The 142,696-nt window shown below is 35.2% G+C and overlaps 6 protein-coding genes across 6 annotated transcripts in view; 3 read left to right on the top strand and 3 right to left on the bottom strand.

Annotated features, from left to right (window-relative positions):
- Positions 1–3,339: 3,339 nt before the first annotated feature.
- LOC110095484 lies at positions 3,340–3,936 on the bottom strand. Its single transcript, XM_020821040.2, has one exon. It carries the CDS (start codon positions 3,888–3,890, stop codon positions 3,486–3,488), a length of 405 nt encoding a protein of 134 aa, XP_020676699.1. The 5' UTR covers positions 3,891–3,936; the 3' UTR covers positions 3,340–3,485.
- An 18,175-nt stretch (positions 3,937–22,111) lies between these two features.
- Positions 22,112–80,195, top strand: LOC110095479. The gene is made up of 11 exons (XM_020821031.2): positions 22,112–22,454; positions 32,673–32,722; positions 32,911–32,974; positions 33,147–33,195; positions 34,895–34,963; positions 45,453–45,514; positions 59,042–59,122; positions 71,887–72,041; positions 72,144–72,228; positions 78,384–78,527; positions 79,826–80,195. Exons 1-11 carry the CDS (start codon positions 22,177–22,179, stop codon positions 79,935–79,937), a joined length of 1,149 nt encoding a protein of 382 aa, XP_020676690.1. The 5' UTR covers positions 22,112–22,176; the 3' UTR covers positions 79,938–80,195.
- A 2,822-nt stretch (positions 80,196–83,017) lies between these two features.
- Positions 83,018–89,004, bottom strand: LOC110095481 (actin-depolymerizing factor 11). Its single transcript, XM_020821033.2, has 3 exons — positions 88,801–89,004; positions 87,215–87,480; positions 83,018–83,457 (listed from the first exon to the last, which is right to left on the bottom strand). The coding sequence occupies exons 1-3, from the start codon at positions 88,819–88,821 to the stop codon at positions 83,307–83,309; spliced, it is 438 nt and encodes a 145-aa protein (XP_020676692.1). The 5' UTR covers positions 88,822–89,004; the 3' UTR covers positions 83,018–83,306.
- Positions 89,005–99,551: 10,547 nt separating this feature from the next.
- On the top strand, positions 99,552–100,926 carry LOC110095470. The gene has a single exon (XM_020821021.2). It carries the CDS (start codon positions 99,668–99,670, stop codon positions 100,715–100,717), a length of 1,050 nt encoding a protein of 349 aa, XP_020676680.1. The 5' UTR covers positions 99,552–99,667; the 3' UTR covers positions 100,718–100,926.
- Positions 100,927–106,311: 5,385 nt separating this feature from the next.
- Positions 106,312–111,220, bottom strand: LOC110095442 (dolichyl-diphosphooligosaccharide--protein glycosyltransferase 48 kDa subunit-like). The gene is made up of 6 exons (XM_028693855.1): positions 110,820–111,220; positions 110,604–110,740; positions 110,390–110,515; positions 107,123–107,176; positions 106,796–107,037; positions 106,312–106,570 (listed from the first exon to the last, which is right to left on the bottom strand). Exons 1-6 carry the CDS (start codon positions 111,088–111,090, stop codon positions 106,312–106,314), a joined length of 1,089 nt encoding a protein of 362 aa, XP_028549688.1. The 5' UTR covers positions 111,091–111,220.
- Positions 111,221–122,374: 11,154 nt separating this feature from the next.
- Positions 122,375–142,696, top strand: part of LOC110095458 (tRNA ligase 1) — a 93,160-nt gene continuing 72,838 nt past the window's right edge. The window contains exons 1-15 of the mRNA XM_020821003.2: positions 122,375–122,649; positions 122,730–123,170; positions 125,899–125,949; positions 126,247–126,329; positions 126,414–126,513; positions 127,563–127,641; positions 129,250–129,373; positions 131,524–131,630; positions 131,773–131,901; positions 136,890–136,954; positions 137,037–137,198; positions 138,802–138,962; positions 139,059–139,090; positions 139,199–139,377; positions 141,903–141,982. Coding sequence (XP_020676662.1) covers positions 122,455–122,649; positions 122,730–123,170; positions 125,899–125,949; positions 126,247–126,329; positions 126,414–126,513; positions 127,563–127,641; positions 129,250–129,373; positions 131,524–131,630; positions 131,773–131,901; positions 136,890–136,954; positions 137,037–137,198; positions 138,802–138,962; positions 139,059–139,090; positions 139,199–139,377; positions 141,903–141,982 — 1,988 coding nt within the window. The 5' untranslated portion in view covers positions 122,375–122,454. The remainder of the gene's footprint in view (positions 122,650–122,729; positions 123,171–125,898; positions 125,950–126,246; positions 126,330–126,413; positions 126,514–127,562; positions 127,642–129,249; positions 129,374–131,523; positions 131,631–131,772; positions 131,902–136,889; positions 136,955–137,036; positions 137,199–138,801; positions 138,963–139,058; positions 139,091–139,198; positions 139,378–141,902; positions 141,983–142,696) is intronic.

Raw genomic sequence — 142,696 nt, 5'->3', positions numbered from 1 at the left:
AAAAACACCGCCGAATCAAAAATACCCGGACAAAAATCTTCGGAAAATAATCAAAATGTGCACACCCGGCACGTCAACAATATACAGAAAGTTACGCGGTAAAAACTGAACCAATCAAAAGATACGGACGAAAATCATTAACGGAAACGAAATCCGGACAGAAAATACCGCCAAACACGACGGTTCTGAAAATTGAGAAAGGCGGAATGTGCCTTACCTTGCGTACAGCAAATTCCTGAACAGTCTCTTCGGACGAAAACGGCTCCGCGTCGTCCGAAAATCAACTTTTCTCCAAAATCTCTCGACTTTCTCTCTCCTCGGCTGATATTTTTGTTTTTAATGATTTTCTCTCTCCTCAAAATGACTTGAAATAAGCTTTATAATCTTCAGATCGGCCCAGCCGATCGCCAGATCGTCCCAGGACGATCAGACCAATTTGGATCGTCCTGGACGGTTCCCAGAACTATTCTCAGGCCGACATTTTCTACAGTGCCAATCGGCCCGGACGATGTCCTCAATCGGCCTAGACGATATGTACAGAAAATCACCTGGAGCAAATCTGGGCACATTCTGGAGCAACATTCCACTGATCGTCCCAGGACGATCCAGATCGTCCTGGACGATCCTGGAGCAGATTTTTGATATTACATGATACCTATTACATATCAAAAGTTACATAATAAAAGTTTATTAAATGAGACATATTACATTTTTAACAATTTTAAGAGGGATAAAATAGAAAAAACATGAAATCACTTAAAACAAACGTATGGTTAATGTTACTTACGACAATCAAAGCACTTTTCACAATTAGAGCGACAAAAAATATAAGCATGATCCTTGCTTTCTCTCTCCTCTCCTCTTTCCTTCCCCCCTCGACATGCACAAGGATTAAGAGGGGAGACTTAGGGGGTGAGTGATTTGACAAAAATTCGTTAGGTTATTTTATTAAAAAATAATTTTTTTTTGACCTAGTGTCACGAGGCTCAAGACCCCAGCGTCGCTACTCTCCCTCAAACCTAGAAAATTTGAGAGCATGGCACCTCAGCTCTTAGTGTCATAATGCTCCCTTAGTCAATTTTCAAGAATTAAAAAAATAATAATTTGGGACTATTACAAGTTTCCCCCAAATGAACAATCCCTTGCCTTACTTTTTTCCATAAAAAAACCCCTTAAGTTCAAAAATTAAATCTTTTAATAACGATGAGTTGTTTACTCCTAAACTTGTGATATATCTTCCATACTATTGGAATCAGAATTTGTTAACTCTCAAATGTCATTTGATGTTTGGGTCTACTCAACTCAAGTAGCTTTTAACTCTCTTAAATAAACAATCATTCTCAATTTAGACCATTTACACTTGATTGAGTCCAACACCTACAACTTGATATTTTAGCCTAAACTAACAATGATCCATGCAACCTTAGTTCCAATCTTAGTATAATTAATTAAATGAAAATCAATCATCACCAATTCTTCTTAAGAGTTTAATTCAACTATATGATGATTTCCTAAGTTGAGCCCTTAGCTTAGCTTAGCTAGAATCCTAACCCATAACATAGACTAAGCTAACAAGGATCGACCCTAAATTAATCATAGAAGCCATTTAGGTTTATCAGACATAGGATAAAACCATTGATCTTCCAAGTCATAGTTTTAAATCCATCAATCATTTTAGAATTGTCTACAGACTACTATGGGCCAACCATAATTCTGGTTTAAGCTCCTAATTACCCTCTGCATTGTTTCAATTATATTTGATTAGATTTTAAAATCTTATTAGTTCCCAAAAGCCAGCAATAGTTGGGCATAATTATGGTGCCACATATATGTTTCTTTGTTATATTTATTCAAGATGATTTAGGAAAGAAAATCCTAAAAGCAACACAAAAAATCATTCAAATCCTCAAACTAACTACGCAAAAGCCTACATTTGGCAATCTACTAATCTATAATGAATATTCTAATGACAGAAAAATTTCTATAGCCTAAAAAAACCAAAAAAGAGAAACACTATAATGGAAATATGGAAATGGAAAGATTACTAAACAATAAAGGGCCAAATTGAACCAAATCTCCTCCTTTTTGCTCACATTAATTAGTAACTAACTTGAAAAAAGCCTTAGAAGCCAATAAACATTAGTAGAGTGTGTGATCAAGTGTGAAAATACAATCGTCATTTTTAATGCATTTTATAGTTGAGCCACCATGCCCATTATAGGAGAAAACCACAAACTCTAGCCTATATTATAAACCAATTAAGGTATTCCTAAAATCAACTCATTCTGTTTATATTTCATTTGTATTTATAGATTGTTTTTCCAATACATGTATGAGGAGAATTCTAAGAGTCATAAATGCTTCAATAATCATAAAACTTAAGGAGGCCATCCACACCATGCATTTGGTTCAACATTTGATTTTTTTCATATTTTTTACTAATTTAAGATTGTCCAATGCATAATTCATTATTGAGTTCGCTTCATTCTTCTACTTGAAGTCGTTGAGTATATATTTCTTTATCATGAAGCTCCAAGTATAATTCCCGACAAAATAACATTCATTTTCATGCAACAAATTTGAGACATAATATGAATTCCACATAGACTGCTTCATATGTTGACTATTTTTACATTATATATTTTTGGATAATGGTATGATGAAATAGCAAGTAGACTTGTGGATTAAAAGTCTAGCTCACATGACTTTATTATTTTACAATATAATAATATTACATAAATTATCAATGGTAATCCTTACAATAAAATGTTAATTTTTAAAAATAATATGATAATTCAAAATTACATGTAATGATGAAGAAATTCACTCGTCTTTCTCCATCAGTGTGTTATAAATTGATGTGGGCATGCCAGCTTGCTAAAAATATATCTTGAAAGCACCAACGTTAGCCTTTGACTCTAAGTGATGCTCCTTATAAAACATATTTTTTCCACCACTCTAATAGGTCAAAAGATACTGAGTAGAAGAGAGAAAAGAATGAAGAATTTGTAGCTATTTTATGATTTAGAATGACAATTATGCTTCTTTCATAGATGTGATGAGCATCTATTTGAATCTCCATATGATTATTTATATTATCTTGAAATTCACTCATTCTCCTCCGTCAATGTGTTAGAATGGTGAAGGGGAAAGGCACTAGGTATTTAGGTTTCGTTTGGGACAACTTTCGTACTGCTTTTTAAAACAGGTTTCTAGTACAAAAATTTTAAATTCAAAAAATTTTTATACTAAAAAAATGTTTTAGAAGTGAAGAAGAAAGCCGTCTAAAACCAAGCCTTAGTAGACTAGGTTGTCATAAGGTGTCTTGGAGATTATGACTTGATGAGAACGAATTAATAAGGCTGAGAATAATATTACAATGCATTCCAAATTTACTTGAAATTTAAATACTTCAAAAGAAAACAACATAGAAGCTTTTGAACTCGAAGCATGGAAGTTGATAAAAGTCCCCTGTTTTCCCTCTTTCACACGGGCACCACCGCCCCAACGGCGTACTTCCGCCTCCTAGGCAAGATCAAGCTCTCTCCCACCCTTACTTCGCCGACAAAATCGCTCTGCCACTCCGCCCTGCTCCGGCTCCGTCGCGGCGCTTCACCGGCCGCGAAATCCGGGCGCCGCCGAGAAGCGAAGCGGATGAGATCGCGGAGCTCTTCATCGACGGTGGAGATCTGCGCGCCTATTAAGTTGTAGCTCCTTGGCACCTCGGTGGCGCAGATGCAGGGGTAGCTCATCCCCACCGCCGCCGCGCCGTAATGCATGCGGCCGGCGAGGTCGGTCATGCTGCGCACGTAGTAGTCGCGGGCCCGGCGAAGCGGCGCGCGGATGAAGCGGCTCAGGCGATGGCGGATGGTTCCGGTTTCTTTGGTCATCGCCGTCGAACTGTAAAAGGAGGATCTTTGGGAGGAAAGCGGTTGTGAGAGGAGGAGAGGTGGTTGGGCGGAGGGGTTTGGGAACTGAGGTTTATTTATAGGAGTGGATTTTGATGGGCAGCAGTGACCGGTTATTTTGGTAGCGGCCTCTAGTTAATAATGAACATTTAATTTTTTTCTTAAATTAAAAAAATAATAATAATGCTAAGTCAGGCCTGAGCTCGTGCTCATTTAACATACAAGCTCGAACTCAAAACAGTGGCTCGATAAGCTTGACTCACGAGCTCATTAACGAGTCAAGCTCGAGCCGGCTCGGCTCACTTACTCCCTAGCTCTCACCATAAAGGGAAGAGTTTGAGCATGTTAATTGCTAGATTCTAATAATTATAATTAAATTGAAGGTTAAAAAAAAATGTTACCTATGTGACAAGTGCATTCATTTTTATCACAAAGTTGTTCGACATATTTTTTAATATGCAAATAATATATTTACATTTTAAAAGTTATATTTAATAAAATTATAATTTGGCATCATAAATTTTAAATATCACATAGTGAAAATATTATTAATATTTAAGCTTCGTTTGGGACGGCTTTTTTATTACTTCTTAAAGCAGCTTTGTAGTATAATAAATACAATTTTTATACTAAAAAACTGCTTTAAGAAACAGTAAGAAAGTCGTCCCAAACGAAGCCTTAGTTTGAAAAAAATAAAAAATTAAAATGAGTGTATTATAAAAATACAAAAGATAACTCAACAAATAATTCTATTAGAGAAAATAAAAAGATTAAGGATAGATATTTATTAGTGACTAAATAATTACAATTAGAATTTAATGATATTATGAACACGCATAGGACACTATCAAAGTATCAAATACATATATTAGATCAAATGAAAAAATAAAGTTGAAATATTAAAGATAAGTTATAGACTTAAAATAATATGAATAAAACTACTTCAAATTTATTTTTAAAGAATGAGTTTTAATATTAAGGTTGCATCCCATAGGAATAAATGAAAATTAAAAAATTATTTAAATCAATTTAAACTAATTAAGATAATTTTATGAACAAAATAAAGTGAAAGGATTCTTAAGAAAAATGAGGAAACAAGATCGTGAGAAAAACAAAGCATGAAATTAATTAGATCGTTTGTCAAGATAATTTGCTTTGAGATTTAGCCATCGTTTGAGACGATTTTTTTACTGCTTCTTAAAGTAATTTTTTATAACAAAATTTAATTTTTATATTATAAAATTATTTTAAAAAGCAATAAGAAAATAGTCCCAAACGAAGCCTTAGGCATAATTTGAGATGGACTTTTTACTACTTTCTAAAATAACTTTTTAGTACAAAAATTCTTAAATAAAAAAGTGTGAACTATAAAACTGGTTCATAAAATTATAAGAAAATCATCCTAAACAAAGCTTTATACTATGTTTTACTATATGAACATTCCATAGAAAAAAAAAATTCTAGTACTCATGATGTTGTTTTAGTCCATATAAGTTTTGAGTTATTTAGATTTACATTAAAATCAGTGATATATTTGACATTTAAAAGTTATATTTAGCCTCCGTTTGGGACTGCTTTCTTGATGTTTTTTAAAGCAATTTTTTAATTAAAAATTCTTATTTTTGTATTAAAAAATAGTAATAAAGTCATCCTAAATGAAATATTAGTCTTAGGCTTCATCTGGGACGACTTTCGTACGGCTTCTTAAAGAAGCTTTTGTACTAAAAAAATTGCTTTAAAAAGCAATAAAAAAAATGTCACAAACAAAGCCTCAATACAGGTTCGTACAGTATAGGGGTGTCAATTTTTGACACGACCCGAAACATGACCCGAACCCGACCCGAAAAAATCCGGGTTTGGGTTAATCAGGACCCGAAACGGGTCGGGTTCGGGTTGACCTAGCAACCCGAAAATGACACAAAAACTCCTATTTGGCTCAGAAACCTGAGATTCACCCGTTTTTTACCCGATTTTGACCCAAAAATTGAAGATTGGCCCGATTTTGACCTGAAAACTAGCAATTTTAGGTCAACTTCGGTGTCGGGTGGGTTGACCCAGTCGGGTTCGGGTCCGGAAACCTTACCCGTTTTTAAAAATGGGTCGGGTTCAAGTTAACCCGAATAGTGTCGGGTCAGTTTCGGGTTCGACCCGAACCCGACTCGAATTGACACCCCTACGTACCACTACATTTCTAGTAATAAAATACGCAAGCAACTCAGTCTGATTGATGACACGTGGCTTCACGGCTAGAGCATGATTATAAAAAAAAAAAGTCTTAATACAAATTCATGCAATGCACAGTTCATAATTTTTTTTATTACATATCATCACCTCCTTATTTAGAAATTTAAAAGGAATGAAAAGGGCCATCATTGCTACAATTTTTTTCTATGGGGACACTGTTGATTTGGATTTGAAATTTGATAGGCAATTCAGTAAATCAGGTAGCTCGATAGCTTTACCAAATCTTTGTTGACCCACCATAGACTTGCTGGGAATGCGTTCGGTAAAGAGAACTGTGTGGTCCTCTGTGTTCAACTTTCAAACCAACGTCTTGAAACTCAGTTCCAAACTTCCACTTTATATCTCATCCTACATTTTTTTTTTTTAATGTTTCAAATTTTTTCATCATTGATTCTTATAATTATACTGATTTTTATCACCAGAAATTTAAATATTTATTTTAAAATAATAATTTTATTTCTTAATTATATTTTAGAGCTACAAACAACCAAATTAGACTATAGTTTTAGTTTTGATCATTAATAATTATGCAATTTGTATAAATTTTCATCAAAATGACCTCTATAATAAATTTTATATAAATAAAGAGAAAATGATCGAGATAGTTATTGACTATTTATGAAAGACTAAATGATTCTCAATTATATTAAATGATCATTTTAGTTTCTCAATTTTTTAAAGAGGAACTAAATTAGTTCCACGGTAAGACTATTTTGATTCATTTTAAAAATTTATAGGACTAAAATAATCTTTTAATATAATTGAAGATTATTTTGATCATTCATAAAGAGTTAAGTTTCAATTTTGATCATTTTTCGTATAAATAAAATAAAAGTCATTCATATTACAAGGAGAACATTTCGTTATGTGCTACAAAGACGGGAGAAATTATTCTGTATGGAGACCGAATGTAGAACGTCGTTCGGAGACCAACCAGAATACGTCACGTCAACGATACTGAGCACAATGTGACATGGCGCATTCTGGTTGGTCTTTGGACGTGACGTCTGTACAGAATAATTAATCCAAAGATTGAAGAAGAAACAAAAAAATAATGGAAATAAGCATATTTTCTTAAGAAATCCCTATTTATTGTATATATTACATAACACACCACAAAACAAATAAATTAAACAAATGTCAATTTTACAGATATATGATGACATATTTCTCAATCAGACGTAATCAATGGAATTGAGCGTGAAAAATAGGGCTCAAAGTGGATGACCAATATAGATCAACTCTTTAAAGTATTCTTTTGCAATAAATTTTCTACTTTTAAATAAATAAAAAAAGGTTCAACTATTACATGCCTAATGAAGAAGAAATTATTCTGTGCGGACATCGGACTATTTGGAGACTAATCAGAACGTACCACATCATAATGGATACACAGCTGTCATACACAGCAAAGGAGTGACGTGACGTGCTCTGATTCACTCCATACGGCATCCGATGTCCGCACAGAATAATTCATCGTAATGTAGACTTGTCTTCTATCAGATACAAGGAGAGATATAAAAGAAATTTGAATAATTATTAAATAAAAATTTGTGTTTTATATTTTTGAACATATTTCAAAATCTATAAATTCGTACTGAAATTTGTATTCTATTCAATATCCTGAATTACGTTAATCTTTAAACAATTTTAAAAAATTTAAAACTCATTTTATTACATTTTCCATTAGAATATGAAAAAATTATAGGACTAAAATAATCTTTTAATATAATTGAAGATCATTTTGATCTTTCATAAAGAGTTAAGGTACCATTTTGATCATTTTTCCTATAAATAAAATAAGAGTCATTCATACTACAAGGAGAACATTTCGTTATATGCTACAAAGACGAGAGAAATTATTCTGTGTGGAGACCGAACGTAAAACGCCGTCCGGAGACTAACCAGAATGCATCACGTCAACTGTACTGAGCACAAGGTGACACGACGCATTCTGGTTGGTCTTTGGACGGGACGTCTGTACAGAATAATTAATCCAAAGATTGAAGAAAAAAACAAAAAAATAATGCAAAAGCATATTTTCTTAAGAAATCCCTATTTATTGTATATATTACATAACACACCACAAAACAAATAAATTAAACAAATGTCAATTTTACAGATATATGATGACATATTTCTCAATCAGACGTAATCAATGGAATTGAGCGTGAAAAATAGGGCTCAAAGTGGATGACCAATATAGATCAACTCTTTAAAGTATTCTTTTGCAATAAATTTTCTACTTTTAAATAAATAAAAAAGGTTCAACTATTACATGCCTAATGAAGAAGAAATTATTCTGTGCGGACATCGGATTATTCGGAGGCTAATCAGAACGTACCACATCATAATGGATACACAGCTGTCATACACAGCAAATGAGTGACGTGACGTGATCTGATTCACTCCATACGGCATCCGATGTCCGCACAGAATAATTCATTATAATGTAGACCTGTCTTCTATCAGATACAAGGAGAGATATAAAAGAAATTTGAATAATTATTATTAAAAATTTGTGTTTTATAATTTTGAACATATTTCAAAATCTATAAATTCGTACTGAAATTTGTATTCTATTCAATATCCTGAATTACGTTAATCTTTAAACAATTTTAAAAAATTTAAAACTCATTTTATTACATTTTCCATTAGAATATGAATTTTTTTTCTCAATTTTCTTCTCATATCTGGCTTAATAAACGAGCAGGAACAAGTAGTTTTCCCAAGCAAAAAGCTCCAACTAAAGCTTCTTCAACCACCCCCTTAAAATTTGGTGGACTGACAAGACTGGAAGGTTCAGCTCTGACGTAAATTGAGCTAACAAAAATCAAGCCGTTTTAAGGAGAGATTATTCTGTGCAGACAACAGATCGTTCGAAGACGAATTAGAGCGCACTATATCACCTGGTATACAACCATGATACATTGCAAAAGGGTGGCATGGTGCGCTCTGATTTGCTCCGAATGACGTTCATATCTGCACAGAATAATTTCACCGTTTTATGACACCTTCGACAACCAAAACCTATAATATTATTGAAATAGAATTATGCGGCTCTCCTTAGTCTCTTAGTTGAGAGCTTTGGCTACCAACTAAAATGTCTTAAATTAGAGTCTTACATATGTGATATGTTTGTGAATTTGCTACTATAATTAATTGCTGCTATACGATTATAAGAAATTGATAACAGCAGTGGAGACATGCAATACAAAATTAAAAGAGAAAGCACCCTCCCCCCTCAAGAAGAATATGAACATCCACAAATCTCTACTAAAGACTGCTACTATGATTTGTGTACCTTTGAAAAGCCGAAGTATCACCACTAGAAACTGCCAATGGTACGCCGAACGTAGCTCACGGTCTCATACCTGCTGAGAAATTATTCTGTGCGGATGCCGAACGTAGTTCTCACGGTCCGGAGATAAACCAGAATGCGTCACTCCAGTAGTACCGCGCCGCGGTACTGAGCGGAGATGACATGGTGCATTCTGATTGGTCTCTGGACGGCGTTTGACGTCCACACAAAATAATTTGCCCTCTCATTATTTGGAACCACTTTTGTTCCCTGTTTGACAAATTATATGGTTTGTTCTTCAAGAAGGGAAATTGAAAAGAGATGAAAAAGTAGCTCAAGATGGAAAATTTTCATACATGAAGAGGAAACTCGTATGAAGTTCTTAAAAAAAGAAAAAAAAAACGAAATCATATTGAATTCTTCATGAATTCTCAACATGGTGGATATTATTCAGGTATGATTCAAATTTTGTAAGGGAAAAAATATTAATGAAGGAAGATCATACAAAGCAAATAAATTCTGAGGCCTAATTGGGTTGATTGCTTGTAGATTATAAAACACCTCATGATTTCAACTGTGCCAAAAAAATAAAGGTGCAACACGAGGACTTCCATGAGGTCCTAGTATTACTCTCGTCCAAGCACGCTTAACACTTAACCATTTTTTGTATTGTAGGTATAAAAATAAAGAACGAAACAACAATGTTCCATGGTAGGGCTGATGTCGGCAGACAATAATGACGGGAGATGGCTAGCGGCAATGGCAAAGAATTTATAATGCATTTTAAAAATTTATCATACCTAACGATTTCTAAATACACCAAAATTGGAGTTGAGGGAGAATTCCAAATACATCAAATCTTTGCTCCATTTTTCAATGAATAATCATGTATTTTTTTTTATTCTTTTTCATTTAATATAAGAATATTCAAACTTGATTTACCTAGAAAAATATAAGCATATAATTTAAATATCATTTGAATATGGTTTAAGTTTGAATAGGCTTGAGTATGAATTCAACTATATTTGAACATGTATCTAGACTTTGTTAAAACATGAATTAATTTATCATCGTACCTTATTAATGCCATGCTGCTAAAATATGCGTGTGAACTACATTCAAACCTTGTTTGAAAAATGATTGAACTAGGTCCAATCATGATTTTATTAAAGATTAAACAACATGTTCTTTAATATTATCAAATCATATATTTGAACATGGTTATGTTGGATCAAAATTTTTTGTGGATGACACCCCTCCTTACTAACAGGTCGAAATGGGGAGTAGGAGTATGAGAAAGTGGGGGGAGAGAGAGAGAGAGAGAGAGTAGATAAATGTATATAAGAAATCTATAAAATAGTTAGGAAATTATGAGTCTCAAAATTAGCAATATCATATCCCAGATCCGGAAGGTGATATACCCCACCAACACGGGATGCGATGAAATGATAAAAATATATTTTTGTACTCATAAAAGAGAAAAGTGCATAAACAAATAATACAACCAATTATATATGAGTAAAAATTAGAAAGGAAATTAGATATTAATTTCATTAATATGAATTCAAATAACAGTGCACCAAAGCAATAGTACCAACACAAGTAAAATAAAATTAACTTAAAATAAATAATATGCAAAAAACTACCCAACCCAAAAAGCAATGTATATAATAGTCTACTACAAAATATATAATATCAAATATAATATATTGTTGATAAATATGCTCCTGTAGTGACAGTCCTATAAATATGAAGTAGGGCCTACTATTAAAAGAGATAACGGGTGAGTTTGATAAATAAAACTTGATAGATAATTCATATTTATTAAAGCATAAATGATAAAATAATGAAACATGTAATATGAAACACTAAAAAAGGGGAGGAAGTAGTAACCTATAATTACTATATCAAAGTAGCAATAACACCTACCATGTCTCATAGAATAGATTCTAGTATATTGGTATATATGTGAAATAGCTACCAATTCAAATTATTCCAATGTATATAAATGTACCGTACTAGGTATTCTCGTGCCTCAAACTGATTTATTAGTCATTAATTGATTTCAAATCATGCCCAACTATATGTTTATACAACTATGTGTATATAACTATAGTCGATTTATCAAATGCCCATCATCGGGATGATAAACACCAACCTAAAGAAATCAAGTGTTTTTCTATAGAGTCATCACTCTGAGTGTGATGCCCTAAAATCTAAATTGGAAGAATTATTCATTTATCCTTTAAATAATCAACAACTAGAGCTATCTAATGTCATCTATCAATAATAAACACTATAATATATTTTATAATTTAAAACATCATGTACACATCTATATTCAATCCCAAAAGTCATTTATACTACTCAGGATCTACACAATCATCACATATCTATCATGTCATGAGTACAAAAGAATAACTAAAAAAAATAAAAAATAGAACCTAAATAACCCTGACCAACCTCACACTCGGCTCCCCTGCCCTGACCTAATTAAAAAGCCCAGCTCGTCACCGAAAACTACAATTGATATTCAAAATACAGTAAAGGAGCAATATGCATGTCAATAGTCAAATCATAGTAATTATATTCATATGATCATTGAATCAGTGCATAAATAAAAAAATTCATATGTAGTAGTAGTAAAATATATAAATAGTAAAACATTAGAATATAAAAGCCCGTAAAACAGTAAATCAGTATGAGTGTTAGATCTCTAAAAAATCATCGTATCCATAATATCAGTCAGTATAATATCATATAAAATATCAAATCAAAACATTGTTAATGACTGTTGAAATCAAATCAATATAGTAAAATCATATTAGAATGTACACATGTTATCCAGTTATTTTATATTACTTGCTCAGTATATCACATGAATAATATCAGTACAGTAAATCAATAGTATCGAATAGTACTAGTGTCTATATTAGTAACAATAATAATTCGGTGGCAGGAGCAGTAATGCAATAACAGTAAATCCGTGTAGTACCAATAAGTACAATTTCCTTAAGGATTTTCACTCGTGTCAAAAAATTACGAAAAAATTCGTGTAAGTAAAATACTTCGATCAAAATATCATGTCAAAGACAGATTGCAATTTGAAGTTATTATGACTGCAAAAAAATTGGCAAAGTTAAAACACAGGATATTACAATGAGACTAACAAATATCTCAACTGCGTCGATAAACAAAAATTGCTCCGCGACCTCCAAATCTCAATTCTCTTTTTCTCTCTCCTCTAAATCTCTCTTAAAACCCTCAAAACCTATCTGTTTAGCCTAATGCTTAAGGTGACTAAATGGATTTTAATAAAAAAACCTTTAGTGCTTTATGATATTTTCATTAAAATAAGAATTTAATATTATATAATTAATTTAATCAATTTCTTTTAATAGAAAATTCAAATAAATCATTTTAGGTTCAAAAAATTATAAAAAATATTCATAAACTAAATCATAATATTTAAAAAATATTGGTGAAATCGGTTTGCAAAATGGACACCTAACAATCCTGAAATCCTCACATGTACCGATATGTACAATTTCCTTAAAGATTTTCACCGATATCCAAAAATTACGAAAAAATTCGTGTTAGTAAAATACTTCGATCAAAATACAATGACGAAGACGGATTACGATTTGGAGTAATTATGACTCCAAAAAAATTGGCAAAGTTAAAATACATGATACTACACTGAGTACCCATCAATCTGACAAGCTAAAATCAATAGAGTTCTACTAACATACACACAATCATATATTGTAAGTGCTTTATAAATAACTAACTTGTATTATTTAAATCAACATGAAAATAACCAATTGTATAGAACCAACATGATTTACAACATGAATACTATTTACTTCATTGAAATAGAACTGATATGTATGAATTAAAATTGTTTACAGCATAAATATTTTTAAATGATAAAAGCTTGTGTAACAATAAATCAAAAGGAACGTTATTTTTACGTACTATGTAATGCTTCAATATGAGCAAAAACTAAGATTCCTAACGTGCATAATACTAATAAAGAAACATCGAAAAAAGAAACTGGCAACCTAATATCCAAAAGTCTAGTAGAAGAAACAAGGATAACCCCCATAACAAAGAAGAGTATACTTATCATTTAATAAATAAGAGTTACTTATCTTTAGACGAGCGGCACAAAACTCCAAGTCTACATGTTATTCAACCAATAAGGCTACGATGGCAATGACTCGAAGGTCCCACAGGAAGTGATGCAAAAACTAATATTAAGCACGCACTTTGAGGCATAATGGTTAATATCCTAATAAATATTTAGTCATGGCATAAACACCAAATCAATTATTAGATAATGTAGGCACTTAATTATTGAGATTGAAATGCAATGAAACTCCACAAACAATCTTATATTAATAAATACATCTAAAAGGTACAAAATAATATAGAGTTTGATTAAATCTAACATCGAACTCAATTAAAACCTCCACCTAAAGAAAGATAAAATGTCTCCTACAAGAAATTTAAGACTAAACAAAATTTAATGCAAATCAAATGTAACATCACAGTAGTATTAAAAGAAGTCTTAAGTATGTGATTAGAAACATAAGCAAAAGAAACAGGGAAGGACAGAGAAAATTCACTACATAAGGAGAGAAGATTGAGAGAGATTCGTTGATAGCAGTTGTTGCGAGAATAGAGCGAAGTGAGAGGAGAAAAAAGGATTTTGGTGGTTGCAAAGAGGTAAGGGAAGAAGAATAAGTCATTCCCTAGCATTCCTTTTGGTTTAAATGATGAGAGGTGAGTCAAGAGCGAGAAAATCATGAGAGCAGGAGGGAGAATTTTGTGATTATCATCATTGGAAAGAAAGGATCACATGTGAGAGTCGTTGAGCTCGAGCAATTTGTTCATGCACTTGATCGATTCATGTGCAATAGAGGTGGAAAGATTCGTGTGGGCTTCAGCTTGCTCACATATTGCTTTGGTGGGAGAGATCATGAACCAACAGATCCAAGTTCAAGTGTTACAAGCAGAGTATCCCCTATATCAAACCAAGAAAATCCCCAAATTGTTCCTTATAACCCCTTATAGGATTCTAAGGACTACATAAAAGGCAACACAAGAAAAGATAAAAAGTGCAATATGCTACATAGAATGCCCATACAAATCTATACATTGCGTAAATACACTCGCCTAATGATTAGCTGAAGGAGGCAAGGTATGAAGAATTCATTGAGTTGTCCTTCAGTGAGCTTGGTGACATCGAGTAGATAATGGTGAATGTGCTAAGGCGAGTATTGAGATGAGAAGGGACTAGTGGCTAACGAATTGGTTGACGTAATTGACGACATGTATAAAAGTTATGGGATAACCTGATAAGAGAAGGGAGTGTAACAACCTAAACTCTTAACTATCGAGATATTGTCTGCTTTGGCCTAAGGGTCTCACGGTTTTATCCAATTGGTATAACTTTCAAGGAGGTCAACCATCCTAAGATTTTTAGTGAATAATGATAAACACCGACCCAAAGAAATCAAGTGATTTTCTATAGAGTCATCACTCTAAGGGCCCATCAATCTGACAAGCTAAAGTCCAATAGAATTTTACTGACATACACACACTCATATACTACAAGTGCTTTATAAATAACTAACATGTATTATTTAAATCAACATGAAAATAACCAATTTTATATAATCAACATGATTTACAACATGAGTACTATTTACTTCATTTAAATAGAACTGATATGTATGAATTAAAATTTTTTACAACATAAATATTTTTAAATGATAAAGGCTTGTGTAACAATAAATCAAAAGAAACGTTATTTCTACTATGTAAAGCTTTTAATATGAGCAAAAACTAAGATTCCTATTTCCTAGCATGCACAATACTAATAAAGAAACATCAAAAAAAGGATTTGGCAACCTAATATCCAAAAGTATAGTATAAGAAACAAAGATAACGTCCCTAACAAAGAAGAGTAAACTTATCCCTAAATAAATAACAATTACTCATCTTTAGGCGAGCGGCACAAAACTCCTAGCATACTTGATATTCAACCAAAAAGGCTATGATGTCAATGACTCGAAGGTCCTATAGGAAGTGATGTAAATAATAATATTAAACATGCACTTTGAGGCATAATGATGAATATCCTAATAAATATTTAGTCATGCCATAAACACCAAATCAATTATAAATTAATTAATGCATACACCATAGTATGGAGACTAAAATTAAATGAAACTCCACAAACAATCTTATATTAATCAATACATCTAAAATGTACAATAGAATGTAGAGTTTGATTAAATTGAACTTAAATAAAACCTCCTCCTAAAGCAAGATAAAATTCCTCCTACAAGAAATTTAAGACTATACAAAATTGAATACAAATCAAATTTGACATCACAATAGTATTGAAAGAAGTCTTAAGTTGGTGATTAGAAATATATGCAAAAGAAAGACAGAAGGAGAGATAAAACTCACTAGAGAAGGAGAGAAGATTGAGAAACACTTGTTGATAGCAGCTATTGCGAGAACGGAGCTAAGTGAGAGGAGAAGGAAGGATTTTGGTGGTTGTAGAGAGGCAAGGGAAGAATAATAAGTTATTCCCTAATATTCCTTTTGCTTTAAATGGTTAAAGGTGAGTCAAGAGCGAGAAAATCATGAAAGCAGGAGGGAGAATCACATGGTTATCATGATTTAAAAGAAAGGGTCACATGTGAGGGTGGTTGAGCTTGAGCGATCTGTTCGCTTGATCGATACATGCATAATAGAGGTGCATCAGTTCGCGTGGGCTTCTTCTTGCTCGTGTATTGCTTTGGCGGGAGAGAGCATGGACCATCCGATCCAAGTTCAAGTGTTTCAAGCAGAGAATCCCCTATATCAAACTAAGAAAATCCCCAAATTGTTCCTCGATCATAACCCTTTATTTATAGGATTATGAGGACAACATAAAAGGCAACACATGAAAAGATAAAAACGTACAATACGACATAAAATACCCATACAATGCTACACATTATGTAAATATGTATGCCTAATGATTGGCTGAAGGAGGCAAGATATGAAGACTTCACCGAGTTGTCTTTCAGTGAGCTTAGAGCATCGAGTAGATAATGTTGAATGTGTTAGCGCGAGTATTGAAATGAGAAGGGACCTGTGGCTAACGAATGACCTGTCTAAAATTTTTGGGATAGCCTGAGAAGAGAAGGGCGAGTGAGATGTCATTGAGAGAAGGAAGAGTATTAAACCAAACTCTTAACTATTGAGATATTGTCTGCTTTTGCCTAAGGGTCTTACGGTTTTGTCTAATTGGTATAACATTCAAGGATGTCAACCATCCCAAGATTTTTCTTGGATGCGTAGTCTTAAATCTTAACTACGGAGTTTCTTAATGAAATTCTAATTAACCAGTATACCAAATTATGCCTCGATGTTTAATAGTTTAACTTCTTTTTACTTAAGGGGTTTCACAATTTCCTCACTTAAGTAACTAATGTTCTCGTTATGATCTTTATTCAAAAATCATTCACCAGGAAAATATGATTATAGAGGTGGCCCCTACAAGTTCAAGTGGCGACTCCCACCACATGAGATGGCTCCATACAGTTTTCAAGAGATGGCTTCCATATTCATGGCGTAGCATTTTGTCTTATATGGTACTTAGTTCTCATTCTTCTGGCTGGTGTATTACTTAGATACCATTTGTATTAACCCAAACTTTTAACTATTGAGATGCTTTCTGCTTTGGCATAAGGGCCTACGATGTTGTCATGTTGGTGTAACTTCCCAGGAGGTCACCTGTCCCATAATCTTTTTAGGAAGAGCATGCTTAACTGTAGAGCTTCTTCATAAAATTTCAACCATTATATAAAAAGGTACATCAATATTTAAGTGTTTATTTATTTTTTTTTACTTAAGTGGTTTCACAGTGAGCTCTGGCTCGGCTGGTCACGATGAGTCAAACTGTCTATTCTTTGAGTAGGTGCATTCATGTAGTTGAGTTTGGTGATAACAATCACCCTAGGAGAGTGCGAGTGACTCAAATATAGTCTAGGTGCATGACAAGATTCTAGCTACTAACTTTGTAGATGAATTATGTATAGATCTACCTCGTGAAGGGTGAGTTCCTAGCTAGAAGGCCTAGGCATGTTGGTCATTTTAGGAGAGTTTTCCTATGAGTTTCAGGGAAGTTCCCAAAGTGGGCTCTCATGGGAGGATGTGTTACTTTGTTATGACCAGCCAGCTACGAGTTAGATACCTATAAAGGGCGCCAATATTATCGACGTAAAATTTTTTGCCGAAACATCCGACGGTAATAACAAATTAAATTTTCCTGTAGTGCACATGCAAGTATACATGTTTGAATGGGGTCCAAATACAATTTAAACACATTAATAAGTATCAAAATATTCTTTTTGATATTGTATTTTGCTCTGTATTATAACTTCATTATAATTACATAATCCACTATAAATATGAAAATGTAAGAAAAATAGAGTTTCCATTTAATTTATCGATGAATGAATAAGTATTAACTTCCCAATCCCGGTCCTTCCTTATGAGAAATCTCAGAAAAAACATACAACGATGATGACAACATCAATATTGATAGTCAAAGTGAGAACGGTTGGACTTAGGTTTTTGTATAGAGTGGAATATAAGTATAGCAGGGGCCAAATAAAACTTTTATGAATATTTCCTTATTATATAAAACATCGAGCATATTTCTTTAATGTTGATCATTATGGAGGTATATAAAGTCCAATTTTTCTTTATTTTCTTCAAGTTTATAATACATTTTAAAATACATATATAATGTCATGAAAATTTATTATATTTCTTTCATTTGAATTATGTAAAAAAAGAATTATATATGAATATATGTTTCCATTTTTTTAAGGCTTTCAAAATAAATAAATAAATTATTATCGACATTAATTATTTGTTAAAAATGAATGGTTTGAATATTGCTTGACAAAATTTTTAGCTGCAATTTTATAGGAAAATTTGACTTGGTATGCATCATAATCAACCTAATCAGAAAAATATATTTGATGTTTATTTTCTCAAGTAAATATGCCCAAAAGTTTATTTTGAGTCAAATTACACTCTTTTACATATACAAACTACTTATTAAATTTTTTCTTGAACAATTTTATTTTGATTAAGCTTCGAATTTGGTTCAAAACTTTCTTCACACGTTTTGGTCCATGATGCCTTCCCAGCGAGCCCAATATATATTGTTAGTCTCATAATGTTGCACACATTGAGCCTACTCTTCATGCGCTCATCATTACCTTCCCCAACGAGCTACCCTCATGATATATGATCACAACAAGCAATCTTAACTAAAGTGTCTCACAATTGATAGTCTAAAAGTAGATGCATTCAAACTCTTTTTTTATTTCAATTCAACGTTAGTTTAATGGGAGACCTCTACAAAACACCATGAACTCTTTGAAACTGCTTCAACATTTTCAAGGTTTTCATTAAGGCCACAATGTCCCACTCTTTAGCATGCACAAATTTTATTTTCCTTCTTCTTCAACTGATGGTACATAAGAGGATACTCATTATTATTGGCTCTCTTTTTAGGCGAACTAGAACATTGTTTGATATGATGCTTTTTCTCATTATATACTTCCTTTTTAACCAGTATTTGAAAATATAAGAATTTTTTAAATGATGGTTAATTACCTTGTGATACAGTCAATAATATAGATCATCGATTTGATATACCTCTTCAAGTTTTTTGAATTATGATAATTCAAGTTGTGCCTGCATGTAGAATAACATAACAATACTAACTATTTTGAATGAATATTCTCTGTTCAATTTCTCTTTATGATATGAAAATATTTGACCACTAGTTCCCATATATTTTTTTTTTCAAATGCTCTCATCCAGTAAGGAAGACCCTTGGCTTGCCATTCCCTCTCTTTATTATTTTTTGTTCTGGGTTATAACTGATTTTCTTCTTTACTTTATCTTCTTTATAAGCATGTTGTTTCCCTTTATCAACATTGCAACTAATTTTCTTTGCTTTGCCAATATTAAAAGATATGACATGCACTTCATGCTTTCTTGTTTATGTAGCTTTACTTCTTTTAAACTTTTCAGGTTGACCTTCATACTTTAAAAGATTAAACTTTTTATTAAGTTTTGTCGCATTGTTTAGTAACTCTTGGAATGCGATAACTTTTGTAATCTTGCACTTGAATGATTTTAAGAAAGGGTTTCATGCTCTATAAAGTGCACTCCATAATTTATCACTCTATGTATTCAGGCTATTATAAAAGTTTTGGGCTTTGATTGTGGTTGTAATTTATTGGTTTCGTTTTGTAACAAACCATTCGGTAAAGGAGCCCCAATCATAAGTATTCCATTGTGGTGACATTTGGTGGGAAAATCACCTGATCAGAGAACACGTGCCACTTTATTAGTTGTTCAAGATCTTTAAAAGTGACCATTGAGGTACACTTGATATGATATTGATTCTTTATAAGCTTAAGTTATCATAATTTTTTTGTTATCAATAAACTATTATGGATGGTGGATGAGTTGATGCATGGAGCCTTGAATTAATACTTGAATATTTTTGTACTTTCTTATATATTTTTATATTTTTTTTTATAGGAATTAACTTGATTCCAATTAAATTATTTTGAGAATCAGGGTTATTTTGAAAATAAAATCCCCTATAGTTAAAATTTGCTTTCAACAAAACCATCATTGGGGTTGAGTTGCTTGAGACATTTGAATGCTTACACCCTGTCGATTCTAACTAGTTGCTTATAAGTGATTGGGTAAATTGGTTTATAATTTACCCATCATATGAGTTCACTTAATTGTTATTGCTTTACAATCATTGCCAACCATGCTTATATGTAGAGGATTGGGCCTGTAGGTTAGAATTTGTGTGTATTTTATGTGTAAGCGTAGTTTAGAGAGTTTGCATTTTGAAATAAAATTTTCATGATAGAGGCTTTGAAGGCCTTATGCAGATGTAAAATTAGATATTTTTTACAAGATTTATGAATGAGTATTTAATTTCCGGACTATGGTGACATGTGTTTATTGTAGTAGACCAAATGATGGAAATTTCAAAAATTTTAATGATTGCGTAAAATTTAATGTGTGAAATCATGAGATTCAAGCCTGTTCAACTATATTTATTTGGAATACAAAGGATCAAACTTTAAATGTGAGACCTAAGACCTTGCCATATAGGCAAGGTGGATTGCTCAAGAGCATCATTCAAAATGTTTGAGATATTGAGTTTAAAAAGAGAGTATGTGAGGCCTCAAATTGATTGTATACTTCTCAGAGCAGGGTAAGTTTGAATTCATCTTCCTTGTAGTCAGTACAATATTTTGATATCATATTTAAGCATTTAGTGCATTTATCAAAGCATATGCTAACATCCAATCTTGCCTATGATGCATTTACATGATTTTCTAGGCATTGCATTAAAGTTAAAACATGCCTCAATTTGAATGTTTGAATTAATATTTTGTTATTTAGATGTGCACAATATTTCATTTTTGTGTTTAAAATTATCACATATTGTTTGCTTGTAGTACTTGCTATCGATTCAATTGCAATGGGAACAAGTTTGGATTTTTTTATATATTTTGATATGATACATTCTTTTGGTGTGTGGTTGGATTTTATCTTGTTGGGTCATCAACTTTTCATCTACAAACAATATGACATGTGATGAGATGGAGAGGTGCTAAATAGAGAGAGAGAGAGAGAGAGAGAGAGAGAGAGAGAGAGAGAGAGATGGATTGAAGCAAAGAGGTTGGTGCACAGGTAGCATGAAGCTCCATAACAAGCAATCTAACAGTGGTTAGGCAACAGACCTTGACCACTGGGGATACTGGCTAGGGTCGTATAGTGAGTATTGTGACTGGGCGATCTGCGGGCTAAAGAGAGAGAGGCTAAGGAGTAAAAGAGGGAGGAAGAGGGAATTAAATTAGCTTGAGTGCATAAATAAGAGGAGGGCGGCCAAGGCAAAAGAGGTTCTCAAGCTAGTGAGGAAATGAGAGATTGCCTAGATTGTTTTTGGAGAGGAGTTCATGAGAGCTTTATTTTTTTGTTTTTCTTAATTTTTGTTTTGCATCATTTTTTTTAAAGACTGATAACACATGAGTTGAATGACGGCCCTGCATATGGTTGCATTTTGTTTTTATTTGTGCTTGCATGTAAATATTATGTTTTGATTTCATATGTAATTTATATGAGATATTAATTTCAAATGTTATTGGATACCCACCGGGGCTTAGGATGGTTGGTGGGCAAGTACGGTTGAGAACCCCCATACCGGGTTTGAATTCTCTTTTCTACAACCTCGTATCTTCAATGAGGTAAAGTAAGTGTGGGTCCGATGCCGATGGATGACCTTATTAGATTCCGCCGAAAAATTAGTTACGTTACTAGGCATTCCATTTAAAGTGACAGCTACCCCATTCAAAATTTTTTTTTTTTTTGTGAGTGATACGGTATGCTTTTCTATGTAAATTTTCATACAATATATAATGGGACCACTAAAAAATATCTTTACTCGAAATAAAATTTTCGTTGAAAAAAAAAAAGAGGGAATCGCCAGCCTCATATGAGGCCCATATAAATCAAAATTCCCGATTTGCTTGAGATTCTTTCAAACCCGTTCCACTTCCCCGTAAGCAGAACCCCACACCGAGGAGAGAGGACCTCGCCATGGAGACCGCCGCCGCCGCCGCTGCCGCCGCTGCCGCTGCCATTCCTCTCTTCATCCCGAGTTCTTTCCTCTTATCGCGCTTGCCTACACTCACGTCTTTAGTCTCCAAATCTGTCATCCCGGGGCCTTTCTTCTCCTCCACTTCTGCTTCCATTCGAGAGCCTATTATCCGATTAAAAACCCTCAAGACCTGGCGATTCCCACCTTCGTCGTGTACGTCACCTTACCTGGACCCGGAGCCTTCGCGGAAGCTCGGCCTCCTCATGGAAGTCGATGGGTTAGTTCTCATTCCAATCGTTTTTGTATCATTATTGGGATTCTGGAGCTTTCCTCGGATGAAATTTGGAGTAATCTGAAATGCCCCAAAGGTTTTTTGGCTGCGATTAGGATTCAGCTCAAGTAGGAGTTTGTAAATACTGTAAATCCGGATTTAATAAATCTTTTGTGGGTTAAATCCTCTGAGAATTTTGTGAAATGATAAGAGGCAAGTGAATACAAGTGAATTTCACTAAATATGGTGGAAATCCCATAGACTTGGGAAAAAAACGCGGTGTTGCTGTTTAGGTTGCTGACGTCTCTGGCTGTTTCATCTTAATGGAATTCTTGTCCATTTATTTGTGGCATCTAGTCCACTTGTTTTGAGGATGCTCGTTTGAATGAAAGACTGCTGCTTTTAAACAGTTGATAAGCATGCCAAGTTGATCTTTAATCTTAAATGGTCTTTCCCTTAGGTAAGAAATGCTGCCAGAAAATTTTCAACCAAACGTATCTGTGGATTTAGTATTGCTTCATGGTTTGAAAATAGTTTCACTAATTGTTGACATATTCGACTTTTTATGGGTTGATATTTCAAAATATAAAATGGAATTAGATGAGACAATATCCATAGATTTCATTTTCCTGGGAGGACTTTGTACATCCAAATTTGCTCAGGCCAGGTTTTCATGATCTAGCTGATCAAAATAAACTAAGTTCAAGTCAAGTTGGTCCATCTCAGTTGGCCGAGTTTAAGTCAAGTTGGCTAGAGAATTAAATAGCCATGTAAAAGAAGTTGTCAAAGAATATGATAATGTCACTAGCAAGGTCAAGTCGCCAAAGCTATTTGACATATTTCCTCTAAACTTAACATCGTGATCATTTGAAGTCACCCACTCAGCCCTAGGGCCGTTTAGGGGAAGTTGTCCCAAGTTGCAGAAGTTATTGATTCAACTTGCCAAGGCAACTTCACATGGAATTGGCTCTTAGTCATCAACATGCATTGTCTATGTAATTATGTAGCTATGGACTAAGTCTATTTAACAACAAGCACTTGTTAATCCTTACTATGTAATTTTATTTCTATCACCTAAATATAGACTTTTCTATAGCGTTATTCATTGAAAAAAGTTTATAAATAGACGATTAGAGGGCGAGCCAAAGAATAATATGGTGAAATTAGCTTAATGGTCTACATTAAATGCTATGAAGTTACGACTCTTCATTATACTCTTTAAGGATTCAACATGTAAGTAGTTCTTTGTTCTTCTATTTGGAAGTTCTTCCTTTATCGATTTCAAGAAACAATTCAATTTACAAGTCTTCAGGAGCTGCTAAAAAATTCTTAGACGATAAAGATGATGCTAGAAAAGGAAGAGTCCCTTAGAATTTTACTGCTTGATTGTAGCTGGAGATATTAGAGGTCAAAGATAGGAATCCTGTAGTCGTTATAATTGAGTTTACTTAGGGCCTCAAAGAGGGACTATTTAGATATGCACTGGGCTTGAAGTAGCCAATGTAGATGGATGAATTGTTGGAATTCATCAATAGTTATGTAAATATTGAAGAACAGAAAACTTCAAGATAGCATCTAGAATTCATTTGAGATTCTTGGCAAGATCACAACATTGGCCAAAGAAATATCAAGTGGACTTGAACTAAACAGATGTTGGAACTTGCTGTAACAACCAACAATCACATCATGAGAATTGAGCATAGGAAATCACCGACTTACCACCCTTGTAGCAGAGATAAGTTGCCAATAACTAATAAATATCCTACTTATACTCCTTATTGAGTATTATATGGAGGATTGGTGAACATAATTAAAGATAATGAATACTTCCGTTGGCTATGTACACAATATGTGCAACCTCATTCATAAAACATCAAAATACTAGTCTATCCATAAAGATCATGACCATGAAACAAATTATTACCAACATCTTTGTAATACAGTAGAGAGTCTGGAGATGAATAACTTTGTGAAGATAAAAGCTCAGTACAAGGGGATGCTCATCCAAGTTGACGACTTCTCAAAAATACATAAAAGAATTAAGGTTAGATAAGACTTATCAATAATATAAAATATCATTCTATAATTTACTCGACAATTAAATCAATTCAATAATTTGATCATTTACTTGACATTTCTATCATTTACCTGACATTCAGTTATCTACTCGATGATTACATTAACTCGACAAATTTGATAAGAGGAAACTTTACTTATTTTATATCTTTGAAGTTCACTTATTTACAAAATTTTTATTGATTTATTATTACATTCTAGGATTTATTAAGAGGCGCACAAAATAAAGACAATGAATTGAAGCTAGAATTTTTTTTAAAGAAATTAAAAATTACAAATCAGACATAAAACCAAAAAGTTACATAGTGTTAAAGAATCTCAACATATTTAGTGCTTGAAAATAGAAGAAACTTAAGTCTTGCAAAATGTGGTTGATGGCGCTATGTTTCTTTAGAACATCCGGGCAGAAAACGACTCATTCATGATACTTACTCTTAATCTTGGTCCGTTTGTCTTTAGAATCAATAAGCTCATCAGTAATAGAGACTTTGGATACTTGTGAGGACTTCTTGCAATTCATTTAGAGACTCCTCTAACTTGACATTCATAGTTTGAAGAGACAGTAAATAATGAGTGAGGCCTTTCTTAGAAAACTTAGAGTTGACCATAATAGACTTGAAAACATCGATCTGACTATGAAGCTTGGCATGCAACTTATCATTCAAAGTCTTTGAAGTCTTCACATCTTCCTCGAATTTCTTCTTAAAACTCCTCAAGTTATCTTTCTTGGGAAATTCTCCACAATATTTCTTTGTCTTTTGCTTGACAAGCTAGTTGGTGGTGTAGATTCTCTAGTAGATGCATGAACATCTTCTTAAACCTCTGTTGAGAACTTGGCTTAGCGTTATCTTTCTCGGTTTCTACTCCTCATTCAAAATAACTCACCTTCTATTTTCTCAGAAGGCAAGTCATGTGCCTCATACAATATGTCATTTAGGAAGTACTTTATACATTCTTTCGGTGCTTCATCTAAGTTGGCAACAATGAGAATATCTCCATAAATTTAAAAAATTACATAAAGGAAAATAAATGACAAAGTAATTGAAAGAAGAAATGAAGTTCATAAGGATTTCAAATAAAGACTTACTCGATAACCTAATATTTTAGGAGTATTTGAGAATGATGACTTATTCAATAGAGCCATTTGTATTGTAATAGACACAATCTAATTGATGATTTCATGAATTTCAACTTGACATCTTGTAATAAAAGATATTGTGCCTTAATTAAGGTTATTCCTTAGAATTATACTCAGCTTAGTTTTAATTGACCACCCTTTTGCTGACTTCACAAAGAAATATCTCATCTTAAAAGTCCTAAATTTTATTTTCTAAACCTAAAATTTTAATATACTTTAAAGAAAAGTATAACATCTTTTTTGAAGGATTTTATTGTAAACATAAATCTAAAATGGCTTAAGCTCCAACTCACTTTTTATTTTCTTAGGAAAAAAACAAAAGAAATCATACTCGCAAAGGCGTTCAACATCGCCTAAGAGGGAACCAATCAATGTTAGTTCAGGATCTTTACCACTACATGAAAGAAGGAAGGTCGTAGACCAAGTTAGGACTTATCTTGATAGAAACACGTCTTGTACTCCTTTAGTGAGTTTGGAAACTCATCATATTCAACAACTCCTATTGTGAAGTTGCCATCAAGGCTAAATTCTCATCATATCTACTTCATATTATACTTGGTGACCAACGAATTGAAGTTATAATCTACCTTTGAGACATTCGTTAGGCAAGCAAGAAGAGCCTACATTATGACTATGAAGAATGAGAAGTAGCTTGAAAGCAAAATAAAGAGGGAACGTAAAGAAACAACTAAATATAGAGGGGGGTATTTATAGGATTCGAAGGGACCTAGAAAGCCGTGTAATCTAATCCCCAGCGACATCATCTAGGTTTATTCAAAGTATAAAAACCAAATATCTTGAAAAATCATCAATTACATTGAGACTTGAAGTGATGTATTTTCAAAGAACTCGCCATTGCTTATAACAACACAATTATCATTTCATAAAATAAAATGATTAAATAAAATGTCAACAAGATTCACCCAAAAAGAATTTTCATTTAAAAAAAAACTCATTAAAAGAAAAATTGCAAATTTCTAAAAGAAATCAACTTCTTATTTTGCAAGGAAAAATAATAAAATATATAAAAGCAACTAGCTTGTTGGAGGACAACTTGAATACATTGGCGAATTCTTAAATTCGGATATAAGCGATGACATAACTCTTTCTAGTAGAGCTTGTTTGACGGGATCTCTAGAAATCATTTCACAATTAGGTGAAGAAGAGATAACTAGACTTTTCCAACAAATTGACTTAGTTTAGGAGACATGATGAGCTTCCTTAAAAGGACAACTTCATCCCTCAATTTATTCACTTCTTGCTTAATTTCCATGAAGACTTCATTTGAAACAAAAACAAGATGATTAGAGATAACAATAATTTTCTATGACAAGCCACTCAAATGAATTTCTCAGTTTTTCCTAAATGTTGAAGTTCAATAATTCTCTCAACCGTCTTTGATTTCTCAAGCTTCAAGTTGGCTTGAAGGTTGAGTATCATTTCTTAAAGTGTAATAAGTCCTTACTTGATGAAACCGAAGCTTCTACAATGAACAACTTCAAAGTTGGCAGTTCAACCGATCTCTCAAAATTAGTTTGATCACCATAATAAGTTTCCTTCGCTTCTCCTATGGAATTAGTGGTGACATCAGCATTGTTGTCACCTCTATAGCTGTGACTTTGAGAAGTTAGCGAATCTCTCATTTTTAGATGTTGACAACTCTCTTGGTACAGTTGTTAATGCAACCAAAATAATACAAATACAAATTCTAGGATTGCAAAAACTAAATGTCTTCTTTAAGCATAAACATGACAAACTTACAACCTTTCGAAGTTTTTTAGAAGAAAGATACAATGGAAGGAATAACTGCGGAGAGAAGAAATATGTAGAAAATCCTAGACGAAATAGCAGAGGAGAAAGGGAAACGAAGCTAGCTCGCAAGCTAGAATAAAACCCACAGGTTATCTTTATCCAAAAATCAGCACATTTTTCCTCTCCTAAAATAGCCACAAAATAACCCTATAAATAGAAAAGAAAAGGAGGCCAACAACCATGCTCAGCCTCCCACAACAGCAAACCAAAAGAGGAGAGAAAACAACAATAAAGGCACGGTTAACCCCCCACCCGAACAGCCACAAAAAAGGGAACCGAGAAAGCCAAGGAGCAAGAACTGAACAACCCAAAGCAAGGGAAACCGGGACAACAGGGAGCAGGAACCGAACAACCCAAAGCAAGGGAAACCTGGACAGCAGGGAGCAGGAACCGAACATCCTAAAGCAAAGGAACCAGGACAACCAAGGAGCAGAAGCTGAACAACCACAGCAAGGGGAACCACAAAAATCAAACATCCACTAGACAACAGCCATCCGCCGCCGCGCCCCCCCTCCCCCCCCAAAAAAAAAAAAAAAATCATCCTAAATAAAAGAGGAGGGGGGATGCGGCATTACAAAAAGGACAATTTCTTTGTCAATTCCATCCATAATGATTTGAATAGCCCATTTGTTTAGTTATTTCATAAATCAAATCATTCAAACTGATCAAATGCACAAACCTAGTGCCATATTGATATAGGCAAAACTTGCCTATTGGTGTTCCACATGCTGATTTGTAATTCCCAAAAGCCGTTCCTTTGGTTTGCTAGCTTTTTTTTTGGTTTTTGGGCATTTGTTGTTGTGCTGAAATTCTCATATTGGGCTTGACCCATTTTCCATTGGCTGCTTGGTGTTTTGTTATTTTGGCTGATGGGTTTTTCTTGGCTATTTGGATCCTGGGCCGGCTGTTGGTTTTCTGGCTGTTTGGTTCCTGGGCTGGTTATGCCTCTCTTGGGAATTTCCTATGTTTTGGCTGTTCGGATTCTGGGCTAGTTGGTTTTCCGGCTGTTTGGTTCATGTGCTGGCCGTGCCTCTCTCTTAAGTATTCCCCATGCTTTGGCTGCTTCCATTGGAGGCTTGGGGTGGCACCTTTTGTGGGGATGTTTGGATTCCTTTTTCCGTATATATAGGGCTGTTTGCTGCTGTTGAAAAAATGAGGTTTTTGGTGTGAAAATATTTGGAATGTATAACCTACGGGTTATCTAGCTTGCGAGCTATCTTCCTCTACCCTAATTCTTCTACTTTGTCTTGAACTTCTATCTACTTCTTCTCTCCATGGTTATCCTTTCCATTTGTATCTTTCTTCTCTAAAATATATATAAGTTGTAAGGTGTCATTGAGTCGTGTTTTATTGTAAGGTGTTGTCTTTATTATTTGAAGTTGTAGGGTGGTATCCATTTTTATAATAGTATTGACTTGAGCTTGCAATACTTGTATTTTTTGTTACATCAATTTGATATCAGAGCGTCTAGGTTGTTGTGAGTGTCTTACTTTCTTTTATAAAAAAAAAGAAAATAAAAACAAACAACAAGTTGAAGGTAATCAAGAAAGTCATCTAGCTATGCCTTGGATTCCTGAGGATAATCTTTCTACAACAAAATGGGTTCCTCGTGCATATTCTTCTAATCCTCTACAGATCGAGCTTCTCAAGATTCAAAGACAACTGCAATTATGTGCCGAGAAATGCGATTCTAAGAAGCTTCAACTTTTGTCCAAATTTGAATGAGAAAAGGAGATCATCAAAAGAAAGTATAACATGTTAATTCAGGAAGCAGAAGTGATGCCTTTGGAGCATCTTGGAAGTTTAAAGTCGATTTCATCAGGAGATGAGAATTCTCCACATGGGGAGAATTGATGTAGGCAAAACTCACCTATTGGTGTTCCCCATGTTGATTTGTAATTCTTAAAAGCTGTTCCTTTGGTTTGCTAGCTTTCTTTGGTTTTTGGGCATTTGTTGTTGGGCTTAAATTCTTCTATTGGGCTTGGCCCATTTTCCCTTAGCTACTTGGTATTTTGTTATTTTGGCTGATTGGTTTTTCTTGGCTGTTTGGATCCTGAGGTGGCTGTTGGTTTTCTGGCTGTTTGGTTCCTTGGCTGGTTGTGCCTCTCTCTTGGGAATTTCCTATGTTTTGGCTATTCGGATTCTTGGCTGGCTGTTGGTTTTCTGGTTGTTTGGTTTTTGGGCTGACCGTGTCTCTCTCTTAGGTATTCCCCATGCTTTGGCTGCTTCCATTAGAGGCTTGGGGTGGCACCTTTTGGGGGGCTGTTTGGATTCCTTTTTCCCTATATATAGGGCTGTTTGCTGCTATTGAAAAAGTGAGGTTTTTGGTGTAAAAATATTTGGAATGTATAACCTACGGGTTATCTAGCTTGCGAGCTATATTCATCTACTCTAATTCTTCTACTTCTTCTTGGACCTACCTACTTCTCTCCACGGTTATCACTTCCATTTGCATCTTTCTTCTCTAAAATATATATAAGTTGTAAGGTGTCGTTGAGTAGTGTTTTATTGTAAGGTGTTGTGTCCTTTTTATTTAAAGTTGTAGGGTGGTGTCCATTTTTATAATAGTATTGACTTGAGCTTGCAATACTTGTGTTTTTTGTTGCATCACATACCTTACTCTTGATATTTTTGAGTGTAATTATATGAATTCACTTGATGTGATATTTGATTGTTGTGATGTTGGTAAAACATAAGTTATTCATCCTTAGAATACTAATGTTATGGATGAATGGGTAGTTTCTCTATGCTTGAAACTATTAGTCACTACTTAGAGCACTTCTTATTTTTATATATTTTAGTTGGTGGAAAGAATAAAGATGGAGTTACCTTTAATTGGGATTTTGTTTTTTTTATATGCATCATCATCAAGAAGGGAGCCTGAGGCAAGTTATCTTAAAATTTGATTGCATTTTTATGATGAAAATTTCCTCCAATTGAGGTTTGATATCAAAACTTTCATTATCGGGGGAAAATGTCTAAATCATTTATCTGTATAATATGAGCTTGATTTTTGCAATGAACCCCTCCAATTATAATGCATGGTAACTACGCCAATCAAAGAGATACTTGAAGCATCAAACTTCGTATTTGATTTGCAATTGGGTGCTTCATCGAGGTGCAATAATCACGCTTATTATAGTAATATTGTGATTCTTGATACTTTGAATTATATCTATTATGCTTGAGGTGGACCAGGTTTGAGAATTTGTGTAGCATTGGAATTCATTTTGTCATTTATTATATTATAAACCACATCAACTTTACCCCTATATAAAAAGGATTGTCTCAAGACTTGTTATCATGACAACTTTGCTAAGTGAATGTTGCTTGAAAAATGCATCGAAGGTCTTTTGCAAATCTAAAACAAAATATTATAATAGGACTTGTTGTGATTTGAGTATTTGATTCCTAGCCCGTGATGTGACAAATTTGTTAGGTTGAACAAGGGCTAAATATTTTATGATCACTCTTTTGTTGAGTGAATGATAGTTTAGACATGAGACTTGTCAATTCTACTATGGCATCTATTGGATCTATGTTGACGATTGAGATTATAACCCCGCCTTATAGGCATGGTAACCATAAGAATTTTAATTTTAAATGAAATTTCTTCGAATGAAGCATTAAAGTTCTTATGCAAATGTATTTAAAACATTTTAGTGAGAATTGAGTTTGGATGTTTGATCCCTAGTCAGCATGATGTGAACTTGTTTGATTAGACCTCATGAAAACTTATGATCATTCTTTTGTCACATGAATAATTTTTAAGGTTGGAGGTCATGTTGACTAGCCTTTGACATGTGGAGGATCAGACCTAAAGATTGGTACTAACAATTTTCTCATTTAGACACCGTAACCCACATAATTTTGTTTTAGAACTTTGATAATTTTGAGAGTTGTAGGGACATAGATCTCGTCGACTTCTCTCTTTGCATGTTGATGATCAAATGAAAATATTTGGATATATGATATCGCTCTATAAGTAGGGTAGCCTAGAATTTTGTTTAAGACTTTTGTTTGTTATTTTAGTTTAAACTACCATTAGGATGCAAGTCATGTTGACTCTGCTATTATTATGTGGAGGATCAGGTTTTTATTCTCGTTCGAAGAGCTCTACCTGGCCATTATATTTCTATTTTTCAAATTATAAAACTGGGAAATGATTCGAGAATACTTGAAATATTCATTCGAATTTCCCTTTATTTTTCTTTATTTGTTTCTTCTACTTTCTCGTCTTTTTGTTTCATTTTTTATTTTTTCTTTCGGCTGTTATTTTTTTCTTCAGTTTTTCATTAATATAAAAATGTCAAGAGATTACTTGTCCTCTTGGTCCCCTTGAGCGCGCACACAACGTGATGACGGGTTTGAATTTGAGAGTGAAGTGACACTCGTTTAAAATGATGCACTTTTTCAATTAGTTGTATGCTTCCTAGAGCAGCGTAATTCAAGTTTAATTTGCCTTTGAGGATTGCTCAAGTGCTTTGGAGTTGTCTTGATTTCAGTTTTGACATCAGCCATTTGTTGAAATGTGCGCATGAGTTTATTTTTTAGCAGGTTGGCCTGCTTTTTGTTATCGCAGCAGCACATGCTGCAATATTGAAGTTTGTTCAACACTTAAACACTGTTGTGGAACTATTAATGCAACTGTAAAGGAAGATCTTCGATGGTATTAAAATTAATGGAAGGTACGGCACTATAAAACTACTAAACTTGTGTGCTATGTGTTGCCTCAATGGGATCCCTCCTAGAGGCTCTAAAGATGTTTTAAGGCGTCAATTCTTTAATTCACTACTGTGTTTTTGCTCTTTTTTTCTCATCGGTGAAAGTCCAAATTTTCCTCAGCACTGTAACCTTCCCACCCTGCTGTATTAGCTGATAAATTCTGCTGCTATTATTATATTTGCTAGTATTGATAAGAACATAGTTTACTGGATATAAGATTGTCATCTCCTTGTACTTGGATTAAGATCCAATTTGATCACAGCACAATATGTAGAAGAATACCCTATATGATAGCTGTTCGCCATGGATATCACATTTTCTAGTATCTTAGTTGCTGATAGTTATGCAAGTTTGTCTTATCTGAGCTTGCTATAGCTATAGATATTTTGTTACTCTAAGAAAGAAGCTTATTGTTTTTGCTTGGAATGTATTAATGCTGCTAGTTCTTATAATCATTTTTTTTCAACCTTCAGGGTCCTTGCAGATGTATATCGCCTAGGCAACTGCCAAGCATTCAATGTAGGTGCGAATTATGCAGTACAAGCACCATTCCAGCATCAAATCATTTTTTTTTCAAAGAGCTTAGTATAATTTAGCTCTTGTAATTTCTTATGTGATATTGCTGTTACTTTCTATTGTTCCCTTGAAATGATAATCTTAAATGAAAACTTTTTTTTCCCAGGACCTGACCTAAACTATTATTTTTTTCAGCATTTCAGAAACTTGGGCTTGATTGTGCAAATTGGACGGAACCAATATTTGCAGATTTGAAAAGGTATAGCATTCTACAAGTATTCCTTATCCGCTAATTGTGACTTTTCAAAGTGAACACGCTGTACCAGCTATTTTCTATTATCATGCCAGAAGTTCTCCATGTTCTGTTTGAATTGGGTCTTTTGAAATCTGAAGTTGTACTGAGCTCAGATAAGCAAAATGTAAATCCACAGGAAGGCTGCTGGTGATGAAGAAAGGATGCTGATATTATTTTTCAACAGGGTAAGGATGTTACTGACATGATCCCAAGTCAAGCCTCTTTAATAATTCTTCTGTTATTATGATCCCCAACATCTTAATATTTGAAGCAAGGTTTTAAGATTGGCAGATTGGATCTATTTCAGGTGATGTTGGTTTCAATCTGGCTGCAATGTGAAAAATGCCAAATTTATCTCATTTTCGGCTCAAGTGATATGTTTCCTGGGAAAACAAATTAATTTGGAAAAAGTATCGGCCTACCATGCTTGGAACCATTTCTTTGATTCCCTATGTACTGTGACCTGATCACCGTTAGGGGCCATGTGCTCGGCAATCCATGTCAGATGTCACCTGTGTTTCCCTTCCACTTCTTGGGGAAACTTCTGGGAGGTGGCTATCCATTGAATCTAACCATCCAAAACCATCCTTCCTAGCCATGTTTAGGCTTGAGATGCATCTCCATGCAACTATCTAACCTTCCGGAGTTCATATTTTTAACTTTTCTGGACATATCCGAGTCCAACTTGTATTTGAGTATTTCAACTTAATATAGTTTTTTCTTTTGCGAGATATGTATAACGCTAATATTGAAATGAAAGCCAAAAATCATTGTTCTGCACTGAATCCTTAATTTGGCAATTTTTACATACTTGCTTCATCTTAGGCTCTTATCTTCCTTTAAAATTTCTAGAATTTTTGAAATAATGTGCTTTTTCCCGTTGTTATCTTCAACAGTTATGCCATCTTCCATAGTCTAAACAGCATACAACGAAATGCTATTTATTATTATGAACTGAATGGATGTATATTTTATCAGATTTTGAATCCTGTCTATTTCATGTTTGGTTGCCTTTTGAACGCTACTTGTGGGGTTTAGCCACGAACAGCTTACCGGTGAATTTGGCATAATTTGAAGTGAATTGTTCGTCAATCATTTCTTTTGTCTTTTGAATTAAAGGGCTTATTTTCTTCATAGTTATCTCGGAAGCTATGTAATCTAAATAGTAGTGTTATGCTGATAGTTTATTATCTTTCAAATAAAATATTTTTGATTTATTGCTACCTTAATTAAAGAATGCAGTGCTTTATAGATTGACTGATAATTATGATGATTTATTTTTTATACTTTCTTTTGACTGTCAATATTGAGGTAATCTAGATAGTGTCCATTTTGTCATCTATCTTGACTACCTCAAATTTGTTCATTAATGCTATTCAGAGTTCCTCAATATGGGATCTAGTCAAACATCTTTTAGTATTAATTAAACGGTATATCTTGAGATTATTTCAGAAAATTTTGTGAGCCAAACAGCCCTTGACCTCAATCAAGTTAATTTTTTTATTCATATGGTGCAAATTTTCTTCCATATCAGAAAAATATATCTTCAGAAAGTATTTTTGATCCTTGGTTATGCATGACACATTTTTTCCTTTTTTATCTGCAGCATTGTGATATCCTAAAAATTTAGGTATTCGCCAACCTATGGTAGCATGCAAAACTTTAAATATTTGTTTAGACTATTCATATATAAATTGAAGAGTTTTTGGGAAGTTAGTTGATGTATTATTTTTATCTTGTTTTATATTTTTTAGTTCTTTCTTCCTATTTTCATTTATTGCTTCATGGATTGTGGAAGCTTAATTTTATTTATTTTCAGCATGTTAGATGGAATGAATAAATCTGTTTGAAGTTTTAGTAATATCTCTTCTGCATTACTTGCAGATTGGCTGGCCAACTTCATTGCCCACTAATGAGAAAGAAACATTCTTGAAAAGTATAATGCGGGAAAAGGTGGGTTCTTCTCTTGCGGATACTTGTTTTTTCTGTTTTTGGTAGTTTTGTTCCCCAACCTTCAAACCCTTAATTATTTGCATGTGTAATGTTCTGAAAAATCGTAGAAGGGAGCGGGCAGATTTAGTTTGCTTAAAAACTGAACACTCTCTGAATTATATTGTGTCGAACTATTTAACCAAAATGCAAATGAAGTCAAGCTATCCAAAGTAGGACCAAACCCCAATTGGTTTAGTTTATTATTATTTTTATTTAAGGGTGAAGAGATATAATCTAGTATCATTTGGTCTTTGGTTGATTTAAGTCGGGCTGAATAAACCCCAACAACACTAAGTTGATCAATATTTGTTTTCACAAAGTAAAAATCAATTGGGGTTTATTCAGTTCTGAAAAACCATGAATTTGAAATCAGGCAACTTAGATGCATGACCATTTATTAAGTTTGGCTAGGTTAAGTTTTATTCAGTTCTGACAAAACTAACTTTCATGTACATACATTAATGAAACTGATCAGTTTATGGAAATGTGAATCCTACTCCCAAGCTAGCCAGATTAACTTGGATATTAATTGGATTATTCAGTGTTTGGCAGTGTTTAAATGGTATTTGTGTTCTATCTGCTCAAATCCAATGCAAAGGTTTTTTCTTTTTGAGTCAGAATTCGTCATGAACTTGAATTTAAAAAATTATAGTACCGTTTGTACTTTTAAATCTTGTTTCATCTAATTTTCACAAAAATTTCTTTCGGATTTATGCAGTGTGAGGGACTAGTTGAATGATGCCATTTCCTGATTTGAATCAGAAAAAAATAAATCTGAATTAAGATATGCTTACGTTAGCTTTGCTATAGTGCTCACGATTTCTTATGCTAGAAGTTGTTATGCCTGAGGAGAGCGGGAGCCAGCTCCCGCTATCTGGCCCAGACCAACCGAACCCAACAAACCAGCTAGGCGGGAACCATAGCAGAAGGGAAGGGGTTTCAGTCCCTCTTGTGGGGCCTAGGGGAGTTGGTTTTCACTATGCACGGAGGAGAAATCATAAGAGAAATATTTAGGAAAACTTTTAATGTGTTTAATTGGGGTTGTAGTTATTTAAAGGGGGTTATTGGCTAGGCTTAGGGAGTAGGGGTGTCAATATTTGACACGACCCGAAAATCCGACCCGAACCCGACCCGAAAATTTCGGGTTAGTGTCAACCCGAACCCGAAACGGGTCGGGTTCGGGTTAACCCTTTGACCCGAAAGTGACCCGTTTTTGACCCGAAAAGAGGGGATTGACCCGTTTTTGACCCGAAAAGAGGGGATTGACCCGTTTTTGACCCGAAAATTAGCCATTTTTTTGTTGGAAACGGGTCATTCGGGTCGTGTCGGGTTGACCCGGACCCGAAGCGGATAGGTCTCACATCCTTGGTGGATTCTCTCGACCTCTTTCATACAGGCTCTTATAGAAGTACCTCGACTTCTGTTGACCTCTACCAAGGAATAAAAATAGGGAATAAAAAAAATTGCATACTTCTGCCAAATCCCTGTTAAAATCCAAAACCCATACCCGCCGCTTACTACAGTGCCGCAGTCTGCAACGGCGCCGAAAACATCCATTCGCGCATGGGCTCGCCTTGATCTCACTCCAGCTCCTGTCGCTAAATACCCGACCAAGAGAAGCATTCGGCCTCTCACTCGCTCTCTGCCTTCACACGCGAAAGCTCTCACCTCCTCTTCCAGAGTCCCGACCTCCAAAGCCACGACCGAACTCCTCCTCCCGAAGCCGAGCTCCACCTCCCCCTTTCCCATAGCCGACCTCAGCCCGCCGATCTCCTTCCTCTCCGACCAAATCCCGTCGCCCTCACAATATAAGCTCCGACCTCTCTGCCTCTCCCGAACCTCACCAAGTCGAAGCCAGGCGTCCACCTTCCCTGAGCCGTCGGCCTCTTCTCCTCACCCGACCCCCTTTGCTGCTTCCGATCCAGAGACCCGACCCCCTTTGAAGGAAGTTCTCCTTACCTTGCAGACCGCCTCCACCCTCTTGCCCGATCCCCTCTCATAGCCGAACCGAGCAGCTCCTTTAATCCCTAAGTCAACTCACTCTGACTCAGCCCGACTCAGTCACAACTCAGTCTACTCACTCCACTTAGCCCACTTAAACCTAAAGCTCACCCCACTCAGCCAACTCACTCACCCCTACCCGATAGAGTCTTAGGTATATATTTTATGTTTATTTTATTTAAAAAGAAAAAGAAAAGAAGAAAAAGAGAAAGCAAAAAAAAAAAAAGATTCTTTTCTCGATGCTTGCAACGAACCGGCAAACCTCCGAGGCGCTCACGTAGCGTTGTAGGGCGGGAAACCGGTGCGATGCTTGCGACGATTTAAGGATCCCTCCTCAATGCTAACAACGAGCCGGCAAACCCCCAAGGCGCTCAAGTAGCGTTGTAGGGCGAGAAACTGGTGCGACGCTTGTGGCGATGGGGATAAAAAAATGTGTTTTTATTTTATTTTATTTTTTTATAAGTACACCCAAACGCCCATGTGGTGCATAGGGGGGAAATCTGTGCTTTATTTCTAACGTGTCTTTTTTTTATAATAAAAACAAAAACACCCTTAAATGCTCACGTAGCGGGCGGGGATAAAAAATACAAAATGCGACCGCTGTGTCATTTTTGACACCTACCTGAAGCGCTCACGTAGCGTCGAGGGGAAGGTTGCCTCTTGGTTTTTCCCCTAAACGGGGGAGACGCCGGGAGGCTGCCGAAATTTGGATTGAAAATCCAAGGACTTTGAACAATGTTTGGACACTAAACTTGTACTCAAATGAACTTGCATTGTGGACCTAAGATGATGCTTAAGCTTGGACCAAATCATATTGAATAACTTAAATTAACCACAAAAAAAAAGAGGCTTGAACTTCAATCAAATTTGAACAAGGACTTGTACAAGTTGGCAGCAAACTTGTGAACTTGATTTGGACATTGCAAATGACTTGAACTTGCATTAGATTTGAAAATCAAATGATAAAGAATAAATGAATCAAGTGTTGTGGGCATAAGCTCAAGTTGGACTCACACTTGAACTTGCAAAAGACTACAATAACTCAAACTTGAATCAATTTGTGAATAATATGAGACTTGCAAGCTCCACTTGCTTACAAATAGTGATGAATCATAAATAATTTAATCAAATCCCATGTCATGATATGTTATTTGTTTGCAAGAAATAATCAACAAGGAGATGTTGATGAACAAAATGCAAAGGAACATATATGGGACTTGTGATGAAAGGAGAGACTTGCAATGAATATAAAGCCTACAAATATCATCCACTCACTAAATGATGATAAAGACTCATGCAATCAAATGAAATTAGAAGGGTTTGATGTGTAATAAGGATAACAAGTCTTCATGTTTAATGGAATTGGATATCAAGAAAATGTTGAATATTAAGCCCCTAAACATATTGTAAATCATCTCCAATGCCAAAGAACTTGCACGATCTATTTATTTGCAAATGATAAGAAGATTTGAATGACGGTTGGTTTGTAGCTAATCTCAAGGGAATCATAAACAAATCTGTCGAGCCGTTTGCAATTGATTGGGGGAGCAATACACAATGAATGCAACACATGCACAAGCAAAGTGGAGAGGTCGCAAGAAAAATAGTCCACCTATAATCAATGATAACTAATGGTTATATATCTCACAAATATATAACAATTTTCACAAATACAAAAATACATGCAAGCAAATACATTTGTCACTTACAAGTGGAGGGATTTGATATTCAAATGAACAAGCAAGGATTCATATATTTCACTCAGGAGCAATGACCAGGAGATTCATGTATGAATAAGGATGCCCGCCACAAAGAGCCTTGAATACCACTTGCTACAGAATGGGGTCTCTAACGAATGATATGATTTATTCTTGGGGGAGGTATAGAGATCTAACTTCTCTACAAGAAACATAGCAAACACATTAGCCCGCTCATGAGTGAAGACAATGGCTAAGAAGCGAAAGTAACAACTCCCTTATAACCGACATTTGATATCTCATGGATACAAACAACGAATGTCACAATTGCTAAAAATACACAAGCAAATGTAATAAATCATCAATCAACATATATGGGGATATTGTTGATGAATGCAATCCATTCAGCAGTCTAGTCTATGTTAATGCGCATATAAAAGATGATGAATCCACCTACAAATAATAGTAGTAGAGATATTGCATGGATGGTGGATCCCTTACGAGTAACCTCAAATTTGTAATTGACATAGTGATTGTGCTCACAAGTCGTGGTACTGGGTATTTTACAAGTATGATGAATTCTCCTACGAATATAAATGAAGAATGCAACAAAAGGCAGATTCCTACGAACTGCTGTAGGAAGCCTATCATATACTTAATGAGCCGTCTATAATAATGATGCAATGAAACTGTAGATAGCAATATCTATAACCTAAGGCATGAGATTAGTTAGTGCACTACGATCCACCTGTAGAAAGAAACGAGTAGTGCACGACAGTCTACCTGTATGAAGAAGCGAACAACTCTATTCAGAAGCTGCTACGCCACACCACCGGATCCGCAACTTCTATGCAAGCGGACAGAAGACGTCTACAAATACTTTCAAAATACCCATGCATGTGTACCGTAGTTTGTATACACATAGGTATACTAAAAAGGGTAAAAGCAATCAAGAACCCGCATGGGCCCCGGCGAGCGTGTTATTGGTACACACGTGACGTCTAGGGATGCTGCGCGGGTTATTAAATATGAATCCGATCCTTCTAAGCAAGTAGGAGTCGACAATGTTCAATAAATAATTACGAAATGCCCCAAAACACCCGTATAGGCCCCGGCGAGCATGTTATTGGTACACACGTGACGTCTTGGGATGCTGCGCGGGTTAATAAGTGAATTCAAGTTCGAACTTGATCTTTCTATACGGGTCAATAGAAGTTGACAGGGTTCGAACCATCAAACAAATATGCGGCCATGGCGACCAGAATATTTGTTTCAATACATTCATACTCGGCCTTCAAAGCCTAAAATCAAAAGAATTCACTCTCAAAGGCATAAAGCATACGAAATCCGATCCTCTATTGATAATTCGATAGAGTTGACAAGATTCAATCAACAAAAAGGAAATGACTCCGAACACCCCGATGATGACCGTGTTGAATGAATATCTCAACCGGAGGGGTTCACAAATATTTGCAAATGCCTCCCAAAAGTCCATTCCAAATCCCTTTCAAACTCCACAGTTCAAAATCCAATCAATTCCAAATCCAGATGTTTAAATTGAAATTCCATCATCAATCACTTTAAGCAAAATCCATCAACCCTCCGCAACAGTTTGTCGGGGTGGACAAATCAAAATTTACTTCAGCTCACAAAGTGTCAAATGTCTAGTCGAAAATATCACTAGGATCCATTCTCAAAATAGTCTCCTGCCAGTAAAGACGTGGTACGTGTCCTCTGACCGGCGGTTCGCCATCAAATGGCACCGCAGGATAAACGGTTATGTTTTGCTGCCAAATGGCACCATGAAATGCCGGTTATGGCCAGCGTCGTTACATTCCTTATTGGCATCAAATCCTTGAGATATGAATCAATAGGATATAATCGATAGGGCATAAAGCCCTCTGTTAGCTAAGGAGGGTTTAAATTTGTCCCCTTAGGCAAATATCCACCCCAGGTCTACAAGGTCCCTTTGGATGAAGCAACCCATGGCTGCCGACAAGGATCCTTCTGTCAGGTTGGGTCGACTACCTCCTCTGACTAAGTAGACCAGGGACAACGATGGTCCGGGACGACGGAACCATGTGATCTTGATCGGGTCTATCATCCATTCCCCCACCATCCGCTTTAAGTGCAAGATGGTGAAATTTTAAATTTTAAATGTCAAATCTTTCAACCCTTCAAATTTCCTAACATCTAAACTTTTCAATTCCAAACCTATGTTGTACTATATGCAAGATAACATGTATTTTTTACGTATCTGATTGACGACTAGCCTTAATCGAAAGTTCTCTCTCATGATCGGGAGGGGTAATTAACTATAGGGGCTTGCGCCTATAGGAAACCAGAACTCAGATCATAAAGTCCTCGCAAAATGAGGGCGAAATCTCTGGGTAGTGTCTTATCTACAAACCCATCTGCCTTCCAAAATTTATCCCAGAACTTATTCAGTTAAAACTCCCTCGCCGAATAAAAAGAAAAGCAAACGGAGGCCGGGGCCGAATTTTCGGAGCCCACAACTTCACTGGCACTGAGAACCCATACGGTGTCATTTCAGTGGGAGGCACCGAGAGAGAATAGAGGAGTTCGCCCTGGGGCCAACTTCTAAGTGCCTCATAGAGATAGAGGTGCAGGATAAAAGAGTGAAGGGTTTGTGCTTCCATTGTGATGAAAAGTATGCATCGGGCCATCGGTGCAAGGACGTGACACTCCAGGTCCTTATGGTTTGTGATGAGGAGTAGACCAATTGTGAGGATCTGGTGGCGGAAGCAGAAGTGGGAGGGGAGCACCTACACCTTGATGTGGGAGAATTGTCCCTTAATTTAGTGGTAGGATTTACTCCAAATCACACCATGAAGGTGTGGGGACAGATCAGGGAGCAGCTAGTGATAATCTTGATGGATAGCAGGGCTACTCATAACTTTATCTTAAATCGGGTCGTGGACCAGTTAGGATTGAAGTTGGTGGATACAAGGAGCTTTGGTGTCATGATGGGGATAGGGAAGGTGGAAAAGAGTAGGGAAATTTGCAGGAGGTTGGTGCTGATACTCCAGGATATACACATAGCGGATGATTTTCTTCTCTTGGAACTAGGGAACACAAAGGTAATTTTGGGCATGAAGTGATTGTAGACTTTTGGAGAGACCAAGGTGAATTGGAATTCATTGGAGGGAGGAAGGTGAGTATCAGGGGAGATCCTAGTCTATCAAAAACTAGGGTTTCTCTTAAGAATATGGTGAGAGAAATCCAGGGAGTAGGGATGGGATTTTTGGTGGAACTCTAGAGCCTCGAGGGAGGGAAAGGCATGGAGAAAGAGGAGGTTCCAGAGATAGTTTAGACACTTATGCAACAATTCAGTAAGGTGTTCCAACTACCTTAAGGGAGCCCAAGGGAGCATTTATATGCCAATAACTTGAAAGAAGGGCTATCCACTATCAGTTTTTGACCCTACTGATACCCACATGTTCAAAAGGATGAAATTTGAGAGGCTAATCAAGGAGATGTTGGAGGCCCAGATCATTTGTCCCAGTGCTTGTCCTTTCTTTAGCCTGATGTTGCTGGTGAAGAAAGATAGTAGTTGGAGATTTTATGTAGATTACTGAGCTCTGAATAAGAAAACAATGTTGCATAAGTTTCTTATACCTATCATTGATTGATATGAAATCGGATTATCATCAGATCAGAATGTGGCCTGTTAACATGCACAAGATTGCTTTCAGGACTCATGAAGGTCACTATGGGCTTACCAATGCCCCAACTACCTTCCAATCGCTTATGAATAAAATATCTAGCCCTAACTCCATAAGGTTGTATTGGTTTTCTTCGATGATATTTTGGTGTATAGTCTATTTGAGGCAGGGCATGTGGAGCACTTGAGGGTCATGTTAGTGATATTGGAGGAGCATAAGTTGTTTGACAATTTGAAGAAATGTTCTTTTGCATTGTAGAGGGTGGAGTATTTGGGACATGTGGTGTCCAAATTATGAGTAGCAACATATCTTTCCAAGCTAAAAGCAATGTTGAAATAGCCCTTACCCAAAACCCTGAAGGAGTTGAGGGGCTTCTTGGGACTTGTAGGGTACTACCGGAAGTTTTTGAAGGGATACAGCTCTATAGCATAACCATTGAAGGAGCAACTAAAGAATGATAGTTTCAAGGGGGGGGGGGGCACCTAGGCGTTCAAGCCATTGAAGAAAGCCATGACGATTGTCACTGTGTTAGCCCTACTAGATTTTATCTAGCCATTTGTAGTGGAGATTGATGCATTAGGCTATGGGTTGGGGGCAATTCTTATGTAGAGTTGGAGACCTATAGCTTATTTTTGCTAGGTGTTGATTGTTAGGGCTAAGCTGAAGTTGGTGTATAAAAAGGAGTTGATGACATTAGTGTTGGAAAGCCATTGTTGACGCGTCCTTACCTATTGGGGAAACACTTCACAGTTAGGACCGACCAGAGGAGTTTGAAGTTCCTGTTAGAACAAAGATAGTGACACAGGAGCATCAGGGTGACTTTCCAAGTTATTGGGTTATGACTTCGAGATTCTATATAAGCCTGGGCTGAAAAATAAAGCTTCAGATGCTCTCTTTAGGTGTAGTGAAGACCCTCAAGTTATGGCTCTATCTGTTTCCATGGTGGTGGATTAGGAGTCCTTGAAGCGTGAGAGTGACCAGGATTAGTTGTTAAGTAAGATCAGAAGAAACTTATTGTAGGACAGGGATAACTCTTTGATAGGTCAGAAGCTACTATACCAGGAATGGTTTGTGCTTTCGCATACATCGCCACAAATCCCTCATTTGTTGCAGGAGTTCCATGGCACAACTATTGGGTGATATTCAGGAGTTTAGAAGACATCATAGATTGGAAGCAGAGCTATATTCGGTGGGCATGCAGAAAGATGTAGAAAAGTTGTTGGCCAGTTGTGATGTGTGTCAAAGACAAATACTTGGCTATGGCTCCTGACGATCTTCTATAGCCTTTAGCATTAATCAAGGTGTGGTAAGATGTGACTATGAACTTCATTGAAGAACTACCTAAATCAGAAGGGCACAATAATTCTAGTGGTGGTGGATAGATTGAGCTAATATGCACATTTCGTTCCCTTTTGGCACCCATACACCGCGATGCCAGTGGCAATTGCATTCATTAGAGAGGTAGTCCGGTTACATGGCATACCCGAGGCCATTGTGTCTGATCGGGGCAAGGTCTTTTTGAGCCACTTCTGGAGGGGGTAATTCAAGATGCAGTAGACTATGATGAAGCATAGTACAATCTACCAAACTCAGATGGATGGCCAGTCAGAGATGGTGAATCGCAGTGTGGAGACTTATCTTTATTAAAAAAATGTTTAATTAAATTACCGAAAAAAGAAACTATGAAGATCGTTAAAAAATATTTCATTGTGATCTGATCGTCAATTCGAGAAATTTGATATATAGCACTATATGTTAATATAGAAGTTATTGGAGGTATCATATATGACAAGAACCTTGGATAATTAATTATGATATTATTTACAAGTTTCAAAGAAAATGCAATATGCTTATTTGTCTAGGTGCAAAGTGTGATTTTTCAATCACTAAATGACATAATCTGTGTCTACCTATTGTATTGTAGCATATATGGTGTTATTAATAATTCCTATAAACATTTATATGTTTTCAAATTACCTTATGAGTTTTGTTCAATATGAATGCAATCATATTATTCATTATACATTTCATTGAATTATTTCTTAGAATTACATATCTTTGTGAGCCTCATAGCTCATCATATTTTTATTCTGGTGGTTGTTACAGGAAGGGGTAAGGGTAAGATGGAAGAAGAATAGACGTAGGTCAATATACAACTTTATGTTCTGTTGTATAGCAATGTAAGTGAGTCTGTAGCAGAGGTCTGTTGGCTGTTTATTATTTTAATATTTTGAGATTCTTAGTTGCTCTATAAATATATTTACATGTTATAAATAATATATTTTGAATGCTTCCGTTTTATAGAAGAATATGATGAATCGAGGCTTGAATATATTTAGAAATGGTTATGAGTTTTAAACGTTGAATAATTTTATGTTTTTCGTTGTTGCACCTTACATTGTTGTGGGGCGTGACAGTTTAGGCCCCTCTTGTGGGGTCCAGGGGAGTTAATATTCACTATGTAAGGAGGAGAAATCATGAAAGAAATATTTAGGAAGGCTTTTAATGTATTTAATTGGGGGTGTAACTAATTAAAGGGGGTTATTGGCTAGGGTTAGGGAGGTAATATTTTGCTGTAGTTTTTTCTGCTTTTGTGAGTTCCCTAGCAATGTCTAGGGTTTATGGGAGAGTTGATCTACCTCTCGAATAGTAGATCCCTTGTATCTTTCATTATTATTTATTATTGAAAAAAAAATACAAAATTCAGTCCCCATCTTGGTGTTTCTGTGTTTTCTTTCTTGTCTCTTTAATGTTTTTGCTTTCAAGATGCAGCAGAAGCCCATGCCCATTGACTAGCATTATTCTTGGGCAGTGTTTCACTCTCATGTGAGTTGTGATTGTATTTTTCTTTTTAGACATTACTAAATTTATTTCCCATTCAAACTTAAGAAATGATCTGCCCAGTTTCTTTATATGCTATTATTTTAATGTTTGGCCTTATTCTTTTTTCTTCTTCTTCTTCTCTTCAACCTTTCCTGTATATTCAATTTTGTTGTTTTCCATTAAATTCATTTTTTTATCTTCTTTGTACGATGGAATCTTAACTAGCGCTAAACTTATTGACAGAGGAAAGCTCTAGAAGACTTTGCGATGTCACGTAGTTTAGCTTTACGGCCTGGAGTTGAAAAGTAAGTTATTTTATTTTCCATCAACTAAATCAAGTATCTTATGACCTATATAAGCAGTCTGGCAGTTCTTTAATAGCTGATGAATTTATTGGGTTATGCATTTCAAGGCATTCTTTACAGATTAAACGTTCAGGCACTGCTGCATTTAAGCACGTGGAATCTATGCTTGTCTTGTGTGGTATTTGTGTCTGTAATTGGTTTCTGCTTTCAATCTTATCATATATATTAATGTATGTCCATGAAAGTTGGTTAAGATCTGGTGTAAGTTCTATAGGAGAATATGGAATAATGGCTTAATTTTTTTCATCTAGTTCCAACTTTAACATGTCTCAAACATTGTGGTAGAATATTGCAACATATTTCCTGCGAGTAAAAAATAGAATTGGAGTTGGGATGGGTCACATCAACATTGTTATAGTGGTGGTGGCGATAGATTGATATTCAACCTTTGTAGAAGAGCAAACAATTTTATGTTGTTCTTGGAGGACCATGATATGGAGCTGTTATCATGATACACAGATAACTATTAGTGGAGGTATGCTCATCGCCTCATTGCCCACCCAATCAACCTAAAAAAAAAAGCATGATGTAATAGGGCATCGAAATGAATGTTAACCATGATCTATCGGCTAACATAAGTATTGTAATAGTTGTTTAATGACATTCCAATGTTCCATGGTTGGTCAGTGTATGAGCTAAGAGTGCTTGTTGACTGCAAAGGTAATGTTTGGTTGTTTAAGAACTAAATTTTGAAGGTTGCTGACCATGTGAGAAACTTAGTGAGATTTACTAGGGTAGTGCATGAGTAAAAATAATCGTGGGCTTGGTGGTAAGTGGTGCAGTTAGTATGAGTAAGCATATGATTGGTTTACTATCTTTGTGGGAGAAGAAACCCAGAGGTGATGGGGTTAACGTTGACATTAAGGAAGCAAGATAAAGGCCTTAGGTCCTTGAGAGGGAGAATCAATGGATCAGAAGTAGGGGTGTCAATTCGGGTCAACGGGTCGGGTTCGAGTCGAACCCGACTTGACCCGACCATAAACGGATTGACCCTAACCTGACTCGGTTTTGCAAACGGGTTAGATTTGTCAAACCGGACCCGTGCGGGCTACCGGGTTGACATGACCTGACCCGCGAACATATGTGGAGCGCCGGAACCAAGCGAAGCGGAGGGACGGAGGCTACGGAGCGGACGCGGGATGCTTGGACGCGGACGAGGGATGCCTGGACCGCTGGACGCGGGACGCCTGGACGGGCTAAAGGGCTAGACGCGGATGCGGACGCCGGACGTGACGCCCTGACGCGAGACACTTGGATGGGACGCGGGAAGCACCGAGCAGCGGACGCGGGACACCTGGACTCGGACACGACTTATGATGCGGTATGCGGACACGACCTGACGCCGTGACGCGGACGCGACCTAACACAGACGAAACCTGACGGGCAGCGCGGATGCGACCTGAGTGATGGGCGGGAAACGAGTCTTAGGGTCGACCTGCGGGTTGTCGGGTCAACCCGAACCCGACCCGCTTTTTCATACGGGTTAGAAATCCGAACCCGGACCCGACCCGTTTCATAAATGGGTTGACCCGGGATTTTTTCGGGTTGGGTTTCGGGTCGTGTCAACTTTTGACCCCTAATCAGAAGAGTAACAAACCATTGCATTGCAACATCATTGTCACCTATAATAATAATCTCATCAACATAAATGAGGACATAAAGCATTTTGCCAATAATGTTGAAGACATAGTGAAGTGTGGGTGTTGGTGAAGCTGGAGATGACAAGAAATTAGCGCAATGGATGATGCCATACATATAATGCTTATTTAAGGCCATAGATGGTCTTATGATGCTTGTACAGGTTAGTATGAGAATCTCAATCAATGAATTCGTGTAGTTGGCCGCCATTTATGTGTCCATAGATAGATTTCCTTGATGGAAGGCATTGTTGAAAACTAGTTGCAGAGACCAATCCCTACTAATAGCATGCTGAGTATCAGGTAGAAAATGATGTATTCGATCACTGAGCTGAACATGTTATGATAATCAACTCCTAGATGTTGGTGAAACCCCTTGACAACTAAGCATATCTTAGAACTATTAGCAAAACCATTAGGAAGACATTTAGTATGAAAAAAATTACTTACAACCATCAATGTCAGAACATGATTCCATGATGACAAGATCCTATATATGATTTCAAACAATAACATCATACTCTTTAGATATGAATCTCTGTTATTTTTGACCTTTGAGGGTTTGGGTATTGGTAGTGGGTTAAAGGTCATTGGTAATGTCACGGGTGGTGGAGAGGTTGAGTTTTTGATGGGATTGTGGAGGTTATTCTTTGTTTAGGTGGTCATGGTATCTGTATTTGTTTGCGGAGGGGGAATCCTTTGAAGTTGGGATTTGGAAGAATGGTTTGGGAGGGAGATTGGGCTAAAGAGGGGTTGAGTTATGCTTGAGTGAGGCATCTAGTTCACTGAAGGAGTAAGTCAGTTGATTGGTGGTTAATAATGTTTCTCTATGCATGCGTGAGTGGTGTTGAGGGTTGCCGAGTGGCCTAATCAATTTCGGAACAACCAAAATAGGTGGTAGCTAGTTCAAGATGGTTTATGGATTTTGATGACTAATGTGATTTTGGAGAGATTTGAAGGGAAGTTAATTTCAATAAACTTGACATGGTGAGAGGTGTAGACATCATCTTTGTTTATTCCTCTATGAGGATTTTGCCTTATGAATATACCATTCACATGACAAGAATTATGTAAGAATTTATTAGACATGATTTGATGTAGGACTAAGCAAAATAAGTCATGCAAATAGAGATTTATGCTAAGATAACATCAAAGACAACAAAATAAACTTAATAAAATATTAAGAATAATAAAAAAATTTGAACTATTAGATTATGTGATAGTAAGAAACTAACAAGTAAAAGCTAAATAATAACAAAAAGGTGAATCAATTTAGACTAGCTGATATGGGTTGGCATAAGTCCAACATTTAATTAAGGGACAAGTCACTAGAGTTTCTATTTGCTCAAATTTAAGTAGAACTTGATGGATTAATCAACACATATGAGATGATGCTACTATAGATGAAATGAGAAGACCAATATTTGGTTAGATGAAGAACAAGGGGAGGGTTTGATACTTAGCTCATGAATGAGAGGAGTGGAGTCCTTGATGAAATGATAGCTAGTTCCTCCTTGGATTGCCCTTGAAACCTGTGCTCTTTGTTGAATCAATATCCTTGTTGCATTAGTAGAAGCTAGGTTTCCTTTGAGAGGTAGAACAGTGGAGAAGGAAAAGAAAGTTTCAGCTAGATGAGTGTTTGGAAGTGGAGAGGTTCACTGTTTTGGGGTTTGGAGGGGAAAGTTAGGTTGGTTGCATGGGGAGGAGGAAGGGAGAGATGATTTGGTTGATTTTAGTAGCTTGGAAAGGGAGAAGTCAGCTTGGGAAGTGAAGAGGTGGGGGTTGGCTACTTGGGGAAGAGAAAGGGCTGATGTGGCTTGCTTGGGAAGGGAATTAGTTTGCTTGTGAAGGAAAAGTCAGCTTGGGAGGTAAAGAGGTAGGGCTGGCTGCTTGGGGAAGAGAATGGGCTGATGTGGTTTGCTTGCAAAGTGGAAAAGTTAAAGAGGTTGTAGATCTCCAAATGTCCTAATTAATTGAGATAAATGCTCAATTAATGTGAATTAATTATAGGATTGGAAGCCCACAGGTCAAGGGTGTTGGGGAGAAGGTGGAGGCGGTTAGAGAGGGAGGGAGATGAGTGCTAGTTGAGGGCTGTAGGTTGCTGTAGCGGTGGGAGGTTGTTAGGGCGGCTAGGGAAGGAGAGGAAAGATGATACCAACCAAGAGCTCACATACTGTTAGGTATTTCTTTGCCTTTCTCTAAAAGGACTTCACACACAAACTCAACTCACCAAGAAAAGAGGAAGCATATAACCATAAATTTATTTAAAAAATATTCATCATCCATACAAGAGAACAATAAGCCATATATATAGGCTCCAAAAACATGAAAGGAACAAAAGACAAGAAGGCCCTTGGCCAAACAACACAAAAACTCTCTCAAGTGAGGGTAAGACTTTAATAAAATAAATAACACCACATAAATCTCCTATAACACTTGAAAAATAAAAATATAAAGACTCAATCAAGGCTGTAGATCTTTGGCCTCTATGGTGATAAACCCTCCAAACTATGATGTTCCCATCGTAATTAGTGTGAAAAACTTAATAAATTGATGTGAGGATCTTCGTTATGTTAGGTACCAAAATACATTAACTAAATTAAAAGTATGAGAGGTAGTAGGTTGAATGATTGAACTAGTTTGGGTAATAGGATCCATGCCATATTGATCAAGATTTTGTTGGCACTGTCATATGAGGTATAATGCGGGAGATTACTTAAATTAACAATGCTTTGCCATCCAGTAAGTGCGAGTGTCAATAGCAGCATAATGGGCTTGAGATTTTCATGGTGCCTAATTGCATGGTGTTGGAGGACATGTATTTGGGTGTAATAGTCATATGTTGGTTGTGAGATGATGAGGCGAAAGATGGGATGCCTCATTGATAGTGTGGACTTGGACCACTAACATAGTAATAGTCAAGATATGGTCAAGATTATGGGCGATCAATACAGGTTGCACAAACCTATTGTTGGAAAACTTGGGGAGAGAATGTGCACCAAGATATGTATGAGTTAAAGATATCTGATAGGACATAAGTGCAGAAATTATCAAAATAATGGTTGAAATTAGGGATTTCAGCAAGAACAATGCAGGAATTTGAAGAAATTCCTTGGCAAATCAGTAGGAAATCTTAATAATAGAAGGAAAGTTGAAGAAAACAAACAAGATACAATGGATCTTCAATTTGAGAAGATCCGGCTCTCCCAATCCTTAGACGATAGCTAGAGCGCAAGCACCTAAGAGAAAACTCAGAAATCAGCAAACAAATCACATCACCATAACCCTAATCTCTTCTCCCTTATTTAAAGAATACAAATAAAAGGATAATTACTTAACAACACATCCGTGATTACGAGGTGCTCTAAGTCAGTTATTGATTTTGATCTGGATTATTGATTTTTTTCTAGTTGATTGAGCGAGCCATATTGATTGAGAATGACTTGACTACTACTTTGTAGTGGTGGGTTGCTAGTAGGAAGAGATTATGTGGAGGGCCATCTAGGAGTGGGAGTAGATATTCTAGGAAGAAGAATAGATTTGGATCGTCTGAGTTCAGAAAGGGCAATTCTTCTGGGCATATTTCTATTGGTGGTAGTACGACCAGTCTTGGCAGTTCTATGCAGATATGCTCGAGTTGTGGTTAGGAGATAGGGTCGTGTTATCAGCTGACAGGCCAGTGTTTTCTTTATTGGCAGAGTGGACACAGAGTTGCAAAATATCCGCAAGGAACACCTGATCAACTTTCTAATGTTCTCGTAATGAGAGCTCTGTCAGATTAGCGGGGAGACGGAGGACTATTCCACCTAAAGTATATACTAATGCAGCCTCTAGTAGAGTGTGGTCCGATGATAGGGAGAGTCTGCAGGTGTTTAGAGAGAGTCTAGTTATTCTGTAGCTCTGACTCTGATTCAGTCACATGTATATAGTCTAACTCAACAAGACGCTGTGGATGCTGTTGATGTGGTGACAATTACAGATTATATTTTAGCTACGTCTTATTGTATTTTATTTGATTCCGGTGCCAATCATTCATTTATTTCTGAGAAATACTTTGACCTACCGCATTAACCTTTTGTATTGTTGTCTTATGTTCTTCTGCCTACTAGAGACAATGTGATTTTTAGTACATTGTCTCTGTGAGTTAGAAATTTTGATAGAAAGTGAAAGCATAGCTTGATAGTTTTTCCTATTTATGGGTTTGATATCATTTTGGGCATGCATTGCTTGAGTTGGTATAAGACTTATATTGATTGTATGAATAGAAATCGACTTTATTTCTAGAAAATGAGAGTTTCATATTTCAGGGAGTGAGAAGTGTTCTGTCACGTCTGATATTGGCTCTAAAAATAAATAAATTGTGGAAGAAGGGTAATCCGATATTTCTAGTTTCTTTTACAGATATAAGAGTCGATTCTAGATCATTAGATAGTGTTCCTGTGGTACTAGAATTTCAGGATGTTTTTTTGAAGAATTAGTAAGCTTACGACCTGATAGAGAACTTGAGTTATGTATAAATGTGTTTTTTAGTATAGCTTCAATCTTCAACGATATGTATAGAATGATACTTAAAAAGCTTTTGGAGTTGAAGGTATAGCTTCAGGAGTTGGTTGATAGAGGTTTTGTCCATCCTAGTGTGTCTACATGGGGAGCACCAATTTTGTTTGTGAAGAAGGATTATATTATGCAAAAGTGTATTGATTACATGGAGTTAGCTAAATAAGATAACTGCAAAGAATAAGTACATTTTGCCACGGATTCATGATTTATTATATCAGCTTGCAAGATCATCTGTTTTTAAAAGGTTGATCTGAGATTTGGATATTATTAGCTAAATCTTAAAAAAGAAGATATTGCCACGATTGCTTTCAGAACGAGATATAGATACTATGCATTCTTAGTCATAGTTGATGACGACTCTCATTGTTGATGGTTGGTTAAAAAATTGATCTAACTTGCATTAGATCATATGTATCAGTTGTTGTTGGAGTTGTAAGTTAGCATCAAACTCCTAAATAGGAATATTGGGAGGCTCTCTGTCACGACCTGGCCCGGGGGCTCGAATTAACGAGGCAGGAACAAAAGGTCGGATGGTGAAATCATAAACTAAATCTATTTCCAGTTCAATAAAATAGCCACTAAACTTATATATATATATATATATATATATATATTATATATATATATATATATATATATATATATATATATATGAAAATAACTTAAATACCTTTCATCTTGTGCCTCACGTCTACGGTAGACATTTCCGTCTCTTCTACTCATTTGATTACCTTAAACTTACTTGAAATAAAAGTTAGAGCAACAATAATAAGCCAAAGCTTAGGGAGTAACACATGCCTCTAAACTACAATAATCCAAGACAGTAGAAGTAATATGCCAGATGTCATTTTTCATTTAAACATATCATAAATTTTTTATTTCCTAATAAACATATCATTTAAACATTATGCATAAATCATAAAGACATCATTTCATATTTAATTTACATTCATTATATCTATATTCGTAACTTTTTTATTTTCATATATATAATACAACCATCACAAGAGCTACCGACTAGTACCATTGAAGATACTCCTTTACTATATCATTTGTTATAATCTTTACCATTTTAACGTGTACGAGTACAACATCCCCAGCTAGTACCATAAGGGGGTGAGCTTCATCATTTTAACATGCACATGCAATCATTCAATATATCAATCATATCATATTCATATATCATAATATTATGCTCTATCTCATTCTTTATGCAGTAATATAGTGAATCACTTAATATGTGAGAGATGAAACATTGAATCATTTGAAATACATTAAAATGAATAACTTGCAATAACAATTTAAATGAAAAATTGAAACGATATAATTAGCGTAACATAGAAACATGTTTACTCAGTTGATTCGAGGGATTTGGTTTCTACACTTGTTCTCCTTCCTTCGAGGTCACAACAATTCACACATATAAGAAATAATTTAATATTTTTAAGCTAAAGCTAATAATCTTAAACTTAATTCTTTTATTCCTATAAAATTACCATAGGCAACTCTTTCTCTCTCTCTCCCTCTAATTTTGTATAATATCACTAATCACTCAAATTAACCTGTTGCTAAAGCATAAATTAATTTAAAATAAATCTAATTTTTGGATTTAAATTAATTAGAAATTAGGAAAAAGTAATATTTTGAGAAAAACCTAATCGATATAATTAGAAACCCCAGTTTTGTCCTTTATATAGTACATACACAAGAAAACCTCCCATACACTTATTAATTAAGGAAAATATAATTAATTTTTGGATTAATCTAATTTAAAATTACAAAAAAATAGCTTTTGTGTAAAAAACCTAAATTTCACCTCTGAAATCCTTCATAAGTTTATTTGGAACCATAATACTTAAGGGTTTTCATGATTAGAGAAGCCCTAATTTTTTTAAACATGAAATTTCTCATAAAAATCACATTAACTTTCAATAGAGGCTCTCTAATGTCATTATGAAGCATTCTTCCAAAAACATTTTGAAAGAAAACAAAAATCGGAAGAAACCATAATTTTCAAAATACAAAATTTTTGGAAAAAAAATCTCATTTTCATCCTTAAAATCATATCATAAATCTTCCCTATCAATTTCCTAAAGAGATTTGAAGTTTCCATTAAACCATAATTTTCTTTCTTGAAAGAACTCTTAAGGGAAACCATGAAAATTGCTCTTAAGAACTCACCTTACTCCTTTCCAATGTTCTCCCTTCGATCTCCTTCACGAACTGCTGCCGGAAAGCTGTTGTTGGAGTCGCCATGATATTGAACTCGTCGCCCCTCTCTCCGCCTCCCTCTCCCTTTCATTCAACCGCAAGAACGAATGGGGACCGAAATCCTTTCGGTCCCCTTAAGAGTGGGTGGCTAGTGTCCCCTATATGCCCTCAAGTCATAACCAAAGGTTATGAAGAAATCGAAGGGCATATTAGTGTTATTTGAAAGTTTTAAACACTTCTATGATATTTAATTTCAAATCTAAGCAAAATTTCATATAAATCTTTTATACCGTTATGCTCGAAATTTTATTTACAATTTTATAAAATTAATTTTGTCAAAATATGACGACTTTGAAATTTTCACTTAAATTTTGTGCGGCGCATCGAAAAGCGTGTGATGTCTAAAATTGATATTTTCAGGTTTAATAATTCTCCCATCCTAATAAAAATTTTATCCTCAAAATTTACATACAACTTCTAGTTACACAATCAAAAATATCTTCCATTGCATCTAATATATCATAATAAAATAATCTGATCAACCCAAATATTTGATATAACATAACAAGATAATCTACTTAATCCAAATTATCTGATATAACATTACAAGCCACTAAAAATAAATAATAAAGCCATATCAACTATCCTTGTCAACATCTATGGATTCATTGGGCTCTTGTTGAGTCAAAGTATAAACCTGTGGTCGAACATTCTGCCTGGATTGATTTTGCACTGAACCTGCAATTGATGGTTCTATCATTTTGGATTTGCCAATATTCCTATGTGAAGGTATTTCATTTGATCTCATATCTCCTGAAGTTTTTTGAACCATTGAAGGACAATATTTTGCTGTGTACAGGCTGACGACACCAATAGCAAGTGTTGGAACCAATCAGACATTCACCCTTATGCTATCTGCCACATTTGGCATAAGCTTCCATAACTTTACTAACAGTTGCACCAATAACTCCAGTAGGACTAAACTTGGGTTTTTTCTCATTTGGTCCTCCAGTTAGATTTCTTTGTATATCCTCTTCAAAACTCTTCCTTTTATGTTGATCCCTTCTATTCTGAGTTGCTTGCAAATCTAACTCAATCCTTCGGGCCCTCTCTACCAGAGTTGAATAATCCTCAATGTCAAAAGGAATCAAAGGTTGTTTAATGCTATCCTTCAAGCCAGAAAAGAAATGATTATATTTTTCTTTTGCATTAGGTATCAGACGTGAGGCATATCTGAAAAGTTTGGTGAACTTGGCCTCATACTGCATAATAGATCTATCACCTTGTACCAATCTAATGAATTTATCCTGCATCTATCTCCTGGCTGACATGGGTACATACCAATCTCTAAACACTTTAAGAAACTCTCTCCATGAGACTGACTGCTGGATCGCCCTCTAAATGTCTCTTGTAGCTGGCTTTGCCATTACCTTTCCGCCTCACCATCAAAGGCAAAAGCAACGAGAGTAACCCTTCTATCCTCAGGGCAGGACATACCCTCCAAAATCTTCTCTATCCTCATCACCAAATCTTCTGCCTCTATGGGTCCACCACTTGAAAACAACGGAGGCTTCATATCTTGGAACAACTTTAAATTTTTATCCATGGGAGTACTACTACCACTGGCATGAGTCTAAGTATTCTTGATCATTTGGGTCATTACTGCCATCATTTGCGTAAAAGATTCCATAATAGCATTGATGCTACTACTTGAAGGCTCTACTACTGCTGGTAGCTCCCTCCTAAATTCTCCCGTATTGCCATTAGTTGCATCATTTTTAGGATACATGACCATGAGATATAACGCGATGAAATAAATTAAGTAGTCTATAACACACACATCCTATACATTCTCTAACCTATAGAATCATCCTATTGACTCTTTCATATTGATCAATATTCTTAAACCCTTTACTCTGATACCACTTTTGTCACGACCCGACCTGGGGGCTCAAATTAACGAGGCGAGAACAGAAGGTCGGACGGTGAAATCATAAACTAAATCTATTTCCTGTTCAATTAAAGAGTCACTAAACTTTATATATATATATGAAAACAACTTAAATACCTTCCATCTCTTGCCTCAAGTGTACGATAGACATTTCCTTCTCTTCTATTCATTTGATTACATTAAACTTACCTGAAATAAAAGTTAGAACAATAACAATAAATCAAAGCTTAGCGAGTAACACATGCCTCTAAACTACAATAATTCAAGACAGTATAAGTAATATGCTAGATGTCACTTTTCATTTAAACATATCATAAATTTTATTTCCTAATAAAAATATCATTTAAACATTATGCATAAATTATAAAGACATTTCATATTTAGTTTACATTCATCATATTTGTATTCATAATTTTCTCATTTTCATATATGTAGTACAACCATCACAGGTAACACCGTCTAGTACCAATGAAGATACTCCTTTAACTTATCTTTTTTCATAATCTTTATCATTTTAACGTGTACGAGTAGAACTTCCCCAACTAGTACCATAAGGGGGTGAGCTCCATCATTTCAACTTGCACATGCAATCATTTAATATATCAATCATATCATATTCATATATCATAATATTATGCTATATCTCATGCTTTATACAATAATATAGTGAATCACTTAATATGCGAGAGATGAAATATTGAATCATTTGAAATACATTAAAGTGAATAACTTGCAATAACAATTTAAATGAAAATTTGAAACGATACAATTACCGTAATATAGAAACATGTTTACTCACTTAATTCGAGGGATTTGATTTCTACACTTGTTCTCCTTCCTTCGAGGTCACAACAATTAACACCTATAATGAATAATTTAATATTCATAAGCTAAAGCTAATAATCTCAAATTTAATTCTTCTATTCCTATAAAATTACCATAGGCTCTCTTTCTCTCTCTCTCTCTCTCTCTCTCTCTCTCTCCCTCCCTCTCTCTAATTTTGTATAATATCACTAATCACTCAAATTAACATATTGCTAAAGTATAATTTAATTTAAAATAAATCTAATTTTTGGATTTAAATTAATTAGAAATTAGAGAAAAATAATATTTTGAGAAAAACCTAATCCATATAATTAGAAACCCCCTTTTTGTCCATTACATAGTAAATGTATAAGAAAACCTCCCATGCACTTATTAATTAAGGAAAATACAATTAATGTTCGGATTAATCTAATTTAAAATTACAAAAAATAGCATTTTGTATAAAAATCCTAAACTTCACCTCTAAAATCCTTCCTAAGTCTATTTGGAATCATAATACTTAAGGGTTTTCATGATTAGAGAAAGACCTTAATTTTTTTAAACTTGATATTTCTCATAAAAATCACATTAACTTTGTTATTAGGAAGCATTCTTCCAAAAACATTTGAAAGAAAACGAAAAGCGGAAGAAATCCTAAATTTCAAAATCCAAAATTTTTGGGAAAAAAATATCATTTTCATGCTTAAAATCATCTCCTAAACCTTCCCTATCAATTTCCTTAAGAAATTTGAAGTTTCCATTAAATCCTAATTTTCTTTCTTGAGAGAACTCTAAGGGAAACCATGAAAATTGGTCTTAAGAACTCACCTTACTCATTTCCAACGTTCTCTTTTCGATCTCCTTCACGAACCGCCTCCGGAAAGCTGCCATCGGAGCCGCCGTGTCCTTGAACTCATCGCCCCTCTCTCTGCCTACCTCTCCCTCTCGTTTGGCCGCAAGAATGAATGGGGACCGAAATCCTTTCGGTACCCTTAAGAGTTGTGGCTAGTGTCAAAGGTTTAAAGTCCTATATGCCCTCAAGGTTATGAAGAAATAGAAGGGCATTTTAGTCTTATTTGAAAGTTTTAAACACTTCTATGATTTTTAATTTCAAATCTAAGCAAAATTTCATATAAGTCCTTTCTACCATTTTGCTCAAAATTTTATGTACAATTTTATAAAATTAATTTCGTCGAAATCCGACGACTTTGAAATTTTTGCTTAAATTTTGCCGCGGTGCATTGAAAAACATGCGATGTCTGAAATTGACATATGTATATTGATTATGAAGTCATTAAAAAAAAGGATATATATATATAAATATAATGGGCATTGAAATTTGAAAGTTTTCTCTAATGCTAATTATGGTTGGATTCATTGGTGTGGAAAATTCATATTTGGATATTGTATATTTGTGAGAGGCAAATTGGTCATAATGTCATATAAAGGAACAAGAAATAAATAATCGTGGCAGGATCAAGCGTTGGGGCAGAATATAAAGACATGGTACACTATGTGTGAGATAATGCGGGTTAGCATGTGCACAAGGGATATTGATTTTCCAATTTCTCAATATGTGATCTTAAATTGTGGCAACAGTATTTTTATCTAAATCGCTAGTGATCCAGTATTTAATGAATTTATTTCTAAGTATGTTTTGTCCTTAGAATCGTGAATTCTTGTTGGAAAGAGTATTATAGGAAATTCTAGTTGGTCACTTAGATGTAGATTTGTTTATATGTGTGTTTTATCCTTATATTTGACAATATTTTCTGATTTATTTCCCATCTTTGGTATTTAGTTCTATTTTCCTCTGTATAGGCGTTCTTCTAAAACTAATAATAGAGAATAAAGTTTTTCCCTCTTCAGCGAAGTGTAATTTGCCATATAGGCTCTAACTTTGTTTGAAGAGCTTAAACTAAATGAAAAGTAAGGTTGGTGGCATATCTGATGATGGCAGCTGCAAGATAATGATCATGAATTTAGTTTTCAATTCTTTTCAAGAGAATAAAGTTTCCAGGATTATGCAGCTGAGAATATAATTTTGTTTTGTTGAAATTTAGTTTTCAATTGTTTTCAAATCCATATTAAGCATTGGGGTCATAACTTCTCTCCAAAAACAAAGCATATATTCTCTGTTTTATTCTTCATTTTGATGGTTATTTACTAATTACGCGTTCAAAGTTTGAACTCTGAACAGTTTGAAATGATTTCTGAAATGTTTTTACTAGTCATTCTGCTTCTTTTTGTATTACTTTCTCTCCACTAATATTTTTGTAACAAAACTTGTATGCTTTGTTGTAGGTTTATTGATGAGGCAATTCAAGAAGGTCTACCTCTAGTTTTGCTTACTGCATATAGCAAAAATGGTGATGAAGTATGCAGGTCTGCTTTGCTTCATTTCACCCTCTTTAAGTATATTATTTTGTTGAAAGGATTTGGCTCAACTTCCTCATTTTTTACTTTTAGCACTTTGATTACATTATTTGTGGTATGTACTGTCATTTTTTGTCTGTTTCATACTTCAATTGGCGACCCACTGTTTAACATCCTGAAAAGATGAAAAAAATTTGATGCTTGGGAATTGCAATTATAATGTGATGCAACCTCCAACCCATTTGTTTCCTTAACAATTTAACAGCCACTAGTTCTCCATGTTCTCTTCTTAATTTTTATGGTGTCCCTTCTTTGGTCTCCTTATATTCATCAGCCTTCTTCACAACTAAAAGCTGAGGGACAATTGATTATTTGGGAGTACCGAACTGTTTTCAGTGATACATTAAAAAATGTATGCGTGACGATTATAATGCCAGGTGCAGCAGGGAAAAAAAAGAAAGGAAAGAAAGACAAATTAAGGAGTGGGAAACCGCTGAGAAAATAGATCGTGAAAATAAAATGGATCTTGGGAACTATCTGTAAACTATATTGACCAATGAAGATACATTAAGCAGTACCGTGGCCTGACTTAAAATCCTCAGCTAGTGTTCACTTAGAAAAATATGGCGCTTGAGCCCTGCTTCCTAGGCTTAAGGTTCCATTTTTCCTTAAGGTAGATTGAATTTTTAATTAGCCAGATTTCCCCCGATGATTGTGTCGGGGTTTATTTAGTTTTGGGTTCCTACTTCCTATAAGCGCACGCCCCCATAGTTAATTATCCCTCATATCGCGTTGAAGAGAACTCTCGATTAAGGATAAATTAATTTTTGATGCGCAAGTATTTTAACCTTGGTTGTGAGGGATAGAGGTAGATCCGATCAAGATCCCATGGTTCCGTTATCCCTGGATTGTCGTAGGTCTCAATTTACCAATACTTACAATCATTGATCATAATATATAGGGAATATGATTAGTAACAATGGGTTGCCTCCTCTCATGTATCCCGAGTAAACTGAAGTGGTTAAATATGGGCTTTAGTGTTATGGTGGTTTAGTTTGGATTGGGGTTTATAGCTCCACTTGGGAGTTTCCCGTAATTTAGGTTTGGATTGGGGCCTGCGTCTTCATTTAGAAGTTTCCCGTGGGTTTAAGTTTAGGTCGGGACGTACGACTTCATTTAGAAGTTGTCCATACAGTAGGTTTTATGGCTTCCCTTGGGAGTGACCTGTGTGTTTGGGTAGGTCCGACGCTTCTGCATTTAGAAGTGGCTTGACAATTTTGGGTTTTGGTTTGAGAGTTTGATTCTTCCCTTAAAAGTATCCCAAATAGCAGGTCTTACGTCTTCCCCTTGGAAGTAGCTTGTATGTTTGGGTAGGTCTTACGGCTTCTACATTAGAAGTTTCATGTAGGTTAGCTTTTAGAGTTCCACATTTTGCTTAGTAGTTTCTTTAATAGTTTGGTTAAAAGCGAATCTTACTGCTTCGCTTGGAAGTAGCCCAGTTGTTTGTATATGATGTAGGCAAAAGTTCAATTTTTATTCTTAATGGGCATTTACTGGTGGGCTATTTTTTCTTCTATTGGGCTTGGTCCACTTGCCCTTGACTGTTTGGTGTTTGGAGGTCTCAACTGATGGTTTTCTTGGCTATTGGGTTGACTGGCTGCTCGGTTCCTGGGCTGGCCATGCCTTTCCCTTGTTGTCTGTTGGGTTCCTGGGCTGGCTGTTGGGATGCTTGGTTGCTCGGCTCCTGGTCTGGCTGTGCCTTGTTCTTTGGGTTTTTTTCCCTCATTTGATTGGATGCTTGGGTGGCACTTGTGGGAGGCTGTTTGGCTTCCTTTTCCCTATTTAAAGGGGCTATTTGCTGCTATTTTAGGTGGTTTAGAAATGAAAATTTGTGGAATGTAAAAACATGCGGGTTTTTCTTAGCTTGCGAGCTAAGTCTCCTTTCCCCTTCCCCTCTTGTATTTCGTCTTGTACTTCTAACCCCTTCTCTCCATGGTTTCCACTCCACATGTATCCTTCTTCTTAAGTTTTTTATAAGTTGTAGTGTGTCTTTGTTTTTAATAATATTATTATCTTGTTTATGTTTGTCTATGTTTTAAGGAAGAAAGTTGTCTCTTAATTTGCAATCTTAGCGTTTATTTTTATCTATGTTTTAAGAAAGGAAGATTTGTGTCTTTGCACTATTTCCTGTCTCATCAGGATAGGTCTTACGACTTCTACACTTAGAATTGGGCTATATAGGTTTAGATTTATATGGCTTATCACTTCATTTTAGAAGTTTCTCGAATATCAGGGCTTATTACTTACTTTGGAAGTTGCCTGTGCATTAGTTTGATTAAGATTTATTGCTCCCCTTGGGGCGACTTGATTTAATTTATGAATGGGTCTTACTGCTTCTATTAGAAGTAGCCCGATTTGGATTTGGATAGGTCTTACAGCTTCTACATTTAGCAGTGGCCTGTACGTTTGGGTTTAACTTAGGGCTAGTTTACTTCACTTGAAAGTTTCCCTAGCATATTAATTAAGTGTGGGTCATATTGCTTTTTTGAAAGTAGCTTGTATGTTATCAGGGACATGATATTTGTCATAGGAAGTTTTCCCTAATACCATGATTAAAGTAGCACTTATGACCTCTATTAGAGGTTGCCTATCGAACTTAGCTTAGCGGGAATTTAGTCGCAGACACTCAGTCTTGTACTTTTCATTGTTTCAACACCAACACTAGTTTTTTGTTTACACCTCTAGTGTTTTGTTTACTACCTTGCATTGTCCTTGGTTATTTGTTTGCACGAGTTCAGGGATTACAATACAGGGAGTTTACTAGAAGCTGGAGTTTGCCATGAGCTGAGTTTGGAGGGTTTGGTGCATGATTTAAAATTGCGCAATAAAAGGCTCGCCTTGAGGCGCGCCTTACCGTAATGTGGTCCCTTTAAGCCTCAAAGCCTACGCAATAAATTAAGGTTTTGAGGCTTACGCCTCAAGTTTAGTGAGGCGCGCCATAAGGCGCGCCTCGCCTCACATTTTTGAGGCGACGCCTCTAATAAAATTAACCTATTTTTTTTTTCAGTTCCGACCCCTAATTGCACCTAGTGAGATGTCGACGTGGCATCAACATTTAAACACTAGTAAAGGTCGAATGTCAGACGCTGCGTTACGGTTTTCAAGTTCCAGCAAACTTTCCAACTTCCAAGCATTCAATCCGGAGCAATTCCAAGCATTCCCTCAATTCCTTCTTAGGTGTCGTCACCCACCAAGAGAAAGGTAATTTGCTGCCATGATTTCTGTTCAGTTCTGCGTATTTTATGGTTATGCTATGCGTAGGTGTTCAAGGTTTTGAAGTTCTTTATTTTTTTATGCTTACGCTATGTGTATGCGGTGCTTCTCGAAACTTTTTAAATGTTTGTTTGATACTTTGATTCCATCGGGTTTTCTCTGTATTTAGGGTTTATGAATTTATGTTGAAATTTGAAATATAAACCCTAACTAAATTTTAAGCATCGAGTACTCTATGCGTATGTTGTGCGTACTCTACACGTATGTTGTGCGTACTATATGCGTATACTGTGCGTGATAATTGCTTATGTTGTGTGTATATACTGCGTGCGTACATTATGCGTGCGTATAATTTGCTGCCATATTTTCTGAAATGTGCGTTTTTGTGCGTATGTTGTGAGTACTCTATACGTATGTTGTGCGTGATTGTTGCTTGTGTTGTGCATATTTTATGCTTATGTTGTGTGTTTTTTGTGCGTATCTTATTTACTTATTCTATATGTTTTTATTTTTTTTAAATTTTCAGATATATGTTCGTCTAATTACCTGTCGATGCTATGTTTCTACTTTTCGATCAATTTGTGATAACTTTGCTCAGCAAATTTCTCCTGAAGTCCGTGGACACATTGAAAGGGTTTGAAGATCATACAGTTTTGCAATTTCCTGGGTTTGGAGCAAAAATTTTCCCTCTTATTTATGAGCTGATATTAAGGGTGGAACATTTTCAAAACAATGGTTTGTTCTAAAAGGTCTCTCTATTCCTTTAGAGCGCTATGTTCACATCATATCACAGTGGTTGAGTTGTTGCTTTGGGCGATGAACTAGCTGAGGGAAACGATATTAGAAAAGATTGTTTGTTAAATGACAGGTTTTGACAAAGTGTCTTATATTGCCAATTACAATCCATTAGACCTTTAGTTCATTGTTTTAAGGGATGGTGGATTGTTGAGAAAGAAGAGCCCATGCCAATGAGTTTCATCTGCGCAATGACATGGATGAAGCCAAAGAGATGATTGCCTCAAACTTAGGAGGCAGTGAGGGAAGCTTTAGCGGAAAATTGAAATTTTTATTGATGATAGGTGGGAAACTACAGGCTTCACCGCACACATGGGCAATGCCGCTAGTTACTACTAAAACCCTCAGTTCATATGTCAGAGAATAAATCTACAAACAAACCCTGAAATAAAGTATGGTGATATATCACTTGCATGGATCGTCTAATAAGTTGATGCAACTGAAAGATCAAATGCTGACTGGCAATTGGTACCTTTAGGAACGAAGAAGGTTTTTTTGGATTACAACAAACAAAAGATACAATTGCAAAACGATCTCCAGTTGAGTGGTGGATTCAATTTGGTGATAGGACTCCAGAATTACAGCATTTCTGCTGTGAAGTTTTGGCTTGACATGCTCTTCATCTGGCTTGTGAAAGAAATTGGTAGTACCTAACAACCAAGTACATATAAAGAGGAGAAATCGCTTGTCGACATTGAGGATGAACTCACTGGTGTACATTATGTACAATATGAGACTCAGAGATAGAAATTTGAAGAAAAAAAGATTAATGTGATGATGAAGATCCTTTGCTTTGCGATAATGTGGCATCTGATGATGAGTGGTTTGTAGATGATGAAGTTGAAGTGATGCGTATGTATTACAAGATGAAGATTTAAATGTTCATTTTCTTTGATGGTCTTAAAGCATCCACATCCACCACAACTCAAGAAAAATCAAAAAAGGTATATAAATAATATAGTTTTCTTTTCTTAAACTTTTTATTAATGTATTACACTATTATTCATTATGATATTGCTCAAAAATATATTTAGGAAGAGGAAGATAATTGATAATAAGGAAGAAGAAGCTGATTGAGAGATATTGGACTCTATAGGAGAGGTGGGAAGAGGAGAGAGCAGTTCATCATAATGATGATTCAAATGAAAAACCCCCTTTAGTAAAGTTGTGATGACTGTGAAGGTGAATGACAGTGCTGATGACTACTGACTAGGAGTTCTCATGTGATATGTCTCCCTTAGTTAATTCGCAAAGATGTGGTAAGTAGCTTTTTATATGTTTTATATAATTAATTACTCATTTAGTATACAAAATTTATTGTTTTTATGTTTACGCAATTTTTTGATTTTGAGGCTGAACGCCTCGCCTCACGAACGGAAAAACGCCCTCAATACCCGAATACGCATATTTTTAAACATTTTGGTTTGGTGTTTAGAGTTGTAGCTAGTGTTTGAGAGTTTTTGTAGTTTTTTTGTCAGAGTTTTTGGTGTTTTAGTTTTAGGAGTTGAGCTTTTAGTTGGTGTGATTTGTACTTAGGTTTGTTATTAGTGCAAACTCTTTTTATTATTGCATTTATTTTAGGATTTATTATTATTAATTCAATTCAATTAATTAGTTAAATGAATATATCAGTTAAATGAATTTTAAAATTAGTTAATTAATTAAATGATTTTTCCAAATTTTATTTAGTTCGATTAAATTATTAATTAGCTAATTAGAATTTAAATTTATTTTAAAAATTGATTTAGTAATTTAATTTTAATTAGTTATTTAGTTAAATTAAATGAAATTTTAATTTGTTTGATTTAATTATTCAATTTGTTTTTTACAAATTGATTATTTAATTAGTAAAATTAATTACATTTTAATTCTTATTCCTTAAATATATTAGATTGATAATTAAATTAATTTATTTTAAAATTTTAATGAATTTTATTAAATTAAATTGAGGTTTTAATTTTTATTTTAAATTAATTAGTTGATTAGTTTAAATATTCGTTATTGATTTATTTAAGTTAATTAAATGAAATTAGTGAATCAATTATTTTGATTATTAATAATTTTATTCAATTACTCTTCTAGTAGCTTCAAAGAACATTCAACAATCACTTGGCATAATTCAGCAGCCTCCCGGCATGCCCTCCCCGCAATGGGAGGGCACCTGCCTTTGAAACCTGCCGCAGTAAGATAAAATTCAATTGCCGAGAGACTTTGAGACAATGATGGTCCCAATATAGGTCTTCTAGTCCTCTAATGAAATGTTGTTAAGAGCACTTTGTAATTTGACATTTCCCTAGAATTTTGGCAGCCTTTTTGCCTCCCCTTGCAAGGAGAGGTTGGGGAGGGCACATTGCCCTTTTGCATTTCCCTCAATCAGATTAAATCAACTATTGAGGGCTTTTGGGGAAGAATCAATCATAGGTCCGATCTTCGACTCCTCCAATTGAGTGATTGCGGCATTCATGCTCTTTATTATTATTTATTATTATTTATTATATACAAATAATCAATACTGCCGTTTGCCAGGTCCGCAAGTCTGGATGAGAAAAGTGAGGGGTTATGTTTAGTAGTCGACAGCAGCGTAAAACTCGTTCGAAACAATAATGACATGAATTCCTTTAAGAAAATTGTGTTAAATGCTAGGGCGTCCCCTGGAAGCGACGCGCTGTATGGCCTGAATACAGTGACAAGTGGGGTGCAAGGGGCCGCTGCCGGCGGCCCGGTGCAGTGTTAAATAGGCAAGGGTTTCCACATCATGCGACGGATGTGGCAAAGAAGCTAGTCCCATGATTACTAAAAATTAGGATAGGAAACTTGGAGTATAGGTTCCCTTACAGGAAAACTAATGGAATTATAGATATTAGATGATTCATAGGAAAGTTAAAATATTTTGTGCATTCAGGAAAACTAAATGGGTTTGGAGATAAGGCTAAGGAATTGATAGTTTAGGATTTTTAAAACTTTGGTATCGGGTAGGAGTCGTACTAGAAATGGTGTAGGTGTTTATATTAGATAGAGTTTAAAAGGATAATGTTATAAAATTAATAGGATTGGAGATAGAATTAATAGCTTTAAAAGATTGTTGTTGATGATAAGATTCTTATATTATAAAGTGCTTATGCTCCTCAAGTAGGTTTTGGATAATGAGCTCTAAATTAAATTTTTGGAAATGACTTGAAGAATTAATTACAAAAATACCTTTCTTGGAAAAAGAGTTTTTATTGGAGGAGATTTAAAGTGGACATGTTGGTAAGAGAGGTAATGATTTTTAAAAGCTATTCATGGTGGCCATGGATTCGGAACGACGAAATGAAGGGTGGGCAAGACCATATTGGATTTTTGTTATGCGTTATTGATTTTTTAAATTGGCTATACTTGATTTAAGAAAGGAATGAAGCATCTCATCACTTATAAAAATGGATATAATTACAACCCAGATTGACTATTTTCTTATTAGAAAATCAATCGTTTAGATTGCAAAGATTGTAAAGATTATTCCGGAATGAAAATTTATGTACCCAACATCGATTATTGTTTTGGACTTTAAGATAAAGGGGCATAAAAATAAAAAATAAAGTATAAAACAATTTTCTAGGATTAAATGGAGGCTTTTAAAGAAATATTAACCAATAATATTTTTGGAAAAAAGATTTTAGATCTTAAGATTTTTTGCTGTGCATGAGGAATGCTAATATTATGTGGGAAAAAGTGGCTAGTGATATTAAGAATATTGCCAAAAAGATTGTCTTGAAGTATCAAAGGGAAAAGCTCCCATTAGTAAAAATAGTTTGGTGGGGATCCTAATGTGCAAGAAAAAATTAAAAATAAGAGCTTTGTTATAAAAATTGGTTTAATTTTAAAAAATTCTGATAATTGCGGAAAATATATAAGTGGCTCGTAAGGATGCTAAGAAAGCAATATGCGATTGGCAGAAAGCATTAGCTTTCAGTATTTATATAATAGATTTAATACTTAAAGAAGGGAAAGATATATGTATAAAGTTAGCAAACAAAGAGATATGAGTAGTAAGGATTTAGTTCAAGGAAGTGTATTAAAAGATGAAGATCAAAAAATACTTTTCTTAGAAAGATTATATTCAACAAAGATGGATGAGATTATTTTGCTAAAAACTTTTTAACTGAAGATTTGTGAAAATAAGATGACTATAGTGACTTAGCACCCTAGATGAAAATAAAGATTTATGTTTTTATCGGCGTATTAGTAATCTGAAGTAGAGAAGGTTAAAGAAAAATGAAGGGTGGAAAAGCTTGTTGGACCTGATGATATTTCAATAGAGGTATGGAAATGCTTAGGAGATGAAGGAATTTCATGGCTTACTAAACTTTTTAATACTATTTTGAAGACTAAGAATATGCCAGATGAGTGGGAGCGAATGAGTTGTTTAATTCCATTTTTAAGAATAAACGGTGATGTAAAGATTGTGCGAATTTAGGGTATTAAGTTATATGTTGTCATATTTTAAAAACTATTGGAGCGAGTTGGAGCATAAGGTTTGCGGCGTGATACTAATTGTTTCTTTCCAAATCAATTTGGATTCATATGCCGGGTAGGCTCGTGACTTGAAGCCAATACATTTATTAAGAGGTTTGAAATGGAGAAATATAGAGAAAATAAGTGATGATTACATATGATATTTATTGGATTTAGGAAAAAGCATATGATAAGTTCCAAGGAAGTGGCTATGGAGAGTTCTTGAAAAAAGATCAATAATGCTTATATTCAAATCATTAAAAGATATTGTTGCAGGAGCTATTTACTTTTGTTCAAAACACAAGGTGGATTGACCAAGTATTTCCCTATTTCGGTTGGGTTACATACAGAATCAACGCCTTAACGCCCATATCTTTTGCTTCTAGTCATGGATGTTCTCACTAGACATTTGCAAAGGAATTGTACCCTTGGTGTATGCCTTTTTGCTGATATTTCTTCTTGTTGATAAGACTAGAGAATATGAGAGTTGAAGAGTAAACTTTGAATTATGCGAGGTCAAACTTTAAGAGTCTAAAGGTTTCGCTTGAGGTAGATTCTAAAACGGAATATATGCGAGTGCAATTTTAAGTAGTAATAGACCTGTTGGAGGGGATTGTGGACTTTGGGCGCGGATCAAGTCAATTAATAAGAGTACACGTTTTAGATATCTTGGATCTATTATGTTCCCAGAGTGATGGTGAAATAGATTGGGGATATTATCAGCCAGAATTCAAGTTGATGTTTGAAGTGGAGGAATGCATCGGGCTTTGTATTGTGATAGAAATGGTACCCCTCAATACTTTAAGAGGAAAAATTTTTTTCTTTCTATAAGATCGGTAGTGAGGCCTCATTGCTTTATGTGTCGCCTGACACTGTTTGGTTCCTTTAAAAGAAGAAGCATAATACTGGTTAAGTGTTGCAGAGATGAGGATGCTCATGGTGGATGAGTGGCTTTACCCTTAGGAGATAGGATACGAAATGAGCAAATATACGTGAAAAGGTTGGAGGTAGCTCCAGTAGAAGATAAGATTTAGAGAAAGTCGGCCTAGATTGGTTTTGGTCACATAAACGGCGGCCTTGCGATGACCCGGTTAGGGAGAGTAGAGGTATTAGATTTGACTTATGTTAAGAAGGTAGGGGTAGAACCTAAAAAGACTTGGTAGAAAATATTAGGAATGAACCCCTTTCCTTTTATTAGATCTTAAACGAAGAATTTGACTTTAATAGGAACACAATGGAGAAAAAGGATTCATGTAGCCGACCCCACGTAGTGGGATAAAGGCTTGATGTGTTGTTGTTGTTGTTGTTGTATATACAAAAATAATCCCTCCTCTTTACTCCACCATTTCAAACAAGAAGGAAAAAATTGTTGCGGGGAGTCAGTTTGGTAGTTGGACGCAGGAAGGGGACGGATCGCTTGTTGGTCCCATTCGGACCTAGAGAGAGGCGAGCGCTGTTGCTATTCGGACCTAGAGGGAGGCAGAGGGTTGTTGTGGTTCAAACCTAGAGGGAGGCGGGTGGCTTGCGGTGGCAAGCGGGGGTCGAAGCGTGTGGTGGTAGGCATCGAGTACAGACGAATGTGTGGAAAGAGCTTGTTCCGTTGGGCCTGGGATACATACGAGCAGAGGGATCAGGAGCCATTAGCAGAAGTTAGGGCCGGTCCGGATTCACGAACCTTGTTTTGTGGTATACAGATAGGAGGAGAACGACAATTGGGTTTCGTACACCTGAATCGAACGGGAGGACAAACTTCTTAGAGCTGGAGTTGATTTAGCAAATGCGTTTAAAAACCGAATCGGACCGGCCGTCCGACCGCGTTCAACCGTCGAAACCGGTCTAAACAGGTCGGTTTCGGTTCAACCTGAAAACCGAACTTAAGCTTCAAACCGGCCGGTTCCAACCGGCGAACCGTGTCGCCGTTCACTTGGAATCGGCCGGTTTCAAGATTTGTATATTTCTAAAATATTTAAATTTTAAATAACTTATTTTTAAAATTATTAAAAATATTTATAACCTATTAATTTCAAATTTGAAATGCTTAATTTTTAAAATTAAAAAAAAAAAATTCCACAAACAAGCTTTTATAAGTTTCATCTCTTTACATGATGTACTACACCTTTCTAGCTCAAAAGCCAATATATAGTAAAGCTCACCAAGGGAAGTCTCCCAAGTGATGTGGGACTAAAAAATCTTAAAAGCTCCTATGTCTTTTTTTTTTAACTTTTAGTTTAAAACAATACATACTCATTATTAATAAATTTTTAAAAATAATATTTTTTATGATGAAAATCATGAAATAATATTTTTTTAATTTATCTATATAATATAACAAATTATATTCATCATTTTAATTTTTTTATGGTACATAAATATTAATTAATTTATTTATTATTTATAATAAATGATTTAATTTAACCTCAATAATTTATAAATGTAAAATAATAATATGAATCTAATATATAAATTTTAAATATAAATTATATATAAATATATAACATAAATTAAGGATTATTTATATTAAACTTATTAATTCATTTGTAAGTTATTTTTTTGTTAAATTTAAAGATTGAATATGCTTAAATTTAAAATTATATAAGATATTAATAAGATATTAGAAATATGTAAGTTAATCTTATATGATTTTTATATCATCTAAATTGTATTTATTACGTCATCCGGTTGAACCCCGGTTCGACCGGTCGAACGTGAACCGCTCTCTCTACCGTTTCGTTGTCCGGTCCGGTTTTCACAACTTTGTGATTTAGAGCTTGTGCTGGCCGTTCGAGGGGGACGGACGGTGCAGGCGATCATCTTTGTGCGTGGCCGAGAGACTGGAGAAAGCCGAGCGCCAAAAATAAGCCGAATGCCTCAAAACTGAAAGTGAGCATAAGTTCCATGTTTCGTTCCTTTGTTCTTTTACACAGATTGAGATAGTAGTTCAAGAATGTGGAGATGAGATGACTTGCGGTTTGGTTTTGCCGATGTGGATATTTTTTATTATTTGTATTTCTCTTTTTTGTTTTTTTTTTATGTCAACAACTAGGTTCCAGACATTCTATTCGTAGGCAGTTGGGCAAACTATTTCCTATAAAAGCTTGATGGTAAGGTCTGGCTGGGGCAGCGTCTGTTTTATGGAAAAAAAAAGGCTTATAGCTATCTACATGTAAAAAAAAAAAAAACTCTTATTTGTTCGGGCCAAGCACTTTTTTGGCCTTTGGAATTGGAAGGTGAAGTTAATTTATCTTTCCATAAAAATGAACATAGCCTTTTTGGGATGTTATGGTTATCGCTGATGATTCATGCATTACTTGATTTTTCCTAGTTACAAGTATTAGATACTCAATAATTGATAAGAAGGGGTCTGCATTGCTAGTCATCTTCTCATTATTATTATTATTATAATTAATCAGGTTTATGAAGTCCTCCTGCACTCCTTCCTTTTTAAGTGTTGAATGTTGTGTTAACTCTAGTTCATATAATTTTTTGTCGTATTGGCTTTTGATTTATTCCAATATCTCTTTCTATCCGTACTACATTAATTCTATTTACACTCCTTATCGATGCATATTCCATTTTCATTGTAAATTCCCAAACGACTATCCTTTTTTCAACAATCTCGTCTTCAAACGTGCTATTAATATGCTCTCTTTATTATAATTATTTACAAATCACCATTTTGACCTTTTAAGTTGTAGATTTTTTATTTCTTCCAGCTCAGAGATTGCATGAAATCTAAATTTATTTTGCCGGACAATTTCTAAAAAGAAGCTTATTTCCCGTCTTATAAGGTTTTCACCCTTAGTTCCAATTCTGTGACTTGTCATGTTAACTAGATCAAGTTGAATTTAACATTTGTAGCGTGGTTTAATTGCTTTGCAACTATTCAAACTATCAGAGTCTATGAGTGGATGTATATGGCAAGAGAAAGTACAAGCTCAAGATCCTGTATGTTGGAAGATGGGCAAAATATATTCAAACATTGGACGATAAATAGCAGAAAAAAAAATCATGTGCCCAATTGCCAGACGGCTATATCAAGGGAAGGACATTGTGGACATGTTGGGCCGTGCTATTTCATAATTCATTTATATTTATTTTTGGATATTTATTTATGCATTTAAGCTGCGAGGATAATTGACCTTCAGTATAGGAATCAATTTGGAATTTACAAAATTTTAAATTATTTTTTTCTTTTCTATCATTCAACATTGCAGATCCATAATTGAGAAGCTAGGCCATGATCGAACATTGCAAGTAAAAGTAGTAGGAATGGATGAAGTGCAACAAAGTTACTATGGACAGCTTGTTCTTGGTGAAGGAGTCTCATCTAGTTTGGATGAGCAGCTTGTTAAAGAAGCACGAAAAGCTGGTGAATATGTGATCTGGAGCTTTTAAACTTCCCATTTTCTATCAGTCTTCATAGAGTTTTGAGCTTATTTTCTTCAGTTTCTTTTTTGTAATGCAATGACAGTTTCAATGGAGAAGCAAAGAGTTGCTGAGGAGGTTGCCTCCATTCTAAAATTGAGTGTTGATATTGATACAACCTCAACTGAAAGGTCTGCATTCCTAGAAACATTTTTTTTAATGTCTGTACTGGTGGAAATATCTGTTCTCTGCTAGTGATAATTTTTCTTGATGTATTTTCTGAAATGGTGCTGTCAAGTAGGGTTCTCCAATTTTCAGTCAACTTGAGTGCAGTGCAAACTCAACCTGACAAACCCAAATTCCCGAAAAAAGAAAACTCATTTTGCAACGAAATACATTCAACATGGTAGAAATTTGAAATATCTCAAGGCATGTCTACATGATTTTTGAGTTATGGGTAAAATATTTTTGTTAAAGTTTAAAGATGAGTTAACCTAAATATAACATAGCCTGTCTTGTGCTGCTCGCATTTTCTCATTCACAATCATTCCAATTAGTATATTTATATCTAATGACTACATCAAGTTTATCCTATATGCAATTGAACTCCCTATGTCCTTTTCCCACTCAATCCTTACCTCCCTCCTCACTTGTTGTTGCCCCTCGAGTTATGGCTCAGGTTGTTCTCATTGTTCAAGCTGATCCGTTGTAGCCATCTATTCTTGCGGCCCTTATTTCTCTTGTGGGTTCTCCTGCTTACAAAGCATCTATGGTTATTTTTCTTATAGCTAGCACTCCTCAGCCCTTAATTGAAGTTGTTGGGGGGCATCAAGAATTCAACGCCCTTTTCCAAGGACTTCTATCTCTTTAGCAAGATTTAGTGCTTCAAGAATTCAACGCTCTTTCCTTTATCTTTTTAGAAAGATTCTAACCCACCTCTACACAAGTATCTCTACTTTTCATGTTAAACATGCCTTACTGAGCCTTAATAAATCATCCTACATCAAAGTCACCAAACTCAATTTTTACTCTAATCATTGGCTCCAGGAGGCTCTTACTATTTGATTTAAATCGCATTAGCTGATATTGTTACTTTTCAACTTTCTTTATGCTTTAATCTTTAATTAATGTAGGATGATTAAAACTTTAAGGTTTTTAATGCAACCTAAGATGAGTTTAAAGATGAAAATAAATTAAAAAAAAGATTAATGATAGCCAAAAATGTGAAATTCAACTAGAAAATTGTGAATGACCGGAAAATTTTAACAATAATCATGTTCAGTCTTTAAAAAATGACATGAATCTCAATTAATTTCAATCACATGCAAATTCATCAACTAAACAATTTAAAAAATAAGAGCAAGTATATAAATTTCCCTAAAATAAATAACCAAGCTTCATGCATGTACTTGAAGTCTTCCCCCGGAAAGTTATCATCCGTTTGTGTGAAGCACTGAAACATGCATATCAACAAACGTGGATAAGAAGAGAAGAATATTGAAATTCCCCTTTTTCAAAGTTTTACATGTCTCAGAGGTACTATTCATATGTTTCAAAGGATCTAAAATAATGAACAAAATAAAATATGTAAAACTTACTAAAAAAAGTTTCGGTTCACTATTCATTAATTTTAATAGTGGAAACTCTTTCATAAATTTCACTTCTTGAATTGCCTAAGGAATTGGCAGAAAGTAGGAAATTTTTTTGCAAATCATTTAAATGGTAGAGGGCACCTGGGCACGTGAATAACAACCGAATAATGCATTGTAGCAAGCAGCGGGAAGTTAAATCTTGGGCGAGGAAGCAGTTGACAACAACTTAAGGGCTGATTGGTTGCAAGTATTCCCAAGCGCAATGCAAATCAAATGCCTGCTTTTTGGAAAATTTTGTGTTTGTTGGTAGAAGACCAATTGCAGTGCAAAATTTTAATATATTGTCATTTTCAATTTATGTGGGATTCATTTGATTTGGGAAAATTTCAAATACACAACAAATGTGAAGCTAGGCCTGTCGCTGCCATCTCTCGCCCACCACCACTCACCGCTGCTAGTCATCACCCACCTCTGGTTGCCCGTCGGCTCCTAACCACCGCCATCCACCTTCATTTGTCACCACCAGCCGATTGTGTTGTGGCTCCCGTTAGGTTTTAACTGAATTAATTTTACTTGAAATCAAACATAAAAAATGAACTCATATATTTATAATATACTTAATTAAACATCACAAAAATATTATAAATATATTACATTTACTTCATTATATCTCTCCTACTAATAAAAAACATCCCATGCCCATTTCCAGGCCCTTACGCCCATGTACTTGCACCTTTCCTCTTCGCGCTTAATGTACGTCATCCGTTCCCGCGCAAGATCCACTTCACTTCTTTTTCTCGTTCTATCACTCACCTACTTACGCTCCTGACATTGGATTTGAGGGGGCTCGACGAATCCACGTCGCTGATCCGGTGACGGTCGTCGGACACCACTCCAAGAACTCCTTCGAGCAAGAACCCACCACCTAAGAACAAATCCCAGGATACAGGAATTCACAAGAGAGTAAACTCAAATTTTATTCAATTCCAAAAATCTGCCTTATTACACTTAATGGCTATGTATTTATAGACAAACCATAGCAACCTACTAGGCTATACACAACACAGGCAAACACTAATCCTATGTAGCCATATACGCTACCTAATGAAATAAAACTAGCCTGAAGTTATCATGAATAAGCGGCTCAGCTCTGGCGTCATACTACCGGGGTAGGAGAAACTTCAGGCTCATAAAAAGATGTCTGGTTGGCCACCATAAGGAGGTGGATTTGGTTGGCTAAACCGGTCTAGATAGATCCACCTAATGCCAATTTGTCTACTGATCTTAAACATATCAAGCTTAGCCTAAGTAGGTGGATCATTTGTGATTGTGAGATTATTGGGAATCATTTGTGTTTCTTTCAGCATCCTAGAGAAGTAGATAGGAGCTTCAATATCCAACCCATTGGAGAGATCTTGACTTGCAATTTTTTTGTTAGTGATGACGATCAAGTTTGTTGCCGTATTGCGAACACTAGGAGTGAATATTTCATGCTGGACATCCGGCTCGCTCTTATCATCATCATACAAAGGCTTATCATCATCAAGAACTCCCAAGAACATGTCGTCATCATCATACAGGTCATACACGGATTCATCCACCTTACTCTCGTCATTATCATATATGGGTTGATCAAGATCAAGAACTCCATCGAACATGTCATCATCATACGCGCCGTACACATGCTCATCGTAGAGATGTAAAGACGATGAGTCCGGCAACAGATCTTTAAGTCTTTTGAAACTGAACTCGATTGAGGGAGTTAGAACTGGTGCTAGTTCTTCAGGTTTTAAGATCATAGAGGCTTTCATTTGGCTTTGTGGTGAGCTTTCGAACACCAAGTTCCATTGTATTATTTCTTTCTGATTCTGAAAAATTCAGATCGGGAAAGCCATCAAAGTCTCGGGAAAAGGGGGCTCAAGTTTTTCCTTCGTTCAATCCTTGACAATCGCAGTTTGAGTCGGATAATTTCTTGTTGAAGATCTTCAATTTCGACTTCTTGAAGTGGTCCCTGCAACGTCCATCGAGAAGGAAAGGTGCTTTGTTTTTCTTTGGGTGGACAATATGAGCGGAGAAATTCGGTTGGTTCTCTTTGCTTCCTTGTCATTTCTTCCAATACAAAGGCCACCTGCTTTTAGAAGCTTTTGTGTTCTGACAAGATCAATGTCTGAAAGCCAATCAGAAGCTTTTGTACTCTTCCTTTTATGAAATTCTCTTACTGGATTTGCTATTATGTGATACCACCTGACACCGTCCCAGTCTTGTGATCAGAAGTCTCCACTGGCTGAGACGGTTGGCTGATCCAAGAACAAGGTAGGGAGACCACCACTTGAAAAGAATCAAGATACAGAATGTGAGAGAACACTGTCCCAGGCTTGCGATCAGAAGTCTCCACGGGTGGTGATGGTTGGTTGCTGGGAACAAGAATCCTGACTACGTCCGCGACTCCTTCTGTCGTGCCTCACGGATTGCGCCTTCTACGTACACGTCCACTTCGACTCTGGCATCGTGCCGCTCCGCCCTGCCTTCGGTCTACATTGTGCGAACAAGGCCTGAGATCTCTGGTCCGTTCCCAATCTTGAATCAAGAAGCACCAATTGTGAGACCGGTGATGTCCGCTCTAGGCCCGACTCCCACCTGCAGACCTATGCAATAGCTCAACAAGCGACCCAGCCTTGATCTGCCTTCGCTCGCTCCTAGCCAGCGATGCGATTCTGCCTTCCGGTCATGGATGTCACCGGAAGCCTCCTCTCTTTCTTGACTTATTGGGCAGAGACGTGAAACCAAGAAACCACCACTTAAATAAATTCAAGATACATGAAGAGAGAAATTTCTCTCAAAAAAATTCAGGCCAAAATTCTCTCGGGCATCTTGCCGGCTTTGATACCAAATGACACCGCATCTGAGGGGGCTCGACGAATCCACGTCGATGATTCGGTGACGGTCGCCGAACACCACTCCAAGAACTCCTTGGAGCAAGAATCCACCACCTAAGAACAAATCCCAGGATATAGGAATTCACATAAGAGTAAACTCAATTTTTATTTATTTCTGCCTCATTACGTTTAATGGCTATGTATTTATAGACAAATCATAGCAACCTACTAAGCTACACACAACATAGGCAAACACTAATCCTATGTAGCCATATACGCTACATAATGAAATAAAACTGGCCTGAAGTTATCATGGATAAGCGGCTCAGCTCCGGCGTCAGCTCCCTCTAGCTCTCTCCATTCTTATTGCTCCAAGCCGAAGTCCTGAAACCCTTCGACGATAGCGAAGCAAATGGCATGCAAGATCTTATGGTAGAAGGTAGTTAGTTCACTTCAATTAAAAAGAAAATTAAGTTAACAAAATCTACATTAACTTTATCTGTTGTTAGGTTTATTTGATTTTCATATTTAGAATCTGGACACTTAAACTTTCTCTCGAATTATGTAGTGGCTGAGATGTGACCTACACAAAAATATTCAACTCTCTTGAGAAATCTGTTAGTTAATCATTTCTATCCAGGTAACAATATGTTGTAGATCAACGATCATTATATCTACTAAACGTAATGTCTAAACATGACTAAGGAAAATAAATAATTTCAAATTTATTAATCTTAAAAATCTAAGATTTAAAAAAAAAACCTAAAACTTCATAACCATAAATTAAAGACACCAGTAGATGAAATTTTAAATAAAAAATTTCATAAGGTATAGGAGAAATACTTTCAGATCTATGAAAGAATTGAAAAAGGGGGTTGAATGTTAACTTCTAACTGATCGATCTGACCAATGCTAGGCTTGATCGACTCCTACTACCCTACGTCAGCATGTCTCCACGATCGTGTCCAAAATAATTGCTCAAGTCGCATAAAAGAAGCACAAGAAACGAAAACAGATTTACGCGAATTTAAGATCAACTTTGCTTCCGGCCAAACCTCTCGCCCGAGTGAATCAGCCAACTCTCTTGTTGGAATTATGCACACAACCTTCCGACTTGCTGTCTTCCTCGACTGCTTGCACGCACGCCTATACGTGAGATTCAATGACTCTGCCTCGTCATTGCGTTCGATCTCGACCGAGCGAGTCTCCTGTGCCTCCCAGTTTTCCACGTGAAACCTCACCTCAATCCGCCTTTGAGCCTCTGTCCGCTTATGAGTGCAACTTCACCTCCAACGACCAACCCGATCGCGACTAGGTCGCAACTCACGTTTAGGCTTGGCGCCCCTCTGAAAGTTCCAACTCAAAACAAGAAATTGTACAAAATATGATGAAATCTACTAGAAATCTGAAAGTTCCAACTCATTATTCCGTAATTCTAGTACTAGAAACTCCTCCATAAATTCCACTTCCTGAATTGCTGAAGGATCCACAATAGATAGGATTTTTTTTTTTCAGAAACTCTGAAGTAAACCACACAATACACTCTCGTGCGCATGAAGAGTGGCAGAGGAAGACGCTGTAGCAATCGGGTGAGGAAGGCAGCAACAGTAACTTAACTAGAAATCCGGAGCCGGCAACAGTATATTGTAAACAGTTGCAAAGCTATCACCCTAGAGTAACAGTAGCAGGAAACAACGGGAAATGGAAAAGCGGGAAGCATAGGTTGCCGTTGCTTCCCGCTTTGAAATTAAGAATGGGTAGCTTACTAAATATGTTCCTGTTGAATGATAATGGTGAATAATGCGATGTTTCTTATCTTTCACTGTTTTCATAGCTATGCTTTGGATTTGACTTCTCAATAATTTAATTATTCTGCAGCACTGATTTGGTTGTTGCAACATTACGGGCTGGCGCAGAATATGCTGGATTACCTGTGCAAAGCTGCGTGCTCATTGCAGGGAGCCAATCTGGTGTAGTAGGAGCTGAGAGGATAGGCATACCCAGTGTGGTTATTCGAAGCAGGTAAACCATTTCAAACACAATTTTAAAAACTAATTTTGAGTACAAATGGATAACAGATATGCAGCACACCAACCACACCTAATTGTACATTTCTGTAAGTTGAAACTATCGTTGTTAAGTACTATTTAATTTAATATAATTGCAAGAATATTCACAAGATATTTATTTGAAAGTAGCCATGATAAATACAGTTGGGTACTAAAATACTAGATACATGTTGATTCAACTACAAACTCAGTCCAAAGCAAGGAGAACCTTCTTGCAACTCTATTGCTAGGATTATGATAAATGACAATTTTAGTTGGCTAGGAACTCCAGCAAATGTGAGGCTGAAGAGGAAAAAGGAGAATCTCAGAGCTTGGGGATTATTTCATTCTTCATTGATAGGCTAATAACCCTAATGAAGTCAAAGACTTAAAAGAATCATTTAACTATCTATTAAGTCTAATACAGCTCAAACTACCTTAGATTTCCCTGTCAAACCTCTATTGTTTGCTCGTGGATTTACCTTACCCCCTTGCTCTCATATTAACTACTGAACTCAGAGCACAAGCGCCTTCTACCTATCCAATCTTCAGGCCGCAGAAGTAGAGTTCCTTCCATTGTTGCTGCTGAGGTTTTTAGCTTCTGCCCACAACTGGAGTGAATGTTTTTTATTCAACAATTGACACTAAAACCTGCAACAATAATTCAAGTTCATACGGGAAGCCTTTTTAAGACTTCAATGGCAAACAATGCAATGTAAAATTCAGTAAAGCTTAGGGGCCATTTGGGATATCTTTTCTTTTTTCTTTTTATTTTGTTTATATTTTAATATGGAATAAAATATATTTAGTGCCTAAAAAATAGTTATTTCTATTTTTGTGGAATATTAAATAAGTTAATTTATGTGGTGTTAGAGGCAGTCACCGTCAGAGCAATGGCGGTGGCTACGTGAAATTCAGTGACAACCGCCAGCAGTGGCTGATGACGGTGACAGTTGTTTTAAAAAACATTCAAAATATCTCAAATTTATTTTGAGTTTTCCTAAAAATAATTTGATTTATTTTAAAAATAAGAAATAAAAATCATTAAAAAAATACACTACAAAGAACCAAGTTCAACTATGGGCTTCATCCTATGTACTGGAAAGTAGTCTCTTGCAATAGTATTATGATCCTACAGAATCAACGCCAAATGTTGGAAAGTGCTTGACGCCTAGTTTTGCACCGTCAATTTCCTTCCAGCATCCCTCCCAGTTGTCTAATTCTTTATATACTGTTGCAATGCTTACCTTTCTATTCCATATAAACATGCAGTTCCACTGCCCGAGCTGAGTTCCGCAGAGCAAAAGCTGTGATGGATGGATTCGGCGGAGCAGATCTAACAGTCTCTAAGCTCCTCAGCAAGAGATTTGCCGATCCAAGCTAAAGAACCTAACAAATGGCGCACTTAGTACCATCAGGTGTATTCCTAATGCCCATTGTATTAGCTATTTCCTGTTAGCAATGTGAGTTCAAATGCCACTACAGATTTCGCCAATTTTATAAATTGCATTCTTAATGTTGCCTGAACATTGCACTATATATAGTGAAAAGTAGTCACAGGTTGTTGACAAACTATGCTTCACTTCCCAATTAGATGGCAAATCTGATTAAGAGATCTATACAATTACAGCTATTTGGTCTTTTTTGGTTGTAGGCGAGAACTGGCTAAGTATGTAGTATTCAAAATTTATCTTATAACTATTAAACTTAGAAATATTAAGAAATCTTCTAAACAGAAGAGAAACTGGAGACCAATCGTTAACAGAATGGCACTGTTTGAAGGGTCTGAAACCTACATTAATATTTAAAACCTTTATTTGCTTTCATATGAAATTATTGGCCCAGTAGATCACCATGACACTAAAATTTTTCTTATGAAATATGTATCGCTTGGGTTCACAAGGAGCTGGTTTCAATCAAGCTTTTACAGGGGTGACTGGGAGCAGGTTTGTGTGATTCAACCCCAAAGGAGAGTTGCTGAACAAAGCAAGCCCAGTTATCTCTTTAACAGAGAAAATGGAGAAAACTGATAGGAAACATTCAAAGATCTCAAGTGAAACCTCTCAATCTTGGAAAAACAGCGGGGAATATTCATTTTTTTCAAAAAAAAAATAAAAGCAAGCCCAGGTATCTCTTTAATAGAGAAAATGGAGAAAACTGATAGGAAACGTTCGAAGATCTCAAGTGAAACCTCTCAATCTTGGAAAAACAGCGGGGAATATTCACAAAATTCTGAGGAAAAATAAGAAAACAATAATTTTATTGTAATAATCAAAGATAACATAAGGAAAATATCAAAATACAGTTAATCCTCAATTCGAGCGGAGGATATATCTCTTCTAATTCCTAAATGCTGCTAGAGCCCAAGATGTCAAGTACCAAGAACAATCAAATTAGCCACAATTATTAGATGCCCTACTTTTAATACAAATTCCTACTTAAAGCAAAAAAAAAAAAACATAAAAGGATTAGAATCCTCAAGTAATTAGCCCTAGGTAGTGGACCTCACTCTATGGGCAGATTATTAGGTTCGGACATCCACTAAAAATTTGCCACGTGGACTGCGCTTTGAGTCAAAAAAGCGCAGTCAAAAGCGTAGGTAAAACACAGATAAAGCGCAAATAAAATGCAATAAAAAAAGTGCAGTCAAAGCGCAGTCCATGTGGCAAGTTTTTATTGGATGTCCGGACCTATTTCTAGGTCCGGTGTCCGGACCTAAAATTTGCCCACTCTAAGGGGGGTGGGATTGACAGCCTGTTGTATTGCTGGAAGTTGAGTCGGGTGGACCAGTATAAGTGTATCAAAAACCTGAAGAAGTCAGTATGGAAGGAAAGAAAGAGAAGAAAGGTCTAGGATTTTGCATGGGAAGGTATTACCGTTTGAGTGGTGCATTACAGAGTTTTTCAAATTTTTTTTTCTTTGTTATTTGTATCTTTCATTTATGTCTGTGATTTAAATTCCTTATTAGTTTGGGGAAAAAAAGTTCAGTGAGGAGAGAGGTTGGAAACCTTTTATGAGAAATATTTTGCAACATTTGAATTTTATAATTCACAAATGTAGTCATTGTTGGTTTGGACTCTGATTACGGAAAAATTATTTTGTGCGGACACCGGACATCATCCGGAGACGAATCAAAGCGAGTCATGTCACTCTTTGTTGTGTACTAGTTGACGTGGTGTGTTCTAATTAGCCTCCGGACAGTCCGATATCCGCACAGAATAATTTCTCCCATTGATGAGTCTCATTTAAATCAATTCTTCAATCTCATTTAAATCAAACCTTAAGAAGGTAATTATCTAGAGGAGTTGTAATCTCTATCATCTATTCTAAAGCTTCCACTCTATTTTGAGCATTCCGCTTCCCTTTGTGGATGGGATAATTTCTTCAAAATTGCACTATCTTGATCTCTTGGTCATAGGTAATTTTATGTCTGTGTTTTTTGAGATCTTTATGCTTAATCTTATGCATTATGACATATTAGAAATTGTATTTTTTTTAGGTTTATTTGTTGTTATTATTATATGCTTGAAATTATATTAATGGGATTATAAAGATATAAAATTACCACTCAAAATACAAGCAATTCAACATATTATAAAACTCGCATAACTTATATTTTTACTCACATTCTTATGGATCATTAGATACAATCATTTTCAAGAAGGATTTATAGGACCAATGTTTCGAGCTTTTTAATCATATATGAGATTTTAAATCATAAAACTATTGTATTTATTATATTAGCTCTAAATTCAATATTTTACTTTAATGATAAGCCACACATTAGAGATTAATTATTCTGTGTGGATGTCGAACGTCATCCGGAGATCAACCAGAATGCGCCACATCATCCCTTCGCTTGGTATCATGGCTCAGTCTTCATGACAAGACACATTCTAGTTGATCTTCGAACATATAGAATAATTTAAAATCAATACCCTACATTGGGTTGTTATAAATCTTCTTTCACAAACATTTTTCTTGGTAAAATATAATCCTCAAACATCTAAAAAAATTGAATAAATCAAATTTCATCAAAACATAAAAAACAAATTTAAAATATTGTTGAGAACTTTTGAGCTTCTCAAATCTTTGATGCTTCAACCCATCCTTCTTTGCCTTAAAAAAAAATTTTTTTCTTCTCACACTACTTATCTCTCTTTAAAAATGCTAAATCAAACCCTTAAAATATAACTATTTTTAATGAGAGCTTTCTTTCCTTATCTTTAGGATAAATCCTATATAAGAAATTGAAGTTTCTATAAATAAATAAATAAAAAGGTTTGACAGTATCGATTAAATTCTGAAAATCTAAAGAATAATATCATGTAAAGTATTGATATTTTGAGTATCAGAGGAACTTTTGATGAATCTCATAAAAGTCCTGTAACTCTTACAAACATTGAAAATTTGGCCCAGATTTTCTAAGTGAAACTCCTCCACAGCATCATAGTTCCAGAAGGCTAAAAGGAACCAAGATCAATTACTATAACCCTTCTGGTTCAAACTTCTTAAAGCCAATATCATCACACAAAAAAGTGCTAAAATTTCAAAGAAACAACAGCTCAATACAGTTGATATATATAGAGATATGAAGAGTATTTTCCATCACATACACCAATTGCATATATACTGAAGTAAAATATAGAAAAGTTGGGTGCATCTGTGCTCTGCAAGTTAGAATACTGACCATTCACCAGATAACAGAATACAATCTGGGCAAGAGAGCAAAGGGACGAATCTCATGTCTGCATCAATGTGCTCGTTCCCGGAGAACTTCGATGTCGAGTTCAGAAGGATCGGTTGCTTGAATCTCATAATGAACGCCATCTAAGACTCGCCTGAATCGATCCTTGGATGTGGCGTAGAGCATCTTGGCGCGAATGCGAGATATGGAAGGGGACCTGGTTCAGGAAGTGTCAGGTTTGAGAAATGCACAGCCAGCAAATAACATGGATTTGGCGAAGCAAAGTTTCATTTTCATCAACTAATTATCAATATGGCAATAGGTACTAAGAATATGATAACAACAACAAGCCTTAATCCCACTATGGGGGTCGACTGCATGAATCCTGTTTCTCCATTGTGTTCAATTAAGGGTCAAATTTTCATCTAAATCTAATAAAGAAATAACATTTCTAATATTTTCTAACCAATTCTTTTTAGGTCTATCTCTACCTTTCTTAACATAAGTCAAATCTAATACATCTACTTTCATAACCAAGTTATAGGAAGGCATCCATTTTATGTGACCAAACCATCTAAGACGACTCTCTCTAATCTTACTTCCATTGGAGCTACTCCAACGTTTTCGCTTATATGCTCATTTCGTATCTTGTCTTTAAGCGTAAAGTCACTCATCCACCATCTGAGCATCCTTATCTCTGCAACACTTAACTTAATATTATGCTTCTATTTTAATGGCCAATATTCTGCACCATAATGCATCTACGTAAAAGTCTCTCCCCCTCAATATAGTAACCCAAATGGTTACCATTATATTTCGTCAAATCCTCCATGATATTTCTCAACTCTTCATTCTGCATGCTTTCTTCCTTGAGGCCCCCCAGTCAACCATCAATGGTACTGAAACAACCAACTCCTGAAGTTCCCCAAGACATCTGGATAAAACATCGACTGCTTTATTTTACAAATCAGGTATGTACTGGATCTCAAAATCATAGCCTAAAAGTTTGGACAGCCATCTATGATATTCCTCGATCACCATCCTTTGCTCCAACAGATACTTCAAGCTCCTCTGATCTATCCGGACAATGAAATGTCTACCCAAAATGCAAGGGCGTCACTTCTGAATAGCCAAAAATAATGGTCATCAGCACTCTCTCATACACCAACTTCAATCTAGCCCTGGTTGACAACACTTGACTGAAGTATGCTATAGGTATGTGATTTTGCACCAATATAGCCCCCAACCCATATCCTGACACATTGGTCTCTACTATAAAGATCTGGTTGAAGTCCGGAAGAGCTAGAACTAGAACTGTAGTCATGACTTTCTTCAATTTCTCAAAAGCCTGAGTCGCCGCCTCTCCCCACAAAAAATTTTCCTTCTTCAGTTGCTCGGTCAAGGGCCAAGTTATGGTACAGTACCCCCTCACAAATCTCCTGTAGTAACCAGTTAGTCCTAGGAAACCTCTCAACTCCCTTAGGTTCCTAAGCATAAGCTATTTCTGCATTGCCTCAATTTTTGTTTGGTCGGCCGCCACTCCCACTTGGACCACTACATGTCCCAAGTACTTCACACTAGACTGGGCGAAGCTACACTTCTTTAGGTTGGCCCTCAGCTGATGCTCCTATAAAACTCCCATAACCACCTTCAAGTGCTCCAGATGCTCCTCCTCAATTTTGTTGTACACCATGATGTCATAAAAAAACACCATAACAAACTTTCTGAGGTACTCCATGAACACCCTATTCATCAAAAATAGAAAAGTAGCAGGGGCATTAGTAAGCTCAAATAGCATTACCAGAAACTTATAATGCCCTTCATGTGTCCTGAAAGCTGTCTTTGAAATATCTGTCTCCCTCATCTTGATCTGATGGTACCTTGATTTCAAATCAAGCTTAGAAAACATGATTGCCCCATACAATTCATCTAAGAGCTCATCAATCACAGGAATAGGGAACTTATATGGCACTGTCCCCTTATTCAAAGCTCTGTGGTGTACACAGAACCGTCAGATCCCATCCTTCTTCTTAACTAGTAGGATTGGACTAGAGAAAGGACTCACATTGGGCCTGATAATCCCAACCTCCAAAGTCTCCCGGATCAGCTTCTCAATCTCATCCTTTTGAATCTGAGGAAAACAGTAGAGACGAACATTGATCGGTGACACCCCTTCCTTCAAAGTAATGGCATGCTCCAACTCCCTTTGTGATGGTAGGTCCTGGGGAGGTTGAAAAACCTCGTTGAAATATTGTATGAGTGGCTGCACTGAAGAGGGAATGTCGCCCTCCTCCAGTCTGACTCCCTACAAGTGATGCAACTCCACCAAATATCCTCCTCCCACCTCCTCTATGGTTCTGATCAGGGACTTAAGAGATACTTCAGTCTTAGATAGCCATGCATCACTCTGAATCACCATTCTCTTCCTCCCAACCACTAGTTCCATCCTCAGTGTCCCCCAATTAACCTTGCTCTCTCCCCAGCTCTGATACCAAATTTGATAGGAAATACTTGAGTTTGCAAGTAAACCTAAGGGAAATACTTGAGTTCGCAAGCAAACCTAGCAGTGATTGGTGAAAAACAACAAGAAAATTGCTGATTACAGCAGAAAACAGCAACGATACAACAACCTTCTTGAGAAATATGGAAAAAACTGAGAGAAAAATGAAGAATTCCACTAGCTGATGCAAGAAAATAGTAAACGATACAAGTTTGTTCAATTCGAGAGGAGAAAAAAACTCTCCAAATCTTTAGCCAAGCCTAGAGCTCAAAGGAACTTAGATCTCAAATTTGATTTCAAACTCAAGATGAAAACCCTAATTCTCCCAAAGGTCTAATTTAAAAAAAAAAAGAAGACATACAAAATCCCTAAACAACCCCTAATTTAAATTTTCCCTCCCAAAGCAAGTTTAATTAAGTCGTGGGCCCCATCCCTCCAACCGGCCCCTCTCTCTCTCTCTCTTCCCCTTGGTTCCGCCCCCTCCTCTTGTAGCAAAGAACTGATCCAGGTTGGACCGGTTCAGCTGGCCCTAGGGCCGGCCTAATGATAGGAAATACTTGATTTCAAGTATTTTCTAGCCAAATCTGAAGTAGAACGAGAAGAAAACTGTTGTTTTCAGTAGAGGACAGCAGCCAAACACAGGAAAACAGCGAGAAATTGCAAGAAAACTGAGAGAAAACTCAAGAAGAAACTTGGATTCCACTAGATAATGAATAAAATAGCAAAGATACAATTGATCCTCAATTCAGAGGAGGATCGATCTCTCCCAAATCTCTAGACGCCGCTAGAGCTCAAAGAAAACCTAAATCTAAGAGATCTCAAATTTCAGCCAAATTCAAGTTCAAGATACTCAAACCCTAGAAAAATCAACTATTTAATGCATACAATTCAAAAGGAATTCCCTAAACAGTCCCTACAATCAATTTTCCTCCTAAACTTCCTCAAAATTGCTTCCTAAAACTGTCCCGCAAACCGCGCGTCTCGAGCGGCCTCCGCCCAGGCGGAACTTCCGCCGTTTTGGTGTCTGGGCCGGTCCCGTGTCGACCGGCTAGACCGGTCCACTGGACCGGTCTAACACCTAACATAAGGCTTCTCAGTCTAATTACAAAACTCTTAACTACATAATGCAATATGCCTTGCCAAACGATGCATAAATGTTTACCTTGAAATATCCCATTCTCTGAACTTTGTGCATCTCAAATTAAAAGATTGAAAGAAAATAATAACTTGAGATACAAGCTAAAACGAATATGAAAATATACAAGACTACAGCAAACATTCAATGTAAATAACCAAACACTCTAAATCTAATCCTCAACGAGTCAATTTTAGATATGTTGAACCTGTACGCATAAAAGAAAAGTTAGGCTCATTGGTAACGCCTTGCTCATGCAGAATATATTAGAAATAAGATCAAATCAGAAATGAAAACAGAAAAAGCAGAAAATTACAAGGTTCAAAACCAAAAGATTACCAAGCAATGAAGAAAATCTTGCTTTTCTGACAATTTTCTTGGGTGACGAAGTCAAAATCATAGATTGCATATCTGCAATCATTTTCAGGTAGCGAAGCCATGAAATCATCATAGCTCTCAGCAGTGCCACCAGTCTTCTCTACAATAACTTCCTTTCGCTTTTCATCAATTTTAAAAACAACATACCGATGTGCCTTCTTTCTCTGAAGCTCGAAGAATGTGTCTTTGCAATGATCAGCAACACCCATGCCAGAGGACGCACTTGACTGAAACATAAATAGCAAATCGTCATAATGGAAAGTGCTGGTACTACTGTTGTGACATCGAGAAACTACACAGAAGAAATATAAACCAAAAATAAGATTATAAAACTGATGCTTTTTTTTCATATTTTTAAGACCAGATAGCTGGTAAAAAACTGATGAACATCTAGTAATCACTTATTGATGAGGACATCCGACCGCGGAAAGTTTATCAGAGAAGAGGCCAAAGATTTACGGCCATGATTGGACCACTTTATTTTTGAGTTATTATTTGTATTTGATTTATTTATGTATTTTCCCATTTTTATCCTCACTTGAGGTAGTAGGTTCATGTAACCTCAGGGGACACTTTCGTCTTTAGAGTTGTTATTGTATTTTAGTTTGGCTATTTATAGCCCCCCTTCCCGTCTTTGGAGGATGATGATAATTAAAATTCCTACACTTTTGTTCTTGGAGAGCTTGAGAGTTCTTGTGAGAGTTGAAGTCCCTAGGTGAGGGCAACGGATTACCCATCAATCGCAGGAAGCATACGGGCTCGTGGTTCACCTCCTCCATCAACTTTTTTCTTCTTCTTTCTAAAAGGGTGTTTAAGTTCCATTCTGTTGTACTAAAATTTGACTTTTAACCAGACACAATGGCGAAAAAGGATTCATATAGCCGACCCCACGTAGTGTGACAAAGGCTTGTTGTTGTTGTTGTTTATAAAGAAATGATAACCATGGGAACTTGCAAAAAAAAAAAAAAAGGTTAAAATAATGTTTTATCATCAAGATGTAGAAAGGTTTTGACAAAATAAACGTCTGGAAACTCATGGAATACTTCTCCTACAAGCAAAATGTAGTAGTCAAGCTCTATTTTTTTTTTTACTAGCCTCAAGCCAGCAAATAGCTAGCTGAGTTTCATCCCTGAATGCATGACCCAAACATAATACTGGCCGAAGTTAGTAGATCCCTCTTTTGCAAAGATAAGAAACCATATTCCACGCAATCAGATGAAAATAGAAGCATTTAACGAGAATTAACCACAATACAGCGCTCTGACACTCTGTACAATAGCATCCGACAATCCATGCAAAGCTAGGTCATATTAAACACCTTGAAGCACATAAAATTGCATCGACCATCGACTTCACAAGACCAAATCGACTCATGATCAACCAGAAAACGTCCAATTTCAGCACAACAAAATCAAATCAGGACAACGAATAAGAATCAAAAGTGATCCAGGACAAAAAAATTAGGATAAAGATTGAAGCATGCTCGACTGTCAATCAGACAAACACAGATTTTGTATCTAACTTTCAGCGAGGAAACGAGGGCTTACAAAGGATCGCAGGAGAGCCATCTCAGGTCGGAGACTGCGACGAAAACGGCTTCTTCGTTGAAACTTGGAGGGTACAGTCAAGCGAAGCGGATATCAACCCTTTTCGCTAGAAAGGGAGAGGCGAAGACGAAGAAGAGTAAGCGAAATGGGAGAGTGGCGGCTTTGTTTCTTCGGAATTGCGTGCAAAATAGTAAAGATTATTTTTTTTTCCTCCATCTTTTTCTTTCTCCATCTCAATGTTGATTAAGAATTTCGGTGGTGGGCATTTGTTGGCCTCATGACCGTTTGATCTGATCCGTTGCACCTTATGGCTTTGGCTTTTGTGTTTGTTTCTGCTAACTGTAACGCACTTTAGATGATTTTGTTAAAATATAATTATATTAGTTATTTTTTGAAGCAATAAAGAAATTTATTAAAGAAAAAAAATAGATATATAAATGGTTGAATTAGTCATCTATCTATTTAATGATTAGCTGCCTAAATAGATCCAATTAAAAAAATTCAATTGAGGGATAAAACATTTGAGATTAGACAAATCAAACTCATGCTTAGAGCATAACTAAACTCAATATTAATCCATTAATATTGTGGATAAGATATCAAAGAGTCATAAAATAGCTTTGAACAGCTAATCAAAGCTCAAAATATCAAAAATAATACATCATATATGTAATATATGTCATTTGAAATCTAGATAGTTATCTGCTCATAATTATAATGTTGACTGATTTAGTAGTTGTGAGTATTATTCAGTTGAATGGAGTGTAGAGTAATTAAAGAATTTGGATTGAGACAGTCGAGAACCAGAAGTTGGATTGTTCTCTGTGAGCATTGTGGCACCGAGATTTGGCGCTTTGGTGCTATGTTATGGGGAAAATGAGAAAAAGTGGGTTTTGAGGGAAGTGCTATGGCCTGGTAGCGTTGCAATGGTGTTGGGGAATGAAATCTAGGAAGTTTGAGATATTTTATGAGTTTTACCGATGGCATTGCGTGTTGGAAGTTGTTGTGTCGTGGCGTTAAGCTGAATTAGTGCTTTATAAAATAATAAATATCTCATTCCACTAGCCCAATCCCAAACGCCAGTAGCTTGCCGAGGAAAAGAGGAGAGTAGAGGAAGGAAAAATAGAAGATTTGGAGTTTGAAATATGATTTTTGTCCGTCCAACCGTTAACAAATTTGTCTGGCTCAAGGTAGGCAATTCTATCCTATTTCTGATTACAATTCTAAAGTATATCATGAAAATATATTTTAAAAAGTATTTTTCTTAAATTTTAAAAAGGTTTTACCATATAACTTAATACATTGTTTTACTCTTTGTTCTGAACAATTTAACTATAAAGATATAAAATTTTATTTGTTGGTTTGCTCTATATGAATTTTTTATTATTCCAAAAAACATAAGCATTTTTTGAATTTTAGCACATTTACTAAAGTATGTTAATTTATATTTTACACAGCCTCTATGAATTTGATAAATTTCTAAGCACTTTGAGTTAGTAACTGAAATGTGAGATTTTATATACAAGTTGGTATATGATATTATCTACTATAAAAAGTTTTAATTGCATGTTGCATTTGCATCATCATGTATTTCATGACATTTTGGAGTTTTTTAATTAGAAAGAAAGACACTTTGAAATTATCTAATTGGGCCGAAAATATTCTATGCTGGATTATTTTGTTCTGGCTATGAATTTATTTTATATTGAAAGTTATGTTATGTTCTATTTCTGCTCTACACCTATCTTAAAATGATAGGAGGTGGAATATTGTGAGTTTTAAGGGGCATAAGTATAAGTGCATTATGCATTTATATGTGCATCAATATACTTAAAATTTAAAAGTTAAGCAATACTTTTATGGTCTTATTTCAATTATATTTTGTTATGAATTAAATTCTATTATGGAGAATTGGTGTTGGCCTACTAAGTTTATACTCATTCCATTGTTTATGATGTTTCAAGAAAAGATAAAGGTCTTGCTGAATAGGCCAGTTAGATAGAGAGCAAGGAGGCCATAAACTATTTACTATTCATGTTGATTGCTTTTTTATTGATATTGACTAAAACTAGAGCACACATATTAATTCTTTAACCTTACATTGAATACAGTGATAGAGTTTTGGTTACCTGCTGGGTTTTGTAAGCTCATTATATAGGTTTATTGATTTCAGGTCTAAAAAGTAGTTAGGACCATCTGGAGTGAGATTGATCAATATTTTCAAGTTTTATTTAATCTCTGTGTTTTGTTCTATTCTTTTATAGTTATGAGCTTCAAAAAGAATAAATTGATATTGTTGAAATCTCTTGATTATTGTATAATATATTTTGAAGGAATGAATATATAAATATTTTGTTCTATTCTTTCATTGGATTGATTTAAAATGATGGATATTTACTAATTCTAGCAAATTAATTAAGAAATAAAAATATATATTTTTTTTAATTTAGATCATGGAGTGTTACATGGTATTGCTATAATATTATGATATGTGTAATGGAAGGATGTAAACTATTTATGAATTGTTCAATAGTATGCTACTTGGGCTCAATAATATTGCATTTTAACATTAACTACACAAACTCATATATCTATTCTTCTACAAACAAACTTTATTATTGGAAACCATACAATTTGATAAAGTAATCTTGTATAAAATGAGATGATAGGTATCTTTTTTTTGTAATTTATTTTGCATTTTCTCACAAAGAATAATTTTATTCATACCCTCTCTCACCCTCATTCATTTAAGATTTATCCCCCAAATGTGTACGATTTTCTTTAATTTGATGGCTAAAAGCTTTATACAACTATCAGTAGGAATATCCTTATATTCAAATACATGTTCTACATATGTAGCCAATCTACGAAGTCATTAGGATTTAACCCACCATCAAACTCTGGAAGGTCAATCTTAACCTCAAAATCTTGATATAATCTTATTGGTTCCCTCTTATGATAATGTTTATCTTCTTTGGGTGATTCTTAAAACACTAGATAGAAGGAACTTTCCATTTTTTCATCATCTGATCAATGAAACTAATATGATTCTCGAGTACACCTTTCATTTATCGCTAATCTAGTTTGTAATTATTGAATTTCACAATGTAATTCCTCCATAATTAATTTTTTTTTTTTTTTGATGGAAATGGTTTCTTATATGTGGCATCCTAAACTTGACGTTTTGATAATAAATTTGACACCAAATCAAATTAACATCCAATTTTGGATAAATTTATTAAAATATAACACTTCCACAAAGTTTAAAATAGAACAAAACTTAAATAAATGAAGTGCTCATCTTAAACTATGTTAAGACGACACATATTCATAAAGGCAAAAGGAAAAAGTAATAGAAACTACATTAAATATTATTATCAAGATACGAGCTCACATGAACAATGCTTGTGTGACACCCCCATATCAAAAATTGGATAATTGTATTTTGTTTTCTTTTAAATATCTACCAAAGCTTATTAATTTTATAAATATGATAAAATATAAATATATTAATATACATCCAATATTTACACATTGATTTAATCCCCAAAATGACATATGCAATAGCCATGATACATTGCAAATATAACATAACTACAAAAAAAAGAAAAAAAAATCAATAAATGTAAAAAGAAAATCTAAGCATGTTACCCAATTCAATCTCACTCCACTAGTTCTTTACACTTATCTAAAAATATGTAAATAATCTTATAATGAGAACAAAAGTCTAGCAAGTCACCAAAATCTATAATTGAAATCAATGCAAAATAAAAAAAATATGAACTATTCATATAAATTGTAATAAGTGAATCAATCATATCATATGTATCATATATCATATTCATATCAGTATAATATTAGTTTCATTACATATCAATCATCAGTCATTTATATGTTATCATTTAATCAGTTAGTTAGTCATTAGTCTTATCTATCATCACTTATCAATCTTATATATCATATTTCATCAATTTTATCTGTCATCTATCATTGATTACATCTATCATCTATCATTGATGGGGCGGTGGAATAACATAAATAATTATGAAAATGATTTAAGGCTCTATCAATCTCTAAATAATGCTTAAATTTATTTTGATATAAAATTTATAACAATCCCACTTAATATACACAAGTATACATGTCGAATCAAATAATATAGTGATAGCGTAGAATATTGATCACATAAGAAATAATATTTACTTGCAAATACTAGTATTATCTATTTCAACTATAACAGTTATCCTACTCAATTAAAATAAGTTTTAGTGAATATTTAATCAATTAATTTAAATTCAAAAATAATTAAATGAAATAATATTTGGATAAATTATTTTTTATTGATGGAATATATATAAAATATATTTCATAATGATTTTCTTCTATATTGATGATATTCAGAGCATATGCATCACCGACCGTTTAATCAAATATAAAGAGATAAAGAATATATTAAACCCTTCCAACCTCAATATCACTCTAAACTCTCATAGTATGTAAGTCTATGAAAATATTAAAAAAGTAAGTAAATCATGTACTATTAAAACCCCGTCATGATAATTATCACTATAAATTTGATACATGACAAGCACTATGTCTATGCTTGAATCATATCAAACCAATATATCTCGTTGTGCTTGCTTTCCTATTCCTAGGCTCCATATTACACCAGATATTAATTACATATGTGACCACTATGTGCATTTAATGAAGACCTGATATATTAAAAATATCATAAAATTATTGATAAAGAAAATTCATTAGTACTCCATATTTTATTTACACCATCAATCTAAAACTAGATAATGTCTATGCTTAACACTCTTTTTGGAACTAATAAAATTGCTTTCACAAGTACAAGTCAAACATTCTAATAGAATGTATATAATATTTCTTTGAATTCTCTTAGTTGTCACTTATAGGAAAAAATCAGAGAAGCACTATAAAGATTGAAATTAAACAAGTGATTGAACTCTCCTACTAACATCATAATCGAACTATTTATAGAAAAAACATAAAAAATAGATTATGGAATTATGGTGCTCAAGATACTTGTGCCACAGTACCCACAAAATGAACTAACGCGGCAACATTGAATGTTTTTCCTCCACTACGGTGCTTGCTGACAGGGACTCGTTGTTTAATGAATGGATGCATCGTTTCGTATGCATATCATGGCCTGAATGGTTATAAATGTATCACCATGGTGCTGCTGGCGGTTGAGTACTTTGACATCCATGTGTCACTCCCCTTGACTTGGTGGCACTTGAATTTGGCGTTATGGTGCTATGTAGATAGAGATTGGGCTTTATGGCGCTGACTCCTCCGACACTGTGGCGCTATCGAACAGAGACTATGCATCACCATGTCCACAGAGACTATGCATCACCATGTCAATGATGGAGACACTGTGGTATTATGTTTGACAGCATAATGGTGTACAATACTTAAAAATTTTACTCATTTTCTCTATTTTTCTACACAAATATAATTAAAATAACATGCTTTTACTAATAAATTAACACATAAAATATAACATTATTTATTTTTATTAATGTCGTGATGCTGAAATAAAATAATGTAAATATGACTTACGACTGAATTATTAAAACAAAATACAATGTAATATAAACAACAACTACATAAAATGCAATATAGATATGTAAATGTAATATTATAAATAAAGTATGAGTATGCATAATTCTACAATTAATTCAATAATATAGTAAATTTATAAATAAAATAAATTCTTTCCCAGCATGGTGCCAAAAACGTGACGGAAGTGCGCGGTAGAGTAACCTAAATAATTATGAAAATGATTTAGGGCTCTATATATCAATCCTTAAACAATGCTTAGATTTTTTTATATGAAAATTATAAAAATCTTACTTAATATACGCAAGTATATGTGCCAAATCAAGTAATATAGTGATAGAGTAGAGTATCGATTTCAAGAGGAATAATATTTACTTACAAATGCTAGTATTGTTTATTTCAACTACAATAATTATCCTACTCAATTAAAATAAGTTTTAGTCGAGATTAAATCACTTAATTTAAATTAAAAAATAATTAAGTGAAATAGTATTTGGATAAATTATATTTGATAGATGGAATATAAATATAATATGTTTCACAATGATTTTATTTTTTATTGATTGTATTTAGAGTATATGTATCACCGATCACTCAATCAAGCGTGAAAAGACAAATAACATATTAAACTCTTTCAATCTCAATACCACTTTAAACTTTCGTAGTCCGTCACTCCATAAAAATGTTAGAAGAATAAGTAAAGCATGTACTGTTAAAACCCACTCATGATAATTCGTCTTTATAAACTTGCTACATGACAATCATAATGTATATACTTACATCTTATCAATCCAAAATACCTAGTGCATGCTTTCCTATTTCTAACCTCCACATTATTACACTTTATATTAACTGCATATATGACTGCTATGTGCATTAAATGAAGACCTGATTATTAAAAGTATCATGAAATTATTAATGAAGAGAATTCATTAGTACTATATATTTCATTTACACCATCAATATAAAATTAGAGAATTTAATCAGACATTAAGACCTAGTAAAGTAAATTCATTTTCATTAATTACACAAAAAGTACAAATGAAAATATATCACTATATGGGTTTAATAATCTCCTTTACACTCCTTATACTTACAGAATTACTTTCATAAATATAAGATAAATAGAATGTATATAATACTTCTCTGAATTTTCTTAGTTGTCACTCATCAGGAAAAATCAGAGAAGCACTATAAAGATTGAAAAAATACAAAATATTAAATAAGTAATTGAAATCCCATACTGACATTATAATTAAATTATTAATAAAAATACATAAATTGGATTCTAGCGCAGCGGCGCTCGAGACACTTGTGTTATATGGCGTCCATAAAATGAACTAATGCCGCAGTGCTGAAGGGTTTCCTCCACTATGGAGCTTGCTAACATGGACCTATTGTTTAATGAATCGAGGCATCTCTTTGCAGGAAAATCATGGCCTGAACGGTTACAACTAGAGTGTTGTAGCACTGCTGATGGTTGAGCTCTACGGCATCCATGTGTCACCCCCCTTGACTTGGTAGCACAAAAATTTGGCATTGTAGTGCTATGTCTATAGAGACTGGGCTTTACAGTGTTGACTCCTCCAACATTGTGGTGTTGTCAAACAGAGACTAGGCGCTTGGGTACTCTAGCAGTGTTAATGATGACGTCATTGTGGTATTTTGTTCGATATTGAGTCGTTGTATCATACTTGAAAATTTTACCAATTTTGTGTATATTCTTGCACAAACACAACTAAAAAATATATTATTTTTTTCTAACAAATTAACACATAAAATATAATATTATTTACACTTATTTGTTATTAATGTTATCTATCATCTATCATTAGTCATATATATCATATGTCATATATCTTATCTATCATCTATCTTATCAATTAGCAATCATCAATCTTATTAGTTTACAGTAATTAGTTTTCACTCATTAGTCATATATTACCTATCAATGTCAACTTGTCCATCTCATATAGTACATCAATTCATTCATTTTGCTTATTCTTAAGCATGTTTAGTATCGTGTATATCATAATATCCTGTTACATCATATGTAATTATCATAACATCTAGGTCTATCTAGTGTGCTCATTGATATGCATGTATTATGCCAAAATATATGTCATGTCAAATGAAGAATAATCATATAAATATCACGTATCTAATATTTGAATTTAGTATGTTAGCACCTAATCATTTTGCACTCAATATTTCTCTACTCATTTTAATTAAAATGTCATATAAGTAAAACCACCTATTGAAAATTTTATATAAGCTAGTCAAGATGCTCATAATGATAATATATATCATATATCAAAGTTATACAATGAAAGTTTACTAATACTATAGATATCATATTTTGGTTGATTTTAGGAGAGAGAACTATACTGAACTTAAAATCATTGAAAATAGATGTAGAATATAGGTCATTTATTATGATCAAAATAATTTTCATAATAGGAGCAACGAACAAAGAAGCCTGGAAAGATCTTCTCTCTCCCTTCTCTCCCTCTTCTTTCCTTTCTTCCTCGGCAACCAAATGAATTGAGGAAGGGGAGGATCAAGCGACGAGGGATGCGTACAGAGACCATGGCGCCACTGTGTTCTCCATCACAATGTCGTAATGCTGCAAATACATATTTTATATTTCTAAAACAATTCATTTTATAAAATTTTGAGTTGTTATAGTTTGTTAGGTTTTTATACTCGAACTACTATTTGGATCCAACTGGGAGCATTGCCAACAACTAAAAGGTCCAAGGTTTGATCCAAGAACACTTTCCAATTTTCAAGAATCTTCACCCGTAAAAAATAACAATAAGGGCACTAGTAGATGGTTGTTTACAATAAATAAAAACTATTGAAATAGAGAACTCAATGGATGATAACTTTAATTCTAACTATTTTTCCAGGGTAGAGTGCAAAGTAAGCATTCTAGCCATGCTATTAGTTGGAACTTTGATCAAGAACTATAAGCTATGCCTTGTCAGTTTCAAATGTGGCTTAGACAAGCTTTTGGAGGACCTAAAACTAAGTTCAAACAACTAGAATTCAATCCAACAATTTAGGTTGAGCCCTTCTATATCTAAGAATAGTTGGAAGCTGCTCAACTATAGGAAAACTCTATCATAAGACGAAAGGGACAACCACAAGGAATAAATAAGAGATCTTTGCAAAATCTTAGACTCCATTATAATTCCTCAGACTATACCTCACATACTAGAGAATCCATACCATTTTCAGTATAACCTGAAATAAATTCTCTAAAAAGAAGCTCCCTCCTCTTCTAATTTCTAAAATAACCCTATAAATGAAAAGTCTAATAAAATAATAAAAAAGAAAGAGAAGAGAAAAAAGAAACTAAAATAAGGAAGGTAATAGTTAATTAACCATGTTAGGTGGGTTTAATTTGTGCTTTTTTCCTTTTAAATTGATAAAGCTTTATGATAATTGGTATTTATGAGAACTTCAACATTATTACTAAGAGTCATAATCCTATTAAGTGACTATTTTATCAAAGTTTTCAAGGCATACAATATAGAAGTGGTTCTTCAATGGACACACTATTACAATTAAAAAAAATTAAGGAAATAAAAAAACACTAAGAAAGCCCATGAATAATGTTTAAAGTTTGATTATATAGCTTGTTAATCAATTTGAACTAAATGTCCTTGATGGTAATCTTAATGGTGATGTCGATTTGTGAGAGTCGATATGTACATGCATAAACTTTGATGTTATGAGTCTTCCATGTTTATATATTGCTACATATAAAATATAAAAAAATAGCAAACATATTTCTTTAATCATGGCTATTATTGAGCATATAAAGCCAAATTTTCTTATATATTGCTACATATATAATAATTTATGTAACAATAAATTTTATGAAATCTAACACAAATTTTGATTTATTATTTACTGCTTAAAGCATATTAGTATATGGTCCACAAATTCACTTCATTTACAAAAAACTTACAATCAAGACAATAAGATTTGACAAGATAAACCTAACAATATCAAGAATGTCTAGATTAAAGTGCTTGGACCTTAGCTTAAGATTCAAAAAAGTTCAAAAGCTAGAAGAATTCTAGAATTTCACTCGAGCAATATCATCAAACCATCACAAAATCATCATCTAGTTGCCATTATCTGAGCATCGCCAAATCGATGTCCCTAAATCACTTCTTGATCAAGATCATCAAACCATTACATGATTGACATTGTCGGACCACCACTAGACCATTGTCGTCGTCACTAGACCATTATTGTCCGACAATGATCATGCGACTATTGTTGCTTGACTACAATCTTCCAACTATTATCACACGGTTAAAATCCTTTGTCTGTCAATGTGTGATTACAATCCTCCAAACTTCAACGCCTGATTATGATCATCTGACTATTATTTCTTAACTATAGTCCTCCAACCATCATATTCTGATTATGATCCTCCAACCATCATCATCGCGTCTACCACTATTTGACCTCCAACGCCTAACTATAGTCCTCCAACCTATAGTCCTTTGATTGTTATCACTTGGCTACGCTGACATCCTCTGACTTTGTCAACTACCATCATTAATAATGTCAACGCATGCCATAGTTTATAAGATTCACACATTATCATCAGCTCTGACTCCCAGCACTAGTGCTAGGATTTACGCTGTACCATTTGATCTTTGGTCGAGTTTAAATAAAAAAATAAACAAACTATCTTTTAAAATAGCTCACATGCCACACGTCTTTTTTCACTTGCATCACATAATATAGTATATACATTGTATGTTTACCATATTGTTCCTCGATGAAGTGCATCATCATTTGTAACTAATGATAAATATTAGTATAATCATTTTAACTAAACTAGATCCCATAGCTTTTTTTTAAATGTTTCACATAAAAATTTTATTGGATGTAATAAATCTTCTTTTAATATATGTACTATAATTATGTACAAAATTAATATGGAACTATCTCATATACTGTGGTTTATTTATTAGTTCATGAATTTTTAATTTGATATTAATATATTCAACTCTAAGTATTCAAACGAGTATTAATAATAATTTTCAATTAAATACTTTTTTTTTAAAAAAAAAAGTATTTATAAAAAAAAAACTTTCAAACTAATTAATCTATAAAAACTCGCCCAGTTTCTCCCTCTCTTCTTCCGTTTACGGCCATCTCACCCAATCGGGCCAAGAACAACACGTCGACCGAGAATTCCGATCGCCGGCCTCAGCCATCCCATGATCTCCGTCTTACGGCGATGCCATCAAGCAGATGGAAGAAGGCCATTGCCGCCGATGGGCTTCTCTCAGGTCTTCGTTCAAAGAGCAGCGGCTCTCTCGTTGTTCAAACAGGCTTCCCCACTTCCCTCGCTGACCTCATTGTTAAAAACCACGGCCGCCTAAAGAAATCTTCCCGCAGTAACAATAAGAAACCCTCGCCCTCCTCCGAGGTCCCACGGCTTCCGGCACCCGAGTGCCGTTCAGCCGCTCCCGTGATTGAAAACCCTAGGTCTGCTGATCGAAGTATGAATGCCAGGCCTGGAATTCAGTTTCTCATTGTAAATTTGATTCTTTTGGTGGCTTTGGTGATCGGAAAGAAGAAGCTTGTTGTAGGGATTACGATTTCTGCTTTTACGCTCTTGATTCTCGAAATTTGTGGGCGTCGCGGTTGGAGATTCCTGAAGCCTTGTCCGGAAGCGAGAAAGAGGTTGGATTCGTTGATTTGGAGTTTCGATTTGGGAGGAAGAGATTGGGCGTCTCCGATTCGGGAAATCGATGCAGGCCTTCGTGCTGATTTGTCGGTTTCTGGTGGAACGGCCGAAGAATCGAGGATTAAAGATCCGAGCTGCGAGTTACTCCCGGAAAGCTGCGATTTTGGAAAGGTTTGCAGCAAGCGGAAATTGGGATCTTCAGGTGATTCTAAGGTTAAGAAGCTACTGAGAAAATTCGTGCTTAGGAAATTCCATGGAATTAGAGAACCGGAAAAATTTCCTCATTGCGTTGAAGCCACAGAGGAAAAACCATGCGAGACAGATTTATTAGAGAAGCAAGAGGAAGAAAGTGGTAGTGATGATGAAGCCGGGAGCTTCAAAACTTGTTATGGTGATTTGTGTGATGGAGACGATACACATAGGACAAAAATAAATGTGGATGAAAATAAATCCGGCAGAATCTACGAGTTTGTCTTCTTTTTAATCGTTTTATGTGGTCTTGTAAGAGGCAAGCTTATTGCATTATTGCTGGCAATGGTTTGGTGTGTTCTCTACAAACTCATCATCGTAGTGAGGAGTAAAAGGAGGAGGCGATAAGCTCACGCCATTGTTTTACAATTTGAAATCAATTGGTTTTCCGCTCATCTATACTATGAAACTGCAAGGATTCTATCTGCAAAGGTGAAAGAAGAATAACTACTTTATACTTGTTTTTTGTTTAATGAATTGAACTTGAAAAGGAAGACTTGCTCCATAGTTTTTCTGATGACATCCTGTTGAATTTTAATGGAATATACGTTGAAACTTTACATTCTTTTCTTCTCTTGACAATTATTTTTTGTTGATACCTGCATCTTGGACCACTTGTCTAGTTCAGTGAATTTGTTTACCATCTTTATAGTTCTCCATTTTCTTTTTACTTCAGTACTTCTCTAAGTTCCTTTGAACCAAAGGGGCTTCTTATATATTGCAAAGCTCTCGAGTAAAATTACTTGTAGCCTACAGAAAGTAACGATACTGTACTTACTGTGCTTGTTCATTTCTGTAGCTAATGCTCTACCTTTTTTTGTATTCCACTATATCATATTGGACAGATTTATATTGTTGCAGTTCCCTTTTTTATCACCTCCATTCATGAAAGTTGCCCTCATTTAGCAAAAATGCCTCTGGAAGAATGGTTGTTGCTATAAAATCAGAACTTAGATATTGTTTCAGGTTTCCAACTGTAGAGATTGATCCTCAAAGGCTGTCAAACAACTGATGCTACCAATATATTTGATTTTTAGGCTTCGTTTGGAACGGTTTTTTTGTTGCTTCTTAAAACAACTTTTTAATACAAAATTAAAATTTTTATATTAGAAAGCTGCTTTAAGAAATAACAAGAAAGTCGTCCCAAATGAAGTCTTAGGCTTCGTTTGGGACGGTTTTTTAATTGCTTCTTGAAGCAGCTTTTAATTGCTTCTTCAAGCAGCTTTTTAGTATAAAAATTAAAATTTTTGTACTAGAAAGTTGCTTCAAGAAGAAGTAAAAAAGTCGTCCCAAACAAAGCCTTAGTAGAACAAAGATAAGCAGTTTTCAAACCAACTCTCTGATAAGTAGTGGTTTGCTTGTTGGACCAGTTTGAAGTGTATGTGATCGAAATAGTGCATTTCTGCCCTATATCTGCAAAATTATCACCATCATCAACCTTAAGCCTTATCCCAAGTTTTGGGATCTGCTTGAATTCTTTTTCTTCATTCTTTTCTGTCAAGTGGCCAAGTGGTGTTTGCCCTTGCCCTTTAATGAAGAAGAAGAGGCTTCAAAGACCTTTGAAAAATAAAAGTGAAAGTATTTATTGGAAAAATATATGTTTTGCAAAGAAGATAGTTTTTATCAATGCTAAAACTCTCAACAATTTATTTTATCGGATGCAAAAAATGTTACCTAGCGAAGAAGATAGTTTTTTCTTTTTTTTTTTGGCTTTTGTTCTTTTTATCTTGTTAGGGTAAAATTGGGGAAAAACTTAGAAGCTCAATATAAATAAGCAAACTTTAAAGACATTTGAACCTTGTACTGTAAAATAACAATCAAAATCATTATTTGTTATGAAAATTTTACTTTGTCTTGTTTTGTTTTTAATCAAATGCCCTTTAATTTTGTTCATTTGTCTTGCATTTTTTACACCGAAGATATTTCAAAACTTCCTGACATTATTTTTTCATGTGAAATTGTGCGAGTCCAACTAGATGTTTCCTTTATTTTTTGTGGTTTATTATCTTCATTACCTTATAATCACTTCAACATTGTTACTGATCTTTAAGATTATCTAATTGATATTAAATAGTTGTTGTGAATGTTTAATATTAGTATTGGAAAGAGGACAAAAGAGATCAAACTAAAGTTTCTCCTTTTCTACAAAGAGGAAGAGCGCTGCACCTTCAAGTTGGGCTACTCTATTCATGGAGGGAGGAAGAATTCGGTTTGCAAAAAAAATATTAGAGAAAACAAAATATGTGAGTATGGCTTCGTTTGGTTCTTCTTCTTCTTTTGTAAAAGATAATTTAAAAACAATGGTTAAGGGAATAGAATTTTCTAACATAGAAGCAAATATCAAAAAGCTTCTCAAAATAGTAGAAAAATGAAGTTCCCTAAAAATAATTTCTATAAAAGCGTCTCATCCAAATAACAACTAAATAAATAATTTCTCTGTTCAGAAACATAATAGAAAAAAAAATGCCAAAACAAACGAGGCCTAAGATGAGAGGAGAGATAAAACACTTAGCACTTCAATTGTTTGATCAATTGGCCTAAATAAAACACTTAACACTCAAATAAGCTATGTCTTACCTAAAAAAAAAATGCTGTCTTATCCTAGAGAAATCCCTTAAGTCTAGGAATCTTGCATGCCCAATACCACCCTCAATAACCTTCAGAATCTTTGGAGCCTTAAGTAAGAGAGGGCTTCAATAATCTATTTGAATTTCTGTTTTCCTCCAAATTTAAATATATTGTACATCTTGAAATGAATGTTATTTCATAAAAATATTTTGATCGACCTATCATATTCTCAACATCTTCTCATGCACTTCTTGTTTGTGAGAAATAGTTGAGAGTCAAAAGTTCAATTCAATAATTTTTCTGTATTCACCTCTACTTAGTTGATGATTGCCATTGAATGTTGTTATATTTACAGGTTTCGTTTGGGATGATTATTTTACTGCTTCTTAAAGCAACTTTTTATTACAAAAATTAAAAATTTTGAACTATAAAGCTGCTTTAAGAAGCAGTAAGAAAACTGTCTCAAACAAAACCACAGTTTGAACCCCCAAAACCTATAAGGATATTTGATATAAGATTATCAGCTTTGAATATTGCTCAAAGCTTATTCTGACCATGATCCAAACTTGTTCAGCACGTGATTGAATATTTTTTCAAAACATATTCAAAGCTTGTTGATATTTAGGAACCAAGATTGAATAATAATAATAATAAATTTGATCATAGTTTGAAGTTTATTATGTTAAGGTTTTATGAGTTTTGAATATAATGGAACATTGTTCAAACAACTACTAATAATGTCAATCAAATTTCGAACATATGCTTAAAGAAACTTATAGACAAGTTTAAATTTATTATTTTGCACTCTGCTTCTCTTTTGTGATTAAAATTTTGTTTGGGGCGGCTTTTTAACTACTTCTTAAAGCAACTTTCGAGTAAAAAAATTTTAAATTTTGCACTAAAAAGCTATTTTAAGCATTGTAAGAAAGCCGTCCCAAATGAAGCCTAACTCATTTAAGCTTTCATGTTATGCTTACAAATGTATGATCGAGTAACATATATAGTTGAGGGTGTGACGGAGAATATTGTTAGGCATTTTGAGTCATTTGAGGCTAATGATATATTGAATATGAGAGAAAAGTACATAATATTTAAATATGCATATGTTAATCATACATATAGAGAGACATTACATTATTTTTAGCGGATGTGCTGCTGTTTTCAATAGATATGTTGCTGAAGATCAACACAAAGTTTGATAGCTTGAATTTATAATTATAAATTAAAAACACACATGCTATTGTTTGATGAAAATGATTTTAATCTTAATAATCTTTCAGAGTAAATTTGATAATAATATTTTAACATTGTCGTTGTCAGGTTCTAAGTCCTGAATGAGAAAAGTGGAGGGTTGTGTTAGGTAGTCGACAACCAACGTCAAACTTGTCGAATAATCATGACATAAATTCTTTAAAAAATTGCCGACCCACCTAGTGGGATAAAGGCTTGAAGTTGTTGTTATATTGATTTAGTCAAATTTGGGAACTTTATAGTAATATAATTTTGTTATAGATGTTATTATTGTATTCAATTGTATCAAAATTTTTATATATTGTGTGATAGCCGTTGTGATTAACATATTATTATAAAATATTATAATTGGTTTAATATAATATAAGACTTCTTATTAAAATTTTATTGTTAGTTGTATTTATTTTATAATATATTATGTTATAGCTATTATAATTGCTTTCTCTTATATTATACCCTTGTATTTAACAAGTTCGAACATTTTTTGAATATTGAATGAACTATATTTGAACATGCAATTCAATTATTTTATAAAAGTTTCTGATAATGCCTTATGCAAATCATGCTACAACAAAGCTTAAAGCATGCATCAGCATGGCCCATCAAATAAAAAATTTAAATACTGGCAATTTTAAATGCCACTACGCGAACAAGAAAGTGGTTGAATAGTATGAGTTCTAGCCTTTCAAATAGGTGCTGGAAGTTAGCATATCGTCAAAAAAAAAAAAAAAGTTATAACAATATATGAACATGAAATTAGAAAGACAAATGAAATCTCGACCTCAAATAAAATTTTGAAAGTTCCAAAATAAATAAATAAAATGTGATTAGCAAGTTGGGGTATGTTTGGCTATGTTTTTGTTTTTATTTAAAAAACAACTACTTATGTTAGAAAACGTGTTTGCTTTGTTATTTTTATTTATTTTTGGAAACAAATTAATATGTTTCCAGGTATTTTGAAAACTGTCCGAGGTGTTTTCACTTGCTTCCAAAACATCAATTATGAAACTAGGAAATAAATACACGTTCAAATATAGTTTCTATTTTAAGTGAACCAGAAAAAAAAAACAAAAAAATAGAAAAATAAAACACAACTAAACATATCCTTAAGTATAACAAAAAAAAGAAACCCTTGCTGAACTACAGCCTACTTTTTGTTTGAAAATTGTTTGTAAGGTTCAACAAGGCTTGCATCCAGATCAAAAATCTCAAGCAGCAGCTAAGGTGCGTTTGGGACGGCTGCAGCTGTCAGTAAAGCAGGTTGTGAAATTGTTGTATATAAAGTTGCTTTTTAAAGCTGCTGTATAGAAAGCAGTCAAATTTGTTTAGATAGTATTACTGCCGAACTGCTATGCTGCTGCTGTTTGACAACAAATTACCTTGTTACCCTTATATATAAAGATGAATAAAATTTGTTCATTTCCTTCAATTCAATCAAAAGAAGCCGGTCTTAAGGAATTTCTTGAGCTAAATGATTTTTTTTACTGAATTTTATTTAATTTTCTGCACTTATTTACAATCAAAGCAAACAAATTCCTCGTCATCTCACAATTTCATTAAAAGATTTATCTTTTGAAAATAAGAAACTTATGAACAAATCTTGATGAAAAATTAAACGATCAGAAATTTTTATTAAAAAAAAATTAAAATTAGATTTCTGCCCCTTCTAAAATAATTAACAGTTTCTTTTAATCACAGATGGTCACTCATCGCCGGCCGGCTTCCAGGGAGAACACCGTCCGGAGATATGCTTTTGCCGTGAAGAGCCATGAAGACTGAAGGATTAAAGGCCGAAAGCGCCAACAGAGGATAAGCTATGTACTACGTGATCGTTGCTTGGCTCTCCATCATCTCTTGGGTCATATTCAGCTTCGGCAGTGGCGACAAGAAATCATGGCATAGAACGAGCATCGCGCAACAAGTCTGAACTTGCTGAACTAATTTCCATATCCCCTGACGACATGTTGGCGGTTCCTTTCTCGTCCGGAACGACGGGTCTGCCGAAAGGGGTGATGTTAACTCACCGGAGCATGATTACGAGCATCGCGCAACAAGTAGATGGAGAAAATCCAAATCTTTTTTCTGAAAAGTGATGACGTTGTGCTCTGTGTTCTTCCCCTGTTTCATATATTTTCTCTCAACTTTACTTTGCTTTGCTCGCTGAGATCGGGTGCAGCGGTTGTGACAATGCCGAAGTTCGAGATTGAAGCAATGTTGAGACTGATACATAAGTATAAGGTGACGGCGACGGCGGTGGTGCCCTCGCTAGTGTTAGCTTTGGCGAAAAGTCCTCTGATGGAGAGCTTTGATTTGAATTCTATAATAATTGTACTGTCGGGGAGCACGACCTCGTCTCCCCAAACCGCAACTCGGTTGCGTTTCCTACCGTACAACAGCGAAAACGGCGTCCCAAACGCACCCTAAATCTAGAGACTAAAGTTTTAGGTCCTTGAGAGTTATCAAATATGTTTTGAAAAAACATAGTGAAGAACGAAACACCATCAGTTACGCCAGCATCTGAATTTAATGCAACTCTTAATATTATAATATAATAATAAAGTCAATTTTCCAAATCCTTCATGGTCCAAATTATAAGCTGATCGCAACTTGCTGAGAAAGAGGAGCAAAACACAAGACATAAAAAACAAAAATAATGAAAATATCGAGTAATCAAGAAAATTAAAAAGCAAAAGACGGGATGCATAACAACAATTATTGATCACAAAAGAGTTGAGAACCTGCACAACGGAAACCAATGCAATTGTGGAGCCTGTGATGGAAGGAGTTGACAACTTTGTTTTTGGGCTTGCTGAATAAGCTGAAGGAGAAGCAGACAATACTTTCAAGACCTGATTCAAAAAATTTAGAATATGATTTCAAATAAATAAAAGGAAGGACAAATATGATGAATTGTATGAAAAGAAACAACTTTACCAAAGTACTAGCAGGATTTACAGAATGGCCAATTCCACGGAACAGTACAGGAGCCTGTTCAAATGTTTGATACTGTCAGTACAATAACTAATGAAGTAAAATGAAGTTATATTTTCTTATTTTCCCAAAAAAAAAATTATATTTTCTTGGAAAATGAACTTTTATGTGGAACAAATTCCTAGACAATGTCCTTAGCATTTATTTATACAGACCAATAAAAAAACATATTGAAAATGAGAAAAAGAACAAGGGGAATAAAAAAACATAAACAGGTTTGCAAGTACTTATAAGAACATGTTACAGGCGATCAAAATTTTTCAATAGCATGATGTCCACTTGAAAGGCAAAAAATAGCCAAAGAGGTAAAATGTTCATTGCTTGTGGTGTTTGGAACATAATACGAAGAGAGCATCGCAATAATATGTTCAGTCCAAGTTCCAAGGAGAAAAAACAGTCAAAAAACAAACTAGACCTAATACAGAATTTACCAGTCAGCCCTGAACAAAAAAATTTAATTAATCAATATTCTTATAATTAATGTAGTGAAGAATATTGAATCCTTAATGGAGGTAGAGTAAACAGAAATAAACTGTTTTTGAAAAGGAAATCTTTTGCAAGCAACTGCCCTTTCAACTTGCACAAACAAGAAGCGAGAAGAAGGGAAGATGGAAAAATGCATGAAGTTTATTCCTGGGCTCAATGTAGAGCATTCAAGCACCTGAGATGATAAGGAAGGTATAAATTAAATTTCCAAGTTAATAAGCTAGATTAGCCACTCACTGCATGTTATACCTCAAATTAACCCTTTTACAACTAATGCACAGCCAACAGATCAGTTTAAGCAAGACTTGATCCACTGAATTTAAAAACTCGACAAAAAGAAAATCGACTTATAATTTCGATGTGTTTTACTACAAAGTCTGAAAATTTACATACCAATATTGCTAATTAAGCCAACCAAAAAAGAAAATCTTAACAATTAAAAACCTCTCACCGCTTGAAGAGCCACCAAACCTCCTCAATCGATCCTCATTAGCCTATCATTATAACTATTTTATCCTTCCAAAAGTACTAATAATTAGTTTGAACAGAAGCGAGCTCAGCAGGAAAATTCAATTTTCACGCAGAAGTTGAGAAAAAACTCCACAACATGACAATGGCCATGATGAAATTGCAATAATGTGATATGAAAATTAACATTAAAAACAGTAAAATAGCAGAAAAATAATTACTCAATTATTAAGTAATTAATGTAGACAGCGTCTATTACATAACCCCAACACCATATTTCAGTAGGCATCAACAATACGCATGATACCAAGAGAACTATATAGAGAAAATATTCAAGAGTTTGCATACTACCAACACTGGAGTTAATCCCTCATGCAATCCTCCAATAGCGTCACTTCCACCAGCCAAAAACAGAAGTGCACAGCCTGATGGCCCAAGTAACCATTATTGGAGACCAAATAAACCTTATATAATTGGTGAGTGGGCTTCTAACCCCGAAACAGAATCACCAACCAATATCGATTAAAGATCCATCAAAACATCTATTCTTTCTCGGGTAAAACTACATACAGCAGTTATATAGCATGTCAAATAACTATCCTGATCAAACTATAGCTAGCCTTCACCCTCAATATCTTTAGCAATCAATCAAGCATAGAAATGAGATGCACAAAGTGCTCAAATTTTGCCAATTTACTCTAGCATTCAACAACAAAAACAAAAAGATTGCAAATGTATACACTTTATTCCTCCAAAGATCTGTTACACACATATGTAAACAACTAAAGCACTTCTACATATTTAGATGCATGAGTCCAAAGGCGTATATTTCATACAAAAGATATATGTATGTCAAAGCTATTTGCATTCACAAGTATTCCCAATGTATGACGGTTCAAACCTGCTCAATTTACAAAAATAGTTAAATGTAGCATAAGTATATAAAAGAAACATTCACATCCCACTTTTCCTATTTCAAAAAATCTCAATCATGAAATTTCAAAACCAATGACAGGCATCCCACAAATTTTTTCTCCTCATAGTACACCATTGATAGTGCCAGCAATGAACTTGACCAAATCTTAAAGATTTTTTGTTCACTTCAGACCAACACCACCTTTTGAATGCATCCCTCCCTCTATATTCTTCCAATCTCATTTGATTTGTGCTGGGATTCAATCTGTCCATGGTCAGCGCAGGCTTGAACAATACAAACAATGCCCAACCAAGCCTCCAGCCATGGTCAATGGTTACCAAGCACATCTATTGAGAGTTCCTAGATCCCCTTTCTAGCTGCTCATTCCCTCTTTTCTCTCTATTCCATTGCAATAAGTAATATAAACCATAGTTAAATAATAACAAAAAACTCTCTCAATATCTGGAAAAATTCTTAGCTTCCAAGTTTGTGTGAGTTTCCCTTTTAATGTGGCTAGAAAATAGCTTTACGGGTTCATAGATTTAACGTTTGAAGTTTTATAAAGCTTTTTCTGGGAATGCATTGGCTACTTGTTAGTATGTGCCTTTAAGAGCTATAAAGTTTATAAATATTGGGATATCGTTGTTAGCCCAAGGTGTTACAGTCCAACAGACGTAACATAGAAAAACCATGTGATATGGTAACCCAAAAAATATCACAGCATAATCAAAAGAAGTGGTTAACCAAAACAATTTTAGCCAGCCTGTCTTTTCTAGCCGATCCATTTCATGCGCTGTAATCAAATTTAAGGACAACTTTTTATTACAAGAAAACCAAAATTTCCAAATATCTTCTAAAAATATCTAAAGTATTTGTATATTTACAAGAACAGACATGGCAAATTGTATGATATGTTGAACATCAAAGACATTGATAAGATAATTAAATGAAAAGGGAGAAAATTTCCAATAAGGATCAAGAAATTCAATCACATGCACTGGCTATATGTTGAAAGAATTATATGGTAACATGAGAACGTCCCGTTTGAAGCCTATGTTCGAAAATCAAAGTTTCTATCTAAACAAGGGATTACTAAAACATGAATTAGGTCTCCATTGAAAGATTTCGATTAACCAATTACCATAATGCTTGACCTGTTAAAATAAACATACTTTTCTTCATGGCTATTGAATCTGAAACCCTAAACGGACTATGAACTCAAATAAAAATATTAAAAATGAAGCAATCAATGTTTCAAAGGTACGAAAACACTGTCTAGAATGTTAACATAATCAAGCTTCAGAGCAGCATGATGCATCCAACTGGATAAAAAAACTCACCTCTATCTTTTTCTCTCCCAAAATCACATCAGACTGTATGAAATCATCCGCAGCAATGAGCGTATGTTCTCCATCAATCTCCGAAACAGCATAACCAACGTGATCAATAACAACGGCATCCGGATCCTGAATCCAAGAAGTCAAACCAATCGATCACAAAGTAACAACTAACTCATACCCCAAATCCCTAATTAACCCAAGCATCCCAACTCACCTCATCAAAATCTACGCCACACTCTGAGGCAATCCCCCTGATCAAGTCCGAGGCGTAAGAGTCCGCAGCCAGGATCAGATCGTGTCCCGCATCAACGAAGTCTAGCACGGCGGCCTGGTCAAGAGAACCCCCGAAACCTAACGAGCTCAAGCAGATTAAGATCTCAAATAAAAAAAGATGTGCAACTATCCGGAACTGAAAGTGTTAGGGTTTTACGCTGGACGGAGGGAGAGAATATGACGAGGCCGTCATATAGGTAGTGACCGTAGCGCTGGAGCGCAAGCTTCGGATCGTCGGCGAGACGGAATTCGAGAACATAGCCGCGAGACTCGAGAAACTTGAAGTAGAGTGAATGAGATGAGCGGATGGCGAGGTCATCGACGAGCACGAGGAGGCGGCGATCGGTAGGGTTTTCGGCAGAGAAGGACTCGCATTCAAAGGGGAAAACAAGAAGGATGAGGAGGGGAAGGGATAACATCTTCGCCATGGCGGTACAGTGGTGGCTGCTTCTCGCTCGTGAGGACGCAAACTATGAAGCTCGATATGCGAGCGAGCGAAATGCGAGCGAATCCTGAAGCACAGAGCGTTGCGGCGCGGGGCTGTATTCCCGGTTCGATCAGGCGCATTATTTTTTTATTTGAGATTAACTTTGCTTAATATAAATAAAGACGGCTATAATAAATAAAATAAATATTAAATTATTTTCATATAATATTTGTAATATGATATACGTGAATAATTAACATTTTAAATATCACAAAAGAAGCAATCTAAAACCTCATGCTCGTGCTCATAATATCAACATTATATGCATATTGAGTTGTGATTAATGTCAAATCAACTATATATTGGTGAGTCCATGAGCATCGATGTTGGAGTCCATATTGTACATTAACTTTTTATAGATGATGTGCATTAATGCTTGTGACAACAACAAACGCTAAAGTTGGCTACTGTGGATGTGGATGATTTGCATCTGCCTTACAATCAATATTGTACATTGATGTTACTACTAATGGTAGGCGTTAAGATGAAAATTGGCATTTGTGTCAACATCAAATATCAGCCTTATAGATGATGCATGTTTTGACGTTGTCCACGACAACGAGTGTCAATGTTTATGCAGTCGCCAAATATATGACTTATAAACAATGGCGCAAAGCGACGTTATTGTTAATGATAGGCAATGACACCACGAGGCATCGATGTTTTATGTTAACAATGTGCATTGACCTTAAAGATAATGAAATGTGGTTGTGTTATTGGTGATGTGTGTTCGAGAGATTAAATCTCGTGACCAAAATCAAGAGAATGTAGTATTTGTTGTTCTCACAAAGCCCTGCAAGCGTGTAAAACCAATATATCTTCATCTTTACCAACTTTATACATGCCATTTTCTAACTAGCATATAGAATTTAGAAATAAAATCAACGAGCTTATGAGATTTAGGCTTTGTTTGGGACGGCTTTCTTAATATTTTTTAAAGTTGTTTTTTTTGTAAAAAAACTTATTTTAAGAAGCAGTAAGAAAGTCGTTCCAAACAAAATCTTAATGGTTGTGTGTGTTATTGATATATCATCAACAAATTATCTTGATGGGGCATGATTCTCGAGGCAAAAATCAAGCCGAAAACTTCAAAAATTAAATACAGGATCACCTGAACTCCGATTTTAGCAAACTTTTTTTTTAACAAAAAACCAATATATTAAAACTGATAAAAAATGTTACAACATTTGGCAAAGGGAAAACAGACAGAAAAGAACACCAATAAAAAGATACAAACACAATAAAACAGAAAGATAAAATCCCAAAAGAGGGCTCAGTGGAACGCTGAGACTCCTAGCCTCCTCGAAAGCGCAAGGACAGTCCAGAAAGGGTGAGAAACGCCAATGGTTGCCACAAGGTAGCCAACGAGGAGACGAGCCCTAGCAGCATCATAGCCCCGCAACCTCCAATCCAAACAATGAGCAATCCGAACGATCGCAAGAAACAAACAAAGAAGAAAATGAATTATCTTCTTCGACCACCTCTATTTCAAAATTTTCCACGAGAAACAGCCTTAAGAGGACCATCACGAACCATTTTAAACTCATTATCAGGATCTGAATATGACTCAGAATCATAATTATAATCAGACGAATTATGCAACCAATCACCATGAGACTTAACATCCAATCCAGAAGTACCACCCACGGTTACTGGAACATTAACCAAATTTTGAGAATTGTCCAAAATGCCTTGCACGTCCGAATTTACTAACTGTCTATACACTTTTGGTTCCACATTCCTAACACTATCCAGAGGCCGACCAAAATCCTCCACAACACCCAAAACAGGCGAAACGTCAGACCCCCCCCCCCACACACACACACTGGGCAGGAGGAGTCGCAACATTAACGGGACCAGAAACCAACTCCGGCACCAGAACATCAGTCATAAACTCCTCAATCACATCCTTATGACCAAAACCGTCCACCACACACGAAGGAGTAAAAGGAATAGCATTAGGAGACAACAAAGTATCAGCAGCAGACGACATTAAGACACCAACATCACCATTAGCAACAGGGGAAACAGACGGTGACTCGACAGAGGGTAAAACAGCCATTCCAATCGCAATGTTAGCATTCTCACATCCCACAACATTCTCACGGGAAATGAGGTTGTTACAAGGAGAGCAAATCGGAGAAGAACCATCAATAACAGTTAAAACCAGAGGAACAGAAGGAGCAACCACATTACCAGCTTCATTTAAGCTATCAACACCATTCCGAGCACCCGATCTCCCTCCCTCCCCCAACGCAGAAGAAGGAATAAGATTAGGGTGAAGAATGGTGCAACCGGCTTTAGAATGCCCCAAAGAAGAACAATGCACACAATAATCCTGGAAATCTTCGAAAACCACAGACTGAACGTAACCTGAATTTTTCGAGCCAACCCAAATTTTATCATGGAATTTTTTGGACACATCTATTTCCACCAAAACTCTCGCAACTGAAGGACGGGAACCAGTAGAAGTAGCATTATCTATTTTTAAGGGATTTCCAAAAATCCTACCCAATCCATGGAGAATACGCGAAGCAAACAGATGAGGCCTAAGATTTGGAAAATAAATCCATATGGGAACAACAGGAGATTCGATTTCCACATCTAAAGTAGGAGACCACTTAATCAATTTCATGAAACAATTGTTAACGAAATAGGATCTATGAGCAAACACCCTACAATAATCTAAATCATTGAAAAGCTTAATCAAGACATTATGCTTATTAAGAATAGTGACAGAAACATCCCCCTTCATTTTAAGATTAAAGAAAAAATTCCTAATAGCATCCAATGATGGACGACGAGCAGGAAACTTTTCGACATGGGCAAACTCAAATGGAACAGCTAAGGATGCGATTTCCATCTCCGGAATTCACAAAGAAGGCATGCCTTTAAATGAAGAAACCTTAAGCTCAGGAAACACCACATAAATAGATGAAGAACCAGAAAGCGCATCTTTAAACGAGAGAGGCGAAGAACCGGTTAAAAAACCAAGATCACGAAGACGAGAATAAGCCATCAAAACAAAACCACAAAAGCAAAAAGAAGAGGAGACTTCCCTGGCGCACGAAGAACGGACGGAACGTCGAGCAGAGGCGCCGCCAGCAAGATTTAGGGCGAAGCCCTAAATCCCAGAGCACGATGGAGATACGAACTCATCTCCAATTTCAGCAAACTTAAAGTCAAATTGAGCGTCTCAGAAATACGAACTCAACGACACAAAATTCAACTCAATCTGAGCCCAAATGAGTATGAATCAAATACCCGAAGCGTTGTTGGAAAGTTTGAACCACAATTTGAGTTACCAAATGATTTTGAGACATGGAGTGCTTATAGTCAAATCGAGTAGCTCTACGAGACGAATCCAATGATCCCAAGATTGTCGAATTCTGAAATCATTAAGTCCTTCAAGTGTCTGACGAACAGTCCACAATCAAGGGAATCAATATCGGTCGTCCATCCAAATCACTCTACATTTGTCATTGATCCTCCTTCTATTTACGGGCCATGTCACTCCAAAAATCTATAAATATACCCTCATTTCTCTTGAGAGGGGGCCCAAGCAAGAAGAAGAAGAGAAGAAGGAGAAGAGAAGAGAAGAAGGAGAAGAAAAGATAAGAAGGATATAAGGGAAGAAACTCCTCCTCGACCACCATCGGAATTCCGCCCGACGCCCAAGTGATGCCGGAATTCTGTTCAACTTCCACGGGAAGCTAGAATTCTATTCAAGTGATGCCGGACTTCTGCCCGACTTCCAAGTGATGCCGGAATTCCGCCCGACTTCCACGGGACGCCATAATTCTTCCCTAGTGACGTCAGAATTCTACACAACTTTCCAGTGACGTCGGAATTCTATCCGATCTTCAAGTGACTTTTGAGTTTTGCACGAATACCATCTATACCGGAGTTCTCTCCAGCCACTGACTGATGTCGTACTTCTACTCGACGCCGGACCTCTGCTTGTCGCCAGATTTCTACCCGACGCCAGATTTATGCCCATTTTTGGGTTTTCACTGGACATCCATCCGATGTTAGATTTATGTCCATTGCTAGACTTTTGCCTGAATCAGTCATTCCGATCTCCGTTGCCCGCCAACTACGGTTCTTCTGACTTACGTCGCCCACCGACTATAATCCTTTAAACCTCTGTCGCCCCCCGACTATGATCCTTTTGACTTACGTCACCCACCAATTACAGTCCTTCTGACCTCTATCGTCAGCCGACTACGGTCCTGCCGACTTACGTCTCATACCGACTACTGTCATTCTAACTTGTGTCACCCACCGACTATAGTTCTTCTAACCTCTGTCGCCCGCCGACTACGATCCTTCTGACTTATGTTGTCTACCGACTACAGTCCTTCCGACCTCTGTCGCCCGCCAACTACGATCCTGCCAATTTACGTCACCCACCGACTACGGTCCTTCCGACCAAATGAACACGTCAACAATGACTCTTTGTATTCCCACAATGTAATGTAATCTATAAGATGTACATCAAGCTAAAGCCTTCCCTCAAAGAAGGACCTCATTTGTAATCAACTGCAAATATTCGTGGATTCATTCAAACTGGGCTAGGCCCCGTGGTTTTTCCCCCTTTTAAGGGGTTTTCCACATAAAAATATTGTGTGTCATATGAATGCTACACCCTCTCTCTTATCTGATTGCGTGTCGGATTTTCGTACAATGCTAAGACGCCAAACTTTATATTTCTCTACCGCCACGAATACTCCAGGACACAACAGTTATAAATACTCAATTTTAAATTAGTCGAGCTCAATGGGCACTTCATCTCCACTCAACAAGCTTGTATATAACTTGTCAAAAAGATATATCCATTTCCACTTTGATCGCATGAGACTAAGAACATATATTTAATATTGGAGATATTAAGATGATACCTAGAGCTAACTCATCTAATGTTGAATTCAACTAAGTTTGATGATATTACTGAAATAACATACAAAATGCTGCAATGCATTTTCTTTAAATGAAGAATAAACTAATAACATTGGAATTCACTGCCAAATAAATGAGCAAATGTTCTCTTAATGTTATTTATCCAAATCAGAATGTTTTGCATTATTGATATTTATGGAATAGAACGTTATTGAATCATGTTTTGTCCATATGGGCTTTGAAAGACAGGCCACCAAGGGAAACACAAAATGTACCATCTTGGGAGATGGAAACAAGCCCCCCTCATGGGTTCAATGGAAGGGTAGATTGATTATACACATATTTCTCTTTTATATATTTTGTAAAAAGGGAAATTATACTATCTTGGGGAGATAAAATAATTGTCTTTATTGATTCAAAAGATGTACGTATAACCATAAATATATATCTCAAAGATTTTCCCCATCTAAAAAAAAAAAGTTAGAAGGAGATTTATTTCTGAGGTCTAGCAAGCTCCAAAAGAAAACTTAAATTAGGTTGGGCTTTATATTTTAAGAATTATATTATTTAATCCTATGTTAAACTTAATAATTTTATTAAAAAGCGAGACTTATTTACCACAATGACAACAAACAATTTGGGGATTGCCTAGAAGAAAACTAATACACCATAAAATGATGCTAACCTATAACCTAAATTTATAATTGGGACTTAATAATACTATATGGTATACCCCTCTACCTAGTCTAATGCAAACGGACGATAAGACTTACAACTTAAGCCCCACAAGGGGCCAAAGAAGTCCATGACATGGACTTACTATCCTACCTAGAAAGGATAGCCATCTAGACCCACCTAAAAGTATTTAACTCCGTGACTCCAAGTCTCTAGGTTGTGCCTGTTGACCTTGATTTTGTCAAACCCGGGTCTAGAGAGTTGACTTGGTCAAATTGACCAAGCCATGGCCCAGGACCTCTCCCAATCAATTTTTTGGGTCAAATCAAATTTGTTTGAGCCCATATCCGGGCCCTAGGTTAACCAGGTTGACCAGGTCAACCTGAGTTGACCCATTGGATCCTTTTGAGCCTAAATTCAATTCAATCCAATTCAAACTCATATTGAGCTCAAACCTTTATTCCCTTTGACCTATTTGACTAGGTTAACCAAGTCAAACCTTGACTTGGTCACCCCAAGTCTTAAATAGGTCAAAATGACCTATTTAAACCTATTTAAGGCCTAATTAAGGCATTGAAAGCCTCTTGAATGCTCTCTAATTCAAAACCACGGCTAATACTTATTATTTCCCTCCTACTGAATCTTGAGATTGATCCTAGTCGTAGATCGAAGGGTGAAAGAACTTAAATAGCGAAAAGTAGGTCTTGAATGGGACTTTTTGCTCTCACTTTCTCGCCAGAGCCTCTCAGCCCGAAATATTTGGTGTGAGACTCCTCTAGGTCCCCTCTCCTTTCCATGAGCAAAACTCCGTCGATCAAGGCTGCCGCCGGCGAGATCTTCGACCAACCGAGGCTTAAGATCTTCCAAGTTGATTTCCTGATGATCCAGAGCTCGTTTGATAGCGATTTCAACTAGAGAAATATACGAGGACAGTCTACAAGTGCAACAAGCCCAAGATTTACTGGATCCACCGTGTGGATCAAGGTATATCGCAAACTCTAGTTAGAAACACCTAGGTCTAATTAACGTTCGTAATATTGCATTTTAGATTTTGAAATTAGTCCCCTAAGAATGCTCTTCATCCCTAGAGTCTACGTTTAAAATTTTGTTCGATTTAATCAACCCAATCGTGAGAATGAGCCAAAATAATGAGTTAGGGCATGAGTTCAGTGTATCAGACGCCTGGAGTTGATCTCAACCATTGATCTCGTGATCAACAGTCAGAATCGTGTCGTTCCGCGGTTCGGAACGACCGCATCGTTCGATCCCACGATCCCGCGCTTCGTCCGGCAGCATCTGGAGCGTTGATTCATTTCACAGGAGATCGGACAGTGAAGGGCTCGTCCTACGTTGCTAAGTCAGCCGTTACCACATCAATCATTGCTATGGTCATTGCGGCAATGATTGTCGTGGACCGCGGGGACGAATCTCGTCCCGCCGCGTGGTCACTCAGCCGCCGCCGCCGCGGTTTGGACGTAGACTCTAGGATGACGGTACACTGCCGACACTTGGAGGGTTTGAACATACGATGGTACTTTGCCGACACTTGGAAGGGGTAAAAGAATGACGGTTCTTTGCCAACACTTAGAGGATGTGAAAGGATGATGGTTCTCTGCCACATCGATGATTGGTGGAAGATAGATTTTGTAAAGGCTTTTTCGCCTTGTTGTGAGGGAAAAAGAAGAGTCACTTTGGTAATAGTGCAATGCATGAATATGGAGTCTTCGGGGAGTGGATGTAGGTCGTGTTAGACCAAACCACTATAAATCTTTGTGTCTTTCAATTTTCACATTTATTTTGTGCAATTTAATTACTATGCTTGAAAAGCTTATTTTCAATTAAAATCAAATTCCTGAAAAGATTAAAAGGTTTTCTATTTAAAAAAATACAAGAAAAATTTTTAAATTACCAATTCACCCTCCTCTTGGTTAGCCTTGAGACATTAACTTAGAATTAACAACCTATATGGATTCAACACCAAGGACCTGAGTGAGTTTTAAATGGTCCATCAAATGTTTCCATAAAGTCAATGTACTAGTTCTCATAGTACTTGTATAAATAATAAAACCAATAAAAACACATTAGAAATAGATAAGAAACAATGAATGACTTGCCCAAAATCATTAATGATTGAGAGATCGATATTAAGTTAAAAAAAAAAAAAAACCAAATTTTAACATTAGAGTTAGTATAAGATTTATCAAAGTCCAATTCCATTTGATGAATAGAAAGTGGACTTATTAATTGTTCGTGGCCACCCAAACCGAATCGCGCCACGCGTCCCACTGATCGCCGTCGTCGTTTATTTAAATATATATATATTATTTCAAATGTATTTTTAAATACATTAAACTTTAAAAATTAATTTAAAAATATTATAAGTTTTATTAAATAAACATTAAACTTCAGAAACTTTAAACTATTATTTTATTTTATTTTAATAATCATTTTTAAATATGAATTGTTTCAAATTATTTTAAAAAATACCCTTTATTGTTTTAAAACTTTGAAAATTTATAACTATTTTATTTTAAATCGGATTTTGACGTGCGACCCCTCGTTCTTTTCAAAAAATTATAAATTTTATTTTAATTTTTTTTCAAAAATTAAACTTATTTTTCTGCCAGATTTCTTGTATTATTTAATTATTTAAGTATTTAATTATTATTTAAATAATTATTATAATAATTATTTTAAATTAAAAATTATTTTTAAACCCCTTTTGAAACCTCTTTAGGGTGGCCAGTGGATCTCCCCTATATATATGTATTATGAATTGATTTATTTTTAATTACTTTATTTTTTGAAAATCTATATATTTATAAGCATTTTAAACTACCTTAGAATTACTTATATTTTAAATCATAATTATGGGAAATCCACTTCATGAAATTTTAAACATAGATTGTATGTGTGAAAAGAAATAATGGGGGAGTGAAAAGAAATTTCCAATCATTCACTAATCATTTCATTAATTGTATTTATCTTTATTTATCGTAGTTTGCATGTGTATGATGCACCACCACTTAGTTTAGGCTCTCATATATCTAAGGACTCAACATGTTTATTTCTTTTGTGTATCCCTTGCATTGTTACCATGAGGTTTAGATAAAACTTCACTTCAAACTCCTACAACGTAATGACACCCTAAGGACAACAATTAAGGACCCGTCTGGCGAACTTAAAAAAATTATAGGAGCTATGATAGATCCCTGATTGGTATAAAAACTTTAAAATTTAAACTTAATGACATCATAAACATCATAGAATTTTCTAGGAATTTTAAGGGCTCTTTAGACTCCTTAATTAACCAACCCTAATTTACCCGTTAAATAGGGTTCGGTACCTTCTAAAAATTCCAATAAATCCCTTTTAACTCAGAAAATTACACATAATACCTCAAATTGTTCAAAACCTGATCCTTAACCTGGGATAAATAGGGCCCCTTAGTTTGACCCCAATCTGACCCTTAGCTTAGCCTCAATTAAAATTTATTATTTTGCCCCTAAAAAATTATTAAAAATTTCAAAATTTACCCAAATATTTGGGAACTCCTCCTTATGTCATTTCTGACCTTTGGGGGTAATTCCAATCAGTTTGGAACTGATTTGGACCAAAATCAAGAAAAATCATCCCATAATTAGATAATTTATATAATTCAATAAATATATGAACTTTAGAAATTCATAATTAATTGTAAAAATTTCCAAATTAGGCAAACTCAATTGAATTCAACTCCAATTAGGGTCTAGTATTTATCAAAAAAATTATGATTACAGAAACCCACTTAAATCAAAAAGTCAACTTTTCGGTCAACCTCAACCTATAGTCTAAGGTCCGAAACTTGTAAAATTCATAACTTTACGTAAGAAACTCCAAATCCAGCAAACTATCTGTCTAACTGCTCACCTTAAGGTCTAGTATTTTTCTAAAATATTAAAAACCCCAAACCTAGCATATTTTCTATAATGATCTTTTGGACCCCTTTAGCCTAGCACCTAGGAAGACCCGAGACTTTTCAAAATTGGCTAATATAGTTTAAACTACGAATATCACTACCCTAAGCATTTATAAGTGATAAACAAACTAAATTAACTAAAACGGATCATAATTCATTAATATCTAAACTTTAACTAAAATTTTATTTTTTAGCCTTCAACAAACCTGAACACTATGCAACTTTAACTAACTATCCAACTTATGATCTATCCCAAGCCACACAAACCTTACACACATATAGAATTGTTTGTTAGGGCACCACTTCTAGAGCCATGCTAGGCCGGTGTTTCCTTTTTCTGCTGTGTGCCGGGTTTTCCTATGTTTTCATTGCATGTTGTGATGAAATTAATGTGTTTGCTTACTTTTATTGCACTTTGGATTGATGTGACGTGTGTTTGATCTACCCCTACATTATGATCGAGATATATATTGCTTTTCTTGCAGGTGGTCATGCTCATGCTTAGCTAAATAAAAGGGGAGAAACTGTCATGATTTTTAATTATGTATTGTGCAGGTGCTTGTTTAGCCCCCTTAAATAAATGAGGGCTATTTTAAATCATTTAATAATGACTGCTGCAGGTGCTCCAGAAGCTGCATTAGCCCTCAATAATTAAGAGCATGACCAAGCATGGATGTGATGAGTTATTTTCTTTATATATAAATTGCTTGGGATTTTTATTAGGATAACCGTGCAGGTGACTATAGATTTTTTTACAGCTTTTCATTAATGTAAATAATTTGTAACATTTGTGAGAGTTGTGAAAGTGTCTTTTAGCGTGGATATTCTTATCCAACTCGAATTTCAAAAGAAGAAGACATCATCAAATGGGAGAGACTTGTTCCATTTGGAAGATCGAGTTTATATGACTTTAGATATCCAAAGAGAAAAGGCAATACCCCCTCCCTTCAGGGAGGAATTATCTATTCATTTGGATATTCAAACCACGACGGATCCAAGGAGTCCAAAGAGAAGAGATCCAAGGAGTCCAAGGAGAACAAATCTAAAGAAGACTGAAGAGTTGAAGATTTGAAGACCCAAATATCTCACTCAAAGTCATTTGCGTCAGTCTTAGGCTTAGAAATCCGGGTTGTTGGCAGTGGTGCCCGACCACTTTACTTTTTTACAGACCATGATTTGTAATTAAAGTGCAGTTGGCCTATGAACATTTACTTGATTAGTTGATTTATATTGATGTGTTTTATTTATGCTGTGAGCCTCTAGGGTTGCATGCTCTTTCTAGTTTTTTGGTGAATTGCATGCCGTATTTTGGTTTAGCCTGGATATTCTTTGGGCTCTTTAAGGATTACAAAAATTTTCTACTCGCAACTAACATATAAAATTTTAAGATTTTAAATAATTTAGAAACTTAACGAACTTATGGAACTATCGGAATCGTTCGGGGTCACATGTATATTATTGCATCTCTCTCTCCTTCTAATAAGACACCTCACCGCTTCCGGGTAGTGTCCGGATAATCTGATTTATGATGATGAAGTGCCGGATCTAGGGAGGCCCAATCTTTTTTAAAAATTTATTTTTTATAAGCCTATTTTTTTAAACTCTAAGACATTCGTGATTTGAATCTTCTAAACTATTATGCATTTCATTAAAAATCTCAAACCGCCCCTTCAACTTTTTTTTTTCCCTATGAATAGCTTCGAGGGTCCTCGAGACAACGCCAAGATATGTGCCGAGTGCTGACCGCGCCGCACTTCGCCCCCCGCCATTTGGATGTCTGCACCTCATCATCGCCTTCTCTTCACTCTGGTCCTCTCCCTCCCCTCTCCCAAATCGTCGCCCACCTCCTTCCTATCTCTCCGCCGCCTCCATTTTCTCTCACCAGCTTCTCTCCATCTCGCCACAACTACTTCCTTCTCTAGCTTATTTTCCTCCACCAGAGCGTCCGCCATGCCTTACAAGCGCCGCGTAATCCCACGATTCTTAACCATATGCATTAATTTCATCTCGCGGATTCTATATCTGACCGTCATTTCATTCTCTTTTAGGGAGGGCATGCGACTAATGAACGGCAGTACTGGAAGGAGAAACCTCGTGCTACGTCCGTCGACAACATTACAGAGAGTATCGGCAATATCAGCATTTCCGATGCTGCGGGAGGTAATAATATGGGTGCTGGTGCTAGTGGTAGCTCTTCTGCCGTGCAGTTTGGGGCGATACCGGGCAATTCGATAGCGAAGGGGCAGCCGCGGGGTGTGTGGTTGCCGAAAACTTACGTGACAGCGTCGGAACCTGTGGCATCTGCGGCGCCTTCTGCGACGGCTTTGCGCACGGAGAAGGAGACTGAGGTGAGCGGTGCGGGGAGCCTGTCTAGGTTGTTTCAAGGTCAGCTGGGTGAGAACTTTGTGGTCGATAACAATACGTTCTCCAGGGCGCAGATACGGGCGACGTTCTATCCAAAGTTTGAGAATGAGAAGTCGGATCAAGAGGTATGCGAATTTTTGCAGATAGAGGGCCTCATTCTTGAGTTTTTTTGTTTTTTTGTTCTGATTTATTTATTTATTGGCTCGACGGTCTTCCTATTTTATTATCAAAATACAATGATGGAATTACCTATCGATTGGAGCTGATATGGGTTTGAACTTTGAAACAAAGTTTAAATTCTGATACCATTTGGAGGCAAAAAGGTTATCCAGTATTACCAAACCGACCAGCTATAGTTCTTTAACGCAACATATTTCGAACGTGTTGTTAAATGGCAAAGAGCTACTTTTATGTTTGAAATAGTTCTTATTATTCAAAAAATAGGCTGTGGGTTGGCTGCTGTTTTGATCTTTCTTTATACAAATCTCCTCATTGTGATATGTGGTTCAGCTGTTAAAGAGTCTAAGAACAAGAAGCGGTACTCATAGTGGTATTTGCTAGTGATTGCTTTATAATCGAACATCAGGATTTATCACTCTTGGTCTTGCTGTTGAAATAAACCTTCTCCCTAATTTACCATTATAATAAATGGAGGTTATTTTCCTGGGCAATGGTTAGGTTGTCTTTATGTCTTTGATATATGGAGAACATGGGAATCACAGAAATAATCAGTGGGTAAGATTGTGTATATCACCCCTTGCACATTATGCTGTGGCCAGAAGCCTCAAGTATTGGGTACATAATTATATTCCACAGGTTCTTTTTTAACAAATATTTTTTAATTAGCAGAGCTCTAGTTAATGTCATTAATCATTATCAGCACCAACAACTTTGTCCTTACCATATGCGTCAGCTCTAAATTCTTTGATTTCTTTCTAAGTGTGTCATGATTATTTTTTTGATGTCTTCATGCATTCATTCTACCAAAAATTGTGCTAGACAGCTGATGAGGACATCAGATTTCGACACGTGTACCATCGCCGGAGACGCAGATCGAAGGCTATGATCCAGAGCCTTTATTTATGATTTACTTGTATTTTATTTATACTTGTATTTTTATTTTTTACTAGTTTGCCCCTGTGGGCATTTTCACTTATGTAGCCCTGAGGGCATATGTGTCATTTTAGTTTTATTTTATCTTGGCCTATTTAAAGGAGGCCTCATGCAATGTATGGAGATGTTTTGATGAATGAAATTTTCTCTTGTTGATCTCTTTGTGAGTTCGTGAAATTTTCCAAGATCTCTTGGTGAGTTCTTGTGGATCTCTTTGTGAGTTCTAGTGGAGGTGGTGCTCGAAGTTGGTAGCTCTAGATTCTCCCTTTCCCCTACACCTATTTTCCTCTTCCCTACCTAACCGAAACTTCACTCCCTCCCAATTCTCCCACCCGCCCCATAGTTCCACCGCCGGCCTCTCCTGGCCGATCCTGCCACCGACGGCTCACCCAGCTCCCACGGCCGGCTGCCAGCCCGCCAGCTCTAGGCCGCCGCCTCCCCCTTGCCTCCAACCATGCCGCCGGCTCCCCTTTGATCCTATCTATTTTGAATTTCAAATTCCTCTTGATTAAATCACTTTCCTAATTAGTCTTTCTCAATTTTGGAAAGTCAATTAAAGGGATTTAAACCTATTTTGAAAGTCAAAACCCTTTCCCTCTCATATTAAACCAAATAGGGAAGTTATTTTAAATTTAATAAAATCTGAAATTAAAATCAAATTTGATTAGAGTTTATTTATTAAACCATGGGCCCCACTTACTTAAACACCAAGCCCCTCCCTCCTCTCTATATGGCCGGCCACCCCACCCTCTCTCTCTCCCATCAAATTACCTTTAATTCCCCTTCCCTCCTAGTCTAATTTCAAATTTAAATTTAAGAATTTGAAATTAATCCTCTCTTCTTTTGAAAACCTGAAATTAAATTCAGGTTAATTCCCTCCCTCTACCTAGCCCACCCGCCCCTAGTCACCCTCACCCGAGCCCCAACCCGTCCACCCTCACAGCCCACTTCCTCCCGCTCCCTCTAGCTCACGACCAAGCCCCTCCCCTCGCCAAACCGCCACCTCCACCCCTCCTCTCCCCCTTGTTTCCATCGATGCTCCTTCATCTTCCGACAAAGATGCATGGCGGATCTAGAAGTTGATCACAGACTCATTCTCAATTCTCGCGGGGAGATTGATATCATTCGATCCCCCTTCTTTGATCCCGGATTAGGAGCCGAAGACACCGTCAAGGAATACGTGAACCGCATCCTTCCCCACTTAGCGGAGTTCATCGACGAACAAAGGTCTCTTGAAGAGTAGACAATCACCGGACGACAACTTGTTCCTCCACCTCCGACTTCTTCCCCGGCGACTAGTCCTCTCGGCATCACTTGTGTGATAGTGACATCCTTAAGTGTGCTTGCAATCCTCCTCCGCTAGCCTCCACTTTCAAGAGTTGAGTGAAGGATCTCTAGGTGAAGCTTCTAAATTTTAAACTTGAGCCTTTTGTTATATTTGTTATTTGCATTACCTATTAATCATTGGTTGTTATTTTGTAAGTCCTACTAATCACAAAGTGTAACATATTGCTATTGCTTAATCACTCATGTCTTCTTCTTAAACTTTCATTTGAGCAAACAAGAGTTTATTGGTAGTAAAGCAAAGTTTACCACTTCTATTAATATGTTAATTGCAATTCTTATCTATCGCATTTAGTATCACATCAACAGCTTGTGATATTCTTCAGTTTTTTCTTGTTTTATATTTTGCATTAATATGCATTGTGTTTTGTTTGTGGTTTGAAACTTGTCCTGCAGATTAGGGCAAGAATGATAGATATGGTCGCCCATGGCCTAGCTACAGTCGAGGTAACTACAATCTTTCTCTATCCTTGCATCCTATATAATGATTGCAACAGTTTGTTGATCATTGCCAAAGCGTTCTTGCGCTCCATTTGTCAAAGAATCCTGAACAATTTTTAGTCAAGAGACCTCTCATGTTGATTTAAGTTCCGTGCTTCTGCATGGGTTAATTAATGATCTTTGAGATTGACCAGCTGTCTAAAACTGGTTCTAGATCCTTGGAACAGATGCATCCTCTCACTATCCTAAACATTATTTCAAATGGCTTTCTTAGGGTGAGCAATATCAATTGATTTGTTTCAGGTATCACTTAAGCACTCTGGATCTCTATTTATGTATGCTGGTCATCTGGGTGGAGCATATGCAAAAAATAGCTTTGGAAACATGTACAATAGCTTGATATGTTTGTTCCAGATTTTTGCTGCACTGCAATTCAAAATTAGTAACTCGGTATGGTTTTTTTGATACAGATACACAGCAGTTGGTGTTTTTGTACTGGCTCGGATGTTCCAAGAGGCATGGGGTGCTGCGGCAATCGAAAAGCAAGCAGAGTTCAATGATTTTTTAGAGGTATGTGCATTTTCTAATCTTCACAAAAAATTTTCTTTATGGAAGTTAACACCATGCAAAAGTAGATCTCCACACAAAATCATGTCAAGTTTCACTCATTCTTAGCACTACGACAATAACAATCAACAAGGTGTGTTGGTATAATGTTGATTGAAAACATTTTTTAAGTTTTATTTATGACCATAAATATGATGCATATTTCATAATTTTAATTTATCGGATTATGAGCTTGACTATTAATACATGGTCTTGCTAGTCATAAATACTGCAGTTTCTTTTCTAAATGTTAGCTATTCTATCATCGATGGAGTGATGAGCTAGACTTACCGGATAGTTCAGGCATAAAATGATAGTTTTTTTCCTAGATCATGAGCGGTGACGTGTAAATACGTACATTTAACCATTGGGGAGTTGCATCACAGTATCCAAATATGGTTATTCTGTACATTGCTCTCCTTGATTCCCCATCTTGTGGCAAGGGCTGTCTAAATGCGTCAGATATTTTTTAAATATAGCAAGTTGCCCGAGTTTTATTGTTCTTGTTTTTGTTTTTTTTTATTTTATTTTTATTATTTTATTATTTTTTAATTTTTATTTTTCCCCGAGTTAGAAATATAGATGACCATTAATTCATAAATTTTTCAACATAATTGGTAGTTTGAATTAGAGGCAGTACAAAATGTATCAATTGTTTGTCCCTCTTTAATTTATCCTCTTTATAGCTGTTATCATTTATGGATGCATATTCTAGTTTTTTTTATGCTTCAGTTTTTTCTTGGATATTGGAGGTGGCATAAATTTTGTTCTTTCTGTATCTCATTGGAACTAGTCAGGATGTAATGTCATCGATGTTCTAACTACCTACGTATTTGCTTCATATATATATATTTCAGATTCTATGCATGAATTTTGCTAGAATTTCATGAATATGAAATTCCATGTGATTTTGATTTTGTATTTTCTATGCTCAAAGAGTACATTAGTTTTAGTTACCTTTTTAGTCAAATATTTATAAAACATCTGATCCTTGTGCTTCTTTGATTTACAAGAAAAATCGTATGTGTATATCAATGGAATTAGTTACTGCAGTATTGGGGGACCACGGTCAACGGCCAATTGATGACTATGGTATGTTGATTTTTCAGCTTTTGAGATTATTTGTTATACATATGTGGCTTAAGACTATGGTATGTTGATTTTTTAGCTTTTGAGATTATTTGTTATACATATGTGACTTAAGAAATAACTAATTTTTGATCTGCTGTGCATATTGGTGTCTGACAAACTACTAGTTATCATTATACTCATATGATACTAAAGAATGTTTTATTTAATTAAAAGAATTCTTCTTTAACTGTTATATAGGATACATACTTGAAATTTTATCCAGTTATATTCAAATTTCTTGTTTTTTCTCACATATAATAGACGTCTTCAACTATTTTAAAAGTCATTATACAACCAGATTTTTTGCAACCATTTAAAGGAATAAAGGCTATTTTCTCATAGTAGAGTTTCTTGACCTTCATTTACTCTGGAATGGATTGAAATAAAAAATGCCCCTTTACGTCATCCAATTTAGGAGCCCCATAATGTTTTAGTGATTACCAGTTTAAGTAAAAATTAGCTCATTCACATTAGATTGATCGGAATATAAGTAAATCTTTAATTGGTGTGGTAGTTATGGACGTTTGCGGTATCAAATTTTAATCCTTTATCTGTAGTGGAAAGATGAACGTCGCATCCTAAGGCCATAAATGTAAACTAATCCACCATTGCTATGCGGTATGTTCTGATACTTTTGTATATATGCTGTTCATGTGTCAAATAATCTGTTTTGAGTGTGTGCGCATATATATATATATAATTATTTTCATTTCTCTCTTGCTGTAATAAAATATTATTGTACTAATTCCAGTACAACTCCTGGTCAAAGAAGACTACGTGGAGTTATCCTTGCATCAATAAAAAGCATTATGTGGACAAAACTCAGTCAACGTACTCTTAAAGACGTCATTAATTCTTACCAGCATCTAAGATGCACATCTAACTATTGTCCAAGTCTTGGCATAGCTCCCTTTGCACAATTTCTAGGAACTTAGGCCTATGATGCGTCTACATGTAAATAAATGCACATAAAGGCCTAATGTAATGGTTGAATACACATTTTCTTGCTCTCCACATGTTTTCTAGTAGTATTTGAGTCTATATGCAGCAATTGGAAACATACTAAAATATTTTTCAATTGTCTAATATTAGTATGACATGGCATCATCCTTTTTTGATTCTATCCTTTTATTTGATTTTGTGCTTCGTTTTTTGATTTTTATCATCACTCATAATAACTAGTTGCAATGTTGCAACATCCAAATTATTACAAATATTGGATGGCTGTGCTTCTATCTTGCTGTCATATTCTTCTGTCCAGTTTTATTTCTAATTTTTGCTTTTATCTTTTATTAATTTTTTTGAAACATTTAGTATTTCTTATTATCTTTTATTTTGAAAAAAATTATGCTGATCAGAACTTGGACAGTTGGTTCTTATGTTCATGAATTAAGTGAATTTAGTCTTCCTACCTCCATAGCTTAATTACTGATTTAATTTAAAGACCCATGTAGGGATGATTATGAATTTTAGATCACCTTTGATTGATTGAACACATTTGAAATCTTTATGGTTCCTTGTCTTTCGCTCTTCAACGTACAATTGTTGTTCATTGTTTTTTTTGGGCAGTTGTTGTTACAGCTGTAACTGAATTGGGAGACGGCAAACCAAATTTTTTCTCCACCTCCAAAGTTATTGCATTTTGCCGCATGTGGCGCTTACCAACAAATCATGTTTGGCTTTTCTCTTCAAGGTGAATACTGAATTTTTCCTGGTTAAGTGCCTCAATATTTGCATTATTGAAGTTGAGGAATCAACAAATTTTTGGTATTGGAACCGGATATTTGTATGGGAAATTGTTTCTCAAAGCAAAGAACATGTGTAGTGAGAGGTTCCACAGTATCCGGATTAAGCCATTGGGTGTTTGCAATGACTGGTTTGTGCATGCATTTATTTGTTTTTGCTTGTGTATGCAACACGCGCTTTGTATGACTTTGTGCCTGTTATGGTGTGGTTGCTGGTGCACATAAGTCTACATGCGTGGGTGTATAGGCTCAAGTATGATCACACAATATGAGTTAGTCGATGGATGCATGTGCACGCGTGTTTGAAGTATGTAAGTGGCATCTATGTTGTTTTGCACATGTATATGAATCTAAGTAGGCCTGTTTATGTGCAAATTTCTGCAACTGCCTGTCAAATGTGTATCTTCATCTAAATTAATTATAATTGCACTTTAAGGCTATATGTAATTCTTTCCTTACAATTGGTTTTTAAACCTAGATCTTCAAAATTAGAAAACATGTAGACATGTGATCGAATTTTTTTTATGAGGTCTATTATATTCAAATAGGATGTTCTTATTTTTGTAAAATGTCACATCATGTGATTAAAAGTTCCGTTGTGAGCTGAATTTTTTAGCGAGATTTATGCACATACCACCAAGACAAAATTGTTACCCATCCAGAAAAGATGAACTAAACCATGTATTTGTATGTGCCACAATCAAATAGTTGAGAAAAAAAAAAAAAAAACAGCGGATTGGGGTTTTATTGTGAATTGCAATATTTGGGTGACAATTAAAAAATAGAAGCTAGAAGGTGTTAGTTTGGTAAATGAGAAAAAAAATCCAAAACAGTCCTCCAACTATTAGGGAGTATCAATTTAGTATCAAAATATCTCATTATTTCAATTTGGTCTCTTGAATAATGAAAATTGATCCCAAATAATGCTGAAGTTGAAACTCTCAGTTAAAGTTAGTACCTAAAGTTAAAGTTGAGGGTGTTTTTAGATAGTGCAAGCATGTGTGAAATTTCATTTCTTGTATTGCTAGTGTGATGTCACTTATATGATTACATAAAATTACAAGTTTGTGATTTAATATATTTGAGTGGAATAAATGATATTGTGATAAAATATTTTATTCTTTATATTAATTTATACATATTATGTATTTATTATTTTTTATATTTATGCACTTCATAATGAATTATTAATTAATTAAATAATTATAAAAATGATTAAACATAATTAATTATATATAATTAAATTTAATTAGAAATTATATTACTTATTAAATTAATACCTTTTAATTAATTTATATTAATTTATTAAAATAAATTTAAAGTTTTAGTTAGTTATTTTGTTTAATTAATGCAAATAATATTAATAATTTTAAGATTCCAAATCCTCATCTTCTCCCCCTCCCCCAAATTGCCAAAACCTTAGACAACAAAGAAACTAGGAAGTCATGGGGAGACAAGGCATTGGTGGGAGTAGTGGCATGCGAAGAAGAAGAAGATCAAAACCCTTAATGATCAATAAGCTAGGGAGTTGTGATGGGAGCTTGGTGGAGAAGATATTGGGGGGAACAACACCATATGAAGCAAAAGAGGAGTTCACGAGGCTTGCATATTTATTAAATCAGCCCAATGCTATGGTAAATTCGGGATTTAAGACAAAATGTAATAGAAACATTATTTAAGCTTTTGTAGGACTTAAAAAGAAATATTAATTCTAAGTTATAACTTTTTTTGAAATATCCTCTTATAATATCGTAGCCAACTTCTCACTTATGTTCCATCATATTAAATGAGAGATCATTTTTAAATCAATTTTCAATAGTCAAGAGATTACATTGGAATACTGTGATATTCTGGGACTAAATTGTCCGCTTATTAATAGTTGAGAGATTATTTTGAGCTTTTTTTCTTTGTAAATAGTCATGATTTGAGGGGTTCATATGAAATCATATCATATCTTTATTATTTTTGGCTCATATGTACTTTGTCTTTTTTTCTACTCCTAGTTTTTGTCTAAATGCTCCTAGTTTCCTAAAAGTTAATTCTTACTATTTTTCTTTAATGCTTTCTTCCTGATCCCTTGTCTGGTTTCTCCTTGAAGAAAATCTGTCACCTCCTTCTTTGCTGCCTATGATGCATTATGTGAAGAGGGAACTGCCACTCCAGTCTGTCAGGCTCTTGACGAAATTGCTGACATATCTATTCCGGGTAAATAAAAGGATAGGCTTTCGTTTTTATAAGATTGACAAATGCTTAAGCTGCTGAAGTGACATAGCTGATTCTGCAACAGAGATGAAGCTTCTCTTACCTTTTTTAATATTCATGAAGGTGTTTGTTGTTTAACTTACAGGATCAAAAAATCATATAAAAGTTCAGGGTGAAATATTGGAGGGCCTGGTTGCTCGTGTGGTGAGTCATGATAGCTCCGAACAGATGAACAAAGTTCTAAAAGAGTTCCCCCCTCCGCCCGTAGATGGATGTAAGTTTTTTTTTTTTGAACTAGAAAAATATTTCTTTCGATTTTGAAAGCAACTATGCTAATTTATATTATTATGAAACTGTTATGGTGCTTATGTTTAGATGTGGTGAGGGATGTATTCCCAACTCCCGCACTTTAATTGTTCACTTGCCACAAAAATGAAAAAGAAATGTATAGAAATGATCTTGTGATAAATTAATCTGACGTCTGTCCCTTGGTTGCTTAAGAATGCTTACGGATATTCTATTATAATCATTTTTTCATGATCATTTTATTATCATTTCTTGAGTCTATCTTTGAATTGCTGATCACCAAATCGTTCTGTTCTTGATGTCAACATGGCATTATCCTTTATTTGCAATGATAAATTTCTAGATGCAACAAAGAGTTTTTATTTGCCACGGAAGAAGTGGGCGACAAAGAGTTTCAAATGTTTTGTGGGGCTTCTATCCTATTAATCTTATATCAAAAAAGCACTGAAGTTACCCAATATTAGGAAGTATTTGACGGATAGAGCTTACATGCTTTGTGTTCTAGTGCAATGCATGCCCTTGCAACTTAACTTTGACTTAGAAAGGTCGTCATCTCTATTTAGGCTCAGCTCACATGTGTAGTGGCCTGGAAACCTTAATTTATCTTGTTTGTTCATTTTGGTGAAATGGAATTTTGCTCTCTGAATTTTGATTCAAACTTATGCTAGATTTGTAGTAAGGGTCTGCATGTCTCGCTTTGATGTTAGCCTTAAGATAGAGCATAAAAAGAAGGTGACTCTATATATATAACTTGGATCTAAAGAATGCCCAATTTGCGCCCAAATAATTTTCATTTCTCATTAGTGAATTATGATATAAGCCATCAATCCCTATTAATAGAAGTAATATTTCTAAGAAAAGACTAAATAATTTAAATTCAATTCCAATCTTAATAAACCATTCAAATTCAAACCTATTATCATAAAAAAGTATAATTTAACCTAATAAAATAATTCTAGTTAAATAAAAATTGAACAAAATTAATGATAGGCTTAACAGTCCTGAAAATTGGTTTGGTTCAACTCTCCTGTACCTTGGTTTGCCAACTTCTAATCGACGGACCTATGACCAATTGGGCTTTTGCAGGTTGATTTGGACTATTTAGTGGGCCGCATTGCAATAGTTTCCCTAAAGTGCAACGAACTCTCCTCTAGAGAGTTAATATCAATGTAGTTAACCTATATATCATGTGCTAGCTTTTATAGTTCATCCTTATCATCCTTTTATCATTTGAGGAAGGATTGTGTTTCCAGCTTGCAATAAATTTGTTCCCAACTTTTTTTAAGTATCATTTAATATGAAATGATACTTTTAAAATCCAAGTAGGTCGGTCCAATTGAAGTACTTGGCTCTGTATTAGCAACAACTATATTAGAAATCCATCTTGCAGAATATTTAGTTGGTTATTCTTGAAGTTCTTATCTTCCTTGATAAGACAATAAATCTTAGTGCTGAAAGCATAAGTTTTAAACATATCAGGAGATAAATTCAAAACATAAGCATTTGAATTTTCTTACTTGGAAGTGGCCACAAACTCTTGCATTTAATTTTTTTTTTTAGTTTCTACAAAGTATTTGGGATTATAGTATTATTTTTCTATATACCTAAGAATCCATATTTACAAGTCTGATATAACATCAAATTGGATAGTGTAGGTTTACATCCTGGACTAAATCACCGAAGGAGATGCCACAGGAACAACATGATGAGCAACATAATTAGCTCCTTCTATAGAAAGTACTTTATTCATAGGCATGCAAGTACAAACTCAACTATTACTCTATTAGATTACCACTCAAAATTCTTAGGGATGCTTTGATTTAAGTTGAATTAAATTCAACTTGAATCATTCCTATGTAACACTCTTTGTTTAGTTCATTCTTTGACTCCCATAGAGGTTTCCAAATGACCTCCCAAGTGTTTCAAGTGAGCATCAATGATCGTTAGAATCAAATCCTAGGTCCCTTGGTCTATTTGCTTAAGCCAAGATCAACAAATAGCTCTCAACTTTTTGTATCAGATTCCAATCATAGTATTTCATATTTGCTTAACTCAAATTAAGCAAATGAAGCTTTCATTGTTAAAGACTATAGTTCTAGGAACCTCTTTTGATTTATAGCCCCAAAATTATAGATCATTTCTCTAACTTTCAATGGTATTTGCTTGATTTAATTAAATAAATACATTGATTTCTATGGACCTAAAAGTTAGAATTTTCTAGTACTATTAGCCTAGAAGTTGTAGGTCAAATCCTAGTCTCCCTAGCCTAAAAGCTATAGAAAATTCCATAAATCTTTTGCCTTCAAACTAGATACCAATAATCTTAATTTTGTTGCATTTACTTGAACCTAACTCTAGTAAATACTCCATCATGTTATGCAACATAAAAATTACATATAATCCATCTCTTTTAGCCTAAAAAACTTTATGTCATCAACTGTTTTCTTAACTCCCAAAACTAGTATAACACTTGTCTTCATTTACTTGGACCTAAAATTAAGTGAATGAATTCATCATCTTACTTTAGACAAAATCCTGGTAACCACCATTTGACCCAAATCAAATAGAAATCCTTTCTTCCTATTTGGCCTCAAAGCCAAAGATTAGTTACTGAATCCAAACTCATAGATGACTTTCCTTAGTCCTCAAAGCCAAAGATTAAGCTTCAAAAGCTGTAGACCAAATCCCATCTTTTCAAGCTTAGCCCAAATAAGCAAGTATTTTTCTCATTTTGTCTTAAAACCAAGACCCATCTACATGACCCATTCAAGTAAGTGAACTTTCATATCTAAATCCAAACTCTAGATTATCTCATTTAGCCAAAATAAGTGAGTCATCTCATTTATCATAATTAAATTAAATTAAGTTTTTAGGTCTCTTTAGAAGTAGTTATCTTGAAATTCAGCTCACCCAATTTGGTCAATTTTACATAGCAGTGAAACCCTTACGCAAATTTGCTTTACTCAAGTAAGCAAACTTCTCTCTCTCTCTCTCTCTCTCTCTCTCTCTCTCTCTCTCTCTTTGATGTGAATCATGTAGGAGTTGCTTGCGGAAATTAAGATGATAATTAAATAAAGCATTACCACCACAAAGTTATCACCAATAAAATAAAGGATTAAATAAATTCTAAGTAGTCAATTTGCTTAGGCGAAGATGTGCTTTGAAGTAACCAAACAATTCAAACAACATCCAATGATAAAAGAAATACTTAAATGCTCATAACAAAATCCTACGCTTAATAATGAGAAAATTCACCTCGAGCACCTTCTCACTCATTCACTCTTGGCTTTAGCGGTGGAGAAAGAACCATACAAGGATGGAGAGCACCACTACGGAGAAGGAGACGAAGGAGACGGGAAAGGGGAGGGGAAGAGGTAGGGTGTAGGAGGTGAGGTGGAAAGAAGAAAACAAGAAAAAAATAAGATAAGACCAAGAGCTCACCTATGTGGGCTGTTGGGTATTCCGGTTGGAGCCTCTCCTAGGTCTCCTCTCTTTCTCTCAAGCTCTCAAACAAGAAGAAGAAGAATGAAAATCTCAAAAATTTTATTAATCAAACATTAACCTCATACAAAGTAGAAGACCTCTCTATATAGGTCTCATCAAAAGAAAATAACATGACTTAAATGCCCAAAGGGCTACAACAATGACTAAACATCCATGAGGGCAAAATAGTAAACTGAAAAATTGAAATTAAAAGATACATGGAAAACATAAAAAAATATAAGCTCCTAATTGTAGCCGTCGATCTACGATTCCTTCGCCGGTAGACCCGCCTAAAATGTTTGTCGATGACCTCATCACTCTTAGTCTAAGACTAAGGGAATTTATTAGAATTTTATAAAATTTATTTGATTTCTTTGATATATGTTGGTCATCAAAAGAGAAACATAATATTAAGTTAAGTGTTAGAAAATGAGGATGCTTAGGTGGATGAGTGGATTTACTCTTAAAGACAGGATACAAAGCGAGCATATATGTGAAAAGGTTAGAGTATCTCCTGTGGCAGATAAGATTAGAGAGAGTAGCCTTAGATGGTTTGGGCATATAAAATGGCTGCCTTCCGATGACCTGGTTAGGAGAGTAGATGTATTATATTTGGTTTATGTTAAGAAAGGTAGAGGTAGACCTAAGAAGACTTGGTTAGAAAATATTAGAAATGACATTTATTTATTAGATTTAAATGAGAATTTGACTTTTAACAAGGCACAATAGAGAAAAAAGATTCATGTAGCTGACCCCACATACTGGGATAAAGGCTTAATAGTTGTTTTTGTTGGTTTCTTTTGATGCAATAGTGTACTATTTCACCCCAAAAAGTGAAACGTTTATGTTATTGGACCTCATCACATCTTGAATGATAGGCTTGTCTAAAAGCAGTGGTTTTCTATAGGTTTTTTATAACCGTATAAAAATATAGAAAATATTTAAAATTCAAATAAAGTTTTAGGCCACAAATAATTTAAAGTGAAATCACCTTAAGAATAAAATTAAATCTCTTTCTTTTCAACAATAAAACACCTCATTGAATAATGGTGTGACAATCATATGAGCGAGAACACGCTAGATGTACAACTAAGTTATCTTTGGACTGAGCTTTTCCTTTTTTGTGTGTGCGATTGTGATGTTTTGTGTGAAATGTTTGATGGATTGTCTGTATTACCATATTTACATTTAGGTGTTAGGATATAGATATCTATTTTCGCATTAAGGTGGCCATACCTAAAAGGGGCAAACAAATAAAAAATTTATCCTTTAGGCTTTAATAACATTTTCTTGCAGGCGCCACTTGTTAACAGTTTGTGCCATATTTTTTGATTTTATTGATAGAATTTAGATGATGGAATCAACTTGCGTTATAGATTTTCCTATAAAAAATAGCTGGGTGCTCTTATGGCGTTAAATGTATGATTGTCTGTTCTAATATTTTGACTGCCTAGAAAATATTTATTATTGCAGCCAGCCACGTATTGGGACCAAACTTGCGTGAAGTCTGTGCTGCTAATAGGGCTGACGAGAAGCAGGTAGCATTCAGTATTTGGCTCATTCCTTCGATTATTAAAATTTGGGAAGTGAAGTTATCAACATAGTTTTAATAATTTGTAGCAAATAAAAGCACTGCTTCAAAGTGCTGGAGTTTCAATGTGTCCAGACCAGTCTGATTGGTTTGGCGATGGTGTTGGTGCTCATTCTAGAAGTGCCGATCGATTTGTTCTTTCTAAGTTCTTACAAGCTCATCCTGCGGACTATTCTACGATTAAGTTACAGGTAAAATACACTGCTTTAAATTGTTTTATTTTTGATCATCTGATTATCATAAATGGCATTTTAAGGCCAACAGCCTACCTTTAAGATGTTTATAGGAATCTTATTGAACATGTCGTCAGGCTACCGTTTGTATCAAATACTTTTTTCTGGAATTAACATTATTCTTGTTAATCTAATGGACACTCATACTGGTTATGCTAACAAGTGAAACCTTTCTCCCCTTTTCTCCTTACTAGCATGAATGGTATAGTACCAAATCCAAATGTATCTACCTTAATTTATGATATAATTTGAGACATATAAAGTTCTCAAGCCTTTTAGTTATTTTATTTTATTTTTAATTAATAAGCTCTGCAATACATTATTACTTGTTTTTTTAATCAATACTATTTTAATTTGTTTATGAGGAAAATATTCGAACTCAAGTGCATGAAAAATGTGCAATGTAGGTTAAAATGGAAACTGAAATTTCTAATAAATCAAAGACTTTGCTTGAACAGTCTTAAAATTCATGAGATGCACCAGAAAATTTAAATCTTAAATAGACGGTGGGATCCAATAAATAAAAAAGAGTGGTCTACAAAGGCTACAAATAATTGCCTTTTTGAGTCGAGAAATTATGATGGAGAAACTGGCATTGGATGTCCTAAATTCCAATAATGTTTGAGTCATATCCAGTTCAGTAAAAAACATGAAGGAAATTTGGCTTATTTGGATTTAAAACATAGATAATATTATTACAAATGTGTAGTAGTGAATGATATTACAAAATTTCGGGTTCATGTTATTTATTATGTTTTCTTGTAAAATGATTGATCAAAAACTATAAAAAGATAACGAATGATATAATGCTAACTGTTTGAATTATAACTATATTAAAAAGTATTTTTCCGCAGAAGTTTTTAAAAAGATGGAAATGTTGCTGTGATTTGTTAACTGTTTGAATTATATAACTATTTAATTGGAGAATCAAAATGCTTTGATGCAAAATTAAGAACGAATGGCTCGGTCATTTCTTGATAAAGTTTCATATAAGTGACCGTCTCAAAGGTTAACTTTTGTCATTGGTAGAATGATTACGGGTGGTAGGCCCCCCTCACCTTGTCAGCGAGAGAGAATTTATTTATGTTCATTTTGGTATCTTTGCATAGAAACTGATGGGTAATACTGCTTAGGGATACTGGCTATAAGGGTATAATTGGCATTGATGAGACAACATGCAGATAAGGGTGATAACATTGACATAACTTTAAGTAGGTACGTCAGTAGAAGGGTTCCCTTATGTCTGTTGACCTTGCTTTTGCCTCAGACCCTTGGGTCGAAGGAGTTGACTTGGTCAAATTGACCAAGCCAGACCCCAAGATCACCTCTCTTGCATTCAATGGGTCAAACCAGGTCTGCTGAGCCCAAACCCAGGCCCTGGGTCAACCTAGTTGACCAGATCAATATGGGTTGCTTGGCATAGTGGGTGTATTTCTTTTAATAATCTTGATTCTTTTTCTTTAATGCTTTGGCAATCCCGCTTGACTGGTTGCTATTTGACGTATTACTCATTTGTTTTGTAATATTTAATTACCATGGCAATCTTTTTACTTTGTCATAGGAAATGATACGCTTGATGAGGCAAAAGCATTTTCCTGCTGCATTTAAGTGTTATTATAACTTACACAAAATCGATTCCATAACAAATGACCATCTTTACTATAAGATGGTCATCCATGTGCATAGCGACTCTGCCTTTCGAAGATATCAGGAGGAAATGAGGTTTTTTGATGATTTGTGTAGTTTGAACTATCTTTTTTGTTACTCCTTGGAAGTAATTTTATGTAAAGTTTTCATTGAACAAAATACTGTTTACAGGCGGAACCGAGAGTTGTGGCCCCTTTATAGAGGTATCATACCTCTCTGCTGATCTTTATTTTTGTGTTCACATAGACATCCCCTTGTTCTAACCCATTTATTTTTTCCTAAATTCTGATTATTTTATCTTTCTCTGGTAGGATTTTTCATCGACATTGATTTATTTAAAGTACAGAAGGATAAGGCTTCTGAACTTGCAAAAGAGAGCAATGCTCTGCTAAGCAATTTGAGTATTAGCTGCTCCTCAAAAATAGAGAAAGATGGTCTTGCTGATGATGATGCAAATTTGATGATCAAATTGAAATTTCTTACATATAAGGTATGGGCTGAATTAGTAATTTCTTCTTTCCTCTGATATACATTTGCGATTGAGTAAACTATTTCCTCTACTGCATTTAATTACATTTTTTCTATAGAATTATCTATGTCAAATGAAATACTTTGTTTCACATATTCCATCTTACCACTTATTTTTATCATTTTGCATCCTATTATCTGCATCAACTATTTGCTAATTAGCAAGAAAAGCAATTTTTTTTTTGTTCTGTTTGAGAACTTTTGGAACAGCAGTGTGCCTTTTGGAATGAAAAGTCTTGATTGTTAAGTGGGAGATTTTGTAAACATTTCTAACTATGGAGGATACATTGATGTTGCCACGAAAACAGAAGCATAATTCCAAGTAGATAGCTAGAGGCTTTTTATTAACTTTGAAAAAGAAAAAAAGAGATTAGTGTAGTTTTGGTCACCCAAAATTGTGAGCTCGCACACTCTTAACAATTTGTGAACTCACTTGACGCATCATGAAGTGACACTATCATTCTTAAGCTATTTTTCAAAATCCTAGCATATATTTGCCTTTTGCAAATACAAAGATGAACTCTCAGATGATTAAATGAGGTTGTTGATTGGAAAATATTAGGGTGTCAATTATTGATCAGACCCGATAAATCAAACTAAATGCCACTTAGAAAATCTGTGTTCGAGTCGATCCATTTAACAAACGGGTCAGGTTCGGATTCCAATTTATGACCCATTTGAAAAATTGGGTCAGGTTCGAGTTAGTCTGCTAACTTGATTTTGACCCGGATCTGACACGAGTTCCGGCTGCTCACCCATCTTCCCGCATCCGCACAAGCTCTGCTGCATTCACACCGCACCCACACAGGAGGGCAGCTGCGCTTGCACCTCGCAAGAACCCGCGGTCACACCCCGCATCAACGCTAGCACCCCGCAAGCCTGTTGCACGTGCTCGCGCCCGGCCCTAGCCCGTGTGGTTTGCACCCTCCCCCTTGCCCTCGCCCGCATGGCCTGCACCCTTGCTCGCCTGCAGTTTGCTCACAACTCTGGTTAGCAGGTTGGGTTGGGTTAACTCGGTAACCTAGTGGGTCGGGTATAGGTCTAAATTCTTGACCCATTTACCTAATTGGGCGGGTTCGAGTTGGATGAGTTGAAGGTAGGTCAATTTCGGGTTGGACCCAAACCTACCCAAAAACTCATTTTGACACCCTAGAAAATATAATTAAATGGGAGTGGTGAGTGGTTAGTGGTGGTTGAACAGTTCAGTCTCAATGCATTGGATACTTTCTCATTATGTCCTTCATTGAAGGAAACTCTGCCTTAAGTTTGATATCTAGCAATGCTCCTCATCATGGAAGTCAAATGATATTTCATGAAATAATGAAGCATCCATTTTCTTTATGCGCATTCTTTTTGGTGCTAGATTTGTCACATTGCTTGAAGCAGGAACGTTAAATACCTACGTGTAGTAGCCAATTGATTAAATCACATGTGCCTGTCATACATTTCCATTTGAAATGCCAATGGAACACATTAAATTTCAGAATTGAAAGAATCGTTAGTCTCCACCATGATGTAATACTACATAATTCTGCATACTGAAGTATTAAAATACTGCGTTTTATGCCTTTACCTTGATTTGGGAGTAGTTTTAAATAAGAAGACATTATTAGCTGTCAACTTCATTACTTACCTCAACCACTAGTTCCTCTAGCCCTCTCATTAATCTTTTCCTTGATCATTCGGTTTGAACATCCTTTTTTTATTCCAACTTTCTAAGAAGACGCAGAAACAAATCGGAAATGGCCTTTTCAGATTGATAATGGTTGATACTGGTCTGAAACAAACGTTTTTTCCTTGTATATATTTCTGATTTTGGCAGATGGGGATTCCAATTTCACATGTATATACCATTTTGGAATTACATATTATTTTTGTGTGATTTCCCCTGCAAGTACTTTTCCCTTAACCATAAGAAATGTGAGCAGACTGCAGTACTTCCGCCATTGCTACTGCACCTCCACCATTGCCATTGTGCCTACTGCTGATTGTTGCTTTCCTCAACCACCAACCGTCCGCCTCCGTGGGTGGCCACTGCTGCCATTCATTGTCACTGTTGACCACCATCATCGTTGAGCTTTACACTACATTCATTTTATTTCAAATTAAATAAAAAAGTAGTCATCTACATCTGTTTTATATTCATCAAAATAACTCAAAATATTTCAAATATATTTTCAGTTTACACTGTATTCTTGTTTATTGTGCATTCCTTTTCAACAAACCAAATGACTCTTAAATGTTGTGCTCAAAATATATTTGTGAAGCATTTATGAGTAAGTTACAAAGTTGAGGACACGAAATGGTTCTAAACTATTCCTGAAAACAGCTGGTTTATTTGCGTATTGCTTGACCATCATCTAACTTCATTATTTCTTTCTTTCAATATTATTTTGTAAATATAACATGATTTTATTTTGTTGGATATTGGAAAATAATTATGATGATTTATATTTTTAGCACTTGTAATTTGCTTATTAAATGCAGATTCGCACTTTTTTGATCCGCAATGGTTTGTCTATACTTTTCAAAGATGGCCCATCAGCTTACAAGACATACTACTTAAGGTATGCGTTTTATCGTTCATGTTTTGTTAGTAATAATATACCAACATGATGCAATTTTACCCTCAATTTAGGACAGTTTACATTAAGGTATTTAAGAATTTGTTTAAGCATTCGTAGTGATGGCAAAAATATGTTGATCTGTTAAGCTTGGCTTAGTTCTTTTGCAAAATGTGTCTACCACTTTAAAGGGCTTTCTCAAATTTGGGTATGTTTGACTGTTTATAAATGGAGGAAGTGATATATGCAGCTTTGGAAATGGAAGTGAAGAAAATCACTTTTAAAATGAAGATTTTCTCTTTTTTTCTCTCTATTATTTATTGTGTAGGAAGACGAAGTGTCTGATTAATTTAATAAAGTTTCTATTATATACACACACACATAACAAATATGCATACTATGTAATTTATAAATATATAGCACTTGATATATTTATTTTCTATGTTAAAATGAATGCTGTTGCCCCTATCGAAAGGATAAGAGTAAAAGTGATTGATCATTCATTCTTCCTACTCTTTTTGGTGAACTTCTCTATTTTCACCGTAGCCTCGGGGGGCTTTCTGTAGTGTTTATAATATTTTTTTTTGATGTGTAATTTCTTATTGTTGTAATTGCACCATAGATTACTTTTGAAAGTAGTTTTTTTTTTCGTTATTTTGGACAAGAATGGCAGTAAGTCTATTATCTTGGTGTTTCGCAGTTGTCATGACAAATGTT

Source organism: Dendrobium catenatum, unplaced genomic scaffold, assembly GCF_001605985.2.
Source record: "Dendrobium catenatum unplaced genomic scaffold, ASM160598v2 fragScaff_scaffold_370, whole genome shotgun sequence".
NCBI lineage: Eukaryota > Viridiplantae > Streptophyta > Magnoliopsida > Asparagales > Orchidaceae > Dendrobium > Dendrobium catenatum.
The sequence above is the reverse complement of the archived record's forward strand: the minus strand, read 5'-3'. Positions and strand labels throughout refer to the sequence as shown.

Excerpts from the sequence above, each read along its gene's own strand:
- LOC110095442 (XM_028693855.1), bottom strand. The coding sequence starts at position 111,090 with ATGGCGAAGATGTTATCCCTTCCCCTCCTCATCCTTCTTGTTTTCCCC. Across the intron at positions 110,516-110,603 it reads GTGGCGTAGATTTTGATGAG|GATCCGGATGCCGTTGTTAT; the intron begins GTGAGTTGGGAT and ends TCTTGGATTCAG. Across the intron at positions 106,571-106,795 it reads TTGCTCCTCTTTCTCAGCAA|GAAACGCAACCGAGTTGCGG; the intron begins GTTGCGATCAGC and ends GTTGTACGGTAG.
- LOC110095479 (XM_020821031.2), top strand. The coding sequence starts at position 22,177 with ATGGAGACCGCCGCCGCCGCCGCTGCCGCCGCTGCCGCTGCCATTCCT. Across the intron at positions 22,455-32,672 it reads CTCCTCATGGAAGTCGATGG|GGTCCTTGCAGATGTATATC; the intron begins GTTAGTTCTCAT and ends TTCAACCTTCAG. Across the intron at positions 78,528-79,825 it reads AGTGTGGTTATTCGAAGCAG|TTCCACTGCCCGAGCTGAGT; the intron begins GTAAACCATTTC and ends ATAAACATGCAG.
- LOC110095481 (XM_020821033.2), bottom strand. The coding sequence starts at position 88,821 with ATGGCTCTCCTGCGATCCTTT. Across the intron at positions 87,481-88,800 it reads TGGCTCTCCTGCGATCCTTT|TCAAGTGCGTCCTCTGGCAT; the intron begins GTAAGCCCTCGT and ends TTTATGTTTCAG. Across the intron at positions 83,458-87,214 it reads AAGATTTTCTTCATTGCTTG|GTCCCCTTCCATATCTCGCA; the intron begins GTAATCTTTTGG and ends TTCCTGAACCAG.
- LOC110095470 (XM_020821021.2), top strand. The coding sequence starts at position 99,668 with ATGCCATCAAGCAGATGGAAGAAGGCCATTGCCGCCGATGGGCTTCTC.
- LOC110095484 (XM_020821040.2), bottom strand. The coding sequence starts at position 3,890 with ATGACCAAAGAAACCGGAACCATCCGCCATCGCCTGAGCCGCTTCATC.